The sequence below is a fragment of the Oryctolagus cuniculus genome, chromosome 8 (assembly GCF_964237555.1).
Source record: "Oryctolagus cuniculus chromosome 8, mOryCun1.1, whole genome shotgun sequence".
NCBI lineage: Eukaryota > Metazoa > Chordata > Mammalia > Lagomorpha > Leporidae > Oryctolagus > Oryctolagus cuniculus.
The window spans coordinates 17,224,516-17,368,694 of record NC_091439.1 but is presented as its reverse complement, the minus strand read 5'-3'; the positions used below and the strand labels follow the sequence as shown (position 1 = coordinate 17,368,694).

General features: G+C 41.6%; 1 protein-coding gene and 1 long non-coding RNA gene across 4 annotated transcripts; one reads left to right on the top strand and one right to left on the bottom strand.

The window, feature by feature from the left end:
* Positions 1–47,045: 47,045 nt before the first annotated feature.
* EDNRA (endothelin receptor type A) lies at positions 47,046–131,949 on the top strand. Of its 2 annotated transcripts, XM_008267274.4 has the most exons (8): positions 47,046–47,177; positions 51,765–52,256; positions 106,658–106,785; positions 117,932–118,130; positions 122,236–122,388; positions 125,994–126,127; positions 126,931–127,039; positions 128,716–131,949. In XM_008267274.4, exons 2-8 carry the CDS (start codon positions 51,837–51,839, stop codon positions 128,854–128,856), a joined length of 1,284 nt encoding a protein of 427 aa, XP_008265496.1. In that variant the 5' UTR covers positions 47,046–47,177; positions 51,765–51,836; the 3' UTR covers positions 128,857–131,949. The 2 variants fall into 2 exon arrangements, with proteins under 2 accessions (XP_008265496.1, NP_001099144.1); NM_001105674.1 differs by lacking the exon at positions 47,046–47,177 and having other exon boundaries at positions 51,837–52,256; positions 128,716–128,856.
* Positions 113,012–128,718, bottom strand: LOC103350684 (uncharacterized). 2 transcript variants are annotated; one of them, XR_007909379.2, is made up of 5 exons: positions 127,319–128,718; positions 125,833–126,084; positions 117,309–117,443; positions 116,779–116,868; positions 113,012–115,648 (listed from the first exon to the last, which is right to left on the bottom strand). It is a non-coding gene; the product is annotated as an uncharacterized lncRNA (long non-coding RNA). The 2 variants fall into 2 exon arrangements; XR_007909381.2 differs by lacking the exon at positions 116,779–116,868.
* Positions 131,950–144,179: the final 12,230 nt, after the last annotated feature.

Below are 144,179 nucleotides of genomic sequence, written 5' to 3'. Positions count from 1 at the left end.
AACTCTGCCTTTGAAATAAATAAATAAGTAAGTAAGTAAGTAAATAATAAGAAAAGAGAGAGAGATTTTCATCCTTTGTGGGTGGGGGAGGCTTAAGCAACTTTTCAGCACTACCTGTTCTCCTGCAAGAGGATTCAATCACAATTTATATGTCATTCATTATAAAGATGTACTGATTTTATAAAATGCAAAGTCAGTATTTCTGAAGGAGAAGGAAGGAAAGAAATCATTTAAAAAGAAAAGGAAATACCGATAACCTGAAACTGAAAACATCAGACAGATTCAAGCTGAAGAGCATTCTACAAAATATCAGCACCCCTGAAAAGCTGCGGTGTCACCCAAAGGAAAGATACAGAGGAACTGGGTTTTAGTACACTAACGAGCAATGAGGACAACACAATGCAGTGGTCAACCCTGGGCTGGATCCTAAAACAAAACAAACGATTAGTGGAAAACTGAAGAAATTCAAAGTCTGTAGTGTAGCTAAGAATGTATCTATGTTAATTTTTGATTTTACTAATTGTATCTTGCTATGTTCAGTGTTAACATCATGAAAAGCGGAACGAACATGCTGTGGGAAATCTCTGTAACATAGTTGCAACTCTTCTCCAGAGCCAAAATTCAATCCAGAAAAGTTTTGAAAAAGAGAGATGGGGAAAGGGGGAAATAGTAATGGAGGAAAGAAATGGCTCAGTATTGAGAATGTAAGCACTGAATTGATGGCTGGAGGGAGAGGTTGACACACAAATAGGCAAATTCCTTGCGGACCATGGGGAGCCATCATTCTCGAAAACAATTTATGGGAAGTAGTTCTTTAACAGTTCTACAAGGAAAGACTACTCTCCCCAGAGCCTTTAAATTCCTGGCTCCTGGAACACTTCTCAAATCACCCTCAGTACTGAACACAACCTCTTGTGTGCCACTCAACGTACAATGGTCTACACAAGAGTCACACAGAGGGCCTGGGTTCGGCAAACACTGAGCCTACTTGGGAAACCGTATTTATCTAGAAACTTAGCAAAGGGGTCTCTGTGTGACCTGGTAATTTTTCTCTGGACATGAACTCTGTCTGAGGGACAGGGGTCTTCAAATGTCTTTTTGGAAAACATGAGTCCTAGAGTCCCAATGACTTATCATTATGTGACCATAGTAATTTTAGGTTACTGTTATTACAGGTTATAATGCCCCCACCAAGTTTCTTTGAAGGCTCTTGGCTGTTTAAAATCCTGAATTTGTGTAATTACTAGAAACCACAATGGATGTCATACAAAGGACAGGAAGCTGCTTATCCCTTCCTGAAGAATTGGGGCATATTATTCTGAAATATTGGGAAATTTATGTTCTTCTCTACAAATTCCTTGATTCAGCCCTTGCTGATAACCAGCTGATTGGCAGAATACACTAAGTGCTTACAAAGCTCTGACTTTCCTCTGTACCACTGCTACAGCTTGAGCAAGATTTGGCTCCCAAATTCCTGCGGATGTTAAACTCCAAAGTCATAAGTTAATAACACTGAGAGGGCAGAAGCAATCCAATTAAGGACATTAAAGGCAGGGCATAGTGGGAGGTCCTTAGGTCATTGTGGGCATGGCGTTAGACAGTAATTCTTGGAAGAGGAATGTTACTAGTGCCTACATTGGGCTCAGCTGCTCTCTCTCTCTGCTTCCTGGCTCCCAATGTGATTCTTCCTCTGCTTACGCTCTACCATTGCCAACCTCTGGCCTGACCAGAGAGACAAACAAATAACACCAGCCTACTCTTGCACTGTGAACCTCTAAAACCATTATCCAAAATAAATCTTCTTCCTTGATAAGCAGTTCACTTTAGGCATTTCATTGCAGCAACAGAAAGCTGACTAAGGGGCTGGCACTCTGGCGTCGCAGGTAAAGCCACCGCCTTCAGTGCTGTCATCCTATGTGGGTGCTGGTTTGAGTTCTGGCTGCTCCACTTTTGATCCAGCTCTCTGTTATGCCCTAGGAAACAGTATAAGATGGCCCAGATCTTTGGGCCCCTGCACCCACATGGGAGACCCAGAGGAACCTCCTGGCCCCTGGCTTTGGACCAGTGCAGCTCCAGCCATTGCAGTCAACTGGGGTGTGAACCAACAGATGGAAGACTTCTCTCTCTCTCTCTCTCTCTCTCTCTCTCTCTCTGCTTCTCCTTCTCTCTGTATAACTCTGCCTTTCAAATAAATAAATAAATCCTTTTTTAAAAAGTTAATACAGTACCTGTATGACTTTAAAACAATACATGTGATCATAAGAAACCCCAGCATTTATTAAGCTATTATTCTGTTCCAGGCCTTGTATTAAGCACCTAAGGTATGGTATCTCTTATAATTATCTCCACACGTCCTGAGTAAATACAACGATGGTCCATCACTTGAATGATGCAGGAATCAAGGCTTTATGAAGTTAAGTCACATTCTACATATTCCAGGACTAATAAACATGAGACATTAAACAAAACTGCACTGGCACTAGAGCTTACTAGAAACTGTAATTTGATAAATCCCTAGGATTCCCTGTGGCCCCAATTTCTGTACCAACATGGTCTCTATGAGATGCTTTCAGGTAGAATGAAGTTCCACCAAACCATAATAGTCCTCTTGAACCCCCTACCATCTCCCTAAATACACTGCTTGCTCAGAAAGCTGAAAATAGACAACATGACCCAGCAATCCCACTCCTGAAAATTTATCCAGAGGAAATAAAATCAACATATTAAAGAGTGATCTGTACCTTCACGTTTATTGCAGCTCAATACACAATAGCCACGACATGGAAGTAACCCAGATGCTCATTAATTGATAACTGGATAAAGAAATTATGATATATATATATACACTATAGAGTACTACTCAGCTGTAAGAAAGAATGAAATCCTGTCTTTCACAACAAATTATATTAAACTGGAAACCATTATAACTTAGTGAAATAAGCCAGTCCCCAAAAAGACAAATACCATATATTCTCCCTGATCTATGGTAGCTAATACAGTACCAAAAATTAATGTATAGGAGTGAAATTGACATTTTGAGATTTGATGATTGTTCAAAGTCCTTGTCTCTACTGTTGATGAACAGTTTTTTTTTTTTTCTTACTATTTGTTGAATGCTTTACTTAATGTAGGGCAATGTCAGTACCACAATTGGAGGCCCCAAATGTGAAGGAGGGTACACTGAGAAATCACAGAAGTAATTTAGAAAATAATCCACACTTCTTTTCCCTGCCTCCCTCTATAACTTAAGAAGTGTTCATGTAGACGGTTTATATCAGTAATTCTCAGACTTTAATGAGCACATATACTGAGGATCTTTTTAAAAGCAGATTCTGGATCAATGAGATTCTACACATACAAGAAGCTCACAGGAGATGCTAACGGTCTGAAGATCTCACAAGTAGAAAGGAGAGATTTTTTTTTATCATTAAGTTAATATGTTGGCTGGCGCCGTGGTTTAACAGGCTAATCCTCCGCCTTGCGGCGCCGGCACACAGGGTTCTAGTCCCGGTCGGAGCGCCGAATTCTGTCCCGGTCGCTCCTCTTCCTGTCCAGCTGCCTGCTGTGGCCTGGGAGTGCAGTGGAGGATGGCCCAAGTGCTTGGGCCCTGCACCCCATGGGAGACCAGGAGAAGCACCTGGCTCGTGCCTTCGGATCAGCGCAGTGCGCAGGCCGCAGCACACCGGCCACGGCGGCCATTGGAGGGTGAACCAATGGCAAAGGAAGACCTTTCTCTCTGTCTCTCTCTCTCTCACTGTCCACTCTGCCTGTCAAAAAAAAAAAAAAAAAAAAAAAAAAAAAAAAAAAAAGAAAGAAAAGAAAGAAAGAAAAAGTTAATATGCACAAAGAGACTTGCTTTTACTTGGGTTAAAAATAAACCTGAGGGGCCCGTGCTGTGGTGTAGTGGGTAAGGCTGCTGCCTGCAGTGCCGGCATCCCATGTGGGTGCCGGTTCGAGTCCTGGCTGCTCCGCTTCTGATCCAGCTCTCTGCTATGGCCTGGGTAAGCAGTAGAAGATGGCCCAAGTCCTTGGGCCCCTGAACCTGCACGGGAGACCCAGAGGAACCTCCTGGCTCCTGGCTTCAGATGAGCACAGCTCTGGCCATTGCGAGTGAACCAGCGAATGGAAGACCTCTCTCTCTCTCTCTCTCTCTCTCTCTCTCTCTTCCTCTGTCTCTCTGTATCTCTGCCATTCAAATAAATAAATCTTTAAAATAAATAAATAAACTGGAAATTGATGTTTGGAGGCTCAATTGGACTTTTGGTGTGTAATATGATAACTTTTAGCTTGTATGTCTATTTAAGTTTCAATGATTTTAAATTTAATAAAATTTAAAATTCAGGTTATCAGTTACTCAGCACATTCTAAGTGCTCAACTATCACATATGGCAGGTGGCTACCATATTGGACAACATGGAAGAATGTTGCCATTATTCTCTTACGTTACTGAATGGTACTGGTTTGTTTATCACACAATATTTTTTAAAATATAAGGTTTATTCCACTTTGAAACAAATCAGAAAGTGAAATCTTGAAGTGTCATCTGTAAGATTCCAGCCATCTTTTCTTAGGAAAAACAAAACAAAGGTCAGGACAACATGATACCCACTAATAAAGGAAGCTTACATTCCTTCTTCCCAGCAAAGGGCAGCACAGCCCAACCTCAGATGGAACATGACATTAATGGGCCAAGAGGGAAAGATGAGGACAGAGAGGGAAGCTAAACAGAGCAGGCATGGTGCACTGCATGCTTCATGCCAAAGCCAGCTCATTACCCTGTGCTCTTATCAGTCATCTTCTCACCTCGTGGGGAAATTAATACTAGGGAGAAAAAAGTATAGGTAAGATGGGCACACTTTATGTTCAGCCCTACATGAAATACTTAGCTCTGATCACACTATACAAGCAACAACTATCAAAACAAAGGATTGTTAGAGTTCTCCAGAGGAACACAACCATGGTGTGTGTGTATGTGTAGACAGAGAGGGAGAAAGAGGGGGATAGAAAGAGAGAAATGAGGGTACTTCAAATAGCTTAAGAAACAGAATTAGGGCTGGCGCTGTGGCATAATAGGCTAAACTTCCACCTGTGGTGCTGGACTCCCATATGAGCACTGGTTTGACTTGGCTGATCCTCCTCTGATTCAGCTTTCTGCCATGGCCTGGGAAAATAGTAGAAGATGGCCCAAGTGCTTGGGCCTCTGTATCTGTGTGGGAGACTCAGAAGATCCTGGTTCCTGGCTTCAGATCTGCCCAGCTCTGGCCATTACAGCCATTTGGGGAGTGAATCAGCAAATGGGAGACCTTTCTCTCTATACTTGAGTTCCTGCCACTTTCATGGGAGACTAAGCCTGGTCCAGCCCTGGATGTTGCAGGCATCTGGGGAGTACCCCAGCAGATGGAAGATCTCTCTCTCTCTCTCTCTCTCTCTCTCTCTTTCTTTCTCTGTTTTTCAAATAATAAATCTTTTAAAATGTTTATTTTGAGGGCCAGTGCTGTGGCATAGTAGTAAGCCTCTGCCTGTGGCTCCAGCATCCCATATGGGCACCAGTTCATGTCCCAGCTGCTCCTTTTCCAATCCAGCTCTCTGATAATGGCCTGGGAAAGCAATGGAAGATGGCCCAAGTGCTTGGGCCCCTGCATCTGTGTGGGAGACCCGGAAGAAGGTCTTGGATCCTGGCATCAGATCAACTCAGCTCTAGCCGTTACAGCCATATGGGGAGTGAACCAGTGGATGGAAGATATTTCTCTCTGTCTCTCCCTTTCTCTATCTGTAATACTACCTCTCAAATAAATAAATATTTGTAAAAAATAAAATAAAAATCTTATTTTGGTCCACATATTCTGTACCTATTTATTCTACAAGAGACTTCTAAACTCTGATCATTAGTGACTCTTAGCTCTTGACAAGAGAAATGATAATCAAAAGAGCAGTTATTTAAATCCATAAAAGTATTGGTTTGCTTTCACTCTTGATGCATGGACTAAATTCCAGCATAATCAGATGTCACATGAACCGTGAAAATTATAGTAATTAAAGTGGTTTAGTTTCCAATAGTCAATATAAAGTCAGGAAATGAAACTAATATAGAATTAAAATTCTATTTTAATATATATATTAAATTGTATAATTTTGGTGCATATCCATTTTTATACATTATAGACTTATCTCCTGCAACTCTCATCTACCCAGTCTTGTATCCCACCTTCTTAAATTCATCCCTGCACTTAAATTAATCCTACTCATTCCCGTTTCCAAATATATCAAAAGTCCCCTCTATTAGGGTACTTTTCACTCAAAAATCCCTAACTTTTAAAAGCCCTTCTTGATAGAATCACTTAGAATGAATCTCTCCTCCCACATACTTTCAGAAACGTTAACTTTACCAAAATTAGATCCTTTACCACATTTTGGGGTGCAGTTATTGGTGCATCTTTCTCATTTTTCATGAGCTCAGACTCAAAAAATTCTGTGCCACTTTTCTTTCTCTCCAGTACCAAACACACCATGTGTGCAAATAAATGTTCAAATTGGATTGGGATGGAAAGGAATGGAAGTAGCTCCAATGAGAATTAATTTCAGGCACAGGGTAAGCAGGTGGCACAGCTTTTCTAAAAGCTCAAGGATTCTCTTTGGAAGATAGCAAAATGACTCAAGCTCATAAGACCCCCAATACAAGGAAGAATATAACCCTAGAGAAACAAAATGGAGAAGAAGAAAAAGGATTGGTGCCAACTCAAGGAGCATTCTAGCAAGAACCTGAATGCACTCACTCTCCTAGAACTGCCTCAAATATTCTCTTCTTGCAAGGAAAACCCAGCAAATCTGTCACCATAGTCAGCCCAGTTGAATGTGAAGCAGTAAAACATGACAACCCACCACCACATACAGTAATAATATAGGTCATGTTTAAAGCTCTTCCATATGCATTACCACATTTCATTCTTGGATACACTAGTCAGTGCATAAGATAAGTTTCATTTTGCCTTTTTATTTCATAAATGAAGAAAGCGAGTCTCAGAGATTGATAATTTTCCTAAAGTCATATCAGTTTATATTTATAGTGGAGCTGGAACTACAGGCTGTATCAGAACTGGAGGTGCCAATCACTCTTGTACTTTTGTAGGAGTAAGATTCCCAGGTCTTGACTACGATTTACTCTTTATTGACTAAGATAGAATCTATATTGACTAAGATAGATAAATAGTTAGATAGATAGACAGACAGACAATTTCAAACATAAAAGTGAAATCATAATGTTTTGCTTTCTGAGTTTGGCTTATTTCAGCTTACACATGTCCTACAATTTCATTCTTGTATTAGAAAATGGCAAGATTCCCTTCTTTTTTAAGCCTGAATGATATGCATATATATGTGATCCATTCATCCTGGCAAAAGACATTCAGGCTCTCTCCATATGTTGGCTATGATGAATAATGCCAAAATGAGCATGAGAGTACACATATCTTTACGTAGTAGTGATTTTATTTGCTTTAGGTATTTGCTCAGAAAAGGGGCTGTTGACAGATAGATAGACCAATGAAACAGAATAGAAAAACCAGAAATCAATACAAACATCTACAGCCAACTTATATTTAATCAAGGATCTAAAACCAATTCCTGGAGCAAGGACAGTCTATTCAATAAATGGTGCTGGGAAAACTGGATTTCCACATACAGAAGCATGAAGCAAGACCCCTACCTTACACATTACCCACAAATCCGCTCAACATGGATTAAAGATCTAAATCAATGACCCGACACTATCAAATTATTAGAGAACATTGGAGAAACCCTGCAAGATACAGGCACCAGCAAAGACTTCTTGGAATGGACCCCGGAAGCACAGGCAGTCAAAGCCAAAATTAACTATTGGGATTGCATCAAATTGAGAAGTTCTGTACAGCAAAACAAACAGTCAGGAAAGTGAATAGGCAACCAACAGAATATATTTGCAAACTATGCAACTGGTAAAAGTTTAATAACCAGAATCTACAAAGAGATAAAGAAACTCCATGACAACAAAACAAACAACCCACTTAAGAGATGGGCCAAGGACCTCAATAGACATTTTTCAAAAGAGGACATCCAAATGGCCAACAGACACATGAAAAAATGTTCAAGATCACTAGCAATCAGGGAAATGCAAATCAAAACCACAATGAGGTTTCACCTCACCCCGGTTAGAATGGCTCACATTCAGAAATCTACCAACAACAGATGCTGGCGAGGATGTGGGGAAAAAGGGACACTAACCCACTGTTGGTGGGAATGCAAACTGGTCAAGCCACTATGGAAGTCAGTCTGGAGATTCCTCAGAAACCTGAAGATAACCCTACCATTCAACCCAGCCATCCCACTCCTTGGAATTTACCCAAAGGAAATTAAATTGGCAACCAATAAAGTGGTCTGCACCTTAATGTTTATTGCAGCTCAATTCACAATAAAGCTAAGACATGGAATCAACCTAAATGCCAAGCAACAGTAGACTGGATAAAGAAATTATGGGACATGTACTCTGTAGAATACTATACAGCAGTAAAAACCAATGAAATCCAGTCATTTACAACAAAATGGAGGAATCTGGAACACATCATGCAGAGTGAAGTAAGCAAGTCCCAAAGGGACAAATATCATATGTTCTCCCTGATCGGTGACAACTAACCAAGCACCAAAAAGGAAACCTGTTGAAGTGAAATGCACACTGTGAGAAACAGTGACTTAATCAGCCCTTGTCCTGACTGTTGATGTACAACTTAATACTTTATCCCTTTTAGTATTTTTTGTCCGACTTAATACTATTGGTTGAACTCTGTAATTAACACACAATTATTCTTAGGTGTTTAAATTTAACTGAAAAGTGATCCCTGTTAAATATAAGAGTGGGAATAAGAGAGGGAGGAGATGTACAATTTGGGACATGCTTAATCAGACTTGCCCCAAATGGTAGAGTTAAAAATGTGCCAGGGGATTCCAATTCAATCCCATCAAGATGGCATGTACTAATGTCATCTCACTAGTCCAAGTGATCAATTTCAGTTCACAATTGATCATACTGATAGGTCTAAGAGTCAAAGGGATTATACAAACAAGACTAGTGTCTGCTAATACTATCTGATAGAATTAAGAAGGAGAGAATGATCTAACATGGGAAGCGGGATACACAGCAGACTCATAGAATGGCAGATGTCCTAAACAGCACTCTGGCCTGGAATCAGCCCTTAAAGCATTTGGATCTGGCTGAAGAGCCCATGAGAGCATTTCAGGCATGGAAAGCCAGGACACTGTGGCAAAAAAAAATCTAAATGAAAGATCTCCGTGAGTGAGATCCCAGTGGAAAAAACGGGCCATCAAAGAAGGAGGTACCTTTCTCTGAAGGGAGGAGAGAACTTCCACTTTGACTATGACCTTGTCTGAAAAAGATCGGAGTCAGCAAACTCAAAAGGCTTCCATAGCCTTGGCAACTCATGACAAGAGTCTAGAGTGATTACTGACACCATAAACAAGAGTGTCAATTTATTAAGTCAACAACAGGAGTCACTGTGCACTTATTCCCTATGTAGGATCTCTGTCCTTAATGTGTTGTACAATGTGAATTAATGCTATAACTAATACTCAAACAGTATTTTACACTTTGTGCTTTGGTTGTGGGTGCAAACTGTTGAAATCTTTACTTAATTTATACTAAATTGATCTTCTGTATATAAAGAGAATTGAAAATGAATTGATGCAAATGGAACGGGAGAGGGAGCGGGAGATATGAGGGTTGCGGGTGGGAGGTAAGTTATGAGGGGGGGAAGCCATTGTAATCCATAAACTGTACTTTGGAAATTTATATTTATTAAATAAAAAAAAGAGGGGCTGTTGAGTCATATGATAATTCTATTTTTAATTTCCTTAGAAACCACCACGATATTTTCCATATTGGCTGTACCAATCTACACTTAGACCAACAGTGTTCTTTTTTTTCCAGACCCTCACCAACATTGTTCTGACTTTGATAATAGCCATACAATGGGTATAAGCTGGTATTTCATAGTGGTTTTGATTTGCATTTCCCTAATGATTAATGATGCTGAGAACCTTTTCATATATGTTTTGGCCACTTGTATATCATCTTTGCAGAAATGTCTATTCAGGTCCTCTGTCCATTTTCTTATTTGCATTTTAATTCTTCTTGCTGTTGAATTGTGGGAGTTCTTTATAAGTTTTGGGTATTGGGGTGGACATTTGGCCTAGTGGTTAAGATGCCTGGATCCCATATCCTAGTACCTGGCTTTGACTCCCAGCTCCAGCTCCCAATGCCAGCTTCCTCCTAATGCAGAGCCTGGAAGGCAGCAGTGATGAAGTAACTGGTCCCTGTCACCCACTGGGAGATCTGGAGTGAGTTCTCAGCCTCTGGCTTTTGCTCAGCCCAGTTGCACCCATTGTGGTCATTTGGGGAGTGAACCAATGGATGGGAGGTGTCTATCTCTCTCTCTCTCTCACTGACTCCTTGCCTTTAAAATAATTTTATTTTTAAATGTTTTATATCAATCTCTTATCAGATATATACTTTGCAAATATTTTCCCACTCCATAGATTGTTTTTCCATTGTTTTCATCATTCCTTTTCTGTGCTGAAGCTTCTTAGTTTGATGTAGCCCCATTTTTTATTTTGCTTTTGTATCCTGAGCCAAGAAATCATTGCCAAAGCCAATGTCAAGGGGATTTTCTCCTATGTTTTCTTGGTTTCAAGTCTTAAATTTAGATCTTTTATCCATTTTGGATTGATTTTTTTGTACATGACAAATATATATAACACTTATTTTTCAATTTAAAAAAGTTAAAAGAAGATAACTTTGTACAGAAAACTAAGAAACAGATGCAATTGTTTGGTAATAAAATTATCCTTTTATTGTGCTTTCAACAATTTGTCTATGTTTTTCAATCTTGTATAGGTATACATTTAATTATTCAATTGTCTTAATTTAGCTATTTTTTCATCACCTTGGAAATTTCTTCATTTTTGCACTTGAAAAAACTTTTTGAACTATCATAAATATTTGTTTTATATAACAACTGTTGAAGGAAAAAAGTTCACTTCTGTTTAATTGTAAATTTAATGCTCACTCCTTGTACTGTTAGGCTATGCTTGTGTAAAAGTGAATGATAACAGCTATCTACTGAGCTTTCAGTAACCAATACTGAGACAACATAGTACCAAGGATTTACAAGATGTGTCAATGCTTGATCTATAGCATCTTCTCCCACTTAAATCTATGCCTTTTATTATTTTTTAATTTTTGTTAATATAAAAAGAACAGATATCATATATTTCATAGATACAATCCTAAGAATATAACTATTCTTCCCTACCGCCCTGCTTCCCTCAAACCTTCCTCCTTCCTTCCTTTTTTCCTTTAATTTTTGCAATAACATAATTTCAATTTACTTCATAATCACAGTCTTGGACGCCAGCACCATGGCACACTATCCCATCCACATGGGATGCTGGTTCCGCAGGCGGAGGATTAACCTAGTATGCCATGGTGCCGGCCCCTCAATTGCCTTTCACTTTGTTCAGTATTTCCTTTGCCATGCAGCAGTTTCTTAGCCTGATATAATCCCATTTGTCTATTTTTGCTTTTATTGCCTGTACTTCTGGGGTCTTTTCTAAAAAGTCTTTGCCTATACCAGTGTCTTGCAGAGTTTCCCCAATGTTTTCCTCTAGTAATTTGATTGTATCAGGTCATAGGTTTAGATCCTTGACTCATTTTGAGTTGATTTTTGTATAAGGTATAAGGTAGAGGTCTTTATACAGATTTAAGATAAGGGTCCATTATCATTCTCTTGCATGTGGAAGTCTACTTTCCCCAATACCATATATTGAAAAGAAAAAAAAAAACTATCCTTTCCCTCATTGAGTCTTCTTGGTGACCTTTCTGAAAATGGGTTGACTCTTTGATTTACTTATGATATCTATTCTGTTCCCTTCATTTATGTGTCAGTTTTTATACTACGGCCATAATGTTTGGTTCCTATAGCTTTGTAATATAATTTTAAATCAGGAAATATGATGCCTCCAAATTTGTTTTTCCTTTCTAGAATTATTTTGGCTCTTCAGGGTCTTTTGCAATTCTGTGTGAATTTTGGATTTTTTTTCTATTTCTCTGAATAATGCCATTGGAATTTTTATGGGGAATTCATTGAATCTATATATTACTTTGGGACATATGAACATTTTAACAATATTAATTCTTCCAATCTATGAGCATAGAATATCTCTCCATTTACTTGTGGAATCTTCCATTTCTTTCGTCAATATTTTACCATTTTCAATGTACAAGTCTTTCACTTCCTTGGTTAAATTTCTTCCTATTTTTATGCCACTGTAAGTATTATTTTTCTTGATTTCTTTTTCAGTGAGATCATTAGAAATCCCATGGATTGGGGCCAGAATTGTGGTACAGTGGGTTAAGCTACCACCTACAATACCAGCATTCATAAAGGCACCAATTCAAGCCCATAGGCTCCACTTCCAATCCAGCTCCTTACCTATGTGCCTGAGAAAGCAGCGGGTGATGGCCCAACTACTTGGGCCCCTGCACCCACTGTGGAGACATGGATGAAGCTCCTGGCTCCTGGCTTCAGCCTGGCCAAACACCAGCCTTACAGCCACTAGGAGAGTAAGCCAGCAGATGGAAATCTCTCTCTCTCTCTCTCTCTCTCTCTCTCTCTCTGTCTCTGTCTCTCCTCCTCTCTCTGTAACTCTGTCTTTCAAATAAATAAAAAATAACTGCTTAAAAATTTAAAAGAAATCCTATAATTATACCAAGTTGATTTTGTATCCTACAACTTTGCTAAATTCATTTATTAATTTTAACCGTTCTTTGATCCAGTTTTTGAGGTTTCAACATATATATAGGATGGATCTTGTGGGGAGCAACCCGGACTAGACTAAGTTACTGGAATTAAGACTTATTCTATGCATCTGCTCTCCCACAATATGGCGCTGAGAAGGGAGAAGCAGCTTCTACACAGCTGCCTCCAGTTCAACCAATAAACTGTAGGACCTGCTCCTGATTGGAGGAGAGCAGCGTACTCGGCTTGTGGGTAGCAGAGTTGGGATTGGTGGAAGAGGACTATAAAGGAGGAGAGAGACAACATGCACAAGGAACATCTGAGGGAACACCTGTGCAGCCCCCGAGAGAGCCAGCCAGCGGTATGCCGCTCCCCTGCGGAAGTGGGGAAAGTGGCTAGGGGGAACCACCCTTCCACGGAGGTGGAAGGGATGGTAGCCAATCCGGGAAGAACCAGCAGCAAACCCGGGAAGGGCCGAGCAGACAAAAGAACAGCGCAGGGTCCTGTGTCGTTCCTCCACGAAGACGGGGAGCGACAGATCTTGTCATCTTTGAATAGATATCATTTTACTTCTTCTCCAACTCATATGCCTTTTATCTTCCTGGTCTGATTGCTCTTGATAGTTATGCCACTACTGCATTGAATAGTGAGAGTGGACATCTTTAATAGAATGAGTAAGGGGTTGACATTATAGTGTAGCAGGTTAAGCTGCTGACTGCAATGCCAGCATCCCATATGGGCACCAACTTAGGTCCTGGCTGTTGCATTTCCAATCCAGCTCCCTGCTAATGCTCCTAGAAAGTGGCAGAGGATAGCCCAAGTGCTTGGGCTCCTACATCCATGTGGGAGACCAAGATGAAGCTCCTGGCTCCTGGCCCAGCCCCAGAAGTTGCTGTTATTCAGGGAATGAACCCGCAGATAAAAGACATCTCCCTCTGTCTCTGCCTCTCTTTCTCTCTGTAACTTTACCTGTCAAATAAATAAAATACATCTTAAGAAATTAATTAAATAATAGAATGAGTGAGAGTGGATACCAGATCTTAAAGGAAAATCTTCTCTACATCTTCCCATGGAGTATGCTAGCTGTGAAATTTTCACAAATGGCTTTTATTTAGAATATATATTTATGTGTTATATGTAACATACTATAACATAGATTAAAGGATACAATATATTAAGCCGGCACTGTGGCTCACTTAGCTAATCCTCCACCCTGCAGCGCCGGGACTCCAGGTTCTAGTCCCAGTTGGGGCACTGGATTCTGTCCTGGTTGCCCCTCTTCCAGTCCAGCTCTCTGCTGTGGCCCAGGAAGGCGGTGGAGGATGGCCCAAGTTCTTGGACCCTGCACCCAAGCACCCATGGGAGACCAGGAGGAAGCACCTGGCTCCAGGCTTCGGATTGGTGCAGCGCGCAGGCCATAGCAGCCATTTGAGGGGTGAACCAACGGAGGGAAGACCTTTCTCTCTCTCTCTCTCTCTCTCTCACTGTCTAAATCTGCCTGTCAAATATATATATATATATATATATATATATACACACACACATTTCTTTAAGAACACTAGCAAAGATCCTATGATCTTAAGCAGGTTGTGAATTTTGGGTTCAGTAGGATAAATACCGTGATAATTTAGCTAAAGCGACAATCTTAGGGGAAGGCCAATTGACTAGGTGATATGAAATTATCTACTGACTGGTCCAAATAGACCAATGGAAGGAATGTTTAAAAGTGACACCTTGTCACTATCCACCACACTGCTACCATCCCCTGGGTGTTAGCCATTAGGAAGTAAGAAAGAGCCAAACCAAGCCCTTCAGTTCTGAAGAAGAGAATTTGGAAAGTCATAGGTCATGGCTAGTGAAAAGAACCACACAAAAACTGCTACCTCCTTTCTGATAAAGGAGAAAAATTTAAAGACTTAGTTACAGGGTTGATATCCAGATTGTGCATGTACAGGTGTGTGTTTTAACACAAAGTGCAGCCAAGCTCAAAACTACCGCCAGACAAATAAAACCTAGAAACAAATTTTGACTCTGAAAAAATAAGTTGAAAATGAATTAGATTTGAGGTCTGACATTGTGGCCACAGCTGGGTAAGCTGCAGCTTGTGACACCTGAATTCCATAGTGGAGTGCCTGTTCAAGTCCTGGCTGTTCCACTTCCGATCCAGCTTCCTACCAATGTGCCTGTAAAAACAGCAGATGATGGTCCAAGTACTTGGTCTCCTGTCACCCACATGGGAGACTAGGATATAGTTCCTGGCTCCCGGTTTTGGTCTGGCCCAGCCCCAGCTATTGTGTGTGAACCAACACTCTCTGTTTTTCTCCATCTCTCCCGACCCTCTTGAACTCTGTCTTTCAAACAAATAAATCTTTTGAAAAATGAATTATATTCTATCTGGAAAATTAAATCGATTTTATTATTATTATAACATCTTTGTCCTTTAAAGAAAATTTGATATAGCTTTTTTTAAAGTCAGGTATGAAATAATACTGTTGAAATAGAAATTAAAACCAGAAAAGAAAGAAACAAACATCATAACCACAAAGGATAATACAGTTACTGTGATTGAGTTATATGCTTGGCCCCAAGCTTCTTGGCAGCTAAGAACAAAAGGAAAACACAGTGAGTTATATAATGCCAAAAAAAAAAAAAAAAAAAAAAAAAAGAATACAAATGCTTCCAGGGAGAAAACCTTTGTTTCTGGTAATAAATTTTCCCAAAATCACTCATCACCAGATTAAACAATAATTGATAACAGTTGAGGTCTTGTGGACAGAGTTGCTTGAATACTTATTTCTTAAAAATTGCTATATTTCATCTCAACTTGAATTTATTTTTCAACACTTATTTCTGAAATATTAGCATTATCCTGTTGGTGTTACAATTGTGTCATTGTAGAAAAATATATAAGAACATGGACAATGTGGTAAAATCTTGCTTCTTCTCAGTTAGTCATAAACAAACATTCTACTATGAACAAGACTAGATGCCAGGCACAGCTGGATGCTAAGTGCCATAAACAGAATTGATTTTCATCCTCAGGTCTACTAAAGGGTCTAAGGAATTGTCACTATGTTTACAAGCAAGTGAACTTCAAAAAAATAATAGTGTCAGTGGGGTTTTTAAATAGGTTGCATATTTTATTATACCCCCAAAACTTTTGGCATATGTTGTGTTTGTCTCCATTTTAATGTCAGAGTTAGGTAAATGGGTTTGTTCTTCCGTTGAATGATAGACAGAAATGTCTCTGCAAATGTGTGACACTGGCACCTGGGAAAGGCCACAGAAAAGATTAATGAGTGGAAGATGTAGGTTTATACCAAGAGTCAAAACAAGAGAATGCAGAGATCAACAAACGGGTGCCCACAGATGGTTAGAAGACACAGGAAAGGGACACAGGCAGATCTTTCAGGGAGAAGGTGAATTATAAAAAGAAATGATTGAAAATCCTGCTTTAACAGCAGAACGAAGAACAAATAGAAATCACAACTTACAATGACTCCAGATTCTGGAGACCCCTGGTGTTCCTTGGGATTTAAGAAAAGGTACATAATCCTAGATACATCACATTTTAAGTGCTGTGAGTTCGGAGTAATTGCACCCACATGAGCAGTCCAGACCTTGTGATTATTGCTACCACAGCCAAATAAAGTGGAAAGGAAAAGGGTCCTATAAGTGACTCAGTGCAGAAATCGGGAAAGACAAGCGAGTGACTAGATGAAGAGCAGCAGCGTGGATAGAAAGGACATGGATTTGGAATTTGAGGTGGATGTGAATCCATTTTTGTCACTTACCAGATCTGTGCTAGAGCACAAGTTACAAAACTCTTAAGACTCGATTTCTCCATTCATAAAACAGGAATGAAAACAGAATTCAAAAAAAAGGTAAATGGAACAGTGTAAAAAATATCTAACACAGCAACTTCTACAAAGGTTACTGATGCATTTATAGAGCAGTGGAAGACTAAGGTTAGGGGAGAGGGAAAGAGACAAGGAAAAGAGGAAGGCAGGAAAGGAGGGAGGGAGGGGGCAAGTAATGAAAGGAGGAAATTCCTATTTATGGAGTCTGTGAATAAATATCAACAGCCAGATAAGATAGGGGGAAAAAACCCATACTATTAAATACCATTGGGGGTCCGGCTCTGTGGCACAGTAAGTTAATCCTCCGCCTGCAGGGCATTCCATAAGGGGCCGGTTCTAGTCCCGGCTGCTTCTCTTCCAATCCAGCTCTCTGCTATGGCCTGGGAAAGCAGTAGAGGATGGCCCAAGTCCTTGGGCCCCTAAACCTGCATGGGACACCCAGAGGAAGCTCCTGGCTCCTGGCTTTGGATCGGCGCAACTCTGGCCATTGTGGCCATTTGGGGAGTGAACCAGCAGACAGAAGACCTTTTTCTCTGTCTTTCCCTCTCACTGTAACTCTACCTCTCAAATAAATAAGTTAAAATCTTTTAAAAAAAAGATACCATTGGAAGACTTTAAGTAGAAATGCTCTTTTAAGATTATTGAATTCAGACCGGCGCCACGGCTCACTAGGCTAATCCTCCGCCTGCAGCGCCGGCACCCCAGGATTCTGTCCCAGTTGCTCCTCTTCCAGTCCAGCTCTCTGCTGTGGCCAGGGAGTGCAGTGGAGGATGGCCCAAGTGCTTGGGCCCTGCACCCGCATGGGGGACCAGGAGGAAGCACCCGGCTCCTGGCTTCAGATCGGCGCAGCACGCCGGCCGTAGTGGCCATTTTGACGGTGAAGACCTTTCTCTCTGTCCCTCTAACTCTGCCTGTCCAAAAAAAAAAAAAAAAAAAAATTATTGAATTCAGTTCCAGTTTTGTAGGTAGTTCAGTTGAGGCCAAAAGTTCAAGGTCACACTACAAGTTTCCATAGAACTCATCTCTGGAAAAAGTCTATAATTTGCTATGGTTTAGATATGGTTTAGATACAGTTTGTCCCCCAAAAGTTCATGACCTGGAAGCTTGGTCCCCAGTGTGGCTGAGGTGGTAGGACCTTTAAGAGGTGGGCCTAGTGGAAGGCAATTAGGTGACTGGAGGGCTTCCCCATGTGAATGGATTATTGCTGGTCTCAAGGAGTGGGTTAGGTCTTGCAGGAGTGAGTGAGTTCTCAAGAGCGGATTCCAGGGAAGTGAAACCACCCACTGCGTTTGGTCCCTTCTACAGGGGGCCGGTTCCCTTTCTGCTGCTGCTTTATGCTGTGATGTTGGTAAGGGGCCTCCCCAGGATGCTGGTTCATCATGTTGGGACCCTCCAACCTCAAGAATTATGAGCCCAACACACTTCTTCACTTTAAAAGTTACCCAACCTCAATTATTTTGGTATAGCAATACAAAATGGACTAAGACATGGTTATTTTGGAAAAAAAAATAATTTCAGGCAAGGTTGGGTGATTTATTTATGGCCATAAAAGGGGGATGAACAGTAGCCCTTGCAGACTGACATTTCCAAAATTTAGTACCCGAATGTTTTGCCTAATTTGTCCTATTTGCCTGAAGATGTTATTCTAAATTCAATGGATAGCGTTCCACTCTCTGTTTAAGTATAAAGAATCTATTGAACATTTTATTCATTATAAGGCTGCCATGACTGGGCATGTAGCTTTTTGTAGTAAATAATTATTACCTTTTGTCCTTTAACCACTGTCTCTGAAGACAATTTAGCCCAGACATGTCAATTAATGCCAGAATCATTCATTGCTTCTTGGCAGCCAAGGCTTCTTGATACCTTTTTCCTCATCCCAGCCAAATCCAAGCAGCTGTAATCCCAGAGATCCTTTTCAATGGAGTATAGCCTGCTTCCTATTTTTAAATTCTAGACAGAAAGAGTTTTTCTCAGTGGAAAAAAGGTGTTTTTTTGTTTTTGTTTTTGTTTTTTTTTTTTTTTTTACAGGCAGAGTGGACAGTGAGAGAGACAGAGAGAAAGGTCTTCCTTTTGCCGTTGGTTCACCCTCCAATGGCCGCCACGGCTGGCGCACCACACTGATCCGAAGCCAGGAGCCAGGTGCTTATCCTGGTCTCCCATGTGGGTGCAGGGCCCAAGCACTTAGGCCATCCTCCACTGCACTCCCGGGCCACAGCAGAGAGCTGGCCTGGAAGAGGGGCAACCGGGACAGAATCCGGTGCCCTGACCGGGACTAGAACCCGATGTGCCGGCGCCACAAGGCGGAGGATTAGCCTAGTGAGCCGCAGCGCCGGCCAAAAGGTGTGTTTTTTTTTTTTTTTAAGGAAATTAAATATTCCAGCCACTGAGGTATACCATTGTTTTTAACTTCCAGAATAAGTTGGAAAGAGCATACTTTCTATTCAATTTTTTAAAAGGCAGAGAGAAGAGAGAGGGCACACTCCTAACCATGGTTTCACTCCCCAAATATCTATGATAGCCAGGGCTGGGTTTGGCTGGAGCCAGGAACTGGAAACTCAAAACAAGTCTCCCACGTGGAAGGAATCCAGTCTCTTAAACCATCACTGCTGCCTCCCAGGGTCTGCTTTAGCAGGAAGGTGGAGTCATGAGCCAGAACCAGGGATGACTCCCAGACACTCTGATACGGGATGCAGGCACCTTAACTGACAGCTTAACTCCTAGGCTCAATAGCCACATCAAGGAATACTACTGGAATTGTTTGTAGAGTGTACATTTCAGTATATATGTAAAGAGTATATTTCAGTTCTTTCTTTCATTTTCCAAAGTCTAAATCACACACACACACACACACACACACACACACACATTGGGAATGGGATTCTGGCTTATGCTTATTTTTTCATCAGCATACACAACTGCATTGACTCAGGTTGATTTCATCTAAGGAAAATCTCAAAGATTCTTGGTTCTACTTTTTAACCAGATTTCTTGATATTTCACTTGTGACCAGTCTCAATCTTAATTCAATCTGCAAATGGCAGTTAAGCATTTTCAAGCTCCTTAAATCTTTACAGAGAAGGGTCAGACAGGTTCCATCATTCTTCACTTGATCTTAGCCAAAAGGCTGAGAAGCTCAGTTCCATCATTCCTATGAATAAGTTTACCATCTAAAGAAGGTACTGAAATATACAAGGTACTGAAAGATACAAAGAAAAGATATCATTCTGTCTTACTGGAAGAATAAATTATAATATGAGTAATTTAGTCAATAAATGCTGAGTTATGAAACAGGACCTAAGACAGTTATGGAAGACCTACATCATCATGGTCGGTTTTATCAACATTAGGCATAACATATTTAAAATGCTTGTATGTGCCATGATCTAGCTTAAGTATTTTACATGTATTATGCATTCAATTTTTGCAACAACCTGTGAGACAGGCAATATTATCCTCACTTACAGAAGAGAAGTTCAGACACGCTAAGTGACATGTCTTGGGTCACATAACTATTAGTAAATTTGAGATTGGAATCCAGACATTCTGTCTTCAAGATATAAACCCACAGGAGGCCCAAAAGAAGTAGACTTGAAGGATAAGATTTCACTAAGTGTAGAGAAGACTGGTGGGAGATGCAAGAGCAAAAGCACAAAGGTGAAAAGAGTCACAGATGCCTGGAGTGGGGAAATACGAGATTGGAAAGACGAGCTGGGGTATCTTAGTGGTAACAACAAACCAATGAAACATTCATGCATGAAACTATCAAATCACAATGACATTTCAGAAAGATGAATCTATTAATAATAAGCAGGATGAATCCAAATGGCTAGAGGAGTAGTCAGCTGACCTTTATGACAAGTAAGCTTTGTGGACATAAAAACTTGAACAAGTAGTTAACAAGAAGAAAGCAATACATGCAAAACAGTACAAAAAGGAAGTATCAGATCTTTGCAACTGTATTAAGCTAAGGAATCAAAAAAAAAAAAAAAACAAAGCAAACATGTTTCTAAATTAAACTTGGACAAATGAGAATCTGATGTTACTCTTGACAAAAACTAGATAGTTGGTTTTGCAAGGACAATCATTTCCCTGAAATCACTGCTTCTTCCACACAAATGACTCTTCCTGGTGTTGTTATATCTTTAAAAAAAACTTATTTTTTGTTATTTGAAAGACAGAGTTACAGAGAGAGGTAGAGCCAGAGAGAGTCTTCCATTTGCTGGTTCGCTCCCCCAAATGACTGCAACAGCCAGAACTGAGCTGATCCGAAGCCAGGAGCCAGGAGCTTTTTCTGGGTCTCCCACGTGGGTACAGGGGCCCAAGGACTTGGGCCATCTTCTACTGCTTTCCTAGGCCATTGCAGAGAGCTGTATTGGAAGTGGAGCAACCGGGACTCAAATCAGCACCCACATGGGATGCTGGTGCTGCAGGGCAGGGCTTTAACCCGCTGCACCACAGCACCAGCCCCAATGTGTTGTTACTTCTATATTCAACAATCTAAGTTTGTAATTCCCAAAGCTTATCATTTGATCTTCTCTTACTCTTTCCCATAATTTACCTTATAGACAATTTATCAGTCTCATATCTTTACTGTTCATTTCTATGCTTATAATTCCTTAATTCTAGCTCTACGGCCACTAGCCTATCCACTGGAATGAATATATCTATTCTGGTGTGTTAACACTTCCACTTAAAGAAGCATCTACCATCTTGAGTTCATACATTCTCAAATAAGTCAAATAATGGCACAGTATGCAATGAGCAGTAGATCTTGATCTTAGTCACATGTGAGAATAAACTATGAAGAATTTACAACCCAGACATAGCCAACCACACTTCACAGTCTCCAGGAGAGAGCTGTGAATGCCTGGATTTGAAAACCTCCATGGGTCTTTCTATGAGTGTTGAGAATCACTGGTCCATGGTGAGATGATCAGCACAGCTACAGCTCAAAGTCTGGAAAAAAGCAAATATAAAAATCAGAAGTTCAAATTAGTCACCAAACAGAGCTCAAAGTTCTTTTTGTTTTTCAAGATTTTTATTTGTTTGAAATCAATTACCAAGAGAGGGAGAAACAGAGAGAGAGAGAGAGATCTTTCCATCTGCTGGTTCACTCCCCAGGTGATCACAATGGCCAGGACTGGACAGGCCAAAGTTAGGAGCCAAGAGCTTCTTCCAGGTCTCCCAAGTGTGTATTAAGGGCCTAAGCCTTGGGCCATCCTCCGCTGCTTTTCCCTGGCCATTATCAGGGAGGTGGATCAGAAGTGACTCCACCAGGACACAAACTGGTGCCCATATGGGATTGTAGGGTGGCACCCAAGTATTTGGGCCCTCTGCTGGAATCCATAGCTCCTGGCTTAGGCCTGGCCCAACCCTGCTTGTTGCAGCCATTTGGGAAGTGAACCATTGGGTGAAAGATCTCTCTCTGTCTCTCCCTGTCACTCTGCCTTTCAAATAAATAAACCTCTTTTTAAGAATTACAATTTGAGGATCACAGATTTCAGTAGAAACCACAATGTATTCCCATCAGGGAAGAGTTTAAAGGATCTATTTAAGGGTATTAAAAAAAAAGAGGAAGTTTACATGAATTCTGCAGGTTGTTTGTCAGGAATTATGACTGGAGGATAAATTTACTTTGATAGCTCATTTTCCCAGCACAGAAGAGCTCAGACCATACCATTGTTCTAGAAACGTGTTTAGTTGATAAAATACTCACAGTTTTTCTTCTCAGCAAATAACTTTATTTTGGCATGTCAGCAAGTTCATGGAGTGGTCACCACAGCACAAGATGGCGTCTGGGTCACAAAATGGAGTCATGGCTGCTAGCTTTCTTTCACAAGCTTTAGCCACTGGAAAATGGGATGGAGTCTCAGGATTTCCATTTAGCATCTATTGTTCTGTTCTACTTTTTTGGAATGTCATTCCTCTTCCACCACCACAAACAAACTTTCAACAGCTTTGGTTCTTCGGAGTATTCTGTTTCCATAACTTCAAGTCACAGGAAGGTTGCATAGAAGAGAAGGAATTATTGCTAATGAATTCTTCTCTTTTTCCAAAGGATTAACCCTGATCCATTAGAATGCTTCATTTTTTTCAACAATAAATATACCCCAAGGTTATTTTCCCTGGTGAATTAGCCAGACACAAATGAATCCTGAGTTTTCATGGCCTGACTTCAAAAATTTTTCTTTTACAATTCTCTGCCTGGCAGAATCTTCAAATCAAATTCTGACTCACACAGACTGCTCAATTAGGCACTCTGATGAAAAGAATGAGTCTCTCCAGGTGACGCTTGTTGTTGTAAGACACCAACCAAGGAAAGGCGAATCCTAAATTTCTGCTACAGAGAAAAGTCTCACTCAGCCAAAGTAAAGTAAATACACTCAGACCAGGCACATTCTAAACATGGCTAACCCCCCTATCCAGATGTTTCGATGAAAATATCTCCAAATTAATTCCTTTTGGGAAGAAAAATTTTTGAAACACTAATGGAAACAAACCTCCACTTTTCATCAAATCTCATTAATTATTCCACTTTACTAAACAAAGAACTTATTCTTTTGCATTTGTCTTTTTCTCAGACATTAAAATCTCATTTTAATTATCAAAAGTAATAAACATTACAATTCAAGAAGTCATCTCTAAGGAATTCAAGCATTTAATTGATTTTTAAAATCCAATCTATGTTGAAGGTAAATGAGAAGATTCAATATTATCTCATATTTACCTCACTTCAGTTTCTTAAAGGACCATCGTTTGCACTCATTCTCGCATCTGATTGCCAGAAGAAAGGTAGGCATAATCCTCACCATCTTGTAAGTGAGAAGGCTAAGGCTCAGAAATTTTCAGGGACCTGCTCAGGGTCACACAGATAATAAGTGCCAAAGGCCAAATCCAATTGTAGGATTCCAGACTCCAGACCCCAGACCCAATGATCCTTTCTTAACACCACTTCACTTATATATATATATAACACCACTTCACATATATCATTTCAGCATCTAAGCAGAAGGTAATAGATCTCCCAGTACTGTCCATGTTTTCAAGGGATTATAAATCAATCCTTTCTCCATTGACTTAGTGATTGAATTCTACACTGCCTTACTGAATTGGCTTCCTTAAAGGCCACAGATTTTTATTTTTAAAAATTTAATGTTCAAGTAAGGTCATAATTCAAATGTAATTAGTCTTTTAGAAGTGATTAAAATAAATATTTCTAAACAATACTATACCATACTATTAAACAATAAAAAAATCTAATACGTGGAGAGAACTTCTATATTGTTTATGGCCCTGTCTAAATAGTGATGGAGTTTGCAGACTCAAAAGACTTCCATAGCCTTGGCAGCTCATGACAAGAACTTCGGGTAATCACTGACATCATAAATAAGAGTGTCAATTGTTAAATCAACAACAGGAGTCACTGTGCACTTCCCATGTAGGACTTCTGTCTTTAATGAATTATGAGAACTAACTGTAAAACTTATCTTCAAACAGTACTTTATACTTTGTATGTCTGTGTGGGTGCAAACTATTGAAATCTTTACTTAGTATAGAGTTGGTCTTCTATATATAAAGATAAGTAAAAATGAATCTTAATGAATAATGAGATGGGAGAGGGAGTAGGAAGTGGGACAGGAGTGGGGGTGGGAGAGGGGGTATGGGGGAAAGAACTGCTATATTCCTAAAGCTGTACCTATGAAATGTGCATTCATTAAAATCTTCCTTAAAAAAAAAAAAAAACTAATACTAGCTCCTCAATAGTAAGAAAAGAAAAAAAAAAAAAACTGATAGAAAAGAGACTCAGGAAGAGTCTCATGAAGTAAAAACCATTGCTACACAGAGCCCAGAAAGCTTTCAGTTCAAGGTGACAGACCAAACACTTGTGTTTATATTCATTCTTTCCCCAATCCCATTTGAAAATACAAAAAAGGAATATTTTTTAAAGAAGAAATCTCTAACAGCCCTGGAAACATGAAAAAAATATAATCAGTAGACCAGAAATTTTGAGGAAATTAGAAGCAGATGGGATCAGACTGACAGAAAATGCAAACCAGGGAAAATGCTGCACATAATAGGTGTGGGTGAGACATCTGTGAAAGCTGCTCATCTCCAAAGACTCCATCCGAGAGCTCTGACTCCACAAGTATGGGAGGCAGAGTGGGAGATGAGATCATCAGGATCTTCAGTTAAAGAAATACCTGTAGAACAGCTGAGCCAGCTGTGTCCTCTTCTCCCTGTCTCTGGATATATTTTGGCTGGGTATTTATTTCAGAGGAACTAACTGAACCAGATTCCTAAAGTAGGGTAGAAACCACAAGGGCAGCAGAGTCTAAGCAAATGCCAGACATCCCCGAGATGCATACACAAGCATATACAAATTCACGAAAGAAAGAACAGTTATAGTTAAAAATAATCAGTTAACAACCATTAGAACTAATAAGAATCTCCTGAGGGACCAAGATACAGCTCAGTATACCAAATAATGGTGTTACTATAAATCAGCAATAACCCATTAAATGCTATAACATACAACATTTATAGTGACAACAGTTGAAACTTTTTGTATACATACATACAAGAATAAACAAGAAAGATGAAAAAAAAATTACTAAGCATTTTTAGAAAATCTCTTATAAAGATCTGAATAAAACCAAAACCCTTTTCCTTTTCTTAATAAGATTCCACTGGGCACCAGCATTGTGTTGTAGCAGGTATAGTTGTGATGCCGGCATCCCATATGGGCGCTGGTTCATGTCCCAGCTGCTCCATTTCCAGTCCAGGTCCTTGATGATGACCTGGGCAAAGCAGTGGAAATGGCCAAAGTGTCTGGGCCCCTGCCACCTATGTGGGAGACCTGGAAGAAGCTCCTGGCTTCTGGCTCCTGGCTTGGGCCTAGCCCAGCCCTGGCCATTGTGGCCATCTAGGGAGTGAGCCAGCAAATGGAAGTTCTCTCTCTTCTCTGTATCTCTTTCTCTCTCTGTAACTCAACATTCAGGTAAAAAAAATTTAAGAAATAGAAGATCCCATTGGTAAAGTAATCAAATTTTTGCCAATTTGAGAGCTATTAATTCAGTGCAATTCTGACAAAAATCCAAACCATTTTCATGGAATTGGAAAAGTTGATACTGAAGTTTATTTGTAATAGTAAATGTGACTCAAAGGAGTTTAAAAGTTGGAAAAGAGTAAATATGAAGGGTTTTTCCTACCACACAGCAAATCAAACTACAAAGCTATGCTAATTAAAATGCAGAATCTACATTAAATTATGGATACATATAGACACATGCACAGATCCACACCCTCCATACTAAGTCCATTAGCAACATGATAAAGGAAATATAAACAAAAATAAATGGTGTTTTCCTAAACTTTGCATCTTCAGCAAATCAGGGCAGGCCAGCATAATCACTAAAAGCTGGAAGTCAACAAGATGATACAATTCAAGAACACCTTAAGTGCACTATTATGTATCCATAAAGACCAGATGCTTGCAGTATCTGATAGTAGTATATAGACATATAGTAGGTATAATGTGGTTAAAGGTGAGCCTTTAGTTGTTTTTAAGGATAAGTCACAGGTTGCTTTTCCCTTCTGGCTTAAAATCCTTGATACTGATCAAGGGCTGAGAAAATACTTGCCCTGTGAACTTGTGGACCACGGATGCTCATCGTATACTACTAAAATTTGGGGACTAAGTCTTAGCCATGGGAGATTACACTGTGTATTGCACGATGTTTAGCAGCATTGCTGGCCTTATTTTTATAAAAAAAAAAATCAAGTTATCTCCCTTGTTCAAAACCCTTTAATGACTTCTCACTAACTTACAACAAACCAAAACTCTCTACTGAGCTGTGGTTGCCAAAATAACATCCCACACAGATCTCTCCAACCCTGAACCCAAGTAAAACTGCCCTCCTTCTTCACAGGTGTGAAGCCAAAACTGTCCCCAGACATTGCCAAATGCCTTCTTGGGAGTAAAGAGGCCTCCAGCTAAGAACCACCACTACAAACAATTGAAAGACAGAAAAGGACACTCAATGACTTACATGGCCTATTTTCAAAATTGCTGACACAAACCTCAGATGGGCTCACTGGCTAGCCTTGTCAATCATACTGCCACTCTCCTGGAATCTAGAACTATAGGGAATTATTTAACCCCTTTTCTTTTACTCAAAACTCTATCAATTCATCCTCAATCCTCACTTCCAACTAATAGGTTTCCTTCTTATTTCATCAGAAAAATAGAATCAATCTGAAAATAGCTTCCTCATATTCTTACCACAAAATCTACTTTCACTAATCGTGAGTTGCTCTGCATTCAACCTTTCCTCCTGTTGCAATGAACAATCCCACCCTGTTCACAAGGAAGGCCAGCTCATCCTTTTGTGTTGTGAAGTCCTTTTCCAGAAACTTGCTCAAAGACTAGCTTCTGCAATCATAGCCCTTTCCTCTGCATATTCAACCTCTCTCTCCTCTAAATCAAGCCCATAAAAATGTAAACATCCCATTCTCCACTCCCTTTAGTGCAGTTTACTCCAAAGTACCATCACTATCTGCACTGCTCAGCACCCATTCTCCATCCTATCTGCCTTTTTCCTGCTTTTCTAATGAACTCACTCTCGTTAAGTGTGGGGAGCAACTGGGAGCAACTCGGACTAGACTAAGTTACTGGAATTAAGACATTCTATGCATCTGCTCTCCCACAAGATGGCACTGGGAGAAGAGGAAACAGCTTCTACACAATTGCCTCCAGTTCAACCAATAAACAGCAGGACCTGCTCCTGATTGGAGGAGAGCAGCATACTCGGCGTGTGGGTAGCAGAGTTGGGATTGGTGGAAGAGGACTATAAAGGAGGAGAGAGACAACATGCACCAGGAACATCTAAGAGGAACACCTGTGCAGCCCCCGAGAGAGCCGGCCGGCGGTGTGCCGCTCCCCCGCGGAAGTGGGGGAAGTGGCTAGGGGGAACCGCCCTTCCACGGAGGTGGAAGGGATGGTAGCCAACCCGGGAAGAACCAGCAGCAAACCCGGGGAGGGCCGAGCAGACGAAAGAACAGCGCAGGGTCCTGTGTCGTGCCTCCACGAAGAGGGGGAGCGACAGTTAAGGCCATCAAGACCTTCATCTCAGCAGTCTGATCACTTTTTTCTTGTAACATTCTCTCCCCAGGTTTTCTGGAACACTGTGTTCTTCCATTGTCCACCCATGTCAGTAGCTTTTCCTTTGATGTTGCCTGTCCTACCTCTTCCTTTTTACTCACTTCCAGGAGTTCATGCCAAAGGCTCTGTGCTCAGCTTCTTCTTTTTGCTACTACACTCTCCCTAAACTGCTTCTCCCAAAATTGTATTTCTTGCCTGTATAATTCCTCTGCTGTGCAGACTCACATATCCAACCATCAGCTCGGTCCTTACCCAGGGAGTATTTCATTCCACAGTAGGCAGCATGATTGCTATGCCTGCCCACATTTTTAGCTTTTAAATTTTGTGTAATCAGAGATCCTACCGACTAAGTTCTTCACCACAAAATCTAAATGAGAAAAGCAATATAAAAAGGAATATAATTAAGCAAGTATTTAATGAATCTAGAAGAGAGAGAATGGATACATTCTGATCCCTAGAGGGGTACCTCTGAGTGGTCTCAATTGCCCAGTATGGAAAGGACTACTAGTGAGTCATGGATTGTGATCAACAGATGAGAAAGTGCTTCCAAAAAGGAATTGGAAGGGTCTTCTGGTCAGAACTGGTGACATAGGTGAATACTACAGGCGAGGAGAGGGGGAAGCTGAATAGCATTTGAAAGTTGGCAAAATAGTCGGACTAAACTCAGAGCACATAGGCTCAGTTGAGAGCCTTTCCTATCACAAATAATAAACATATACAGGGAATTTGCAATGCTGATGGAGAGATACAACAATCAGAAGCTGTTTGATGGTGTTTAAGATAGAAGAAAGTGAATATTCTTGTAGAATTCTGGGATGGCAGTGTAGATGCAAGCCTCTATGGTCTGAAAGTTTGGATCCCTCCAAAATGCAGATGTTGGAACCTTAACCCCTGAGCTAATGATATTAGAAGGTGAGATGTTTGGGTAGTGATTAGATCATAAGAGCTGACGCCTGATGAAGGGGATTAGTGCTCTTATATGGAGGCCCAGGGGAACTTGTTTACCCCTTGTACCATGTAAGGACACAATGAGAAGGCTCCATCTATGAACTAGGAAGCAGGCCCTCACCAGACACCAAATATGTTGGTGCTTTAATGGTAGACTGCCCAGCCTCTGGAACAGTCAGAAATAACTTTCTGCTGCTTCTAAGCAATCTGCTTTATGATATTTTGTTACAGTTGCCTAAATGGACTAAGACACAAGCTAACAACCTGGTGTGAGACCCAGCAAGGAGAGCTCTCTATTTCTGTTTGTGTCTCTTTCTCTCTGCTTCTCCAGTGCATAAACATTTAAATGAAAAAAGATCCCAAAACTTCATATCTTTGAAGCACACTTTTTAAAAGTCTCATGTAGATGGAATTCACAAACTACAGCATGAGTAAACTTTACCTGTATTGTCTAACATCCACACATATCATGAAAATGATGAATAATCACACATAACCACATCCTTAAGACTCATCTACATCAGAATTTCCTCACCCTATTGACCACAGGATGCTGTAGGAATTATAAAATGTTGTTGAGACACAACCAAGAATACATGCTCACTTTATGAAAAGTAGATTGCTTTTAAAAATGAATGCTTTGGGGCCAGGATTGTGGTGCAGAGGATTAAGTCACTGCCTGTGATGCTCTCATACCACCTGACCATCAAGTCAAGTCCTGGTTGCTCCCTGCTAATGAGCCTGGGAAAACAGCAGAAGATGGCCCAAGTACTTCTGTTTATATAAGGAACTTGAGCATCCACTGAACGTATTTAGGAGTGAATATCAAGATGTTTTTATTTCACATTTACTGTAAAATACTTCTATAGAAATATATGTACTTACAAAGCATATAAAGCAAATTTTAAATATCATTTAAGCCCAAAGAGCAAGTGGGATAAGAGCTATGGAACCTACAGTACAGTTGTATGTGCCAAATGTACCTGCAAAATGCCATGGAAGCCACAGAATGTTCTGGGCTGAATCATATCTCCAAAAGTGTATATACTGGGCTGATGCCATGGCTCACGAGGCTAATCCTCCGCCTGTGGCGCTAGTACTCCGGGTTCTAGTCCCGGTTGAGGCACCGGTTCTGTCCCAGTTGCTCCTCTTCCAGTCCAGCTCTCTACTGTGGCCAGGGAGGGAAGTGGAGGATGGCCCAAGTGCTTGGATCCTGCACCCGCATGGGAGACCAGTAGGAAGCACCTGGCTCCTGGCTTCGGATTGGCGCAGCACACCGGCCATAGCAGCCATTTGGGGGGTGAACCAATGGAAGGAAGACCTTTCTCTCTGTCTCTGTCTCTCTCTCTCTAACTCTGCCTGTCCAAAAAAAAAAAAAAAAAAAAAAAGTGCATATGCTGAAGTCCTGACTCCTAACAACTCAAAATATGATCCTATTTGGAGTTAGGGCTTTAAAGGGGTAATTAAAATAAAATGAAGTCACATAGGTGGGCCTTTTCAACATAGGTAGTGGACTCATAAGGCATTAGAAAACAGATGCTTGCAAGACTTTAGGCAAACATATAGAAGAAAGACTACAAAGGACACAATAAGAAGGTAGCTGTATGCAGGCCTCACGAAAGGCCTCAGAAGAAATCTAACCTGCTAACACTCTGACTTGGACTCTTGCCTCCAGACCTGTTTAAGTTTCTGTTGTTCAAGCCACCCAGGCTATGATATTTTATTACAGCAGTCCTAGCAGATGTCCTTCCAAATATATTCACATTAGAAAGCTATAAACAGGGGCCAGCACTGTGGCACAGTAGGTTAAGCCTCTACCTGTAGCTCTGCAATCCCATGGGGGCACCGGTTCAAGTCCTGGCTGTTCCACTTCCAATCCACCTCCCTGCTAATGGCCTGGTAAAGCAGTAGAAGACTGTCCCGAGAGCTTGGGCCCCTGAACCCACAGGGGAGGCCTGGAAGAAGCTCCTGGCTCCTGGCTCCTGGCTTCAGATCGTCCCAGCTCCGACCATTGCAGTCATCTGGGGACTGAACCAGCAGGTGGAAGATCTTTGTCTCTCTTTCTCTCTGCATCTCTCCCTCTGAAATAAATATATAATTTTTTAAAAACAAAAAAGAAAAATATAAACAAAGGTCCCTGAGATATAGTTTAATGTTATTCATCACCCCTTAGGCAGGGCCACCTCTTAATCTTGCAACTGGGAGATAACAAAGTAAGTCTGGAAAGAATAGCTGACACCCTTGGGAGGTGGCTGAGGTGTTGGAAATGGCACAGTGAGGACAAGATTCTGAAATTTTGATTCTAATTCTTCATAGCATGAAAACGATTTCACAACTGTAGTCAGAATATCTTAGTTGACATTGCTGAAAAAATTTAGAAGGATTTGCTATAGGACACATTCTCCATTAAACGTAGCTTAAACTTAGCTGGTACATTAAAAAATGTGTTTCTCTTCCTCTTAAATATGTGAACAAATGCATACATAGGAACATATAAACTAGAAATCTCAGTTATTGTCCTTTTAAATGCAGAACTCACAAAAGATAATGGAAAACATCTTCAAATTCAAATTTGAAATTGAAATTATTGAAAGGATTACTCTAAACTTCACCTCACAACTTTATATTACTTCTATATAAAGCTTCTACGTAAAACTACAAGCAGAATTGTTTCCCAATGAAATTCTTCTTCCAAAAGTAACCAAGTCTTGAATAGCCTGGTGTAGCACAAGCTAACTGTAGATGGTGTTGATTTTCTTTCTACAAATGACAAAAATAAATTTAGCAAAAAGATTTATACTTGCTACTAAGAAATGTTTCTGTGTGTCTTTTTGCACTGTTTCTAATTACTGAATTATTTTGAATGTGTGTAAAAGAGAAGAGTTTGCCTAAAGGCAAGGCTGGACATCCTTAGACAATGCCCCTCTCTTTGCTCATTTCCACGACCTGCTCTCACTCTTCATCCCCCCTGACCTCTCTTGACCACCCATTCATTTCCCAAGCTTGCTTCTTTCTTCATGTCAGATGCTGCCCTTCCCTAATAGTTTCTCTAATGTTTCTCTTTTTGACAAGCTTCTAGTTGTTGCTCATCATGACTGGATGTTTTGTACAAGGCTAGTCCTGGCCTCTTTGCCCTTTGCTTTCTCACATTCTGTCTCCAAACAAAATGTACCCCACTCATGCTTCAGTCACCAATCACTGTCCTGTCATATTGAAAGCCTGAAGCCCTCCCCAGACCTAGATCTTTCTCTCCTCGTGCCTACAGATGCATATCAGCCATCAGCATTTCAAGGTTTTCGGTCTGTTTCAGAGCTCAACTCCTCTCCTTCCCCTCGCCAGGCTTCCCGAACCTGTCTCACTTTTCCAGCTACCCCCATGGATTCACTGTCAACCTTTCTACCCAGTCTCTTTGTTGTCATACAAGGAGGTTTCACAAAGCTGGTAGAAAAATTGAATTAAAATAAAAGTTTATTTTGGTGCGAGCATTTTTTAAATTCATGCATTTTTTTTCTATCACTCATTTCCCTGAACTTTTGGAAGACACTGGCTCCTTTCATGCTTTAACAGCAGAATTCAGGAGCTTTGACAGAGATGGGGTGATCTGCAGAAAATATTTCCTGATTCCTTATCCAGCAGATACCTCTAACCTAACATTAGGGATTTGTTTCTAAGTGGTCCACTACCTCTTACCCCCATCAGACTCTGGGCTTCTTTAGAGTAGGGTCATGTCTTTTTTGTGTGTGTGTGTGTTTTTTTTTTTTAATTCTGTATACCCAACACAGCACCTGGTACACTAGAAATCTCAATTATTGTCCTTTTAAAGGCAGAAGTCACAAAAAATAATGGCAAATTTGGTTAACTATTTTGAAATCCCTCTAGTAAATTTTAGCCATCCTTTGACTCTTCCTACTTCATTTCTAAAGCCAATCTGCCCACTACCCTCCACCCCCAAATTCTTTGTTGCATTAGATCATCTGCAAAAAATAGCTGTAATGGGGACCAGCCTTGTGGCAAAGCTGCATCCCATATGAGCACCAGTTTGAATCCCTGCAGCTCTGTTTCTGATCCAGCTCCCTGTGAATGCACCCATGAAGAAAGCCAAAGATGGCCCAGGTCCAAGGGCCCCTGCCACTGACATGGGAAACCTGGATGGAATTCCTGGCTCCTAGTTTTGGCTTGGCACAGCCCAGGCAATTGCAGCCATTTAGGGAATGAACCAGCAGACAGAAAATCTTTCTCTGTCTCTCCTCTCTCTCTCTCAAAGAAACAAACAAATCTTCCTACTTTTTGTTTGTTTGTTTGTTTGTTTGAAAGGCAGAGATATAGAGGAAGAGGGAGAGAGAGAAGAAAGAGGGAGAGTGGAAGAGAGAGAAAGAGACAGAGACAGAAACAGAGAGTGCTTCCATCCACTGGTTCATTCCCCAAATACCCACAATACCCAGGGTTGGGCCAGGCAGAAGCCAGGAGCCAGGATCTCCATCCAGGTCCCCCACATGGGTGGCAGGGGCCCAAGCACTTAGGCCATCTTCTGCTGTCTTCCCAGGTGCATCAGCAGGGAGCTGGATCAGAAGAGGAGCAGTCAGTGCTCAAACCAGACCTCATATGGGATGTTGCTGTTGCAGGTGGCAGCTTTACCCATTACACCACAATGCAGGCCCCTACAATATACATTGTGATTGGAAGGACTCATACATTGCCAGACCAGATCCTCCATTAAACTGGAAGTTACAGCCAAGGCACAGATCGTTTGGAACAGAAACTTCATCACAACTGCTTCTGTACCCAGCAAGTTTCATCCTCAGCCTCACCTCAAAGTCCTGCCAAGGCATTTCCCTCTTAGAGCTCACTATTGTCTAGAGAGAGCCATTATTCATTCTCTGAGGATAGCAGCTTCCCCTCGTAAGGATCAATCCCAGAGGAGGAGCTTACACAGAGTCACAAGAGAGGACATACCGTTACAGTTGTTCATTACAACCCAGCTTAAAAACAACCAAAAAGAACCCAGACACAATGATCAGGGGATTGATAAAACTATAGTACATCCACACTGTGAAATATTGCTTCATAGAAGTCTGTATCTTTAACACACATTGGGGCTGGCACTTTGGCATAGCAGGTAAAGCTTTCGCCTGCAGTGCCAGCATCCCATATGGGCACCAGTTCCAGTCCCTGCTGCTCCACTTCCTATCCATCCCTCTGCTATGGCCTGGGAAAGCAGTGGAAGATGGTTCAAGTTCTTGGCCCCTGCACCCACGTGGGAAACCCAGAAGAATCTCCTGGATCCTGGCTTTGAATCAGCCTAGCTCCAGCTGTTGAAGCTATTTGGGGAGTGAACCAGCAGATGGAAGACCTCTCTCTCTGTCTCTGCCCCGCCTCTCTGTAACTCTGCCTTTCAAATAAATAAAGATGTGTATGAGAAAAAAAAAAAGAAGTCTGTATCTTTAAACCATTATACTTAGTGAGATAAGCCAGTCCCAAAAAGACAAATACCAGATTTCTCACTGATCTGTGGTCACCACTAAAAGACAATCTAGAGAAGTGAAATTGGTGCTTTGAGATGTGATGACTTTGAGCAGCCCTTGTCTCAATTGTTGAAAAACAGCTTTTATTTCATACTATTTGTTGAACTCTTTACTTAGAGTTAATCTTATGTATATAAAGTTAATTAAAAATTGATCTTAGTAAAAACTAAGAATGGGAATAGGAGAGGTAAAAGGGTCAGAGTTCAGGTGTGAAGGAAGGTGTGATTGGAAGAATCATGATGTTTGTATTTATGAAATGCATGAAGTTTGTATACCTTATATTTTAAAAAATCACTTAAAAAAAGAATTCTGTATCTTTGGGGCCAGAGTTGCAATGCAATGGGTTAAGCAGCCACCTTCAATGCCTGCATCCCATATGGGCATTGTTTCTAGTCGCTGTTGCTCCACTCCTGATCCAGCTCCCTGCTAATATGCCTGGGAAAGCAGCAGAAGATGGCCTGAGTGCTTGGGCCCCTGCCACATGGGAGACCCAGATGAAATTCTTGGCTCCTGCCTTTAGCCTGGCCCATCTCCAGCCTTTGTGGCCACTTGGGGATTGAATCAGTGGTGAAAGATTTCTCTCTCTCTCCCTCTCTCTCTGTAACCCTGCCTTTCAAGTAAATAAATACATCTTTAAAAAAAGAATTATGTATCCCTGACATGAAAAACTTGATAATATATGTGCCTATATTGAAAAGCCAATCACGTACTATAACATATGTTATCACACTTATGTAAAATAAGCAAAAACAAAAAAGCACATGTGCATATTTTTGCATATGTGTATCTATAAATTAGTGGAAGAAAGTTGTAAGACTAAGGAGTACTGAATTATTAAAAAATAAGTTTTTAGGGGGCCATTGCTGTGGTGCAGCTGGTTAACACCCTGGCCTGAAGCACTGGCATCCCATATGGGCACCAGTTCTAGTCCCAGCTGCTCCTCTTCTAATCCAGCTCTCTGCTGTGGCCTGGGAAAGCAGAAGATGGCCCAAGTCCTTGGGCCCCTGCACCCACATGGGAGACCCAGAAGAAGCTCCTGGCTTCAGATCAGCGCAGCTCCGGCAGTTGAGGCCAATTGGGAAGTGAACCATCAGATGGAAGACCTCTCTATCTCTCTGCCTTTCCTCTCTCTGTGTAACTCTGACTTTCAAATAAATAAGCTTTGGGGGCTGATGTGGTGGTGTAGCAGGTAAAGCCACCACATGTAACACCAGCATCCCACATGGGTACCAGTTTGATTCCCAGCAGCTCCACTTCCAATCCAGCTCCCTGCTAATAGCCTGAAAATCAGCAGAGGACGGCTCAAGTGCTTGGGCCTCTGCACCCATGTGAGAGACACGGAAGAAACTCCTGGCTCTTGACTTCAGCCTGGCCCAGCCCTGGCTGTTATAGCCATTAGGGGCGTGAACCAGTGAATGGAAGACCTCTCTCTCTCTCTCTCCTTCTCTCTCTCTCTGTAACCCTTTCAAATAAATAAATAAGCTTTTAAAAAACAAGAAGCTTTTGGGGGCCAGCGCTGTGGTTCAGGGGATTAATGCCCTGACCTGAAGCCCCGGCATCCCATATGGGCACCAGTTTGAGACCTGGCTGCTCCACTTCCCATCCAGCTCTCTGCTTTGGCCTGGGAAAGCAGTAGAAGATGGCCCAAGTCCTTGGGCCCCTGTCCCCATGTAGGAGACCTGGAAGAAACTCCTGGCTCCTGGCTTTGGATTGGCACAGCTCCAGCCGTTGCATCCAACTAGGGAGTGAACCATCGGATGGAAGACCCCTCTCTCTCTCTCTCTCTGCCTCTCCTCTGTGTAACTCTGACTTTCAAAGAAATAAATCTTTAAAAAAAATTTATAAAGAAAAAACAAGAAGCTTTGGGAAGTAGAGTAGAATTGAAGAATCTGATGAAAAGGCTTTTTCATGTATTACTTTATATATATCTGTGCTTTCTGAAGCTACATGATAATATCTCCATATATTTTTTCAACTTTTATTTAATAAATATAAATTTCCAAAGTACAACTTTTGGGTTATAGCAGCTTTTCCCCCCATATATTTCTATATGGTTTTATGTGGTAATATACTTCTGCATTACCTGTGTCATTTTTTTTGGTGAGGTGAGAATTCCTCATGCAAAGACAGCACAGGGAAGTGCAGGTTTTCTCAGCGATGATCATCACTGTGCACACTAGCCCACTAGCATGTGGTCCTCTGTAGGGCAGCAGACCCAGTTCCACATGGGGCCACCCCAGCCTGTCACGTGTTTCTTATAAATAAAGTGTTAATGACACAGAGCCACTTTGTTTCCTTATTGTCTAAGGCTGCTTTCGAGCTACAAGGACAGCACTGAGGGGTGGCAAGAGACCAGACATATTTAATAACTGACCCTCTACTAAAAAAAAAATCTGACAATCCTTGCTCTAGGACAATGACAGGGAGAAATTTAACAGACTTTGTAAGGTTCAGATTTACGATTGACCCAACTCTGGTCATGCTTCCATCAACTTAAGTGCCACAGACTTTATCTGTAACAGCAAAATACATGTCAAAGAGCAGCATTTTTTTGCACAAAGACCTTTCTCTTCAGTTATATTTAATTTTTAAGTGTCAACATGATTTTTTAAAGCGTACAGTGTTTTGGTTGGATTCAATTTTCTGTGTGTCTAGACAAAACCTCTTATCTCTTCCATTAATTGAACTGGAGCAATTAATTTTATAGTAAAGCCTTTTTGCCAGCCACAGATACGACATTGTTGTATTTACCTAGAAAAAGTATGTAGACTGTCTGTAGATTTTCATGTTGCCTGATGCTTAAAGATTTACTGCCATCCTGGTAGTAAGATTTAAGGATTCAAAAGATCTTTGAATTACTATATATTCCTACAAAATGAAAAGAAGTAGAATTCCCACTCTTGATGTTCACCTAGACTAAACCAGTGGAATTAGTAGATGGGATTTCCAGGAGCATGGCAAAGATAGTAACAGGCAGCAGTATGTGGCCTGGGAAAGGAAAGATTTACACAGAGCATAGGAATCAATTAAATGTGACACTGCGGGAGATTGACTGCAAAACAAAAACACTGCAAAGCAATAACTTTCCATAACGGTTTGTTAATAGACTATTAGAGTACTTATCAGCAATTAGAAAACCTATATCACTAGGCAGCCATAGCCACCACTGGAAACATAAACCACTTCCACCATTTTCTCCTCGTAAAATTAGGGGATTGGTATAGATGATTACTAAGGTTCATGCCAGCTCCAAAAAAATAAAATAAAACAAAGAGTTTCTGCCTATCCACCACTTACCAAGCATCTTAGCCCATTTTTCTACTATGACAAAATATGTGACACTAGGTAATTGATCAAACACAAAAACTTATTTCTCGCAGTTCTGGAGGCTGGAAAGTCCGAGATCAAGGCACTGGCACATTCAGTGTGTGGTGAGGGCTGCTCTCTGCACCCATGGCACCTTGTTGCTGCCTCCTTCAGTGGGGAGGAAGGCTGTGTCCTCACCTGGCAAGCGAGACAGAAGGGCTCCAAAGGGCATGGCTAATTCTTTCCAACATGCTTCCCAAGAATACTAATCCTTCAGGAGGGCAGAGCCCTCTTGACTTAATCGCTTCCTGCAAAGGCCCCACCTATTTCTCCCCCCCTCCAAAAAGAAACCTTTTATTTAAGGAATACAGACTTCATATATTTCATAAGTACAACTTTAGGAATATAGTGATTCTTTGCACCATACCCGCCCTCCCACTCATTCTCCCAACTCTCCTCCTCCCTCTCCCATTCCCAGTCCCATTCTCCACTAAGATTCATTTTTGATTAACTGTATACACAAAGACCAACTCTATACTAAGTAGAGTTCAACAATTTGCACAGTAAAAAAAAAAAAAAAACTGTTCGTCAACAGTCAAGACAAGAGCTGTTCAAAGTCATTGCATCTTGAAGTTATTTTCACTTTTTTTTTAGAAACTTAATTAACTTTAACGAAGCACCCAAGAATGATACATCTTTTGTGAGCAGTTGACATGGTCATAATACAACACTTTGAGGACAGAGGTCCTGGTTGTTAATTTAGCAATTAACACTCTTATGTATGACGTCAGTGATCACCCAAGGCTCTTGACATGAGCTGCCTAGGCTATGGAAGCCTTTTGATTCCACAAACTCCATCAGTATTTAGACAAGGCCATAAGCAAATTGGAAGTTCTCTTCTCCCTTCAGAGAAAGGTACCTCCTTCTTGATGGTCCCTTCTGTCCACTGGGGTCTTACTCACAGAGATCCTTCATATAGATCATTTTTTCCCACAGTGTCTTGGTTTTCCATGCCTGAAATGCTCTCATGGGCTTTTCAGCTAGACCAGAATGTCATAAAGTCTGATTCTAAGGTCAGAGTGCTCCTTAAAGCAGTTGTTATTCTATGAGTCTGTTGTGTGGACTGCTTCCTGTGTCAGCATTCACTCCTTTTTAATTCTGTCTATTATTATTACCAGACCCTTAACCTATCCATATAATCACTTTAACACTTCAGATGGTATTTTTACCACCCAGCTTAAGGGGATTTGGAAAGGCCCCACCTTTTAATATCACAACAGCAACTCAGCTTCAACATGAAATTTGGAGTGAACACATTCAAACTATAGCACTAAGTTTATAACCTTGGGTAAGTCACTTAATCTTTCTATCCTTCAGTTTCCTCTTACATAAAATAGGGGCCCTAACAGTGCTTACCAGGCATTGCTGTTACAATAATCACATGAGATAATACATACAAAACATTCATCACTATGTTATCATGCGACAAATGTGTTAGTATTATATTATAAAGGATCTTTCCACTATCATTGCTACTATTTGGCAACCATGGAAATTAGGAAAAGGCCCTCAAACCAAAGGTAACACTATCAACAAAAGAAATATGAGTAGTTCCACTAAGAGCTCAAAGGAAAATGAAGAAACTCAAATATATATGAGCAATCAGAATGCTAAAAAGAATTTACAAATAGATATAAAACTGGTGTCCTAATCAATTGTCACAACAAACTGGGAAGCTTAAACAATAAACATTGATTTAAGAGACTGGAAGTTAATAAATAGAATCCCAGCATATCAGGTTCTAATAAGGTCTCTTCTAACAGCACTAATCAATCACATCACGAGGGCCCCATCCTCATGACTCATCTAACCCCATTATCTCTAAAGGCCTCATCTCCAAATACCATCACACTGGGGTCTAGGGTTTTGACACAGGATTCTGGGAGACACATGAACATTCAATCCATAACATTCTGTACCCAAGCCCCCAAGATGCACAGCCTTCTTGCATGTAAAATATATTCATTCTATACCAGGAGCCCCAAAAGTCTTAACTCATTCCAGCATGAATTCTAACGTTGAAAACCCAAAGTTATTTAAATATCATCTAAATCAGATATGGGTGAGACTGCAGGCAAAATTCATCCTAGAGCAAAATTCTTCTTCAGCTATGAAGCTGAAACCAGGCAAGTTACATGCTTTCAAAATACATGGTGGAGAGGTATGGGGCAATCACATTCCCTACGGGAGAAATCAGAAACAGGAAGAGGTGACAGGTCCCAAACAAGTCCAGAACTTAACAAGAAAAATTCCATCTTAAGCCTGGAGATTACTCTCTTAAATCAATGGTCTGTCTTCCAAGCCCACTGGAGGGGCAGCGTCACCTCCACAGCTCTGTGGTATAACTCCACACCTGAGGCCCTGAGAGTTGTCATTCTGGACTGCTGCAATCTAGGGGAAATCAAGGAGAAAACAACCTTGCCCTGTGGGCCAGTGGTGGAAGTGGTACATCTGACAGTCTCTGAATCACCTTTGGGGTCATTCTTCCTTTTTCTGGAAGAATAGTGCGTGTTTTCTCCTCAGGCATTCCATGATCCTTGGGAATGTCTATCCTATGTCTGTCCACCATTGTATTTCTTTTTTTTTTTTTGGAAGAGGAATGGATCATTAAACTTTATTGGTAGTGACATCTGTTGCAAAGGTTTATTCCAATCACATTTGCAGTACATAAAATATCACACTTTCTTGTTGAGAAAAACTCTGACCATTGTATAGATGCTGACTTAAGAGAAATATAAGCCTCTACATAAGGCAAGTAAGAGTCTGAATCGTAGGAATTCAACCAATAGGAGATACCTACAAAAAAATCAATTCAACAAACTATTTTTAAAGATACACAAGAAACCCAAAGAAGTCAGCCTTTGTGGAAAGCTGATATGCATATTTTATTTAATAGACATAATGTGCAACTGAAAGAACTGTGTATTTCCAGGGGGAATTAAGACAATGTATACCTGGGATTAGCACCTAGAAAGTACATAGGAAAAGAAAAAAGGGGGAGGGGAGAGAGGGAAAGCTTTCTACTGAAATCCTTTGGGCCCAGCCTACTCTGGCATCTGTGGGAACTCATGACCTTCCACGTGAACTTGGTGACCAGCTGACAATCGTGCTTAATGATACAAGTGTCAAGCTTGGAAATTTAAATAAAGAGTTCTGTTCCAAAATTGCTACACTGACCTGTGGTGCACTGAGGAAGACACTGGGAAAACAAGAAGACTTCTCTCAACTGCTTATGTGATGTGCCACTGTTCAAGGGCGGTGCCTTGGGGAATCACAACTTCAGCAGGACGCTGATCACCGACTGGAAGCAGCAGCATCAAGGGTCCGTCTGTGTCAGGAAAGGGTCCACTCAGATTTGAAAAGGTTCCGGACTTCAGGTAGCTACGGAGCCTCACTGAATGGGACACCAGTTAACATTACAGTGTGCACTGAACAGCGCGTTGTTCTTTGGTTACATCGTATGAACTACCAGGAGGATAATTCCCTAGTGACCAAAGAGACCAGTGGTTCTTCACTGGGGGTGATTCTGCCTCCTGGAAACATCTGGCAATGTCTAGAGACAGCATTTCACAGCTATGGGGGTGCTACCAGGATAGCACAATGCACAGGGCAGCCCCCCACCCAACAAAACATTCTCAGGCCACAGACAGCAACAGTTCTGAGGTTGAAAACCCCCAGAGGCTGCTACACCATTGTATTTCATTGTATCATCCAATCTTTCTTTTATGCTCATGTCATTTCTGTTTGTGCTTCAGTACTAAAAAGTAAATTATACCTCTTTCAAAAGAATCTCCAAAGTATAAGACAATTCTACTGAATGTTCATTTAATAAAAATTAATCATTTCTTCAACAAACCTAATACCTAGTCCAAATTCAAAGTTTCCCAGCAGTTCAAATAAAATGACTTTTACCACTGATCTTTCCAAACCAGTATCCAATATGTCTTGCTCCTGTTCCTGTGCTACTGTTGGGGAAAAAAAAAAAAAAAAAAAAAAAAAAATTTGTCACTGACCTGTAGAAAAGATAGAACTAGATGACCTATAAAATGTCATCCTCTGTATTAATCTATGTGATTCTTTGTGGTATTTGTCTTGTTCATCTCTTCTCTACCCTTGCTGGACACAGAAAGCTATAACTAAAAATTTGATTATATTCAGTATGAATATAACATCAGTGATGATAAGGTTAATTTCTCAGCTCTCCAATGGAGCTACCAGCAACTTACAAAGCATTGAGCTATATTATGCATTAAATATCTTTTTTTTTTTTTGACAGGCCGAGTGGACAGTGAGAGAGAGAGAGAGACAGAGAGAAAGGTCTTCCTTTTGCCGTTGGTTCACCCTCCAGTGGCCGGCGCGGCCGGCGCGCTGCGGCCAGCGCACCGCGCTGATCCGATGGCAGGAGCCAGGAGCCAGGTGCTTTTCCTGGTCTCCCATGGGGTGCAGGGCCCAAGCACTTGGGCCATCCTCCACTGCACTCCCTGGCCACAGCAGAGAGCTGGCCTGGAAGAGGGGCAACCGGGACAGAATCCGGCGCCCCAACCGGGACTAGAACCCAGGTGTGCCAGCGCCGCTAGGCGGAGGATTAGCCTAGTGAGCCGTGGCGCCGGCCTGCATTAAATATCTTTTGAGGGAGTAACCTGCAATCTCTATGATGACTTGAAACATGACATCAATAATTAAACAAATACTATAGAATCTTCAACAACACCTCTAGGAAGACCTCCTTTAGAAAACAAACTGAACGTCGCCACTTTTGTTCAAAACTGGACCTTCAAATCACAGTGCTTTTCTCTCAATGTCCAGACCCGTGATGCTGCTGCCAGCAAAGTTGACCACAGTACTGTCCAGTGTGAAAAGTGCAGTGACAGTTCCTGGTCTCTGAGGACGTTCCCCCAGTTCCTCTGCTTTTCCTCTCCTAACTCCATGGCCTTTCCTTCTGTAGTCCTTCTTTGAATCCTTCATGTTTTATTCCCCCTAGGGAGCTCAAAAATGAACACAATATTCCGAGCAAGTACTGTGAGACTTAAATTTGATGATTTAGGGAGTTCACAATTGTGAAATGGATTTGCAAATTTGAATCAAGAAACTTAAATTCAGAAGAACATTGGCCCCAAGGATCCATGAAACATCAGTTTTTAAGTCCTATTTTGAGTACTTCTTAATCTACAGCAATTATTGTTCATGAAATCAATCTGATGATATGATGCATAGAGAAGTCATTGTGACTGCATCACAGTAACGTTCCACTTAGTGAACTGCTTGAACCAAAACTCAAGTGTGATCAAGGCTCCCTGAAACCCAGCTGACCTGCAAATCTGCATCCGAACCTCCTACCTGGAAAAAGAAATGACCTTTGAAAATCAAGTTGAAAAACATAGTTAGGTATCTCAATGACGAGTTCTTTGAAAGCACAAAGCGGAAGTGAAGAAAGTATACAAAGTACTGGCTATGGGGGAAGGGGTTAACTTGAATCAAAACTGGTTCAAGTTCACCAAAGTCATTTTCCTCAAAGTAAAGCAGACAAAGTGAGGACAGAAATCTCCAGCAGCCAAGGAATGTTCAGTTGTCCTCAGCTGGAGTGAGGCCACCCCAGTCTTACAAAAGCAGGTCTCTGCCAGTGATTCACAAATACTCATTTACTTAGATTTGAAGATCTTTCTTAGAAGAGGTAATAAGCTCATTTTATGAACATAAAGGACAGGGCAACAAGTAACATAGGGAAGTAAATATCATCTTGATGCCAGGAAGATTTTTTTATTACAGTAAAGTATGCATCACATAATTTTACCATTTTAACCATTTTCCAGTATACGGTTCATTGGCATTAAGCACACTCACATTGTGTTCTAACCCTCACCACTATCTTTCTCCAGAACTTTTTCATTGTCTTAAAACAAAACTCATACACATACTAAACAGTAAGTCTTCATCCCCCCCCCTTCAAGCCCCTGATAATCACTATTCTACCTTCTGTCTCTATGAATTTAACTGTTTGAGATCCCTTACACAAGCAGAGTCATATAATTCAATAAAAATTACAGGAGGCTGTTGTTTTGCACAACGCTCCTGAGCAGATCAGGCTAAAAATCAAAATGGGTCATTGACACTCAAGTTCCATGGCACCAAGCTGAAACTCAGCTGCTTGTTTGACCTTCCAAGAAATTAGGATTACAGAGATAACAGCAAAATTTCCCAAACAGGCCAGTTCCAACTGGCATCATAATAAACTCCCTCTTCTTGAATCCCTACATAGAAAAGGCAACCTAAAGTAATGTGATGTTGACCAATCAGTTAGTTTCCTATTGCTCCAGCTCTCTGTTCCCGCCTTACAAGGAAAGCCACTTTGAAATGACTAATTCGCTTTTTTTTTCTTTTGTTTCTGCTGTCTTCAGCCTTTCTGTGTCTATAAAAAACAATGTCTGCTTCTGGCCCATTAGAACACTTGTATTTTTATGGAATGAACTGCTGCCTGATTCTAGAATCAAGAAAAAAAATCCAATTAAGATCTTTGAACTGTTCCAGTTTTGTCCCTTGACAATACAGCCTACAACCTTCTGTGTCTAGTTTATTACATTTGGCATAATATATTCAAAGTTCATCCACACTATAGCATATATCAGAATTTCATTCTTTTATGAGACTAATATTCCAGTGTATGCGGAGATCACATTTTGTTTACCTATTCATCCAGTTCAATCAATGCACAGTTGTTTCCAGCTTTTGGCCATTGTGAATAATGTTATGAATATGGGTGTGCTGATACTTGTTCAAGTTCATACTTTCAGTTGTTTTAGGTGTGTACCCAGAAGTAGAACTGCTAGGTCAGAGAGTAATTTTATGTCTAATTTTTTGAGGATGCCCATATTGTTTTCCGTAGCTTCTATACTTCTTTACATTCTAACAAGGAATATAGAAGAATTCTAATTTCCCAACATCCTGGCCTATACTTGTTATTTTCTGATGCTTTTTTGTAAAGGTAATCATTCATGAGTATGAATGGAACATTTTAAATAGTCCTGTACCATGGTGGAATCAGCCTTCTAACAGATTAGATCAATGGACATGTTCAGCTATGCAGGTTATACACTGTACAAATATGTTAGGTCTCAGGGTGAATATAGACTAAAATCCAGCATGTTTCATTTTCCAAGATGCAAACTCCCACTTCTGGGAGAAGGCAGAAACTTTGTATTCCTAGAAAATATTTCAGCTTGCCAAGCCATACCCAGAGGGTCACCTATTTTTAATATAGACTAAGGCACTCACAAAAGCCATTCGTTATACTGGCTGGCTGACTCTCCCCACTGTAGATAGAACAGATTAATGCACAGGGTACCATCTAATCCAACTGGATGACTGGCTGTCAAGATTCCTTTCCAATGGTGGTATTTTGTGGATCTCTTGGATGGTTTTACAGAATAATCCCCAAATTCAGACACTTCTCATATTGACAGGCAAGGTCTATATACTCTCCCCTTGAATCTGGGATGTATGACTTTTTGACTAACAGAACTGTGCAGAGTTGACATGGTTAAAAAACTGGCAGCTTCTACTTCCTGTCTCTTGGGACACTCATTCTTGGAACTCAGCCACCACACTGTAAAGAAGCCCAAACCACCTTGCTGAGAGATGCATGTGGAGAAAAGCCAACACCCAATACCAAACAAGTGAACCCTCTTAAAAATACACCCTCTGGGGCTGGCACTGTGGCACAGTGGGTTAACACCCTGGCCTGAAGTGCCAGCATCCCCATATGGGTGCCTGTTCAAGACCCGGCTGCTCCTCTTCTGATCCAGCTCTCTGCTGTGGCCTGGGAAAGCAGTAGGAGATGACTCAAGTCCTTGGGCCCCTGCACCCACGTGGGAGACCCAGAAGAAGCTCCTGGCTTCAGATCAGCACAGCTCCAGCAGTTGAGGCCAATTAGGGAGTGAACCAGTGGATGGAAGACCTCTCTCTCTCTCTCTCTCTCTCTCTCTCTCTCTAACTCTGACTTTCAAATAAATAAATCTTAAAAAAAAAAAATACACCCTCCCAAGCCTGGCACTGTGGTGCAGCAGGTTAAGCTGATGGCTGCAATGCAGGCATCCCATATGGGAGCATTGGATCCAGCACCCTGCTAATGCACCTGGAAAAGCAGCAGAAGATGGCCCAAGTACTTGGACCCCTGCCACCCATGTGGGAGACCTGGAGCTCCTGGAGACCTGGCACCTGTTTTCAGCTTGGTCCAATCCAAGCCATTGTGGGCAGTGAACCAGTGGATGAAAGATCCAGCTCTCTCTCCTCCTCTCCCTCTCCAATTGCCTCTCATGCAAATAAATCAACAACAACAACAACAAAAGGTGCACCCAAGCTCTATGAGCAGAGTTGATATGTCTCAGACAAGCCCTACCCAAATTGCAGATTGATGAGCAAAGTAATGACTGCTGTGGCTTTCAGCTCCTACGTTGCAACCAGACAGCCTGTGATACCAAGGGACCAGCGTCCCAACATCAGGGTTCCACCATGTGCTGACACCAGCAGGGCACCGAGAGACCTAGAGGTAGGCCTTTGCCTTGCCTCCAATTTTCATCCTCCCTCATCTCGCCTACCACTCCTCAGTTTAGGAGAAAGTCCTTGCCATGACAAAGACACCAAGAATGACCTTCTGCAGGGTCTGTCCCTTCATTCTGTGGGTTTCTTTAAGAATGCTGGGACTCCATTGAGCCACACTCCCTGGGCTAGGAGCCCAAGAGCGCTGCTTCAAGGACCAGGATGGAAACAACCCTCACTTGATCCAGTAAAATTTGCTGCCCACAGGACTCCCTAATTTCCTATGCACTGAAGAGGCAGCCCACAGCCAAGGAAGGGGGGTGGGGCGCAGCAACATAGAGGATAGCACCCTGGGCCCTGGGTCTGGGTCTGGGTCCAGTTGCTCCATCACAGATCGAATTCACGGGCACCCACTGATCCAGGGGCTGAGGGACTCCGCAGGGGGCCTCCCTCCTCGCCCCCATCCCCCCAGCTTCGTTTCAGGAAGGAAAGAGTTAAAAGACCGTGGCCCATCAGCTCAGTGTCTGTGCGTGGCCGCCTCCCCGGAGGGGTGGAAGGCTGGATCCCAGAGCGCAGCCGAAGGTCTGGGAGCCTGGGAGGGACGCGGAGGCCGGGCGGGAGGCGTGTTCCTTTGCAGCTGCCTTTTTACTTGCGAAGCCCTTGCGCGCCGACGCTCATCTCCCGGGTCTGGCTGGCGGAGAGGAGCTGGAGACGCTCCCTCGGACCCACCCGGTCGTCGCCGGAGGCTGCAGGCTCGGCGGGACCGCCCCCGGAGAAGCCGAGCCCTGCCCGGGAAGTTTGCCGAAAGTCCAGGCGGCTGTGCAGCCGGGGCCGCCGCCGCGCGGGAGTCCGGGACACGGGCCACGCTCCGCGGCGCCCAGCCTCGCGGGTTCCGGCCGCCTCTCGCCCAGGCGCCTTGCGGACCCGGCCGCCAAGCAACACGGTGGGTTCACGTCTTTCCTATCCGGACAGGGACCCGGGCGGCGTGGGGAAGCGACGCCTGGACCCCTCGGTGGGGAGGAACCGGGGGCTGGGGACCCACTGCGCTGGGGGCTGCACCCACCTGCCCAAGGGCGCCCCTTCCGAAAAGTCTCGGGGTTCAGGGAGCCGATCGAAAGCATCTCACCTCCCCAGGCGGGATTCGGACCTTGAGTGAAAGGAAGCCCGGAGTTCTCCCTGGAGTCCCCTTTCCCCGGCGTGAGAGAACTTTGAGGAACATCACGCCCAGTCGCTTGCTCCAAAGTCTCCTCCGGAAGCAGGCTCCGGTCTTTCCTTACTGGCTTGCTTCTCTGCTCCCCACACACCCCGGGGAAGCCAAGGGTAGCCAAGGGCGCTCGCTGGGTGCGAGGGACTGATGTCCTTGGAAACCCCCAGTGCTGGGGGTTTTCGAAACCTGCCTGGGGCGGGGGGCGGGGGTGTTCTGGGCGTTTTGTTCTGGCATTCCTTTAAAGGGCACTTGTTGCCTTTCACGTGCAGGAAACTTTCTAGATCATCAGTCCTTATTTACCCCCACCCTAATGGCTGACCCCTGATAGAGTAGGGGCTGGGAAGGAAAGAACAGCCCGGCGCTGTCACTCAGAGGAGTTGCTAATTTCTTACCCAGAGAGCAAAAACCACAGAAAACTTGTAAAAAAAAAAAAAAAAAAAGTTAGTTTGCATGGTTTTTTTTTTTTGTTTGTTTGACAGGCAGAGTGGACAGTGAGAGAGAGACAGAGAGAGAAAGGTCTTCCTTTGCCGTTGGATCACCCTCCAATGGCCGCCGCTGCAGCCGGCGCACCGCGCTGATCCGATGGCAGGAGCCAGGAGCCAGGTGCTTTTCCTGGTCTCCCATGGGGTGCAGGGCCCAAGCACCTGGGCCATCCTCCACTGCACTTCCTGGCCATAGCAGAGAGCTGGCCTGGAAGAGGGGCAACCGGGACAGAATCTGGCGCCCCAACCGGGACTAGAACCTGGTGTGCCGGCGCCGCATGGTGGAGGATTAGCCTATTGAGCCACGGCGCCGGCTTCGGGTTTTTTTTTTCTCCACTTGTTTGTGGTCCTTTCCCTCACTCCACTGACACCCCCCCACACACACACACACCTTTTCTACATGTTAACTAACTGAGAAACACCTTGGCAATCATGTAAATTACCTACACTCATGCCATTTTGGTAAGTTTGGAATTTCCAAATTACTAATTCCAGGTCAACTTTGATCCTGAAGACCCAATATGTTAAATGGCTGATGTGTATTCATAAGGATTCAGCTCTCTTAATAACAGCGCCTGCAGTCTGGCAAACTTGTAGACCCCAAATAAGAAGAACCCTGCATCTACATGCCCTTCAGGCTTTGACCATGCCCTTCAGGTTTGAAACCCAGCTGTTTTGCTGCAGCTGTGACTGGTGATGACTGATGGCTGAGAGCACCGCTTCACCCTGGTCCCCAGAAGCTAGCTGCAGACCTGTCTTTAGAGGAACACGCACTGGAGAGGGTTCTTTGGTTTGGTTTTGCATGTTTTGCCCAATGCCAATTATGTCTTAGTTTTGTAGCTTAATCTGTGTGCAAAGCAGACAGAGATGTCATTGAAAATGATTTCTTTGACGGTGCCCTTGTTGGAAAAGGGAAGGAGGGCTGTTTTAATGGTAGCTGGCTCGGGACATGATAAGAAGCCACAGCCCTGGCCTTCTTGGCTCCTGCCGGGATCAGCTGACCAAGCAAATCAGCTTCTCATGCTGAAAGCGCATGTGGAACCTTGGTGAGTGGCATGATACCCGCCGAAGCCAGGTCGACTCACGAAATAGCTTCATGGCTGACCCTAACGGGCAAACAGCCATTCCATTTCTCAAAAAGGCCTTCTTGTTCACATTTCTCAGAACCCTGTTACTGAAGGTTCCATTCCGATTGAGAAACTGAGAGGCATTAGTCACTAAATAGCACAAGATAGAAAAGTATTTAGTTCTTTTCTCCCGTTTCTGTGCTCTCAAGGGGAGAACACTCAGCTTTGCCCTTGGGGTCCTGGTCTCCACTTTGGGATGGAAGTGGTGGCATTTGGTATCATTATTGGGTCAGATACTCACTCCTGGCTGTAAGAAAGATGGAAAAACTACAAACTACTTACAAGTAAGCCCAGCCAAAGTTGATAGGTATGTGGTGTGCATGTACCTTTGAACATTTTATACTTTTTATTATTTAATCAGACTGAGTCAAGTCCTATGGCTCAGTGAGGTACTCGTATTATAACCGTCCAGCCGCTTCCTCGTAGTGGATTTCCTCAAGACTCGACTTCCCCCTGAGTAAGATGGTGACGTCACCCCCTCTGCCTAGAGTTATGATGCTCAGGGCTGACAGCAGATACTTTTATGATGTGTTACTGTACGTAAAATGCTGTGATTGTCTCCAGATCCTGAGGGGGAAACACCGCTGGGAAAGACCAAAATATGCAGTACTCGCACTTTATATTTACCGTGTGCCCTCTCTACAGCTCAAATCAGTCCTCTTCTATCTACACACTGATGAAGCCTAACCTTTACTGATTCCCAAGATAACTTTCACAATTCCTAATCTTGTATAGACTTGGGAATAGGACACAATTTTTAAAAACTGAATTATGACCTGGGCACATAGGTCATAGATGCATACAAACACCATTGCATAAATGAGATCGTCATTTCGAGATTCATATAGTCCCGCAGAAAAGGAAATATGTGAAATATCAAAACCAGAGAAGTTGTTTTTGTTTACTTTTGACTATTCTGTTACCACCAACCTCCCTTGTTTGCCCAATGTCTTGTCTTTAAGGATTCAAAAAAGAAACCTAGACTTCCTGGGCAAGAGGGACCACTTGCTGCTCTCTGCAAGTACTTAAAAAAAAAAAAAAACGAAAAAAAAAATACACCAGATGGTCTTTCGAAAATGTTTAACCACTCTCCCACGTCTGTTGCTTCATCTAAACTTTGGAGACTTCTTTAAAACATTTTAGGTACAAATAAGGCACAAGAATGAGAGACAGGATGATCTAGTGGTGAAGAGCTTGGGCCTGAGTCAAGCTGACCTGCCCTGGAATCACAGCGTGGACACCCACCACCTGTGGCCTTGAGAAACTATTTCACCTGCCAGACCCTCTGTTTCCCCTAAAAGGGGTCTTCAAAAAGTTTATGGAAAGTGCATGGTATGAAAAATTTATGCATGGGTTCTAAAAGTATTTTGCATCAAAATAAGCTTATCTTGTAATTCATTTTTTTCCATTAACTTTTTGAAGTCCCTTCCTCCTTCCCAGGATCAACGTATGGATTAAAGGTCTTTAGGCATATAAAGTACTCAGCACAGACTGAAATACAATAAATGCAGCTATACAGGATGTTTAAAAGTTGGCCTAGGAACAGATATCTCTGGAAAAGCCAGGTAGTATAAGAAGACTGGGCAAGTCCATCACTCCCACTTTGCTCATATCATGATAATAATTTCTAGAGAATGGAAAGGTGAAAACCTAGTAGAACATGTAGATTTTACACATAGATCAAGGCTTTCAAAATAAAGATGTTGTCAATTATATCATTTTAATCGAAACTGAGATTGTTAAATGCGTTCTGACTTTAAATTAGCATTTTTAACACTTTAGATGGCTACCTGTGCTGCATTTTTATTTCATTTTTTATTTAAAAGAAACAGAATCTTCATCTGTTGGTTCACTCCCCAAATGCCTACGACAGCTAGGCCTCGGCCAGGAACCCAAAACTCAATCTGTGTCTCCCTCATAGGTGGCAGGAACCCAACTACTTGAACCATCACCTCCTATGTTTCAGGGTACACTTTAGCCAGAGGCTAGAACTGGAAGCAGAGCTGGGATTCAAAGCTAGGCCTTGTGAAATGAGATGCAGGCATGCCATTTCATCTCAGTGTGACTGCTGAGTGAAATGTCTACCCATCATGCTGCATTTTATTCTTATGCTCATTATTCACCATGATTAAAATAGCACATATTTTGGAACATTCAATTTTTAATTTCAGAATTCACAATTTTATGCCTCAATACTATGCAACTTTTACTTGGCATTTAATACGTTTTCTCTTTCAGTAATAAAATTTTGTATCACACTGAAGACTTCTAATTGAGGGTAGAGGAAAAAAATACACTTGAAGGAAAAACTGACATATCCTCTCCATATCATGATCTAGATATCAGTAAAGCTATGGATAGAGATGAGGTAAAGAAGGAGATAGAGGTGGGGATGAAGATAATACATATGATGGATATAGAGATGAAGACGGAGATGATAGGGATGGAGGTGGAGGTAACGTAGGTGATTGAGACAGAGGTAGAGATGGAGATAAGAGAGATGATAGAGGTGAAGATAGGGATGAGAAAGGCAAAGAGCTTGCCCTAGTACAAATTCAATCTTTTCTGGCTGTGTCATGGCATGAGGTGAACTATCATGGTGTGTCTTACCTAATTATCTAATATATCCTATATTTTAATTGATGCAGTAAATAATCACTGACTGTGACCTTTTTAGCAGATGAGGTTATAAAAAAATTTTCCTCTTTTTCCAGGTGGGGAAAAAAAAAAACCTGAAGGTATAAAAGCAACACAGTGAGCAACATTTCCTCAGATTTTCTCTGAAGATGGAAACCTTTTGCCTCAGGGCATCCTTTTGGCTGGTACTGATTGGATGTGTGATCAGTGATAATCCTGAGAGATACAGCACAAATCTAAGCAATCATATGGACGAATTCACTACTTTTCATGGGCCAGAGCTCAACCTCCTGGTCACCACTCATCGACCCACCAATTTGGTCCTCCCCAGCAATGGTTCAAGGCACAACTACTGCCCACAGCAGACTAAAATTACTTCAGCTTTCAAATACATTAACACGGTGATATCTTGTACTATTTTCATCGTGGGAATGGTGGGGAATGCAACCCTGCTCAGGATCATTTACCAGAACAAGTGCATGAGGAATGGCCCCAATGCGCTGATAGCCAGCCTTGCCCTTGGAGACCTTATCTACGTGGTCATTGATCTCCCTATCAATGTATTCAAGGTAAGAAGTAACCACAGATGTATTTACAGGTTTGAACACATGCTCAGATTCCACTGCAGACTTTGGAAGTCTTTGGACTTGTGATCTCTGGTTTTCCTGAGACTATTTCTGCTCTCTTAAGACCCAGTGGCATTCGTAAATTTTGCTATATGTAATATGGTACACTTATTTTCTAACTTAATTGCCAGCAAAATAGTATTTCAAGGTTGACTCTTCAAAATCATGGTTTTCCATGAATGGAATTCTCATGTTAGCTAACCTCAAGCTTACTTGTTAGATGGGCAGTTTCAGAAAGACCACTGGGTTTTTCTGAGATTCAGTTTCCTAGGCAAGACCTACTGGGCCCAACAAGTACTTAACATAAATATATTTCCAGTCTTGGTTACTTTCTAATACCATGCTGTTCCAAAGGCAGATATCTACAGGACAGCTTGAAATGAAAAGTACCTATTTTGCATTGGCTCTCTGGGTTGACAGTTAAAGCCAAAGGGCATGCTAGCTTTTCTCAGTTATCTGGGTGACTTAGAGATAATGGGGTCCATGTGATAGCAGGCCAGGCTTGGCCTCCTTGAGGAGTTAACTAACTAGAACCCTTGAAGATAGGCCTGGAGTCACTGCTGTTGCCTTCATTGCTTCTGTTTGCATTTATTAAGTACCCACTGTGTGCCTGTCCCTGACCTAGGCAATAGGGCTCCAAAGAGATAAAGGGAGTGTTAAAGGAACTAGATATTCCATATCTGGGCTAGTAGTTATGAAGGAAAAATAGCTGCAAAAAATCAAATATACTTAAACGCCAATGAAATTGCATGACGTACCTTATTTTATGAAATGTCATTAATCTAAACTCAGAGAAGGCAACTTTTCTCAGTCTTTTTTTTTCTCCTGCATATTAACCATAGAAACACATTAAAAGGGCATGGATATTCTGAAATATTACTTTAAATGCCAAATTTCAACAGTTGAAGACATATTTTATATTTCTGATAGGTACACTTAATCTGTGTTGAAATTATACACGTCTTTTAGAAACGTCAGTGGCCTACCCATAAAACTAAAAACAATGATTAAAATTTTGAACATTATAAATAATAAAAACCTTTCGAAATTACACCACACACTGTTTGTAAAATTGAAGAAATTAGACAATGAATAATAAAAAAGAAACATCCATCTCTTTCCACAGAATAGCCTGAATACATGTGTTTTGTATTTGAACTTAAAACAAGATTCTGGAAAAGGAACTATGATGCAAAATTGAAATTAATTTTAAATGTTTAGCATATGCACAGAGCCTTATTATTTCCACTTTAAAAAGTTATTTTATTTTTATAAAACATTATGTATATCCAACTCTTGGTTTTTCTCTTTAATAATAGATTTGAAAATGTTGACATGGTTTTTTATTCAAAAACTGACTCTTCAGCAGCCACAGTGTGGAGTATTAAACACTGATTATTCCTGTTTTTGTGCAAGTTAATCAGCCCATCGTGGCTGGAAAGGATAATTAACCGTCTCTGAGGGAGCAGCTCCCTGCTATCACTCTGAAGTGCACTACTCAGATTTGACCACGTGCAGAGCAGTTTCTTGCCAAATGTGCATCTGCAGCTGCTGGGAAGGAGACCTTTATCTCTTTGAGGAGCTGCCGCTGATCACCAGACTAAACCTCCTTTCTAGCCAATAGTCGTATTTTAGGTCAGAGTGTCTGGAAGACCTCCACGTGTGGTGAAATAGCCAAGTAAAACTTGGCTTTACCTTCATATAACAATGGATAAAAGTGTGTGCATTCTTACTGGACCATGTGATTCTCCCCTCCTGGGATTCCAACCCCTCCAATACCCATTGTAGTTCTGAATTACGTAGACAGATTGACTGGGATGATTTTACATCACAGGAGTATATTTGTATAATTCCTGTTTTTCCAAAACTCATGTAATGAGTCATTTTGGGCAACATTAATTTTAGAAAGTCAACCTTTTGGTTTTAAAAAAAATATTCTTTAGTCATTGCAGTCTTCTTGCAGAAGCGAAGGGTTGGGGGAAGCACTAGGGTGAACTAAAAAGCTTCAAAATGTTCAGGGGTTATTTCTGCTTCTTTGCGCCCGTCCTCTTAAGAGCAAGAGACCGTTAGGTACTGCTATTCTCTGACTTCTGCCCAGGAGAGTCAGGAGCTCTCCTTCTGGCCAGTGACAGAGAGCCCTGTCCCCACCGCTGCCTCTTGCTACAAGACTCTGATGCTTTGAAGTCTCTCATATATCAGACCTGCGGATGCCTCTGACCAAGTCAAGTGTACTAGCTCTGTATTGCAGCACAAGGAAGCCATTGTCTGTCTTACTTTACCATTATGCTTAGATATCTATAAAAATAATGCATAGACATAGAGAACATTCTGTTACAGGGATGAGTGAACCTTCATTATCTCTCCCACTATTAGAAGAATTGGGTCAAAAGTGTCTGCTATGCTTTTCAAAAAAAAATGCATTTTCAATTGACATGTATGGTTGTGTTTAACAGTTCTATTCAGTTTTATATTCAGTTCTTTGGTGTCTCCAAATAGAGATCATTGCATTGAGCCATATCAGAATGGGTGTAAGAGGAAAGGAACCTAGAGTTGCTGATGAGACTACAGCAACGAGACAATAAAAAGGAGAGGGCATAATAAAATGTTCCTTCTAATAGCATTTTCTTCCTTTTCTCACTTTGAAAGAGATTTTCCTGAAACTATGCCATCAACCAGTGTGACAGAAAGCACACTGAGAAGCAATGCAGAGTGTCAAACCGCTGGGCTCTGCAGCTATGCAGGCTGGCTCTGGGAGGTCTGTGGGCCTGGGAGCAGGGAGGAGTTCCTCCATACCTGCACTGCCAGAAGTTTCTTAACTGGCCCATAAATCTCCATAGTTTTTTTCCCAAAGTCTACCCTGGACTCTGCTTCTACTTCCTGAGTGCCACTGCCTCCTCAGAAGCAGCCAGGAGCTCTGACCTGTGCCCACGGCCTCCCACACTCGGCACTCAAGGCCCTGCACGCTGCGGCCACATTTCACTACTTCTTACCCGTTCTCGATGTGCATGCTCACCCCTTATCGGCATGCCATCACCATCCCTAAGGAATACTCTTTGCCCTAAATGACATCCTCAGAGACGCTGGGTGGAGTCACCCAAGTTCTGCTGTTGAAGCATTCACAGATCCTAGGTTGAAAAGATGAGTCCAATCTGCAGTTAGATACATGGCTTCAAGAATTAACCCAAAAATGGAAAGAAACCAATCTGGTGTGCAGACACACACACAAGCATAGTTGACAGAAGAAAATCAAGTAATCTAGGAAAATAAAACATAAGGCAGAAGAAGAAAAAAAAAAAGTGAATGCCAGTTGCCTTCTAGGTTTTTTAAACACACACAGGCTTGGCAGGGGGTAACACTGAAGAAAGCTGTTACTATGTTTATCAAAAGTAATTCTGATTTTTCACTGGGGGTGGGAGAATATGTGATATCATCAATTAAAAGATCTGACAAAAACAGTAGGGAGGGAGGGAGAGGAGTTAGCTGACAGCTTCATATACCTGAGCTTATAATCTAAACTGATGACAGATTTAATGTGTAAAGAAATAGCATTCTATGATATCCTAAATTTTCAAGAAATACAAAAAGTTGGCCAGGTAAATTTATCTGTATATAAAATATTTACATTTTGTTAGAATGGCAAAACAAAATATTTCTTTGTGTTCCAGGACCAGAAATAATCTCCAATTACTAAATAGCAACGTGGTGTACAAGTATAGAAATTAATCATTTTATTCTTCAGTGACTCATGAGGCTAAATTTATGCCACAGAATGTTGTCTGTAGGGATATGGGCTATAACTTTGAATAGAGTGGAAACCCTTGAACATGGGGCCAAAGCTGGGTGGTATGCTGTGGTCTAAAGATAATGGCTCTTCCATGAACCACCATGCCTTCCCTAATAAGCAAAAACAGGAATGTGGAGAAATAGTTAAATGACAGATAGGGATAGAATGGTGGCCATAGAAAGAAGCAAGAAGTTGAGTCCAGTGGCTTGGCATCAACTTCAGTCATGCATAGCAGGATATTGAAACTAGTGATGCTATAGATAATAAACAGCAGATGAATTGTCTCCATTTGGGATATAGCATAAAGCAAATCTATGAGAATCACAGTGACAGCATCCCAGTCATTCTGACTGTTGATTACTAATTCTGTCCACGCTAAGCAACCAACTCTTATTCAGGACAACAGTGAAAAATAACCAAATGCAATTTCTGTATGAAATTATCAGGAGTATTTTGCAATGAAAAGTCAAGACTCTGAATATGTTGCTCTGGCAGAGGATCTGAGCCATGTGGCAACCAGAGATGTTCACATAGAGCTAGTTATCTTCGTATTCACACAGCCTTTGACATCTCGTGCAGCTGAGATCCATCCTTTAGGGGCAGCCACACAAAAGCTGTTTCTTGACACATCAAGTCACCATAGCAATGTCTGTCTCAAAAATAAATTGCCACAACTTAAATGCAGGAACTTCAAAAAGTACATGAAAAATGCATACTTTTAGAAGACCAAATAGATTTCAAAATCCTATTGCACCAAAATGAATTTCTTTCAATTCCATTTTTCCATGAACTTTTTAAAGTCCTCTCAAGATGGGATGCCTAAAACATAGATATTCAATAATGTTTGTTGTTATGATTTGATTTCCTTGGGGCCTTTACTGTTCATTTCTGATCATATTTCTCTGAAACCTTCAAATCCAAATGATTTCTCAAAAGGATTCTTCATTTGCAGATGAGACATAAGGTACTCATGTTCTGTGGTCAGCACGTATTATTCCCTGAAGTTAATCCAATTGCCCACCAAATTCCATATGTGATAAGAGCATTATTTCCTTTTTACTGTATCATGTAACAAATGAAACCAGACCTTTCTCATATACTCCAGTAGCAGTGTTCTAATCATAAAATTAGCTATGTAAATTTCATCCCCTGAATTTGAAGATAGAGAATGTTTCCTCAACCAGGGAGATCTCTCCCTGACTGGTGCATTGTATCCCCAGGAGACATTTGCCCATTAGGAAGCTCTGATCCTGCCTCTTTTCCAGGCATGGCTCTCTCCTCACGTTGCCTCTTCCTTGGTCTGAACCAGCTAAACTGGCCGACCTGAGAATGTCAGGATGATTCTTCTACTTGGGGTATTTTTCCCTCATGCCTTCTCTGGCTTATCCCCCTGTAGTCTTCAGATCGCAGCTTAATCTCCTTGGCAAGCAACCATGACCCAGATTGGGCCATTGCCTCTCCCATGTGCTCATAGGGCACCCTCTATTAACCCTAAGGTAGCATGTGATACACACTCTGTTTCATCTGACAACTCTGTAAGTTCCTTAGAACAAGATGTCAGCCTTCTCATTGGTCATTGTATCTCCTAAGCTTAAAAACTATCTGATGAACGAGTTTAAAAGGAAAAATACTGTATTTGTGGCTATTAGAATGTTTTTCTCCTATGCAATTCCAGTTCTAAAAGCAAAAAAGTTACTTATTGAAATTACTGAATTCCTCTGATTTTCCCGCAGACCAGAATGTCTCCGGTCTATAAATCTGAGGGAACCTTACGAGAACCAGAGCAGCACATAAAAGCAGGATGGTTTTCCCCTTCCTTCTTCTTAGAGGTCAAGAGTTCTTTTGATGGTTCAGGAACTGTGTTGTTTAATTTCCTGTCTTCTTTGGTACACATAGACAGTCATAGAGTGTCTTTCCAAGGTTTTTGTGCTTTGTTCATTTTTAAGCACCGTTGTAATTGTGGTTCCTAGTGAACTATTAAAGCTACAGGTGATTTGGAATATCCAAATGAGCGTTCATATCACAAAAGATTGTATTTGCTCTTTAGAGAAGAGGCAGTAGGCTGACTTTCCGGCACTGCTAAGACATATACACGTTAGAAAAGTTCATTATGCTAACTAGCTGAAGTAAGAATATATGTACATAGAAAATGACAGAGTGACAAATTTATTAGCCGGTTTGCTGTTTGTTGGAAGGAAGTTGCTGTCTGGAAAGACTTCAGAACCCTGTCCAGCCCTACCTCCCCTTCGACTTTTCACTTCCTGTGTCTGGGAACCTCATTGCTTTCTCTCATGGTCATGTTAAGTAATTATTTTCATGTGAGGTTACTCTGCTGACCCTCAGCACTTGGCTCACAGCGTAGTCATTCCCGTTTCAGTGATGGGGGAGGGGAAACCTCCACAGCTGCTCAGTTGTTCCGTGGCTGAGGAGGGGGAGATGGTCCCCGTCTCCTTCCTGTTAGCGAACTGTCAGGAGGATCAGAGCTGATGCTGTTCTTCCATGATCAGAGAGTGCAGCTCCTCGGAAGAGTTGGCTGTCTATTAAACTTAACATAAACTAGCGATGCAGACAAGGTTCAGGTTTGGGGAAAGAATTTTCATATCATGCACTGTGTGTGTGTGCAAGTAAATGTCGCCCTAATTCTACATTCTGATCCACAAAAGCAGATGTTATGGCTATTTTATGTTATGGCTATTTAGTCTCATAAGTTGCTTTATTGTTATGCAAAGTGTGTACAGTTGGTATAGCATGTGCAAACTATGATGAAGGGGGCTGGGGAATCAAGGGTATTGTCTCTGAAGCTGACTCTGAGACTAGAGTGGTTAAATGAAGAACGTTCTAAGAAATTCCACCAAAATAAATCTGATAACCTGCCAGAAATTCTGCTACTGCCTTCTGGATCTACCACATTCTCTTGGGAATTAGAATTATTTCTTTCTATAGCTACAATTTTATTTTTAACAAGGTCTAGTTTTTGTTGGAAAAACTGTCCCGAGCTAAAAGGTTTCATGGTTGAAATTAAATTCAATAATAAAAATGTAATGTGTCATTCAATGTTAAGTTTTGGTAGCTTTATGTTTACATTTGAATGTGAAAAATTATACAGAGCCACACGCTCTGAAGTGTTTATTTAAATTTGAAAGGTTAGAAGCCCCCAGGCTCAAGAATGTAAAAATCAAATGTCCCTCAGGAAGACTTAACGTTTTTGGATGTGCTAATTTAGAGATCACTTCTCAGAATGTAAACACCTCTAAGAATTTTATTGACAGTCTGACTTCTAAAACAACTGGTCAGTGCTACTAATGGACACAAGTCAAGTCATATCTCTTGTAGTACTTGTCCTAAATAGAGGACTCCTATTTTAGACAAATTTATACTAGAAGGCAATAGAAATGGTAATTGGTTACCCATTTGGCTACTCAGTTATAATAGGTCTATCTTCTCTGCTCTTCATTTATTCATTCAATAGTAAGATTGGGCAAATAGAGGTGAGCAAAACAGATAAATATCATGGCCTTACAGAGAATATTTTCTAGCAGAAAAGCAACATAAAAAGGCAATACCTAAATGTATGAGTAGAGTACGTGAGATAAGTACTAGGGATAAAAGCAAGGTGGGAAATGGGAATAGAAAGAAAGGCAATCAGAGGTGGGCTTTGTGGCCCAGCAGGCTAAGCAAGACACCCACACCCATGTCAGAGTGCCTGGTTTGAGTCCTGGCTACTCTGTGCCTCCCATGTACCTGCCTACTGATGTCTTTCCTGGGAGCAGCAGATCACGGCCCAAGTACTTAGGTCAGAAGGAAGTTCTTAACTCCTGGTTTCAGCTTGACTTGGCTGTGGCTGTTGGCAGCATTTGAGGAGTAAACAACCAGGTGGAAGATGGATCAATAGCACTTGTTCGCTCTTTCTCTCTCGCGCACGCACTCTGTATCACTCTGCCTTTCAAATAAATAAGAAGGAGATCAGATGTTAACTTTAGAGCAGGTGGCTGAAGAAGGCTTCAATATAAGCTGACAGTGGAGTAAAAGTTTAAAAGAGGTGAAGGAGCAAGCCCTGCCACTGTCTAAGGTAACAGTATTCCAGTTAGAGGAAATTGGACATGCAAAGGCCCTGAGGCAGTCGAGTGCCTGGAAGGTACATGGAACAGCCAGTGTGGTTGAGCAGAGGAGAGAGTAGTAGCAGATGAGGGCTTAGGGATAAGAGGATGGGGCAAGAGTGGAGAGAGGAAGATCATATGGGGTCTAATAATAGGAACACTATGTAATTTGTTTTCCCAATTTCAGAGTGGAAGGAGGCACTGCCAATAATCATATCTGAGCAATAGGTATAATCGGGAGTGTCCTGGATAAACCAGGGAAAATGTCACCTTATCTTTGCACCTTGGAGAAGCCTATGGCAATTTCCTCTGCATGAGAAGTTGTTCTAAGGTCGTATGCAGATGAGTGACATGATCAGTCTGCATCTGGTCTATGTTGAGAAGCATTTCCTAGATTAATGGAAAATATGCCAGTATATAACGCAAGAATAATGTTACCTAAAGCCCAAGTAGAGTTTACTCTTGGCTGGGCTAACTCCTTTAACCCCCACAACAAACCTGTGATAGGAATTTTAGAATGAAGAAACAGGCACAGAGTGTTGAAGTCATTTCCTCCAAGTCATATGGCTAACAAGTGCAGAACCAGGATCTGGATCCAGTGACTCCAGAGGCTGTGCCCAGTAGCTAATAAGCAACCATACTGCTTCTCTTCCATATATCTCATAAGACAAATTTTATAATGATCGGGGCCGGCACTGTGGCGGTTAATCCTCTGCCTGCGGTGCTGGCATCCCATATGGGCGCCGGTTCTAGTCCCGGCTGCTCCTCTTCTAATCCAGCTCTCAGCTGTGGCCTGGGAAAGCAATAGAGGATGGCCCAAGTGCTTAGGCCCTTACACTCACATGGGAGACGAGGAGGAAGTACCTGGCTCCTGGCTTCAGATCAGCGCAGCTCCGGCCATTGCGGCCATTTGGGGAGTGAACCTACGGACGGAAGACCTTTCTCTGTTTCTCCCTCTCACTGTCTGTAACTCTACTTCTCAAATAAATAAATATAAAATAAAAAACACAAATTTTTATAATGATCAAAATGGTATCCCTAACACAGAAATATATTTTTGAAGATGAAAAGCATTTCCTTTTCTCCATTAAATCCAACAGCTTCTTCAGTTCCTTATTTAAGACAGAAAAAACACAGTACAAAGGAAAACATGTACAATAAAGGGATCGCTCCCCAAAATAGCATGTATGTTATAAGTCTTGCAGCTTGCTTTAGAACATCTGGTAACCAGAATTTTTATATCTGACACTTGTTGTCATTTTAGTGAGGTCAACTAGCAGAAGGAAAGCCAGAAAACTTAAAAAATAAATAAATAAACTGAGAAGAAAAGTTGAGTGCTTTGATGGACTGGTTGCCTAGAGCATCTGCTCAGAGGAATACTTTTTGCCAAACGAAATGTCTCATGCAGTTATCACTTAAAGGGATAGGCAATTAGTCTCTGGACACGAAACAGAAAAATGAATGTCTATGGCTTGCCCAAAGTTTGAAATGGGGTAGAAACATCAGGCTTTATTGATACAGCTAAAGGTTACGTTTCCAGACCTTCCTCCCTGGGAGAGGAAGATGCACAGGAATTAAAAGGAGACGGTGGAAGCATGTGACATGTGGCAATATATCTAAACTATCATTGCAAAGAAGTCAGAAATCCTCAATTTTTTTAAGATTTATATATAAAGTATACCATTTATGAAATAGTTCCTTTAAATCTAATAAGTAATGAACTTTACTGCTAATTCTAAAAATAACAAGTGCATATAACAGTGTTGAACAGGTTGACAATGTTCAATATCATGGCCTGTCCATGTATAAAAAAGTAATGGAGACATGTGTCTTGGTCAAATATTGAATTACACATTATGCCTCCAACTCACATGAGTTTTATGTTGGATAAAATAATTCTACAGAATGCATTGTACTAAAAAAAAAATCTGACCACTGTGAAAAGTTTAGCTTGAAGGAAGACTTAAGGCTTAGTTTGACAAAATAAAAATGTGTAGAATACACCAAAGTTTCTCTTCTAAAATGGTGCCATTTATGCCATAAATGTGGCATCTGGCAGCCAATGCCCACTGTTTCCACAAATATTATTTTCCGTACCTGTGAAAATCAAGGTAGGGTTACATCATTAAAAGGCTGTGATACTTTTTAAACCCTAAGCATTTCATATGGGACCATATGATATATGTTATTTGCTTTTGGCTGTTTTTACTCAACATCATGCTTGTGAGAGTCAACCAAATTGTTGCTCTTAGCTGTAGCTCACTCATCCTCACTATTGCATAGCGCATCACTAAGTGGATATGTCAGCACTTATCTAACCTTTCTATTTTAGGAGGCCATTTAAACAGTTTCTAGTTTTGAGCCATCCATGGACAGGATCCCAGACACCTTTTTTTGTGCATGTGTGCATTTAATTCATAATTATCATAGTTCTTTTATATTTTAATTAGTAATTTTGGAGAACTATACCAAAGCTTCAAAATGGGAACAAGGCAGAATTTCCTGGACAATTGTTTTCTGATTCTTAAAGCTTTGTAGATCTTTGTAAGGCCTTTGTATGAACTTTGCTCATTATAATTCTTCCTTGCCTTTCAAGAAAATCTATTATCTACCTCAGTAATGGACAATTTGCAAATCAGCTCACACATCGACTGAACAGTTACAAAAAAAGGGACTCTAGAATAGCTGTGCCTTTGAGTTGTTCACATTCTATTTTTAACACCAAATATTCAATAAAGTTAGCCTGAATAACAGAACAGTTTTATACTCAAGTATTTTATTGGACTTTTTGAGACCATAGAACACAAAATATTTTCTTTTAAATATAATTTATTTATTTTATTTGAAAGTCAAAGTTACCTAGAGAAGGAGAGACAGAGAGAGAGGGGTCTTCCATCTGCTTGGCCACTCCCCATTTTGCTGCAATAGTTGGAATGATTGGCTTTGGCTGATGCGAAGCCAAGAGCCAGGAGCTTCCTCTGGGTCTCCCACACGGGTTCACGGGCTCAAGGACTTGGGCCATCTTCCACTGCTTTCCCAGGCCATAGCAGAGTTAGATCAGAAATGGAGCAGCCAGGACTTGAACTGGTGCCCATATGGGATGCCAGCACTGTAGGCAGCAGCTTTACCTGCTAAGCCACAGTGTCGGCTCCCAAAGTATTTTCTTTAAAAAGAAAAACTGTTTCTTCCAAGAGTAAAATATATGGCAAAAATCAAATTAATCTAAAGAGATACAAAAATAAAATTAGATTGCTGCCTTTTCCATTACTCTTATAATAAATGATTATTTTAAAATACATCATGGAAAACAGATTAGAAAGGAGTGATTACAAACAGCAAAAGTTACAAGAGTCAAAGTTAGATTGATGTTTTCCAGACAATCTCCCTGAGGTTATTTTTGTAAAATGACATGTCTTGGACTTGCCAATTACTAGGTAAAACTTTGAGATTTAGTTATAATCTAGTTATTACTTTAGTATTTAGTATAACACAGGATTGGTAGGGTGAGTAGAGCCAGTATAGAAATTTACCAAATTATAACACTTAAAAATGAATCTAAAGGAAAAATATCTTTGTATGGCATCAGCAAAATTTGTGTTTTTGCATCCCCAAAAGGAATTTTATTTATACAAATGACTTGCCACTTATTAAATGGAACTCTCTTGCAATGCCAGTCATACCTCTTTCCAAGAAGGCGTTCAGAACTTGTAAAACGTCTCAGCCCGGGCTTTGCCATCTTGTGAATAGGATTTTAAACTTGGGTGAGGCATTGACATTTTTCCTACTTTTTGCTCTGGAGAAACACTTAGCTTCACAGCAATGTTTTCATGGATGTATGGAGTGACCTCAAAATTGCCTCCAGCTAGGGGACCCCTGCAAAGGGGCAGAAGTGGATCCAGAAGGAGTTCCGTTCCCTGAGCTGGTGTCCCAGGGCTCAAGTTGCGCTCACAGAGCACTCGCCACTTCCGCTCTCTCATGTCTGATTCCCTGACCCATGGGCCTGCAAATTGTGGCCAACAAACCAACATTGGCCGGATGCCTATTTTTGTAAATGAAGTTTTATTGGCACGCAGCCATACCCACCGCTTACAGATTTGCTATGGCAACTGTTGTGAGCAGTTTCGACATATACCATATGGTCCAGAAAGCCTAAGATAATGATTATCTGACCATTTACAGAGAAAGTTTGTCAACCCCAAGGCGTCTTAGCAGGTGCCCTGCCCTTCACCCACCTCACTTTGTTCCATAGGGAGTCAGAGCTCAAGACCTGGACTTTAAAAATATGGATAAGACTTCATAACCTTGGATATCTTGAAGTGGCTCATGCCCTAGTCCCAAAAAGTAAAGGGCATAATCCTGAGAAATCAAGAAGTGTTTTCTTTCTAAAAATTGTTTGCACTGATCTTAAATAAATTGCTTGCTCTCATAAGTCATGATCTTTTTATGAAAAAACTGGGGTCCCTTTAGTTATAATATCACTAAGAAAGCTTATTCCTGGGGTCGGTGCTGTGGCGGAGCAGGTAAAGCTGCTGCCTGCAGTTTCGGCATCCCATATGGGTGTCAATTCGAGTCCCAGCTGCTCCACTTCCAAGCTAGCTCTCTACTATGGCCTGGGAAAGCAGTACAAAATGGTCCAAGTCCGAGGGTCCCTGCACCCATATGGGAGACCTGGAAGAAGCTCCTGGCTCCTGGCTTTGGATTGGCACAGCTCCGGCCGTTGCATCCAACTGGGGAGTGAACCATCGGATGGAAGACCTTTCTCTTTCTGTTTCTTTCTCTGTCTCTGCCTCTCTGTAACTCTGCCTTTCAAATAAATAAATAAATCTTAAGAAAAGAAAGCTTATTCCTGAGTTACAGGCAGCATCAGTTAGACTAACCAAGACGGGGCTATTGTTGGTTTTTTTTCATTTACATCCATGACTGTCAGAACTTTGGCTTCTTTGGAGGTCTTAGTAACCAGGTATCCTTGAAACCTGTTGAAAACAATCATGTAATGTTTTCTGATTTTTTGATTTTTACCAAATTAAACAAGCTTTAAACTCATCTTCCTGCACTTTGAGGAATTCGTTACATTGTCTTTCAGGTAATTCATAGTAGCACCAAACCAGGCGACCAGACTTTTAGGTAGCCAGTCAAGTTTCAGTTATGAAAAAGTGGGCCAGCACCATGGCACAGTGGGTTAAGTTGCCATCTACAGTGCTGGCATCCCATATGGGCACTGGAATCCAGGCTGCTCCACTTCCCATGCAGCTCCCTGCTAATGTGCCCGGGACAGCAGTGGAAGACAACCCAAGTGCTAGGCCTCTGCACCCATGCAGGAGACCTGGGTGAAGCTCTGGGCTTGGGTCTGGCACCATCCTGGTCATTGTGGCCGCTTGAAAAGTGCACCTGAAGATGGAAGATATAGATCTCTCTCCCCCCCACCTCCTCCTTCTCTGTCTGTATATCTGAATTTCAAATAAATAAATAAATCTTTCTAAAAAGTTAAGAAAAAAGGAGAAGGGGAAAAAAGATGAAGACAACATTTCTGTTTATTTTATGGTAATTTCACACTGAAAAATGTTACTTTCAAAACATCTTCAAGATGAAAATGTAACACACTTGAAATTATTCAATCAGAAAATCACTGCACTCTACATTTATTTGGCTAGAACAATTAACTTACACAGTCACAACTAAATATAGATGCTTTTTTCCCTTTACATTATAAAGTCCAGGGACTGTTTGTCTCATAATGGAAAGAAGATCATGTCCCACAGAAAAAGGGAAATGTGGAAGAAGAGATAAATACTCCCTGCCTTCCATTTTTTTAAATGCTGTGTGTATGTCTAGATGCAATTTTATAGCACAGATATTCTCTGTATACATCAGGCCTTTCTAAAATGTCGGGGGAAAGGAACGAGGGACAACTAGGGTTGGGGGAAAGAAAGAGGTGAGTGACGGAGAAGAAGGAGTACAGACTGAGGAGTCAACATCTGTAGTTCCAGCTGTGTGAAGTAGCTAGAAAAAAACAGAATATCGAGCTATTTATAATTTTACAGGGACAAATTAATTTGAATCAGCCGTGCTTGAGGACAGAGGCTGCCTCTCCTGTGATGTTGGGATTCTTGACTTGTTCACAGTAACTCTAATGAACTCTCAGGAGGTAAAAAATATTCTGTCTCTTTATGGAAATTTCTCAGAAAAGAACTGAAGATATCTAATAAAGTGTCCTTCCTTTTTTTCTTTTAATTTTTTAACAAATTCAATATGATTTGTAGATGCAAGTCTAGGAATATAATGATAATCCCTTCATCCCTCCTCCCACCTACCTTCCTTTTTTCATTTCTTTCTTTCTTTTTAGTTTTTGAGAAAACATATTTTTTAAACTTTCGTTTAATAAATATAAATTTCCAAAGTACAACTTTTGGATTATAGCAGCTTTTTCCCCCATAACCTCCCTCCCACCCGCAACCATCCCATCTCCCACTCCCTCTCCCGTCCCATTCTTCATCAAGATTCATTTTCAATTATCTTTATATACAGAAGATCTACTTAATATTTACTAAGCAAAGATTTCAACAGTTTGCACCCACACAGACACACAAATTATAGAGTACTGTTTTAGTAGTAGTTTTACTGGAAAAAGTATTTTAAATTTGCATTATAGTAAAAAGGCTTAGTATTTCAATGAATAAGAAGTTTAAGGAGTAAAAAGCAAAAAGACCCTAGTTTAGTGGCAATATAGACAATGGCTGTAAACTCTAATTTAATGGAAAAAAGACCATTTCACCCATAAACAGGAGTTTTTTGGTCAACCAATCAATAATTTCTTTCAATGATATAGAATGAATGATAATGTAATATCTATGTGTATCCTTGTAACCTATGTGGTTACAAGATAATAATTGAGTTCATTTACACTTTAAGCCACTTCTTCTCAATTTATGCACTGGAATTATTTTATACATATTTCAATGCAAATAATTTCACTTTATATTGTTTGTACTCTATTAGCACAGATTGGGGAAAATATATGGCACTTGTCTTTTAGGGACTGGCTTATTTCATGAAGTATAATGGTTTCCAGTTGCATCCATTTTGTTGCAAAATACAGGATTTCATTCTTTTTTACAGCTGAGTAATATTCCATTGTGTATATATACCACATTTTCTTTCTCCAGGCATTGGTTGATGGACATCTGAGTTGATTCCATATCGTAGCTATTGTGAATTGGGTTGCAATAAACATGGGGATACAGATAACTCTTCCATATGCTGATTTCATTTCCTTTGAGTAAATTCCCAAGAGTGGGGGACTGGGTCATCTGGCAGCTCTGCTTTCAGCTTTCTCAAGTATCTCCATACTGTCTTCTACAATGGCTATACTACTTTGCATTCCCACCAACACTTAATTAGGGAACCTTTTCCCCCACATCCTCACCAGCATTTATTATGTTTTTTATTTTGATATGGTAGCCATTCTAACTTGGGTCAGGTGAAATCCATTGTAGTTTTGATTGGCAATTCCCTGATGGCTAGTGATCCTGAGCATTTTCTCATGGATCTGTTGGTCATTTGAACTTTCTCTTTTGAAAAATGGCAGTTCAAGTCCTTTGCACATTTCTTAGCTCAATTGCTTGTTTTGTTGTTGTTGAATTTATTGAGCTTTTTATAGATTCTAGAAATTAAACCCTTATCAGGTACATGGTTTGCAAATATTTCCTCTGATTCTGTTGGTTGCCTCTTGACTTTGTTGAGTGTTTCCTTTATAGGGCAGAAACTTTTAAGCTTGATGTAATCCCATTTGTCTATTTTTGCTTTGATTGCCTGTGCTTCTGGGGATTTATCCAAGAAGCTTTTGCCTCTGCCAATTGTCTTGCAGTTTCTCCATGTTCTCCTCTAGTGATTTGATGGTATTCAATCACAGATTTATATCCTTGACACATTTTGAGTTGATTTTTATATAAGGTATAAAGTAGGAGTCTGCTTCCATACTTCTGCATGCGGAGATCCAGTTTTCCCAGCACCATGTTGAAGAGACTGTCCTTCATCCAGGGATTGGTATTAGCTCCTTTGTCAAAGAGTAGCTGGTTGTACATGCATGGATTGACTTGTGGGGATTCTATTCTGTTCCATTGGTCTACATATTTATTTCTCTGACAGTACCAAATGTTTTTTTATTATAACTGCCTTGTAGTATGTCTTGAAATCTGGTATTGTGATTCCTCTGGCTTTGTTTTTGTTGCTGTAGATTGCTTCAGCTATTCAGGGTCTCTTGTGTTTCCATGTGAATTTTAGCATCTTTTTTTTCTAGATCTGAGAAGTGTATCATTGGTACTTTGGTTGGAATCACATTGAATCTGTAAATTGCTTGTGGTAGTAGGGATGTTTTGATGATATTAATTCTTTCAGTTCATGAACCTGATTTTTCCACTTTTTTATGTCTTCTTCAATTTCTTTCTTTAATGTTTTATGATTTTTGATGTAGAGATTTTTCAACTCCTTGGTTAAATTTATTCCAAGGTATTTAGAGTTTTTTGTAGCTATTCTGAATGGAACTGATCTTAGAAGTTCTTACTCAGACATGCCATTGTCTGTGTATATAAAGGCTATTGATTTTTGTTAATTTTATATCCTGTAGCTTTACCAAGCTCTCTTGTGAGTTACCAAGCTCTCTTGTGAGTCTCTTAGTGCAGTCTTTTGGGTCCCCTTTATATAGAATCATGTCATCTGCAAACAGAGATAATTTGATTACCTCCTTTCTCATTTATATCCCTTTGATTTCTTTATTTTACCTAATGGCTCTTGCTAAAGCTTTCAGGACTGTATTGCAAAGCAGTTGTGAAAGTGGGCATCCTTGTCTGGTTCCAGATCTTAATGGAAATGTTTCCAACTTTTGCCTGATCAATATGATTCTGGCTGTGGGTTTCTCATATATTGCCTTGATTATTTTGAGGAATGTTCCTTCTATACCTCATTTGCTTAAAGTTCTTATCATAAAATGATGTTACATTTTATCAAATGCTTTCTCTGCATCTACTGAGATAATCATAGGGTTTTTATTATTCAATTTGTAAATGCAATGTGTCATATTTATCTATTTGAATATGTTGAAACATTCCTGCATACCAGGGATAAATCCTACTTGGTCTGGGTGAATGATCTTTCTGATATGTTGTTGGATTCAATCAGCTACTATTTTGTTGAGGATTTTTGCCTCGATGTTCATCGATGATACTGCTCTATAGTTTTTGTTTTCTTTGTTGTATCTTTTTTTGGTTTCAGAATTAAGGTGATGCTGTCCTCATAGAAGGAGTTTGGGAGAAGTCCCTCCCTTTCAATTGTTTTGAATATTTGAATATTTTGAGAATTGGAATTAGTTCTTATTTAAAATCTGGTAGAATTCAGTAGTGAATCCATCTGGCCTGGGCATCTTTTTTGGGAGGGTCTTTTTTTTTTAACTTTTATTTAATGAATATAAATTTCCAAAGTACAGCTTATGGATTACAATGGCTTCCCCCCCCCCATAACTTCCCTCCCACCCGCAACCCTCCCCTTTCCCGCTCCCTCTCCCCTTCCAATCACATCAAGATTCATTTTCAATTCTCTTTATATACAGATCAGTTTAGCATATATTAAGTAAAGATTTCAACAGTTTGCACCCACATAGAAACACAAAGTGAAAAATACTGTTTCAGTACTAGTTATAGCATTAAATCACAATGTACAGCAAATTAAGGACAGAGATCCTACATGAGGAGTAAGTGCACAGTGACTCCTGTTGTTGACTTAACAAATTGACACTCTTGTTTATGGCATCAGTAATTTGGGAGGGTCTTTATTACTGACTAAATCTTCCTCTTGGTTATTGGAGTGTTTTAAGTTTCCTATCTCTTTGTGCCACAATTTTGGTAGGTTTTATGTGTCCAGGAATCTGTCTATTTCTTCTAGATTTTCCAATTTGTTGGCATATAGCTCTTTGTAGTAATTCCTGATGATTCTTTTTATTTCTGTGGTATCCATTGTTACATCTCATTTTTCATCTCAGATTGTATTTATTTGGGTCTTCTCCCTCCTTTTTTGGTTAATTGAACCATGGTTTGTCAATTTTGTTTATTTTTTCAAAAAATAAGCTCTTTCATTGATATTTTATAATTTTTGTTTCAACTTTATTTCTTCTCTAATTTTAATTATTTCTTTCCTTCTAATTTCTTGTTTATGTAGGTCCTTGAGATGCTTGGTAGCTCATTTATATGAAACCTTTCTAATTTCTTGATGTAGACACTAATTGCTATAAACTTCCCTCTTAACACTGCTTTTGTTGTATCCTGTAAGTTTTCATATGTTGTATTGTCATCTTCATTCATTTCCAAGAATTTTTTTATTTCCCTTTTGATTTTTTCTGACACACTGTTCATTTAGCATATTGTTTTTCAGGCTCCATGGTTTTGTATGTTTTCTAGAGGTTCTTAGTTAATTTCCATTTTCACTCCATTTTGGTCAGAAATAGATAGATGATTTCAATTTCTTTTTAATTGGCTGAGACTTGCTTTATGGCCTAGCATATGGTCTATCCTAGATTAAGTTCCATGCACTGGTGAGAAGAATGTGTATTCTGCACTTGTGGGGTGAAAAGATCTGTAGATATCAGGTCCATTTGGTTCATAGTGTATATTAGCTCTGTTGTTTCTTTTGTTGATTTTCTTTCTAGTTGATCTGTCCATTGATGAAAGTGGGGTGTTGAAGTCCCCCATTATTTTGTATTGGAGTCTATGTTTCCCTTTAGATACATTAACATTTGTTTTAAATGGCCAGGTGCCCTGTGATTAGGTATAAATACATTTATTATAGTCATATCTTCCTGTTGAATTGATCCCTTAATCATTATGCAATGCTCTTCTTTTTTTTTTTTTAAAGATTTATGTATTTTACTTGAAAGTCAGAGTTACACAGAGAAAGGAGAGGCAGAGAGAGAGAGAGAAAAGTCTTCCATCCAATGGTTCACTCCCCAATTGGCCACAATGGCCGGAGCTGTGCCAATCTAAAGCCAGGAACCAGGAGCTTCTTCCCAGTCTCTCACATGGGTGCAGGGGCCCAAGGACTTGGGCCATCTTGACTGCTTTCTGAGGCTATAGCAGAGAGCTGGATTAGAAGTGGAGCAGCCAGGTCTCAAACCTGTGTCCATATGGGATGCCAGCGCTTCAGGCCAGGGCATTAACCTGCTGTACCACAGCACCGGCCCTCACAATGCTCTTCTTAGTCTATCTTAACAGTTGTTATGCTAAAGTGTCTTTTGTCTGATATTAGGGTGGCTACATCTGTTTGTTTTTCTTTCTGTTACCATGGAATATCTTTTTCCATCCTTTCACTTTCAGTCTGTGGGTATCTTTGTTGGTGAGATGTGTTTCTTGAAGGCAGCAAATAGATGGATCTTGTTTTTTGATCCATTATGCCAGTCTGTAGCTTTAATTAGAGAATTATGGGCATTTACAGTCAAGGTTACTATTGATAAGTAGTGACTTGACCCTACCATTTTTCATAAATATTGCTATTATTTGCTTTGGATTTCCTTTGCACCTTCACTAGATTTTCTACCTTCACCTTTCATAGTGATGACTATGTTTCTGTGTGTAACACATCCTTAAACATCATTTGTAAAACTGGATAAGTAATAACAAACTTTTTCAATTTGTTTGTTATGGAGGGTCTTTATTTCATCTTCATTCATAAATGAGAGCTTTTGGGGGTACAGTATTCTGGGTTGACAGCTTTTTTCTTTTAAGACTTGGACTGTATCTTACCATTCTCTCCTAGCTTGTAGGGTTTCTGATAAGCAGTCAGCTGTGAGACTAACTGGGGATCCTCTGAAAGTAATCTGGCATTTCTCTCGTGCACATTTTAGAATCTTTTATTAAATTTTACTGCTGAACATTTGACTACAATGTGTCCTGGTGAAGATCTTTTTCTGGTCATGTCTCTGGTCATGTCTATTAGAAGTCCTGTGTGCTTTTTTTTAACTTGGATGTCCCTTTCTATTTCCAAATTAGGGAAGTTTTCTGTTATTATTTCCCTGAATAGGCCTTCTAATCCACTCTGTTTCCACACATTCAGGAACTGCTAAGACCCATATGTTGTATCACTTGATAGTGTCCCATAGATCTATCTCAAACATTGTGCTTTATTTTTCTACATTCCTCTCTTTGTGTCTGAGATATTTACAAATATTTGTCTTCCAGCTGGGATAATCTTTCTTCTACTTACTAAATATGTTTTTAAGGCTTCTGCTGGTTTTTTTTTTTTTTGACATATTGGATTCTTCATTTCTAATGTTTCAGTTTGATTTCTCTTTAAAATCTCTGTCTCAGGGCTGGCGCTTTGGCACAGCAGGTTCACTGTCATCCCATATGGGCACCAGTTCGAGTCCCAGCTGCTCCACTTCCAATCCAGTTCTCTGCTATGGCCTGGGAAAGCATTAGAAGATGCTCCAAATCCTTGGGCCCCTGAACCCACGTGGGAGACCTGGAAGAAGCTCCTGGCTCCTGGCCTCAGAACAATTCAGTTCTGGCCATTGTAGCCAATTGGAGAGTGAACCAGAGGATGGAAGACCTTTCTCCTCTCCTCTCTCTCTCTCTCTCTCTCTCTCTGGCTCTACCTCTCTCTGTAACTCTGTCTTTCAAATAAATAAAATAAATCTCTTTAAAAAATCTCTATTTCACAGAATTTTTCACCATGTCATGTGTGGATTTCTTTAACTCATGGATTTGTTTCTCATTGCTCTAAGTAATCCTATGATCATTCTTTTGAATTCCTTTTCAGGCGTTTCATCAGTCTCTTTGTCTTCAGATTCTAATATTAAACTGTTGTTGTATTCCTTCAGGGGAGTCATGTTGTCTTCCTTGTTCTTGATTTTTTGCATTTATTTTTAGGCATTTGTGAAAATACTGGTTGATTTTTCTCCATTGATGGGTTTTATCATTGCCCATACCTCTGTAGCTTAGTGGAGTATCTGTTCCATCAGTGAATACTCAGAGATGTGTGCTGGGTGGGGCTAGGGAGCTCTGGGTCAGTGCTCAAGAGTGGAGCAAGTATCCAGGATGTCACCCATGTTGGGTGCTGTAGATCTCTGTTGTCAGCAGTGGGGAGGATATGAACATGCCTATTGGTGTAATCATAGCCTCACCTCCTCTCTTCCAAGGTGATCGATGCCCTGAGTTAGCCTTCAGTAAGTACAGTCATCACCCACACTGCTGTATGAACCACACAAAGGATCTGTGAAGTCCTCAGTGTAAGCATGGAACCGTCATCAATGACCCACCCCAGGCAGTCAGGGAACTCTGAGCCTCTGGCAGCAGGAACAGTGTTGGCCCAGAGACCCAGCCACACCCCACGCCCTACTGTGCAGTCACAAGGCACAAATGTCCCACAATCACAAGGTAGAGAGAATCTCTCTGTCCTGTGAGCCTGTCACGTACATGGAACCAGCAGAATTGTTTGCAGCACTAGCTGCCTGTCTGTGCTCTGCCTTGGCAGTTTGAGCTCCAGAGCCTGTGATAATTTGACAGCATGGGGGTCCCTCAGAATCCTGAGTGGGCACCCAGTCCCCTGCCAACTCTCCCAGCCAGGCTCAAAGTCAGCTGGAAAGGTAGATTTTTCCCTCTGGGAAAATCCCATGATCCCGTGCAGCCACAGCCTCTACTTGGGTCACAATGATGCTTTCTCTCTGCCAGTTGTTGGATGCCCTTGTGGAGAGATGCTCAGAAAGAAAAGTGCTTTTCCTCTGCTGACTAGGAGGTACCCTGCCCGCCCCCACCGCTAGGGCTGCAGGCCAGACTAAAAGCCATCGTGGCTCCTAAGGATCTCCCTCAGGCAGTATCCCTAGGCTGCCACAGTCTGCTCTCACCTCGCTGTTGTAACTTGGTGTCTCCTCTAGCCCCCACCTGCAAGAGTCATGTATGGCGTCCCTTCTTGCTGCTGTGTGTCCATATCCTCCATACTGCTCTGTGCTGTCCCTCTTCTTTCTGTAGTTTCCTCTGCAAACTTCTCTCCACATCTCGCCTGCTTTGCTTCTGCTGTCTTTGCCAGTCAACATCAATATGTTTTTTCCCTATTCAGCCATCTTGGAATCCTCGAATTGAACTCAAGTGTTACTTCTTAACCATAAATTTCAGATTAAAAAAAAATGGAGGAGAGAGAGAGAGAGAGAGAAAGATCCTCCATCCCCTGGTTCACTCCCCAAATGGCCACAGTAGCCAGGCCTGCAGCCAGGTTGACCGGGAGCCAGGAGCTCCTCCTAGATGTCCTATGTGGATGGCAGGGCCCCAAGCACTTGGGCCATCTTCCATTGCCTCCCTACATACATTAGCAGAAGCTGGATATAAAGTAGAGCAGCCAGGACTCCAACTGGTATTCTCATGGGGTGCTGGCATTGCAAGTAGTGACTTAACTCACCACGCTCCCACACTGGCACCCATGGATCACTTTTTAGGTCATGTGATCCTTTGCATAACCCATGTTCTGTCCAAGGTGAAGATATGAGTTGGCAGGGTCACTTCCTCCAGCATCAGGTAGATCTCATGTGTTTATTCTACTGGCATTCAATAAATCAGAAAAAAATCCTAATTGTTCCTTTGTATGAATAGGGAAAATATCTACATGGATCAAAGGCTAGACATACATTGAGAAATTATACTCTTAAACCAGTCTCTGATCACTCAAGTTCTCCTCACCAGCCTCCTGTGTTCCAATGTTATAGCATGCAGATATAAGAAAATCCAAATATATATCCTTATTCTCGCCTCCTGGTTTTTAAACAATGTTTTTTCCCCTTGCCTTTTTTCAATTGAAAGTGTATCCTGGAACTCTTTGAATACCAACAGATAAAAAGTTACCTCATTCTTTTTTAGTTTCATAGTATCCCATTGTGGGAGAATGCCATAGCTTAGATAATCAATTGTTCTGATTTTCTTTAAAACGTTGCTACAATTATAAACACATATGAGAGTACTTCAAAGAGTCCCTGGAAAATGGCATTAAAAGATTATATTATTTTGGTGTGACAAAATTTTGAAATCCATACATAGAGGAGTCTTCAAAAATTCATGGAAAATATGTGTTATGGAAAAAACATGTTTACTTTTTAAATGACTTATTTATTTATTTGAAAGGCAGAATTGTAGGATGCAGACAGGGAGAGACAAAGAGAGAAAACTTACATCTCCTGATTCACTCCCCAAATGACTTCAATGGCCAGGACTGGGCTGGGCTGAGGCCAGGAGCCAGGAGCTTCCTCCAGGTCTCTCACGTGGATGGCGCAGGCCCAAACACTTAGCCATCTGCCACTGCTTTCTCAGGCACACTAACAGGGAAATGGATGGGAAGTGGAGCAGCCAGAACTTGAACCGGCTCTCATATTGGATGCAGGTATGGCAGGCAGTGGCTTTACCCTCTACTCCACAATGCAAGCCCTTAATCATGTATACTATTGACTTACGTTGTTTTGGTTAATGTATATACATGAAAAGAATCTGGCCTCCCTCATATATGTAGTCAGAAAAAGAAAATTTTAACAGCCTTTTTAGATAATTATGGATGTTCTTTGACACTAAATCAAAACTCCCCCAGTGACAATTTCTTAAATGTTAGTTGTGTTGTGGAATTGGGAATCAAATTAATGAGCTTTTCATGAACTATTATGTTAAAAATCTATCTCTCTCTCTTGTACTTTGTATAAATCTTTTATATGTGCATGGTTTTGTAACATCAGTCATTGGTCAATAGGAAATATTGGCTTATTCATACAGACCTTTTTTAAGATTTATTTTTATTTATTTGAAAGGCAAAGTTATAGGGGGAGGGAGAATGAGACAGAAAGAGATCTTCCATCAACTGGTTCAGTCCCCAAAGAGTAGCAACAGCCAGAGCTGAGACAGACCAAAACCAGGGGCCAGGAACTCCATTAGGTCTCCCATATAGGTAACAGGTCCCCAAGTACTTGGGTCTATCCTCTGCTGCTTTCCCAGGCACATTAGCAGGGAGCTGGATTGGAAGTAGAGTAGCCAAGCCTTGAACCAGTGTCCAAATGGGATGTCAGCACCACATGCAGTGGCTTAACTCACTGCACTACGGTGCTGGCCCCCATGCAGACCTTCTAAATGCTGACTTCGTTATACAATATCAAGGAAACACACCTATTAATATCACCATCAATCTTTTTTCGGGGCTGGCGCCGTGGCTCACTTGGTTAATCCTCTGCCTGTGGCACCAGCATCCCATATGGGCACCAGGTTCTAGTCCCAGTCGCTCCTCTTCCAGTCCAGCTCTCTGCTGTGGCCCTGGAAGGCAGTGGAGGATGGCCCAAGTGCTTGGGCCCTGCACCGGCATGGGAGACCAGGAAGAAGCACCTGGCTCCTGGCTTCAGAACAACGCAGCGCCAGCCATAGCGGCCATTTGGGAAGTGAACCAACGGAAGGAAGGCCTTTCTCTCTGTCTCTCTCTCTCTTTCTATAACTCTACCTGTCAAATAAATTTTTTAAAAATAATAAATAAATAAATAAATAAATAATCTTTTTCATGCAGAAATAAAAATATCCTTTTCATAAAGGATATCCTAAGAGAAATGGACTTTTCTTTCATGTATGTGATGATGAAGAATATGATAAAAACTACTTGTGCCATTGGTGCCACCATGTGATTCATGCCAAGGAGCCAGCATTTTTATTCTCCATTATTTTTTCTTTATTCTTTGTTTTGTTTTATGAAGGCAGACCACAACAATTGATCAGACTTTTCTATTGGTCTTTATCTCTTTAATTGAGGTGTAATTTATTTACCATAAAATGTCAGTATATAATTCAGTGGTTTTTGGTACAAATACAGATTCGTACAACCATCACTCACAATCCAATGTAGAACACTTCAATTACTGGGAAGATCCCATGTTCTTGTAGTCAGTCCCCCCTCTCAACCTTAGCCTCTGGCAATTGCTAATCTGTTTCCTATTTCCATACATTTAACTTTTCTATGCATTTCATAGTAAGAGAATCAATTAATGTAGGCTTCTGCATCTGGCCTCTTTCATTTAGAATAATGTTTGAGGTTTATCTATGTTGTATATATTAAAAGTAAAATCCCTTTTATTGCTCAATAGAATTCCACTGTGTGTATCTTGTTGATCCTTTCACCAACTGAGGAATATTTGAGTCATTTCCAGTTTTGTAGGTCATTATGGGTAACACTATAATGAACATTCACTTGCAAATCTTTCTGTGAACATATATTTTTATTTCTCTTAGATACCTACAAGTAGAATTGCCAGCTCTATAGTGAATTTATATATAACTTAAAAAAAAAAGACTGCCAAGCTATTTTCATAAGTGTTTACACTCCATTTAAAGAGACTTCTGTCAACATTCTGCTAATTTTTTTATAGACATAGATAAGCTTATTCTAAAATGGAGATGGAAAGACACAGATCTAAAATAGCTACAACAGTTTTCAAAAAGAATCATAAAATGTGAGGGACTACACCATCCCATAATAAGATATGTTATTTAACTACAACAATCAAAACAAAGTGGGACTGGCAGAGGGACGCACAGATAAGAAAAACAGAGAACCCAGAAATAGACCTGCACAACTATGCCTAACTGATCTTTGACAAAGAGGAAAATGCAATTCAGTGGAAGCACATTATTTTCAACAAAGAGTGTTAACTGGACTTCTGTAGACAAAAATAAAAGCCACCTCAACACCTTATACAAAAATTAACTCAAAATGAATCGTGGGAGAAAATTCTAGGGACTCATCTATCTGATAGTTGATAGGGGGTTACTATCCAAAATACACGGAAGCTTATCAGTCAAAGACAAACCAATAACCTGCCTTTCAAACTGGGCAGATGACTTAATAAATATTGCTTATTTTATTTTATTTATTTGAAAGGCAGTTCCAGAGAGAGAGAGATTTTTCACTGATGGTTCAGTCACCATGGCTGAGACTGGGCCAAGCAGAAGCCAGGAACCTGGAACTCCATTCAGGTCTCTCACATGAGTGGTAGGGACCCACGTACTTTGGGCATCACCTGCTACCTTCCCAGGTGTATTAGCAGGGAGCAGGTTAGGAAATAAAGCAGCTGGGACTCAAACCAGGCCTCTGGTATGGGATGCTCTTGCTACAGGAAGCAGCGTAACCCACTGTGCCCCAACACTGGCCTCCTTAAATAGACATTTCTTCCAAGAAGATATAATACAAATGCACAAGCATATGAAAAGATGTTCAGCATTACTAATCTTTAGAAAATGCAAGTCAAAGCCGTAAGAGGCTGGCACTGTGGCACAGTGGGTTAAGTTGTCATGTGCAGTGCCAGCTTCCCATAGAGGTGCCAGTTTGAGCCCAGCTGTTCTGGTTCTGAACTGAACCTACTGAAGTTCTTAGGAAAGCCGTGGAGGATGGCCCAAGTGCCTGGGCCCCTGCACCCATGTGGGAAACCTGAAAGAAGCTCCTGGATTTGGCCTGGCCCAGCCCTGGCTGTTGCAGCCATTTGGGAGTGAACCAGTGGAAGAAATCTCTCTCTCTCTCTCTCTCTCTCTTGACTTTCAAATAAAGAAATAAATCTTTTTTTAGAAAAAAAAAAAGAGCCATAAGAAGATATCTCCTCATACCCATTAGGATGGCAGCTATAAAAAAAAAAAAACAACAACAACAACAAAAAAAAAAAAAAAACAGAAAGAAGCAGAAAATAACAAATGTTAGTAAAGATGTGGAGAAATTAGAATCTGTACACTTTTGGTGGAAGTGTGAAAAGGTACAGCTGCTGTGGAGGATAGCTATTGCTTAAAAATTAAACCTAGAATCACCAAAGGACCCAGGAATTTCACTACTGGGTATATATCCAAAACAATCAAAAGTAAGACTTCAAAATAGAAACCTGTAGCATGTTCATAGCAGTGTTATTCACAATAATCAGGGGGTGGAAGTAGCTTAAGTGCCCATCAGCAGATGAGTAGACAAAATGTGGTTTATAGATTTGTTGGAATATTATTCAGCCTTCAAAAAGAAGGAAAGTCTGACATACACTACAAAATGAATTAATCTTGAGGTTGTTAGGATAAGTGAAATAAGCCTGTCATATACCCAAAAAAATATAATATATGACTACTTTTATCACATACTAGCAGTTGTCAGATTCACAAAACTGGAAGTGGAACTATAATTACCAGGGGATTAGAGAACAGGGAATGAGGAACTATGGTTAATGGGTTTAGAGTTGGGTTTTATTTATTTATTTATTTGAGAGGCAGACTTACAGAGAGACACAGAGAGACAGAGAGGTGGTCCCTCTGCTGGTTCGCTCCCCAAATGGCCACAATGGCTGGAGCTGAGCCAATCCAAATCCAGCTTTTTCCAGGTCTCCCACATGCGCGCAGGGACCCAAGCACTTGGGCCATCATCAAGGTCATAATCAGAGAGCTGGATTGGAAGAGGAGCAGCTGGGACATGAACCAGCATCAATATGGGAAGCTGGTACTGCAAGTGGAGGTTTAACCTACTAAGCCACAGTGCCGGCACCTAGAGTTGGCTTTGCAAGATGAAAAGCATTCCGGAGATTGGTTATATGACAATGTGAATATACTTAGTACCACAAACAATACATGTAAAAGGGGGTCAGCGCTGTGGCGTAGTGGGTTAATACCCTGGCCTGAAGTTCCGGCATCCCATATGGGTGCCAGTTCTAGTCCCGGCTGCTCTTCTTCCAATCCAGCTCTCTGCTATAGCCTGGGACAACAGTAGAAAATGGCCTGAGTCTTTGGGCCCCTGCACCCACATGGTAGACCTGGAAGAAGTTCCGGGATCCTGGCTTCAGATGGCACACCTCCAACCATTGCAGCCAACTGGGGAGTGAACCATCGGATGGAAGACCTCTCTCTCTCTGCTGCTCCTCTCTCTGTGTAACTCTGACTTTCAAATAAATAAATAAATCTTTAAAAAAAACAATACATGTAAAAGGAAATAAGATGGTAAATTTTGTTTTGAGTATTTTACCAGAATTGAAAAATTAAAATTAAAAGAGTTACAGGCACAGGCTTCTGACAAAGCTGGTTCATCCACCTCTTGGATTGCCTGTATCCCATATTGGAGTGCCTGGTTCAAGTCCCAGTACTCTGTGCTTCCAACATAGTTTCCTGTTAATGCACCTGGGAGACAATGGAAAATAGCCCAAGTTCTGGGGCTCCTGCCACCCATGTGGGAGATCCACATGGCATTCTCCTGGCTCCTGGATTCAGCCTGACCTAACTCCAGCTGTTGTGGGCATTTGAAAGATATTTATTTTCTCTCTCTCTTTCTCGCCGTCTCTCTCCCTCTCTCTTTCTTTCTCTCTTCCTTTCCCCAATCCCCCCCCCCATCACTCTGCCTTTCAAATAAATAAATGAAAATCTAAATTAAAAAAAAAATTACAGGTTTAAATATAAACCTAAAAGTGTAGAAGCTTATAGGCAAAATCTTTGGGAACTAGGATTAGGAAAAGAATTCTTGGGTATCAAAAGCATGACCGAGAAAAGAAAAACTTGATGTCGCTCCCCGTCTTCGTGGAGGAACGACACAGGACCCTGCGTTGTTCTTTCGTCTGCTCGGCCCTTCCCGGGTTTGCTGCTGGTTCTTCCCGGGTTGGCTACCGTCCCTTCCACCTCCGTGGAAGGGCGGTTCCCCCTAGCCACTTTCCCCACTTCTGCGGGGGAGCGGCACACCGCCAGCCGGCTCTCTCGGGGGCTGCACAGGTGTTCCTTCAGATAGATGTTCCTGGTGCATGTTGTCTCCTCCTTTATAGTCCTCTTCCACCAATCCCAACTCTGCTACCCACACACCGAGTACGCTGCTCTCCTCCAATCAGGAGCAGCTCCTGCAGCTTGTCAAGTTGGTGAGAGGCAGCTGGGTAGAAGCTGTTTGCTCCTCTCCCAGCGCCATATTGTGGGAGAGCAGATGTATAGAATAAGTCTTAATTCCAGTAACAGTATAGTCCGAGTTGCTCCCCACAACTTGATAAATCAGAACTCATTAAAATTAAAAACTTTTATTGGGGTCAGGCATTTGCCTAGCAATTAAGACACTGGTTAAGGTGCCTGTGTCCCACATGGAAAGCTTGAATTGATGATTCTAGCTCCTAACTCCAGTTTCCTGCTAACAGAGGTCCTGGGAAGAAACAGATGGTGACTTAATGTAGTTGGGTCCCTACCACCCACACAGAAGACCTGGATTGGGCTGCTAGCTCCTAGCCTCAAACCCAGCACAGCCCTAGCCATCACAGGCATTTGGGGAATGAGTCAGTACATGGAAGTTGTCCCTCTCTGTGTCACAAATTAATTCACTTATGGAGCCAGTGCTGTGAAATGGCTGGTTAAGCTGCCGCCTACAGCACCAGCACTCCCTTTGGGTGCTGGTTTCAGTACAGGCTGCTCCACTTCCCATCCAGCTCCCTGCTAAGGTTTCCCTGCACCCAGACGGGAGACCCGGAAAAAGCTCCTGGTTCCTGGCTTTAGCCTGGCCCAGCCCCAGCTCTTGCCACCATTTGGGGAGTGGACAAGCATATGGAAGATCTCTCTGTCTCTCTCTCTGTAACTCTGCCTTTCAAATAACTAAAATAAATCTTTTTTAAAAAAATCATTCATTGGCAGCACTCCTGCCTCAGAATCAACCCTTGGGACATTCGGATCTGGCTAAAAGGTCCATGAGAGTCTCACAGGCATGGAAAGCCATGACACAGTGGCAAAAAAAAACAATCTAAATGAAAGATCCTGGTGAACAAGACCCCAGCAGAAGGAACAGGCCATCAAGGAGAGAGGCGCCTTTCTCTGAAGGGAGGAAGGAACCTCCACTGTGATACGGCCTTGACTAAACAAGTTCAGAGTTGGTGAACTCAAGGGGCTTCCATGCCTAGACAGCTCATAGCAAGAGTCTCGGGTGATTGCTGACGTCATAAATAAGAGTGCCAATTGTTAAATCAACAACGGGAGTCACGGGGTTCATGCTCCCCACGTAGGATCTCTGTCCTTAATGTGTTCTATGAAACTTAAAAACACTACTAGCCGAACAATACCCTATACCTTGTGCAGTTGTGTGGGTACAGCCTGTTGAAATCCTTGCTTAGTATACATTAAGTTGATCTTCAGTATATGAAGATAATTGAAAATGAAACTCGATGAAGGGCGGGATGGGAGAGGGAGTGGGGGAGGGGAGGACCACAGGAGGGAGGGAGGTTGGGGGGGCCACAACAATACAAAATTTGCACTTTGTAAATTCACATTTATTAAATAAAAAAAACTATATAACAAAAAAAAAAGAAAAGAAATCATTCATTCATTTTTTAAGAAATCTTTTATTTAATGAATACAAATTTCATAGGTACTGCATTAGGTGTATAGTGGTTCTTCCCCCCCCCATACCTGCCCTCCAACCCCCACTCCCGTCTCACCTCCTACTCCCTTTCCCATCCCATTCTCCATTAAGATTCATTTTTAATTAACTTTACATACAGAAGACCAACTCTATATTAAGTAAATATTTCCACAATTTGTACCCACAGTGACACACAAAGTATAAAGTACTGTTTGAAAACAAATTTTACAGTTAATTCTCATAGTACAACACATTAAGGACAAAGGTCATCCTACATGGGGAGTAAGTGCACAGTAACTCCTATTGTGGATTTAACAAATGACACTCTTATTTATGATGTCAGTGATCACTTAAGGCTCTTGTCATGAGCTACCAAGGCTATGGAAGCCTCTTGAGTCCACAAAATCAGTCAGTATTTAGACAGAGCCATAAACAAAATGAAAGCTCTCTCCTCCCTTCAGAGAAAGGTACCTCCTTCTTTGATGGCCCCTTCTTTCCACTGGGATCTCACTCACAGAGATCCTTCATGTAGATCATTTATTTGCCACAGTGTCTTGTCTTTCCATGCCTGAAATGCTCTCACAGGCTTTTCAGCCAGATCCGAATGCCTTAAGGGCTGATTCTAAGGTCAGAGTGCTGTTTAGGGCATTTGTCATTCTGAGTCTGCTGTGCAGACTGCTTCCCATGTTGGAACGTTCTCTCCTTTTTAATTCTATCTGTTGTTATTACCAGACACTTGGTCTTATTTATGTGATCCCATTTACACTTAATCCTATCTATATGATCAATTAAACACTTAATATGATCACTTTAACACAGCTTAATGGGATTTGGAGTCCTATGGCAAATTTTTAGCTTGACCCTGAATGGCCATGTTAAAAGGATGAAAAGATAAGATACAAACTAATAGAAATTGTTTGCATAGCACATGTCAAACAAAGCATTAGTATCTAAAATATACACAACTCTCAAAAATCAGTAGTAAGAAACAATCAAGTAGAAAATGAGCAAAAGATATATACTGAAATTCTAGTGAAGAGGCATTACAGATGACAAACAGAAACACAAAAAGATGTTCATATCATTTATAGGAATTTGTAGGTCAAAACTTCAGTGTAATATCACCTCACACCTGTAAGAATGACTAATATTTGAGGCTGGTGCTGTGGCATAGTGGGTAAAGCTGCCTCCTTTAGTGCCAGCATCCCATATGAGCACCGATTCATGTCCCTGCTGCTCCACTTCCTATCCGGCTCTCTGCTGTGTCCCCTGTACCTGCATGGGAAACCCTGAAGAAGTTCCTGGCTCCTGGCTTCATATTGGTGCAGCTCCGACCATTGTGGTCATCTGGGGAGTGAACCAGCAGATGGAAGACCCCTCTCTCTTTCTCATTTTCCTTCTCTCTCTCTCTCTCTCCTTCCCTCCATTTCCTTTTTTTTTAATTTTTTAATTTTTTACAGGCAGAGTGGACAGTGAGAGAGAGAGAGAGAGACAGAGAAAAAGGTCTTCCTTTTGCCGTTGGTTCACCCTCCAATGGCTGCAGTGGCCAGCGCGCTGCCGCCGACACATCGCACCGATCCAAAGCCAGGAGCCAGGTGCTTTTTTTTCCTGGTCTCCCATGCGGGTGCAGGGCCCAAGGACCTGGGCCATCCTCCACTGCACTCCCGGGCCACAGCAGAGAGCTGGCCTGGAAGAGGGGCAACCGGGACAGAATCCAGCGCCCCAACCGGGACCAGAACCCAGTGTGCCAGTGCCGCAAGGCGGAGGATTAGCCTATTGAGCCATGGCGCCAGCCGCCCTCTCTCCATTTCAAACAAATAAATAAATCTTTTTTTAAAAAATCCAAAATAAATTGTACCACAAAATAAAAAAGAATGACTAATATTTTTCATTTTGAAAAATTTTTTTCATTCTTAAATTTTTTATTTTAAAGGCAGACCTAGTGAGAGAGAGAGTTTTTTTATCCACTGCATTATTTCCCAGATGGGCACAAAGGCCAGAGCTAAGCTAGACAGAAGCCAGGAGCCAGGAACTTCATCCAGCTCTTCCATGTAAGTGGCAGGGGCCCAAATACTCAGACCATCTGCTGCTGTTTTCCAGGAGCATTACAAGGGGCTGGATCAAGAGTGGAACAGGTGGAACTGGAACTGGCCCTCCTATGGGATGCCGGCATCACTGGTAGAAACTCAACCTGGTACACCACAGAAACAGCCTAAGAATGACTAAAATTTAGCAAATAATGTCACCAAATGCTGGCAAGGATGGGGAGAAACTGCATCATTCATACATTGCTGATAGCAATGGAAAGGTGGAGTGACCCTATGAAAGAGTCTGTCAATTTCTTACTTAGGTTTAGTGTTAATATGGAATTACCCTGAGTCCTTGTAACTACCTCCTTGGACATTTATCCCAGAGAAATGAGTTATATTCACGCAAAAGCCCATACATAGAAACATTCACAGTAGCTTTATTTGTAATAGCCAAACCATGGAATGACTCAGATGTTCTTCAGTGAGTGAGTAGTTAATCAATGCTATGACCAAGCCATGAAATTCTACCCAGCAATAATAAGGAGCAAGCTACTGATATACACAACTTGGATGACTCTAAAAAGAATCATGCTAAGTGAACAAAAAACCTATCTGAAAAGGTTACGTGCTCTATGATTCCACTTATTTTACATTCTTGATATGGCAGAGTTATACAGATGGATAATAGATTAATGGTTTCTAAGGATTAGATGTGGCAAGGGGGAAGGGAGAAACATGGTTTTAAGAGAACAGCATAAGGGATCCTTGTAGGGGCTGGTGCTATGGCATAGTAGGTTAAACCTCCACCTGCAGCACTAGCATCCCATATGGGCACCAGTTCGTGTCCTGGATGCTCCTCTTCTGATCCAGTTCTGTTAATGGCCTGGAAAAGCAATGGAAGATGACCCACGTGCTTGGGCCCCTGCACTGACGTGGGAGACCTGGAAGAAGCTCCTGGCTCCTGGCTTTGGATCAGTCTAGCTGCTGCCATTGCAGCCATTTGGGGAGTGAACCAAAGGATGGAAGACCTCTCTCTCTATCTTTCCCTCTATCTATCTGTAACATTGCCTCTCAAAAAAATAAAAGATAGGGGTGGGGAAAGAGAGAGAGAGAGAGAGAGAGAGAGAGATCCATGTGGTAGTGCACCTATTCTATATCTAGACTGGTAATACATACACAAATCTACACATGATAAAATTGCATATTACACACAAATAGGTATGTGTAAAACTGGGGAAATGTTATGTTAGTGGATGATACCAATGTCAAAAAAATCTCATTGGGTTCTAACTTGCATTTTCTCAGTGATTAAGGATGTTGAGCATTTTCCATGTCCATAGCTGTTTGCACTTCAGGAATGTCTATGGAAATCCTTTGCAGGAGAGAGTGTGTGGCCTAGTGCGTCAGTGCTGGGATGTGTGCAGCCCTGATCAGAGTGCCTGGGTTCGGTGCCTGACTCCAGCTCCCTGCTCACTCAGGCTCTGGGAGGCTGCTGTACTGAGTCCTGAGTTGAGTTCCTAGCTCCCAGCTTTGGCTCCCACTTTTTCATTCTCTCTCACTCTCTTTCTGCTTTACAAATAAATAACTACAATTAATCTTAAATCCTTTACCCATTTTTAACTGGATTATTTTATATTAATTATCAGAGTTCTTTGTATATCCTGGCTGGAAATTCTTCATCAAATATATGATTTCCATGTATTTTTCCCGCTAGTGACTTTTCATTTTCTTAATGTCTTTTAAAGAGAAAAATTTTTTTTAATTTTGATTAATTCCAATTCATCAAATTTTTCTTTTATGGATCATGTTTCTGGTGTCATAGCTATGAAATCTTTGCCTAACTGAAGATCACAACGAATTTCTCCTTTATTTTCTTCTGAGTTTTAGCTCTTATATTCAGGCCCATGACTTTTTTGGACTGAATTTTTGTGTATAATGTGAGGCACATGTCTAAGGTACTTTTTTTTGCATATGGACATCCAATTCTTCCAACAGTAGCTTCTGAAGAGATTAGCCCTTATCATTGAACTGCCTGGGCACCTTCGGCAAAACTCAACTGACAATAAAAATAAGGATTTATTTCTGAACATTCTTTTCTGTTCCTATCACTTATGTCCTATTGTTATGCCAATATCATTCTGTCTTGATTACTGTAACTTTACAGTAAGTTTCAAATCGGTAGTGTCAAGTCCTCCTGCTTTGTTCTTTTTTTTCAAAATTATTTTAGATATCCCAGATTTCTTTCATTTTTATATGAATTTTAAGATGAACTTGTCAATTTCCTTTGATTTAAATGAGAACTGCACTGATACTTTAGACGAATTTAGAGAAAATTGCCATCTTAATAATATCTTAATAATATTGATTCTTCTATTATTAGGCTTATTCCAAAGTATTTTATTCCTTTAATACTATTTTGATTTTTCTTTTTTGTTTCCTTTAACTTTTTTTTTTTTTTTGGTAAGGCTGAGAGACAGAAACAGATAGAGAGAGATCTCTCATCCACTACTTCACTCCTCAAATGTCTGCAACAGCTGGGGTTAGGCCAGGCCAAAGCTGGAAGCAATGAGCTCCATTTAAGTCTCCCATGTGGGTGTCAGAGACCTGACAACTTGATGCACTCCCAGGGTGTGCATCCTTAGGAAGCTGGGACCAAGAACAAGGCTAGGCACCCCCACATGGGCTATGTGCACCCCAAGTGACATTTTAATCTCTAAAGCAAATGTCCACTCTTTGATACTATTTTGATTTGTTTTGTTTTGTTTTAAACAGCTAATTTACCTTTGTATTAGCAGTAAAATACATATTTCTATTTCAGAATGACATTTGAAATTATTCTAATATCATAGCAGCAAAAAGTGTAATTCTGCAATTACAAAAGACCTAAGCTAGACTCCATAATTAAATTAGTCTCATGTTCACATGTGTGATTCTGAAATAAATATTACTATGCAGCTGTCTTATAAGCTTACTCCCTTTCATTTAAGCACACATGGACACTTCAGTTGTGGAAGGCTTTACAAGTTACAATACAGGAACTACGTTTTTTAAGATTTTATCTACTTATTTGAGAGGTATAGTTACATAGAGAGGGAGGGACAGAGAGAAAGGTCTTCCATCTGCTGGCTCACTTCCCAGATGGCTGCAACACCAGGAGCTGACGCAATCTGAAGCCAGGAACCAAAAGCTTCTTCCAGATCTCCCACGTGGATGCAGAGGCCCAAGCACTTGGGTCATCTGCCACTGCTTTCCCAGACCATAAACAGAGAGCTGGATCAGAAGAGGAACAGCCAGAACTTGAGCTGATGCCCACATGGGATGTCGGCCCCACAGGCAGAAGCCTAGCCTACTACACCACTTTTTTAAAAACTTTTAAAAAATGAGCTCTTTACAGGCCTTAAGGCATTCGGATCTGGCTAAAAAGCCCATGAGAGTTTCTCAGGCAAGGAAAGCCAAGACACTGTGGCAAAAAAAAAAAAAAAAAAAGACTCAAATGAAAGATCTCTGTGAGTGAGATCCCAGTGGGAAGAAGGAGCCATCAAAGGAAGGAGGTACCTTTCTGTGAAGGAAGGAGAGAACTTCCACTTTGACTATGGCCTTGTCTAAATAAGATTGGAGTTGATGAACTTAAGAGGCTTTTATAACCTTGGTAGCTCATGACAAGAGTGATTACTGATGTCATAAATAAGAGTGTCAATTGTTAAATCAACAATGGAGCCGGCACCACGGCTCACTAGGCTAATCCTCCACCTGTGGTGCCAGCACCCCGGGTTCTAGTCCCAGTTGGGGCTCCCGGCACCCCGGGTTCTAGTCCCAGTTGGGGCTCCGGATTCTGTCCCGGTTGCTCCTCTTCCAGTCCAGCTCTCTGCTGTGGCCCGGGAAGGCAGTGGAGGATGGCCCAGGTGCTTGGGTCCTGCACCCGCATGGGAGACCAGAAGGAAGCACTCGGCTCCTGGCTTCGGATCGGTGTGACACGCCGGCTGTAGCGGCCACTTGGGGGGTGAACCAATGGAAAAAGGAAGACCTTTCTGTCTCTCTCACTGTCTAACTCTGCCTGTCAAAAAAAAAAAAAATCAACAATGGGAGTCACTGTGCACCTGCTCCCCATGTAGGACCTCTGTCCTTAATGTGTCGTACTATGGGAATTAACAGTAAAACTACTACCCAAACAGTACTCTATACTTTGTATGTTTTTGTGGGTGCAGTCTGTTGAAATCTTTACTTAGTATATACTAAGTTGATCTTCTGTATATAAAGATAACTGAAAATGAATTGTGATAAAGAATGGGATGGGAGAGGGAGTGGGAGATGGGATGGTTGGAGGTGGGAGGGAGGTTATGGGAGGAAAAGCCTCTATAATTCAAAAGTTGTACTTTGGAAATTTATATTTATTAAATAAAAGTTGGAAAAAATGAGTTCTTTAAGACACAACCAGCCCTATAAACTGAAGTACTTTACCAGTCTATGAGGCATGCAGAAAAAAGTGAATTAACTGGGGTAAATAGGACTCCTATCTAACAGAATATTACATATTCTGAAGAAAAGTGGGAGTCACTTCAAGGTTGGCCTGCTGTGTTCTTTAGGTCTAATTTCATCACAAAGAGTTTAAGAAAGGGGACATTTTAGCACCAAATGTAAAATGTGACATTGTGTTAGCTTGACCTAGTAGTGAACTAGTGACTAATAATTGTCACCAGGCAAATCAAGCCTACAAGAAAGGAGGTCAGTAATGAAAATACCATATATTACTATCTAAACTCACTCAAATTATTTATTTTTGACATAACATATATGTTTCACTAAAGGAAGCATCTCCAACAAGGCCAAACTGGTACCTCCTCCTCTAAGGTTTAGGTTTCCCCAGAATTCTTGATACCTGGAATAGCTCGTACCAAGGGTCATTGCTCCTACAACAAAACCTTGAGCTGCCACATGCATGTGGATCAGGTGCAGGGACATTTTGCTATTTCCCCCACTCTTCAGTTTGTATAATCCACACGCAACAGTCACTGCGAAACCTGCCATTCCATTGGGAACGAATGGTGCCTCTTTAGCCTTTTGGGTAAGTTTGGAGCCTGATCTCCATCATCTGAGGAAAGAGAAACATACTGGTTGGCCCAGTGATTACTTGAAGAATCTTCCAACAGCAGCAAATCCCTCACTTGCTTTGACAGGCTGCTCTTGACACTATTTGGAATGGACTTGGTTTTTAATTTTGCTTTTTGCTTTTTCGTTTTTGATATATTGAAATGCAGTTGGCTTCTGTATGTTTGTCTTGCACACTGTGATCTTCCAGATATTTCCATTGCTTTTGCATCATCAGTTTTTTACTGAATGTGTGAAAAATACAATACCTCTCAGTACAGTGTGGTGCCACTGTTGGGATTCATTCCGCAGCACCAGCAGTTTCACCAACAGTGCAAATGTCAGCTTGTAAAAGACCTTTCTCTATCTCTCTCTCTCACTGTACACTCTGCCTGTCCAAAAAATAAATAAATAAATAAAAAATTAAAAAAAAATAAGAAATAAAAAAGAGCAGTAATCTCAGATTGTTACCTTGAGTTTGCAGACCCCAGGGAAAGATATCATGGATGTGGGGAGCAATCCGGACTAGACTAAGTTACTCGAATTGGGACTTATTCTATGCATCTGCTCTCCCACAATATGGCGCTGGGAGAGAAGTAAACAGCTTCCGCACAGCTGCCTCCAGTTCAACTAATAAACTGTAGGACTTGCTCCTGATTGGAGGAGAGCAGCGTACTCGGCGTGTGGGCAGCCGAGTTAGGATTGGCGGAGGAGGACTATAAAGGAGGAGAGAAACGGCATGCACCAGGAACATCTATGGGGAACATCTAGCTGAAGGAACACCCGTGCAGCCCCCGAGAAAGCCGGCCGGCGGTGTGCCGCTCCCCTGCGGAAGTGGGGAATGCGGCCAGGGGGAACTGCCCTTCCACGGAGGTGGAAGGGATAGTAGCCAACCCGGGAAGAACCAGCAGCAAATCCGGGGAGGGCCGAGCAGACAGAAAGAACAGCGCAGGGTCCTGTGTTGCTCCTCCACGAAGAGGGGGAGCGACACATGGATACCCCAGGGATCCCCCAGGATACACTGAGATCACTACTGATCTGCATGGTCTCTAAATTCCTGCCCAAGTCTAAGACACATTAATTTTTAAAAACCTAAGATAAATATCGCTTGTCCCATTTGTCTTTACCCCATTTGCTTAAATGATTGTGGCAATGAATATTGCTTAGATTGCTGCTTGTGGAATAATGTTCCAGGTTCTTTGAGAGATGAAAATAGAACATTGGAGGCCGGCGCCACGGCTCACTAGGCTAATCCTCCACCTGTGGCGCCAGCACCCCGGATTCTAGTCCCGGTTGGGGCGCCGGATTCTGTCCTGGTTGCTCCTCTTCCAGTTCAGCTCTCTGCTGTGGCCCGGGAGTGCAGTGGAGGATGGCCCAAGTGCTTGGGCCCTGCACCCGCATGGGAGACCAGGAGGAGGTACCTGGCTCCTGGCTTCAGATTGGTGCAGCGCACCGGCCATAGCAGCCATTTGGGGGGTGAACCAATGGAAGGAAGGCCTTTCTCTCTCTCTCTCTGTCTCACTGCCTGTTATAAAAAAAAAATAGAAAGAAAATAGAACATTGGTCCAGATCACATGGACACAATATGAGAAATCTGTCCAGATCCACAGGTTATCTAGGAGAGGAATCCTGGCTCCACTGTAGGTCACTTAAATTGGACCCCAAATCTGTATGATTTTTGTTATAGGTGGTACTAAATTTAAGCAAGATACTTGTAGTTTAGATACCATATAAATCAATGTTAAGAGTAGACAAGAAACTAGGTAATAATGTTATCTCATTTCCAAATGACCATAAATAAGGCATAAAATATCAAACTAATTTTCAAAACTTTTTAAAAAGTTTTAATTTGGGGACAAGCATTATGGTGTAGCAGGTAAAGCCGCAGCCTGTGACACCAGCATCCCATATGGGCACTGGTTCGTGTCCCAGCTGCTCCGCTTCTCATCCAGCTCCCAGCTAATGCTCCTGAGAACAGCACCAGATGGCTTACGTGCTTGGGCCCCTGCTACCCACATGGGAAACCTGGATGAAGTTCCTGGCTTTGGCCTGGCCCAGCTCTGGCTAATGTGGCCATTTGGATATTGAATCAGCAGATGAAAGATTTCTCTCTCTGTCTTTCCCTCTCTCCCTATAACTCTTTCAAATAAATAAATATTTTTTAAAGCAAGATTTAATTTTATGTGATTTATAATAGACTCTTAATTAGAAGCTTAACAGAGTAACCCCCTTTATATTTTTCCTTGCATTTTATATACGGTCAGAATAACATTTAAAATGCAATGTTGGTAACTCATATTTTAACTTCGAGAATAATGAAGTAGTTCCTATATTCAAGGTAAATAGTCTGAAGACTGGCATGCTTTATATTTTTGTATAAAAGAAAAAGGCAAAAGTGACTAAAGCATTCATTCATGAAAGAATAAAAGAGAAATTGAAAAAGCAAAATTAATCATAGAATAGAGGAAACAATAGAGATTAGAGACCACTGGAGATAATAATAGTTTCAGAGGAACCAGTTACAGATTAGAGTTCTGATATGAAAATAATCATACAATGTAAGAGCTGGCAGAAAATTTATAGACAGACTAGTTTGGAATCAACATTTTTCACTTGGCAGAAGAGGGAAGCAAGGTTCAATTTTTTAATTATAATTAGTTTATTTGTGTGTGTGAGAGAGAGAGAGAGAGAAAGAGAGAGAGATCAAGTGTGCGCTGACATCCACTAGTTCACTCCCCCAATACCCACAATGACTGGGGCTAGGCCAGGCTGAAGATGGAAGCCAGAAACTCAATTCAGGTCTCCCACATGAGTGGCAGGGACTCAGCTATTTGAACCATCACTGCTGGCTTCCCAGGTATGCATCAGCAGAAAGCTGGAACCAGCACTGGAGCCAGGGCTTCAGCTTAGGCACTCAGTAGCAGATGCAGGTAACCCAACCTAACACCAAGCACATATCTCTCAAAGGCCTTCAGTGAGGCCAGCATTAGAAACCAGGATTTCTGACGGCCCTGTCAGTACATGGCATCCTACCCTCTCTGCATTCAGTAGGACTTCTGTGGGTTTCCTACTCTCTGCACCATGCATGTCTTTTCTCTAGAATGCAGCCAGGCCTCTAAACATTAATGGGTGAATTTTTCAGAAATATATCCTCCTTATGTGCAGTATCATTAATGTGACTGGTAATTCATACAACTTGAGTTTGTCTGATTTACCTTAAGCTCTTAGTGATTGGGAAGTTTTATTTTCTAAGGAATTTCTGTCGTTAAATATTCAGATCGCCCCCACCTTGTTTATCATCACATGTCAGGCAAGGCATCAATTGTGTCCTTTTTTTACCCCGAAACACACATATGGTATCACTTTCCCTATGCTGCATACGGTATCCTTATGGACTCACTGTTCCCATCTATACCCTGGATAATTGTGACCACATGACACACTTCACAATACAGAACTAAGTGCAAAGGAATTTACACCTTGAATTGTTAACTAAGCTGCATGCTTTCAAAATGCCATTGGTTTACCCTTTTCCTATCCATCACCACCATCATCACTGATAAGTTTTGCGGGTTGCTGCCTAAGTTTGTGTGTACAGAATCTGCTCTTATTTGTTTGCTTTCATTGGGTTCTGTTTTGTTTTTGCCAGCTTGTTTCTTTCTAATAAGCACTAGCATGTGTTACCACAGACACTGATTTTTAAAGTAAACTATGAAACTTTTCCATGAAGTTTTGGGCCTCCTTGTAAGCCCAGGTCAGAACACCCATTTCTATAATTAACTAAGCTTTCACTTTTCACTTTTTTTATGACAAAATATAGGACTCCACTCCCAGTGTTTGAGTGAAATCTTTTCTCCATTCTAAGAAAACCAGGGTTCTTTTCTTTCTAACATAAGTCTTCCCTCTGGTGAATTAAACAGTGAAATGTCCACACATACATTGAACACTAACATGTGCCATTTCAATTGTGAGGAGCTCTCATTTCTCCGCTTTGGAATTTTATTCTCTAGTCAATGATTCTTTGGTTTTATGCTTATAAAAACAAGTAGCAGACTCAAGCCTCTTGCTTGTGAATTGGTCTTCTTCCAGCAGCTTTATTTTGCAAAGGTATTTCTTTTGATTCCCATCCTTTGAATGCCTGAGTCTCTCATGGACGAAAGCCTGTATCTTGAGAGAACAATCTTTCCTCTAAGGAAAAAAAATCTTCATGGCTCTGGAACTCTGTCTTTGAAGTTTTTTTTTCCTTCTCTTTTCTTTCCTCCACCTGGTTGTTATTAACATCTATGCATTTCAGATGCTTAAAAAGACCTCAGCAAAAAATTGGATCGCTGAATATTCAATAGGGGAAGATGTGAGTAGCAAGTAGTAGCAACAATTCCATGTTTTCCCATCTCAGTGCAGAGGAACAAGAAACAGCTCCTCATTTCACTCTTGTGGGAACTCAGGTTTGTGATTTGCTATGGGCAGGGCCCTGCTCCAGGTGAAGCGCTTTGCACATATTCGTTCGTTCACATCAACCACAGAGCTTAGGTCCTCTTTTTCTCTGTCGTTTTCATCAAGAAGCAGTTAATATGTCTAAGCCATGTGAGGGGACAGCGAGGCTCTTCCCTTGACTGTGAGCCCACGCTGCCTTCTATTAAGTTCCATGGAATTTTGCTCAGAACTTCTTTAGGGACCCTGACTTGTGGTCACCCTCCTGGAAGTGAGCTCCTTGAGAATGAAGTGTTTTGTGCTCATGCATGCTGTCATCACCCTGTACCTGGTGACCAGGAGAATCCTCCTCTACCATCTCCCTGGAAAGATGCTGCAAAAGTGGACCTTGGTAACTGCAGGCTATCTGTGGTCCTGGCTCACATCGCCAAATACTTCTGCTAAGCCCTGACCACACAATGCCTCTTCTCTGTGCACAGTAACCCTCTGACAGAGCGCATACCTGTCTTCCTTCTCTAGAGGAGGGTACTTAGCACGGAGGTCAACTACCACACTAAGGCCACAGAGTCAGGAAAACAGCAGAGCTCCGGTGCAGCCCAACCCAGGGAGCCCAGCTTCAGGCCCATGCTCTTAACTAGTAGGCGAGGCCACGTGTCTTCATGACACTGCGGGCTGCTCCATCCACGGGTCGTTGAAGGCTCCGGGGACCAGAGTCGGGGTTATCTCTCTGTTCTGTACTTGTCAGATACTCGAAATTCTTGGGCTCTGAAGAGCTGTTAAAGGGTAAAGGGCAAGGATCAAGTAGAAGCGGCTAGTTTTGTTCTATGTATGGGAGCTCTGTCTCAATCCTGAAGCAATAAAGCACAATGGAATAGTGTGGTCCATCCTTGGTCATGCAAAGTGATCTCTCTGACGTGAGCCTTGTCATTTCCACAGAGCACCTTTTCATCAAAGGCCTGTCCTGGGCCCCCCAGTCTTCATAACCATCTCAGTCTTCGCTGTTGGGAGATGTTTGTGTTTAGTACTGCTTGGGCTGTGGGCCAACTTCCACATCCCATCCCTTCCCCCAAGAAGAAGGAAAACATCAGACCCCTTTTGAAGGATGCAACTGGTCAGTCACGTCCAGTTCCAAGTGAATCTACAGTCATTGATGTTGAGACCAAGGGAAATGTTTATTTGTGTGGAGGTTTTTCTGCTATTACAGACTGTACTCATAAGCCCCTCGTTCCTGTCTAGGATGGGTGGAGTGAGATGAAGGGATGGAGGGGATGCTATTACCCTCACCAGATGGGGTAGAAGGAAATTAGCACAAAGGAAAAATGTGCCACTAGTTTTATGCCATTTTTAAATGGCATGACAATTGCAAAAATAATGACCAAGGAACAGAATTAAGTAGCAGGGTATCTTACCATCTAGAATGGATAAAGAAAGGTAAACCCATTTAAATTATTCGTATTTTCATGAAGTCATGTGTAAATGGTACGCTCTAGCTTATGATTCCAAGTCATAGCATTTCAAAGTTACATTAGTTTAGTATGGTGCACAAATGTCACTTTCCAGAATTCTTCCATAAGCACTATCCTGTTTGAGCCTGCCAGACAGTCATCATGTACCAGGGTAGTAGCTGTGTGAGCCATCCCATTTAACATGCATGTTAAATGCTACCATGTTAACATGCTACCATGGACTGGTAGCACACTCAGGGTCATGCAGCAACAGGTAGGTCTTGCGTTTGAACCTGAATCTTACAAGTTTACCTCTCCTCTTGAATGTAGGGGAAGATCAGCCTTACTCTGTTGCATTGAGCTGGTGAGGCCCAAGATGTACGAGTGCCTGTGCGTACTGAGTCTTCAGGGACTACTGGAGTGAAAGGCTGGCGGGATGCAGGCTACATGGCCCCAAACTCTGAAGATTTCTTTATTTTTTATCACTGTACTGTATACTTTTTTCTGCTCCTCCTCCTGTCATGTTGGCTGACCATGGCACCTCTACAGTAGTGTGTGACCGGTGGGCCCATAACATCAGCCCCACCTGGGAGCTTCTCAGCCTCCTCCCAAACACCCTGCCCCAGCATCCTGCATCGGAAACTCTGGGTGTGGGGCCCCGCGATCTGTGCTTCAGGAAGCCCTCCTGATGCCTCTGCTAATGCTGAGTCTTGGGAACTGCCCTGTTCTGGAGCAATGGTTGAGCCATTTCTGCTGTGCAGATGGAGTCATCCTGGGGCTTTCGAACCGACTGAAGCTCATGTCCCAACTCCAGAGATTCTGATTTCCTTGGTCTCTGCTGGGGTTTTTTGATCTAGGCTCTCATGGCATTTTGGGCTGGCTGATTATTCCTTGAGGGTCTGTCCTGTGCAATGTAAGATTTTGGAGTCGCCCCTGGCCTCTACCCCCAGATGCCAATACCACATCCTCTTGAGGTATAACAACAAAAACTATCTCAGACATTGCAAAGTGTAACCCAGGGGACAAAATTACCTCTTCTTGATAAGCAATGGTCTAGACTTACGGGCCCAGGCTCCCTAAATAATTCTTTTTTAAAAAAATTTTTATTTGAATGGTAAAGTTAGATTTTTTTCATCCCTCATTCATTCCCCAGTGGCCACAATGCCTGGGGCTGGATCAAGCCAAAGCTGGGAGCCTGAAACTCCATCTGAGTTTCCCACATGGGTGGCATAGGTCCAAGTACTTGGGCCATCTTCCTCTGCTTTCCCAGATGTATTAGCATAGAGCTGGATTAAAAGTGGAATAGGGGATGGAGCCGTGGCTCACTTGGTTAATCCTCCACCTGCGGCGCCAGCATCCCATATGGGTACCAGGTTCTAGTCCCAGTCGCTCCTCTTCCAGTCCAGCTCTCTGCTGTGGCCCAGGAAGGCAGTGGAGGATGGCCCAAGTGCTTGGGCCCCTGCACCCATATGGGAGAACAGGAAGAAGCACCTGGCTCCTGGCTTCGGATTGGTGCAGCGCCAGCCATAGTGGCCATTTGAGGGGTGAACCAACAGAAGGAAGACTTCTTTCTCTCTGTCTCTCTCTCACTGTCTATAACTCTACCTGTCAAATTAAAAAAAAGAAAGAAAGTGGAAAGCCCAGGACTCAAACTAGCACCCATATGAGATGCCACTATCACAAGCACAGCTTAACCTGCTGTACCAACATGCCAGCCCCAGTTAAAAATATTTATTTATTTATTTTAAAGAGTGACAGGGAGACAGAGATCTTCCATGCACTGATTCACTCCTCAAATTACTGCAATAGCTAGGGCTGGACCAGGCCAAACCCAGGAGCCTGGAACTCCATCCGGGTCTTCATGTAGGTAGCAAGTACCCAAGTACTTGGGCCATCATCTGATGCCTCCCTAGCCACATTAGCTGGAAGCTGGATCAGACATAGAGCAGCCAGGACTCAAATGGGCACTCCTATAATCTGCTCCACATGCCAGCCCCCTAAACAATTCCAACAAGACTGGAAACCAGGGGCTGGCATTTGGTGCAGAGGGTTAGCCACCACTTGAGATGCTGGCATCCCATATCAGAGTGCCTCTCTGAGTCCCAGCTGCTCTGCTTCTGATCCAGCTTCCTGCTAATGCACCTGGGAAGACAGGGGAAGGTGGCCCAAGTGGTTGGGCCCCTGCTACCCATTTGGGAGGCTCCGATAGAGTTCTTGGTTCTTAGCTTCAGCTTGACACAGCCCTGTCTGTTGTGGCCATTTGGGGAGTGAACCAGAAGTTGCAGTATCTCTCTGTCTCTTTCTCACACACACATACCCTCCCTTCCTGTGTTTCTTCCCTCTCTGTTACTTTGCTAGCAAATAAATAAATATTTTTTTAAAAAACCTGAAAACTATTACTCTGGAGATGCCTATTAATCAACAGGTTTGGGTGTATGATGGGTTAAGGAATAAAAGCTCAGCTTTATAGCATTGGGTTTAAAGTAAGAATAAATCAACCCAAGGTGAAGACTCGGGCAGTTAGCCTCTGATTAAAGTACTCAAGGTTTAGAGCATAAATGCACAGCAATTATTTAGCTCTATACATTTGTATCTGCTTTCTAGGTGTCAGTTATGTTCAAGAACACCGACATAGACAGGATCATTGCACATATCTAAAAGGCTCTAACCAAGTGAGATATTGTTTGTGCTAAATATAGTGATCAAGGTAGACCCTGCTTTGGGATCTAGCCATTCTAGAAATAGAGAGCTTATCAGTGTATCACATAGCACAAGTCTCCAAATCTGGATTTGAAGGTTTTTAAAATGCAGCTTCTTAGTTTTATGATGTTGATCTTGACACAATTCAAGTCAGTATCATGAATACAGAATTTCTACATTAATTTACGCCATTTTAGAAGTGCTTTAATTTTCAGGTTGTCATCATGGACTTGACTCATACAGGTGGACTTCAAAATTTATGGAGGGGATGGGGCTAGTGCTGTGGTGTAGCGAGTAAAGCTGCCACCTGGGATGTTGGCATCCTATGTGGGCTCCAGTTTGAGTCCTGGCTGCTCCACATCCAATCCAGCTCCCTGATAATGGCTTGGGGAAAGCAGCAGAAGATGGTCCAAGTGCTCGGGCTCCTGCCACCCATGTGGGAGACCCGGAGGAAGCTCCTGGCTCTTGGCTCTGGCCTGGCCCGGCCCAGCCCTGGTCCTTGTGGCCATTTGGGGGAGTGAAGCAGCAGATGGAAAATCTCTTTCTCTGTCTCTTCCTCTCTCTGTGTAATTCTACCTTTCAAATACATAAATCTTTTTTAAAAGTTTATGAAAATGGAATTAAAATATAAATTTATTCTTGCTGCAAAAATGCTTGAAATCCATGCTTACAAGGTGTCTTCAAAAAGTTCATGAAGAGGTTAATACGCACACTATACAAGGAACTCAAACAACTCAATATTAAAAATAATCCAATAAAAAATGGACAATAGATCTAGGCAGACATTTCTCAAAGGCAGACATACAGATGGCCAAGAGGCACATGAAAAACTGCTCAACATCACTATTCATCAGTGAGATTTCACATCACTCCAGTCAGAATAGCTATTGTCAAAAAAGACAACTGATAATAATGTCGGTGAGAATATGGAGAAGCGGAACCCTTGAACAATGTTGGTGAGAATGTAAATTTGTACAGTTACTGTGGAAAACAACGTAGCAGTTCCTCAAAAACCTACAAACAGAACTACCCATATGACCCAGCTATTCCCTTCCTGGGTATACATCCAAGGGAAATGAGGTCCCTCTGTGGAAGAAACATCTGCTCTCCCATGTTTACTGCAGCACCATTCAGATAGCCAGGAAATGAAAACAATGATGTTTCCACCCATAAAGAATGGATAAGGAAAACGTGAAACATACACACTGGCATACTACTCATGCATGAAAAAGATGAAATCCTGTCACATGGATGGGAATGGAGGTCATTATGTTAAGTGAATAAGCCAAGTGTAGAAAGACATGCTTGCACTTACATTTGGAGCCTAAAACATCGATCTCACAGAAGTTAAAAATACAATGGTGGTGACCAGAGGCTGGGGAGCGAGCACAGAAGGAGGCTTGGGTAAAGGGTAATTGACGGGTACTAGATTAGAGCCATTTAGGAATAAGGAATTCTGGGTTTCTGTTGCTTGGTAGGATGACTATAAATAGTTTTTTTTTTTTTTTTAATTTATTTATTTGAATGGCAGAGTGACAGAGAGGTCTTCCATTCACTGGCTCAGTGCCCAAATAGCCACAATAGCCAGCACTAGGCCAGACTGAAGCCAAGAGACTGGAACTCTATCCATGCCTCCCAGGTGGGTGACAGGGGCCCAAGTGTTTGGGCTATTTTCTGCTGCCTTCCCATGTGTGTTAGCAGGAAACTGGACAGGAAGCGGAGCATCCAGAACTCAAACTAGCACTCCCATATGCTAAGCCAGCGGTGCAGGCAGCAGCTTAACCTGTTGCACCAGAACTTCTGCCCCTATTGATAATGAACTATATATTTCTATTTTTAAAGATTTATTTATTTATTTGAAAGGTAGAGTTACAGAGAGGAAGAGGCAGACACAGAGAGAAAGAAGTCTTCCATCCGCTGGTTCACTCTCCAAATGGCCACAACAGCTGGAGCTGGGCCAATCCAAAGCCAGGAGTCAGGAGCTTCTTCCAGATCTTCCATGCAGGTGCAGGGGCCCAAGGACTTGGGCCATCTTCCACTGCTTTCCCAGGCCATAGCAGAGAGCTGGTTCAGAAATGGAACATCCAGGACTCAAACCAGCGCCCATATAAGATGCTGGCACTGCAGGCAGTGCCTTTACCCACTATGGCACAGTACCAGCCCCATATTTCTGTATTAAAAAAAAAACTAAGAGGTATAATTTTGGATGCTTATACCATAAAGAAATGTTAAATGCTTGGAAGGATAAATATATTTATCTTAATCGTATATTATACAATGTATACATGTAATGAAACATCACATAGCACCCCATATATATAGTTTCTATATATCAAAATGTTTAAATTTCAATTTCTTAAAGTTTATAAAAATGCATATCATGAAAAACACTGTGCATGAATTTCATTTTTTGCACCAAAATAAACTTATTTTTATTTTCATTTTTCACAAAATTTACAAGTACTCTCATATTCCAACTGTAGAAAAATTCCCTCCACTAGAACAAAGGCACGCGCCCCTCAGTACAATCCATGCTCAGCAGATTGCCCTCCACGGTCTCGAGACTCCCTCAGGGATGTTCCCCTGGGATCTGCTTGGGAAGCGGAGGGCGTGATATGCATTGGAACAGTGGATGTGCCCCCTCTCTGAGCGCCTGCTCTGCCACAGTTATGATGCTGGGTGCTCTCATCATCGCAGCCCAGTGCAAGATGTCTCTGTGCAAAGTTTGTGACCCTTATGCTTCAAACCAGGTTCCTACTTCCTTCAGCAACTAGATGGCCTGTCTACTGTTTTCAACATAAAGAGTAGGAATGCTGTGTTGGGGTACAGATAAACAAGTTTTAAATAGAAAATAAATTACTATCTGAATGTGTTTTCAGGGAAAAATTGGTACTGCTTAATTTCAAAATATGAAACTATTCGTCCTGAAATAATGAGCTGGAGTCTGGTTTCATTCAACACCTACCATGTTGAGGCTGGCACTGTGATGCAGTGAATTAAGCCACCGCCTATAAGGCCAGCATCCCACAGGGACACCAATTTGAGTCTCGGCTGTTCAATTTCTTTTCCAGCTCCAGGCTAATGTGCAAGGAAGCAGAGGAGAATGAGCTAAGTGCCTGGGTCCCTGCACCCACATGGGAGACTGAGATGTAGCTCCTGGCTCCTGGCTTAAGCCTGGCCCAACCCTGGCTGTTGTGGCCATTTGGGGAATGAACCAGTGGATGGAAGACCCATCTCTCTCTCTCTCTCTCTCTCTTTCTCCCCCTCCCTCCCTCCTTCTCCCTCCTCTCTCTCTCTCCCTCTCTCTCTCTCTCTCTCCACCACTGCTTCTCTGTAACTCTTTCAAATAAATAAATAAATTTAAAAATAAAATTTAAAAACACGTACTAAGTGATAGGTACTGTGTAATTTCCTGGAAGTGATACATATGAAGGTTATGTAATATAGACTCTCTTACAGCAAAAATAAGCTATGACTGTTCAAACATACCAGAATAACCTCTTGAACCAATTTGACTTTTTGGTCTGTCAGACTAATTGGAATTGATGGTAGCTTGTTAACATGAATGAAACCAACTAGTTCTTTTCCATGGTCTAGATATTATCTAAACAGTGACTTAACTCCTGTCCTAGTCTAAATTTCTTCACCAACTTCCTTTTAAAAATCAAAGCTTTTTAATTAGGCAATAGTGCTTCCCAGAAAATTACCCTAGGAAAAAGGAGATCATAGCAGGCAGTTAAAAATATTATTTTCTTATTTTCCAAGTTGTTTTTTAAAAAAGCATATGGTTTATAAACATAGGGCAGTTTCTGGAAGAAAACTCTCCTAGTTAACAGTGGTGCCTCTGGACAGGACATTCTGAGGCCTTGAATAGTTATAGTAGCTTTCAGACAACTTAGTTCTTCCCATTTTAAACATCATATTTTCAATTTTAAGTATTAGTAAGGAACAGAAATAGTTTATTCTCAGTATCTTCAGAAGCTCCAAAATGCCTCTTCTGAAAAAGAAGAAATCAGATGAGTTAGGTTATTTGCCCCCAGTGCGTTCCCCTTTGTTTATATGTGTTTTATTGCTAAATCAGAATGATCTAGAAAACTTTTATTTAATAAGTATAAATTATTGAAAGTACAACTTTTGTATTGTAGTGGTTTTCCTCCCATAACTACCCTCCCACCCACAAACCATCCCATCTCCCACTCCCTCTCCCATCCCATTCTTCATCAAGATTCATTTTCACTTATCTTTATATACAGATCAACTTAGTATATCTAAGTAAAGATTTCAACAGTTTGCACCCACACAGAAACACAAAGTACTGTCTGAATGCGAGTTTTACCATTAATTCTCATAATACAACACATTAAGGACAGAGATCCTACAGGGGAGCAAGTGTACAGTGACTCTCGTTGTTGATTTAACAATTGACACTCTTATTTATGACGTCAGTGATCACCCGAGGCTCTTGTCATGAGCTGCCAAGGCTATGGAAGCCTCTTGAGTTCACCAACTCCGATCTTATTTAGACAAGGCCATAGTCAAAGTGGAAGTTCTCTCCTCCCTTCACAGAAAGGTACCTCCTTCTTTGATGGCCCCTTCTTTCCACTGGGATCTCAGTCACAGAGATCTTTCATTTAGGTCATTTTTGCCGCTGTGTCTTGGCTTTCCATGCCTGAGAAACTCTCATTGGTTGTTGCCCCTTTATTTTTTCAACTTGTTTACCATTTCTTTAAAGGCAGACAGAGCTTTTCCATCTACTGGTTCACAATAGACAGGGCTGCGGCAGGCCCAAGCCAGGAACCCAGAACTGAATCCTGGTCTCCCGTGTGGGTGGCAGGGGCCTGAATACTTAAGCCTCCCAGGACCACCATCCGCAGGAAGCTGGATTGGGAGCAGAGTAGCCTGGACTCAAATGAGGCACTTCGACATGGGGTAGTTCATACCTGCATCTGAGTAGTTAGTGAAGGTCTCTTTGGGGAAGCCACATCTAACCAAAGAAGCAGAGGGGGAAGGGTGCTTCCAGGCACGGGCCTAATTTCCTCCTGACAGCACTGGAACAGTTACTATCCAGATAGCCTTTCAGAAGGACCTGGATATGGGTTAGGGAGTTTACACTGTGAGTACATGCAAAAATGCCATCCAATAATGTATTTCCTTTTGTCTATAATTCTATGAAGAACCAATGATCATTCCTGGGGAAAATAAAATTACCAGCACCACCACCACACTTGTTTGTGTCAAAGAAAATCCCATTGATTTCTTTCTTCTCGCTCCTTCCTAACCTAGCTCCAGTTAAAAGTCTAAGGAAGTAAGAAACAGGGTGAAGTTTAATTGAGATTGGAAGAATCTGAAGCATTGCATGTTTGGTCATGGTTTCCCTGCATCCTTCTCTCAGAAGTTGTCACTTAGACCATCACAGATTTCAGAGCCTCCCTCACTAGACAAGATGCATCCTTTTCTCTCCTTGTTGGTTGTGTGAATTGGAAAATCCACCCATATGAGTTTCAGAATCTTCTTTTTTTAAAATATCTATTTATTTATTTATTTGAAAGCCAAAGTTACAGAGAGAGAGAGAGAGACAGAGATCTTCAGTCCGCTGGTTCACTCCCCAAGTGACAACAGCTAGGGCTGGAAAAAGCCCAGGCCAGGAGTTGATGGGTCTCCCATGTTGGTGTCAGGGGCCCAAGCACTTGAGCCATCTTCTGCTGCTTTCCCAGGTGCATTAGCAAGGAGCTGGATGAGAAGTGGAGCAGCCAGGACATGAACCAGAACCCATATGCAATGCCGGCATCTTAGGCAGCGCCATCCCCAGCTATGCCACAACACAGGCCCCTAGACTTCTCTTAGGCTCCAGAAATGAGTCAACAGAAACAGTTCAACTATTCTAAAGCATATTCAATAGCAATTCCTACACATTTTAATTACATCGCTGTGGTCTTTATGGAACATTGCAATTCTGGCTCAAAATACAAAACTCATACCCTATAAAAAGTCATTTTCAAGTTTTCTTATTTTTATAGGGGTGATTCAACCCCAGAATAGTGTTTTACGTCTTTACTTGTGCCAGGCATCAGTAACCAGCAGGCAGCAATGGTATAATTGTTTGTGAACTTGATGAAAACTGTGAGAGTTTAGGACAGCCTTTCTATAAACAGCCTTTTGATTTCCTTGGACAAAGTTTATGGGGAAATTCTGAGAAGACACCAAACAAGGCTGGTTATAGTGAGGTGAAGAAGAGACTAGAAGCAAGAATGGATGGAGACAAAGGTGCTTTTAGAAAACCACTTAGAAGGAAGGATTTGAAAACTATAAAGGGAAAAGTTCTGAAATTAAGTCATGCAGGATCTTAGCCTTAACTATAGAATTATAAAGAGCCTATGTTACTAATTTTCAAAATTTACAAGATTCTGATTTGGTATCTATGGAGTGCTGGTTTCCCAATGTCTTTCTATGGGCTCATGTAAATGACCACGCTGATCCTGAAATTAAACCTTACATGATCTTTTGGAAATGATAGAAAAAAATACAAAACTCAACTTACAGTTACTGTGCCAACGGGTACTTTGCAGGAGATGAAAGAAAGGTGTTCTTGTCCAATTAGTAGGATACTGTTTCCTGTTGAATGAACCCAGTCTAAATTCTGAGTCACTAAGCAAGAATTAGAAAGGGAATCAATACCATATGGTATGCCATATCCAGCAGGGCCTTCCTTCCACCTTTAGGTAACTGAGCTGTTACTCGATTTCATGCTTTTAGTATAATGCCCAGTTAGATAAATAAATAGCACCCACTCCCAGGGACCGATTCATAGCCACTGTGTGCCTACTGCTTACTACGGCCACTAGAGGGCAGCACCCTGGCCGTGGGGCAAAGATTTTAAATTGTCAGCATGAAGAACAGACTTCCCAAATAGATCACAGTAACCATAGTTTTTGGTATGAGAAGAAGAGATTTGAGCCTAAATAGAGAAAAGCCACTTGGTTCACATCCAGTGAAACAGAGTCAACCCCCCAAGCACAAAGCAAAAGGTGACGTTGAGAGTGGTGTTAGGTGTTAACCAGCTGGCAAAATCAGCACAGCCTACACCGTTTCATGTTTCCAGCATCCCCCTTTAGCTTCATTCATAGTTTTGGCTGCTTGTCTTGAGACAATGCAGTCCTCCAGTGCCACTAGGTAGGATCGCTTGCATTACTCACAGGTTAGTAAGGATCGATGAGAGACCACTGCCTGCTTCTCCATTAAGTATCGCCCATACCCGAAACTTGTGTTACTCTTTGAAAAGTAGGCAATAGGACTACTTCAAATGAGAGTAATGTTTATCTCTTCTGTTTTATATACTCTTAATATAATTTACATTTAGCATATGATTTTTGGCATATACATTGACTATTAATTACTTAAATTATAATTATTATAATTATAATATATAATTATGTAACAATTTGTAATAAATTTATATTTATAATGGCAATTTGTAATTTATAATTTATATATTTATAATAAATGACAACATATTCATTACTCTTTCCAGACCAAAAATCACTTAACTATTTCACCAGATATTTCATATTTCATTAAAAAGTGAAATAAATTATTCATATATGGAGTCTAAACAAAGTTGATCTCATAGCATGATGGTTACTAGAGGCTAGGGAGAGCAGAGGAGAGGGGATTGTGGGAAAAGTTTGATTAACAGGTTCTAAATTATAGTTAGATAAGAGAAAGAAGTTCTGCTGTTCTATTGCACAGTAGGGTGACTATAGTAGTGATACTATCTAATACTTCTCTAGACAACAAAAAACTAAAAGTAACGACTTTTTAAAGATTTATTTATTTGCAAGGCAGAGGTACAGAGAGACAGAGACAGACAGGCAGACACCTTCCATCTGCTGGTTCACTCCCCAAATGGCTGCAATGGACAGAGCTGGGCCAGACGGGAGCCAGGAGCAGCTTCTGGGTCTCCCACGTGAGTGCAGGTGCTCAAGTACTTGGGTTGCCCTCTGCTGCTTTCCCAGGTGCATTAGCAGGGAGCTAGATTGGGACTTGAATTTTACCCTCTATATCAAAACACCAGCCCCCAAAAGAAAACATTTTGAATATTTTTACCACAAAGAAATAGTAAGTGTTTGAGGAGATAGATATTTTATCCTGGTTGTATATTACACAATGTATACAGTATAAAACATCACATGGTACCCCAAATATATGCACAATTTTTGTGTGTCAGTTAAAAACAAAAACTTTTAGTAAAATAAAGTAACAACCAAAAAAGGGGGAGAAAGGGTAATAGTACTCTACCATTATGCTACTTTGCTAACTTGAAAGGACATGGAATATGGAACTGTAAGTGCCCATGCATTCCATAGCTTTGCCATCTCTTACCACTATGTCTTCCTTTTTTCAGCTGCTGGCTGGGCGCTGGCCTTTTGACCACAATGACTTTGGCGTATTTCTCTGCAAGCTGTTCCCATTTTTGCAAAAGTCCTCAGTGGGGATCACCGTGCTCAATCTCTGCGCTCTTAGTGTGGACAGGTAACATGGTTCTTTTCCTTTGCTCTTTTGTTGGGTTTAGAAAAGCATTGTCCTCAGACATTAGAGGAGTCAAGTGTCTTGGTGTGGTTAATTAGTGTCCAGTGACTGAAAACATCAACAATCTTGCCTCTGCTGTTTAGAGTTGCTTAATGCATTTGCTGGTTGTTAGCTGTCTTTGGCTCAGGCAAGATGAACCTGAGCAATTTTGCCAATAATATCTGCTTAGCATCCTTACAGTGACAAAGGAAAGCTGAACATAGTACAGTAAGGAATGAACTTTGTGAAAAGGAAGTCGAAGGGCATGGAAAGCCTGTATTCCGATGTGTAAATGTGGCCGGCACCGGGGCTCACTAGGCTAATTCTCCACCTGTGGTGCCGGCACCCCAGGATCTAGTCCCAGTTGGGGTGCCAGTTCTGTCCCCGTTTCTCCTCTTCCAGTCCAGCTCTCTGCTGTGGCCCAGGAGGACAGTGGAGGATGGCCCAAGTGCTTGGGCCCTGCACTCGCATGGGAGACCAGGAGGAAGCACCTGGCTCCTGCCTTCAATCGGCACAGCGCGCCAGCCATACCGGCCATTTGGGGGGTGAACTAATGGAAAAAGAAGACCTTTCTCTCTGTCTCTCTCTCTCTCTCACTGTCTAACTCTGCCTGTCAAAAAAAAAAAAAAATGTGTAAATGTAGCACTAGAAAAATGAAGACACTGTTTAGTTAAATTTGTGATGCTTGGCTACTTGAGCTAAGTGTTGAACACACAATATTGTTATGTTCTCCATGCTGTTTTAAATGCCTAAAATATTTCATAATTTTTAAAAAGAGGACAACAACAGGAACATTCCTTTATTTCATCTTGGGAAATCCATCATGTAGCTCCTACATCTTTTCAGAACCCTCACACATGGCTGTTTGCTAAGAAAACCTCCTGGATTTCTTAGCAGGAACCATAAAGAATGAATAGAGCTTTACAGTACATGCTGTGATTCTTTTATATTTAATATAGTGTTGTGCAAGTGTTGCATAATGTCCTATTGAGTCAGTTTACTTTACAGTTAAAAGAGCTTTCAATTTTTTCAAGCATCTACCCTAACAATCACCTTATCTCAGAATGCAGGTCCCATCATCACAGACATGAAAGGCCACGTTCTTGAAGACTGTGTAAATGCTTACAGATGTTCTGTTGTCATTCATAATTAATCTTATAATTATTATTGTTAAAAGTACTCATGTCATTAGTTAAAATATAATGGATATTTTGTTATAACTTGATGACTATAACTGAAATACAAAATAAACTATTTAGTATTGTTACTAAAAAATGAATTTATTACTGAAATTAAAAACAAAAATTCCAATAGTAGCTTAAAATGCAATAATACTGTTGACAAAAATGTCCCACTACAATGATTAAACACAAAGATCAAAAATGATTTCATCAGTTATTAATAGGATTCTCAGTGATAGAGTCTGGTGTCTACATGGATTACTTCTACATCACACTACATACTAAGAGCTCTACATAAAGACACTAACGTACCATAGGTAGTCACTGTATAATTTGCACTTGACCCGATAGATTATGGTACTTGTGGACATTTCCTGAAAAAGTTGAATAAACACTGATGATCTGAATTTCACTCACTGATAAATTCACACTCTAACATTCCCACTCCCAGCATCCCAATATCATTTTTTCTTTCCTCCAAAGTATATAGTACCTAAAAATTAAAGGCTCTAAGTTGTATCGATTATATTACTAATGTAAGTAAAAAATTTTCCTGTATCATTTTAAAATATTAAGCTGTATATTTGAGATGTCATCCTGTATTCTCATTATAATATCTGAGTAAAGTGTTTAATTATAACTAAAAACCCCACAGGAAAAAGAAATGAGAAAATAATCATGACAATTAGCAAAAAGAACAATGAGCTATACACACATATTCTTCCTGTGTGATATTGCTAAAATGTTATGAAGCTACAGTATTTAAAGCAGTGTGGTACAGATGCATGAATTTGCTGGCAAATCAAAAGGAAATCCAGAAATAGATGCAAGAGTTTGCACCTGGGTGTTGTAAGATGGGCTGATACCACTTGGAATAAAATGAGGAAAGCAAAGATTTGTTAGTAAGCAGTGCAACTCCCCAGAAAAGCATGTTAAAGTCTTTTCTTGTGCTATCAATAATATTTATAATAATTGTCATGTATTAAGTATTAGTAAGGACCAGGCCTTGTTAAAAATACGTTACAGAGATTATTATTATATTTAACCATGACAAGTACTGGAATTATCCCCATTTCCCAAACAGGGAAGCTGCGGTTGAAAGAGGTTAATGAAATGCACATGGCTACTAAATGTTTTAGCCAGTAATCAAATGTAGGTAGTCTGTATTCGTAGCCACTGTGCTCAGGAATGTAGAAACTCAAACTACAAAGTAGTAGAAGAAAATAGGCGATATCTTTTTGATCTCTAGAAAAGGAAGAACTTCTGAACTTAAAAAAGAAATGGTAGCAATAAAATTCTGAATTGCTTTTCAAGAGATTAAGATCAAATATTCAGAAAATTTAAAAACAAATAAATAAAGCAGTAAGCTAAGGAAATACTTGTCACTCCCACCATGGGCTTATGGGGCAGGCTGGTTCTTCCCCACACTTTTTTTCTGCCTCCTCTTTCTCCGATGGGGGAATTTTAGGGGTCAGAGGATCATCTTGCTGAGCGGCAGCCATCTGCAGTGTACCTCCTACCAGTGTTATTCTGGAATGGGGGCAGGGACAGAGTGGGCCACAGATTTGTCTTCCTGGTATAGGGTCACCTCATCCCCGCCACCTCTTCTCCCCGTCTCATGCCCAAAGCAAGAGTTAAGTAGATGTTCCATCACGTCAGTTGTATATCAAATGAAGTGTGAGTCAGTCTTAAAAAAAGAAAGAATAAATAATGCCAAGAATCTATTTCATTAAGTCTTGGTCTGATTTTCAGGCCAAGGAGATGAACTGTTTTAAAATTCTATTCCCACAAAAACCAGCCTTAATCCGGGAGGTTTTTCCTGGGTAAGAAATACATCATTCTTTGTCCCCATATCCTATTTTATGCATTCTATTTGATATTGACTCAGCTTTGGGGCCTGTTTGTAGGGGATCTGGTTGAAATTTCTATTTCAAAAGCTTTCACACTAGAGAATGAATCATTCACACTTAATTCCTGGAGATAAGATACCATTTGCTGTAATCTTCATTTGGTTCCCTTATATTCTATTTTAAAAAAAAGTGTATTGCTTTTTCTTTCAAATGAAACAAGGAGTTGAAAGAGAGAAATTGGAGCCTATCAGAAAACAATTTGCAGTGTAAATCCTTGCTTTCATATTATGAGCTAAATCAAAATATGATGCAGGAAAAAAAGTTCCTATGATTTTTATGTGTCTTTTAATAAAATGATGATCTCATTCCAGAATTCTTTTGAAGGAAAATAGTGAGAGAATCCATGCATCCAACTTCTATATAAAATTTCTTTATGACTTCATTAATCCTTCCATGATTACAGAATGTTATTAAGTCAAAGAAAAAGTCCTCTCTTTCTCATAATCTGCTTTTAATCGGAACAAGGTAAACAGGACAGGAAGAGAAAGTGCACGATTTGTACCACCCTGGATGAGCTTTCGTTGTTCATTTCCGCTGTGGACTTGTCTCAGTTTAACGTTTTTACTACTTCCTCCTCAAATTTAATATATCTTTTTTAAGATTTACATCCTTTTTCACTTACTTAAAGCTAGAGTTCCAGAAAAAGATGGAAGAAATCTGGGAACAAATTTTAACCCCATCCAGTTTTATCTGTGAAATATTTAATACCACCAAGCATTCTTCTAAAATGAACTTCTCCCAACAAAATGAGAACAGCCACCCATGACCAATAATTAAAATAGGTATTCCTGCATGCCATAGGAAACAAATTTCATGGGTGACTTTGATTTTGGTGGGCAGGGGAATGCAACAGTGGGGGAGGGGCATTCAGCACTGTTCTTTGTGAAGTTCTGTTTAAAGAGGAAGATGATGACGACAGGGTCAGACCATAAAAAAGTCTGGGTACAGATCCAAGTTGTAGTTAAAAGATGCCTGCGGAAGGAGGCTGTAAAAAGAGAAAACTCTTTGCAACAGCTACTCCAGAATGATGTGCAGTTAGAAACCTGGAAACGTTGCAAAGATCCATTCCTGAAGCAGCTTCGTTTTAGGTGCCTTAAACTCAAAAGCTGGTGGGTGTTCTTCAACCCGTCGTTTCAGATCCTTGCTCTGTGGTCTCTCTGATAGTCTCGAAGGTTTATCCTAATTCAAGAAGCATGAAGGAGCTTTTCAGAAAAATCCTCACTTTTATTTAGACTTGGACGTGCTTTGCCCTCATTCTCCGGGTGTTCTGAGTTTCTTGAGCTGGATCACAGCAGTGAAGAACCCGCGTGGCTCAGCCAGAAGAAAGCAGCCGGAGGCAGGACAGAGACAGAATCCAGTGGCTGGCAAGAGTCCCATCTGGCTCTGGGTCCGCTCCCTCTTGCACGTAGTTACTCATTCTGTTATCTTACCCCATTGTCAAGATCAGGCAGCTGGTTAGTTTTGCTACCTCCCTTCTGTTTGATAACAAACTACCTCAAAACTTAGCCCATCTATAACTACTACCCTTCATCCTGTCTCTCTGTGTTGTAAGTCGGGAATTCGGGCAATTCTTCTGCCCCTTGTCACTTTCATTGGGGCCACGTGGTGGATTTCAGCAGTGTCTGAGCTTGTCTCATGGTGAGAGACTCACAGGGCTGGTACCTTGGCAGGATCAGCTGGAGGTCCGAGCCTGGCAGAGCTCAGCTCCCTCTCCATGCAGACTCAGAGCCTTTTGCTCCAGCAGTCACAGGCTCCAGTGTAGAACCTGCCCCTTCTTTCAGAGGTCAGACCTGGCACTGGGGAAGCATCATTCTAGCTACACTCCCTTTGTTGGAGTTGTCACAGGCCAGCCCAGTAGAAGAGCTCAGTGGAAGAAGTGTTAAAGAATTTGCAGGGTTTTTTTTAATGATACTTTATTTTTATGTTAATATAATAATATAAAGAGAACAGATTCAATGTGTTTCATAGATAGAATTCTAAGAATATTCTTTTAATCCATCGCACTTGCTTTCTCTTTGAAAGTCTTCCTTGCTACATTTTACCTCCAAAGCTTTTTTTTTTAATTTATCTATTTGTTTGAAACGCAGAGTTACAGAGATGCAGGGGCAGAGAGAGAGAGAGAGAGAGAGAATGAATGAATATATCTTCCATATGCTGGTTCACTCCCCAGATGGCCTCAATGGCCAGAGTTGTGCAGATTCAAAGCCAGGAGCCAGGAGCTTCTTCTGGGTCTCCTACAAGGGTGCAGGAGCCCAAGCACTGGGGCCATCTTCTACTGCTTTCCCAGGCCATAATAGAGAGCTGGATCAGAAGTGGAGCAGCCAGGACTAGAACCGGCGCCCATACGGGATGCTGGCACTGCAAGCAGCATCTTTATCCGCTACGCAAAAGTGTTGCCCCCCACCAAAGTTCTTTATGGCAATTAGTTTATCTATCACCTAAGAGATATAAATCTTGATCATTATAAATGGTCAATTTTGCCATCATTAAAGGTGTGCATATATAAAGATAGAAGTGCCACTTTATAGGAGTGATGAAATTAAATAAAAAATAAATTGTAACACATGCAGACATTCATTGACAGTCACCAGACAGAAATTTTTTTATTACAATTTTAATTTTTTTGAGAGGCAGACAAACAAAGACAGAGATCTTCCATCTATTGGTTCACTCCCTAAATGCCTACAACAGCCAGCATAGAGCTAGATCAGAACCAGGACTTTGGCTGGCGCCGCAGCTCACTAGGCTAATCCTCCACCTTGCAGCGCTGGCACACCGGGTTCTAGTCCCTGTCAGGGCGCCGGATTCTGTCCTGGTTGCCCCTCTTCCAGGCCAGCTCTCTGCTGTGGCCAGGGAGTGCAGTGGAGGATGGCCCAAGTACTTGGGCCCTGCACCCCATGGGAGACCAGGAGAAGTACCTGGCTCCTGCCATCGGATCAGCACGGTGCGCCGGCCGCAGCGTGCTGGCCACAGCGGCCATTGGAGGGTGAACCAACGGCAAGGGAAGACCTTTCTCTCTGTCTCTCTCTCTCACTGTCCACTCTGCCTGTCAAAAAATTAAAAAAAAAATTAAAAAAATTAAAAAAACAAAACAAACCAGGACTTCAATCCAGGTCTCTCATGTGGGTGACAGGGACCCAACTACTTGAGCCATCGTTTGCTACTGCCCAGGGTACGCATTAGCAGAATGCAAAGTAGAGTTGGGACTTGAACCCTCATATTCAGACATGGGGTACAGGCTTCCCAAGCAGGGACTTGATCCCAGGCACTCACACCTGGGGTACAGGCTTCCCAAGCTGTGCCCACACCAGAAATGTTTTTTTTTTATTTGTTTGTTTACTTATTTGTTTATTTGAAAGGCAGAGTGATGGGGGAGAGAAGGAAGAGTCAGGAGAGAGACAGACAGACAGACACAGAGAGAGAGAGCAATGTATTTTCTGTCTACTAGTTTAGTTCCTAAATGGCCACAACAGCCATGACTGGGCAGGCTGAAGCCCGGAGTCAGCAACTCCATGTAGGCTTCCCAAATGAGTGGCAGGGACTCAAGCACTTGAGCCATCCATCATCTGCTGTTTCCAAGGCACGTTAGCAGGGAGCTGGATCAGAAGCAGCATAGCCTGGCCACAGTTCAACACTCTGAGATGGTACACAGGTGCCCCAAGCAGCAGCTTAACCACCAACCCACCCCCCAGAAGTTTTTTATAAAAATACCTGAGCTTCCTTTTAATTCCCTTGATCCAGGAATCCCACTCAAGATAATTAATCCAGGAATGCCATTCAAAAAGAAAAATCTTAAATAAAAACATAATTATAGGTATATTACTCACAGCGCTAGAAGTGATGTGAACATAGGAGAAATATTTAAGTAAATTATATCAGTGTCTATTCTACTGTTTTAAATTGGTTAAGTGCATGCCTATGTAGAAACATGGGAGAGTATTTTTTCATGTAAATAAAGCTAAAAATAAAATTCATAACCGATGTTATTATAGTCTATATCCAACCCATGCCTATGAGAATAGAAATGGGCAAAGAATAAGAAGAAATAAAATAGATTATGTTGAAGTGATATATTTCAACTTGTTTTATTTTATAATATTTCAAAGTTCTCTCAGTCCTAAAATGTTTTCATGTAATGACTCTCCCAGACCATGCCTTAAAGAATCAACAGGCATGCATTGAATGCCTCTAGTCTTGAAAACATGTGAACATCTATTTATAGAGAGAGTAACAAACATCTTTACATTAAATAAAACAAATTTATACTTTTATTTTGGCATATCACATGACAGGATACAAGGTGACGTAATGGGAAAAGACTCCACTGCGAGTTGGCACAACAAAGCCCCGGCCCCACCCCTCCACATACACAGGAGACCAGGCAGAGGCCATGGCAGCTCGCCAGCCTTCGGGTTCCCAACCAGAACACCACAGGGAGGACATTCACCCCAAAGGTCTCTCCTTGTTTTTAAAGTATTTGATTCCGACTTTCTAAAAGTAGTAACTTTTCATCCACTGCCTAATTCAGGGCTAGCTCAAAAATTAGAGGAAAATCAGACCATAATGTGCTCTTGGCTTTGGCTAATAAGGTAAGACAAATGCACGGTACGAAAACGGACCACCACCACAGCGGCGATGATGCCATTTCTTCAGCACCTTGTGTTCTGGGTCCGGTGGCCACCCTATGAAATGGCTGCCCTGGGGAAGTTATGTTCCAAAGGGAGGGGTGGACATAGATAATAAACAACATAAAGAAAGAACACATTTCATAAGTCACATAGTAGCAAGTGTTGAGGAGGAAAATAAACCAAGAGAGGATCATTTCCAGCTCTCTGCTATGGCCTGGGAAACCAGCAGAAGGTGGCCCAAGTCCTTGGGCCCCTGCACCCACATGGGAGACCTAGAAGAAGCTCCTGGCTTCAGATCGGCCCAGCTCCAGCCATTGCAGCCATTTGGGGAGTGAACCAGTGGATGGAAGACCTCTCTCTCTTTCTCTGCCTCTCTGTAACTCTGCCTTTCATATAATAAGTAAATAAATCTTTTAAAAATGATCATCATCACACCTGTAAGAAGGGCATGTCTGTGCATGTGTGTCTCATGTCAGAAGTTCATATTTTTCACACCTTTCCCCACCACCACTATCACAAATTATTGATTCAAATTGATCTTATTTTTGTTGTCTCCCTCTCTCCTGAAGATATGATCATGGATCAGTGTGGCCACCAAAAGAAAAATACCCTAATTCTCCATGAAGTGAGTTCATGAAGGACATGAGTGAATAATTTGCTAAACTAGACACAAAATCAGTCTACTTATTAGAAATGGTTAGTTTACATTGGATTATGGATGTGTAGTATTCTGAGAAGTCATGACACATAAAATGAAGTTGGGTCAGTGGATATGAAGAGTCTTCAAAAAATTCTTGAAGATGTATGTTATAAAACAAATCATGCATGGATTTCCAAAATTCTTGCACCAAAAGAAATGTATCTTGTAATTCTATTTCCTATGAACTTTTTGAAGCTTCCTTGTCTACTCATCATAAGAATATGTTGACCAGATTGTATTACTTAAAACACCAGGTTAGGAAGTCTGACTTTCTCACTCTATGATGAGATAAGGTGTTTTATTTAAATCACTTAACAGTTCACGAGAAGAAATTGTTGTAACTCACTTGAAAGCTCTGGCATATAGACGTCCCGTCTCCATTCCTTTTGGCTTTTACTGGACATGAGGCTGCTAGTCCAATAAGGCAACAAAGAAACATAAACAGAAATGGAAAGCAAAATAAACAGCAATCTTGATCCCACTGGAAATAATCATAAATTTTCAAATGCAATCTTGGCTACATCGTAAAAGGATTTTCTTGTTCTGTTTGCATAGCCGTATTTTATTCCATTCTGAACTTACCATGACTTTTCCTAGAAATTTTTATTGTACATCAATCTTACTGGTCCAAAAAATCTTTTACAAAAAATTTCTCTAGCAGATTGAGCTGTTTATAGGCCATGAGGCATCTGTGTTACATATCCAAAGCTATAGTTTCTAAACAACAGGCAATTCCAGTGGAGAATTAGCATAATTCCTAGGAGTGGTGTTTGCACAGATGTACTGCATAGACATGCTGACAGTGCTCTCAATATTGGCAATGCAGGCTCACCCTAGAGATTCTAGGTAGCTTGTATGTTGTCATGGCTTTGTTGATTAATCCTCTACATTAAGTTACATGACCTGGGTACCCATGTGCACCTGTCTCCAATGCCTTGATCTGTTTTACAGCCTCCTTCTGGCACTTTCTAATGAAAGCTAAGAAAAGAAAATGTTTCCTTTCCATTACAACAGCAACAAAAATTTCAAGAATGAAGCCACAAAAATACCATGCCATGTTACAGGTCTTTTCTTAATAATACGTCTGAAACTAGTTAGCATCAGACCATCACATGAGGTCAGAGAGCATAGTTTCTAAACCAAACCTCCTTTACACCTAACATTTATGTGTGATTATTATCATAAAAATATTAAGCAATAAGGTAAGCATAAATTCTTAATGCCAGATAGTTTCTTGATTGACATATTTGTTCAGTTACACTGATATCCCATACTCTGTAGGAACCATTCTTTCCTCTTAAATTGTCAGCCCTAAAGATTAGGAACCAAGGTGTCTTTAAGTCAGTTTTATATACTCTAGCACAGGACCAAAATTTAAGAGATACAGTCATTTGTTGACATTTACCAGAAATATTTACCAAAACTGCCATCTTGAAACTAGCCCACTTTGATCTGATTTCTTTATTTCTGTGAGAGACAGAGACACAGAGAGCTCCCATACACTGGTTCACTCCTCAAATGCCCAAAATGCCCCCTACCTCATCCCTGACGCCTGGATCCTGGAGCCTGATCTCCCCCTGGGGTACAGAAACTCAATCACTGGAGCCATCACCTCCGTTTCCCAAGGTCTGCGTTAGCAAGAAGTTGAAGTCAGGAGCCAGCACCAGGAATCCAACCACCCAGGCACTCCAATGTGGGACACGGGCATCTTAGCCATGAGGCCACGTACCCACCCCACACGATCATATTTTGAGGATAGAAGTGATGGAACAAAGACACAAGCCTCGCCATTCTTGCTCATTGCCCAAAAAGATAAACTTTGGAATGTATTCCTTGCCCTTGAATCTCATCTGGGTCTTACACCCTATTAAGATTCATACCCCACCCCCTGATTCTTTCCCAGGTTCCCAAGGCCCTGCATGGCCACCTGAAAGACCTGTTCCAGGAATTCACCTCCACCTGTTACCCCCACCCCTAGCCCTCCTAAAATATAGAGACTTGGCCTCCTGGGGTCAGAGCCTTCTGCCGCGTGCTCCATCCATGTGCACGTTGGCAGTTGGTCACCCACCTTTACAGATTGATTTTCGCTGAATAAATTCAGTCTGGCTGTAGACTCGCATACCGTCTCCTCTCAATTCTGTGCTGTGCTTTTCTAACATTTGTGGTGCCCCGTGTGAAGAGGCTCCAATCTGCAACTCTTTTCCTAACAAGAAGAACAGAGAAAACAATAGAGTATCTGTGGTCACTACTCCCTAAGGATAGGTGGCCCTGCTTCATGGTATTTCATGTGTTCCTTTATAAATATATTAAGAAGAAAGAGAGATTCCTGGAACAAGTACCAGCAGCTCTCACGACCCCTCCCATCATTGAGTTTTCTCCCAGCTTACAAACAGAGACATACCTATTCATTGCTGCCATGCTCATAATTCTCTAGAGATCCTGCTAGACCACAAATAAAGGTCTCACACTCAGGCCTGCCAGACAGCTGCTTTCCAAATGGAAGGAGCTCCTAAAGACCCCGCTTGTTTTTCACACCAAGACACAAAAAAATTCCTACAAAACCAATGGCAGCTCACTGGCCAAGGGGAAGAATTTTCCAGCATTTTTTTAGTTGTTGTTATAATGGAAATAGCTCTAAAATTTCTTCACAACTTGATTTCATCACCCCATTTTTTTCTTTTTTCCTTCCAGGTACAGAGCGGTTGCCTCCTGGAGTCGTGTCCAAGGAATTGGGATTCCCTTGATTACAGCCATTGAAATCGTCTCCATCTGGATCCTTTCCTTTATCCTGGCCATCCCTGAAGCCATCGGCTTTGTCATGGTGCCCTTTGAGTACAGGGGTGAACAGCACAAAACCTGTATGCTCAATGCCACCTCAAAATTCATGGAGGTACGAATAGTTTGTAAAATGTGTTAAATCCACTCAAGATAGAAAGTGACTGACGCTTAGAATTAATTAAGGGATGGGGGTCTTTATACTTAATCATCATAAGACATGTTGCATCTTCTCAAGGCCAGATACGGATTACTCTGTCAGTTTAGTCAAACACACTTCAGCTGCGTGCAACACAGATGTTAAATCAGTGTTTATCTTCCTGAAGGCACTGTGGTGCTTACCATTCTTATATTGTGCAGCAGTAGACACAATTATTGTGCTGCACCAAGATAAGAATTCTGCAACTTACTAAGAAAGAGGGACTGGATGTTCAAGAGGACTTCAAAAAGTCTGTGGAAAAATGGAATTAAAAGATAAATTTAGGGGCTAATGTTGTGGCACAGAGGGTAAAGCTGCTGCCCGCGATGCCAGCATCCCTTATGGGCGCCGGTTCATGTCCTGACTGCTGCGTTTCCAATCCAGCTCCCTGCTAATGCTCCTGGGAAAAGCAGAAGAAGATGGCCCAGTGTTTGGGCCCCTGCCACCCACGTGGGAGATCCAGATGAAGCTCCTCGCTCTGGCTTGGCCCAGCCCTGGCCATTGCTGCCTTCTGGGGGAGTGAACCAGTGGATGGAAGATCTCTCTCTCTCTCTCTCTCTTTCAAATAAATAAGTAAATTTTACTTTAAAAGGTAAATTTATTTTGGTTCAAACAAGTTTTAAAATCCAAGATCATTTTTTCATAATATACATTTTCCATGAACTTTTTAGAGACCCTGCATGTGCATGGATTAAAACTTGTTGTACCAACATAAACATATCTCTTAATTCTACTTTTCATAACCTTCTGAAGTACTCTCATATGTAGATAATACTGTTTGCTTTTATACTACAGCTTTTCTTATTCTAGAATATGGAATATAATTTCCATCTGAGAGATACATGGGTGCCTACTTTGTGTTACTTGGGGAAATTGCACATTGCTCACTTATATTTTTTTAACTTTGTGTTTACTAAAAAAAGTAGGGTGTAGTACTAACATATTAGCATGGATTCTATGTCCAGTAAACAAATAATATAAATACAATACATACAGTATATAAATACAATAAAATTGCCAAACTATTTTTTTAAAGATTTATTTATTTGAAAGACAGAGTTACAGAGAGAGGTAGAGTCACAGAGAGTGAGGTCTTCCATCCTCTGGTTCACTCCCCAGTTGGCCATAACGGCCAGAGCTGAGCTGATCTGGAGCCAGGAGCCAGGAGCCTCTTCCAGGTCTCCCACTCAGGTGCAGGAACCCAAGGACTTAGACCATCTTCTACTGCCTTCCCAGGCCATAGCAGAGAGCTGGATTGGAAGTAGAGCAGCTGGGACTTGAACCCGCACCTATATGGGATGCCAGCACTGCAGGCTGGGGCTTTAACTTGCTGTGCCACAGTGCTGGCCCCGCCAAACTTTTTAATAAGTGTTTTAGCTTAAATTCAGTTATTCTTTAACACACCTAACCACATTAAAATTTCTCTGAAAAAATTAATTACAGGATTGGCTAGATTGGAAAACATGATTAAAATGCATATTTCCTTTGCTAAACTAGTTACACGTGGACTAAGGAGGAAAACCAAAAGGATAACTATTTCTCTTAAATCAGCATAATTTAGTGCTTTGAAGTAAGTTTCATGCAGCTCAGATTCCACACATAATCATTTACAGACATCTCCAGGTACATTTTCTTAAGTTGGAAAATTCAAAAAATTAGTGGTTTTGCAGTTGACCAGTTATTCTGCAAGGAAACTCTTATTTTAAAAAATTAAAAGCACTCAGGAAAACTGCCAATCTGGCAATCTTAAAACTGTGGTTCTTCTATTATGGACTGATTTTTAATAAGGTCAGTCTCCACAGTGGAAAACAAGAGAGACAGTAGGAGGTTGTCCAAATCTGGGCCATGTGAATAGGCAATCCAGAGATTGCAGACAAATCATCAGAGGAAGGAGGCTGCTACCAGTCTTCAGAGCAACACAGAGTCCAGGGCTTCCTCCTTCAGGATGGCTCTCCTCTCCTAAGTGTTCATGCAAAGAGGGCTGCTGTTCACACGGGAGGCTTACAGGGTGGCAGAGGAGGGTAGGAATTGAAGGAATAATATTATAGCGCTCATTCCAAGACTGAAGTCCTGTTCTTTTTCTCTATTTCCTCCCATTTGTCCACTTCTACTTTGCCCTACCCTAGACCGACCTGAGGCACTCCCACATCCTTGCTGGTGGCCCCCTTCTCAATAGGCCTCTGCCGTGGAGGGGGCAGGGGACTCCATCCCAACCCTTCTACAGCTGCGTCTGGGTCATTCACACCCAGACAGCAATGCCTGGGAAGAAGGGGCAACAAAAAAGGAGTGCTTGTGTTGCACTTAAAAAAAAATTTTAAGGGCCCTTTGGATTTTAATTTTTCTTTCAAACTTCAGGACTGAAATCCATCCACAGTGTGATAGGGATATGAAAATATTTGTATAAGCAGATTTGAATAAACTAATTCTTTTCAGAGTTTGCACTTAACCTGAGGATACACTTCAGGGGTCTGTGAGCTTGGATGAGAAAGAAATTATGTGTTTATTTTCACTGACTTCCAACTGAAATTTATCATTTCCTTTGATTAAGAATATACCAAGAAACAATAATTGTATTTAAAAGTACCATAATTTTTTCACTAATAGAAATAACACACATTTTATACCCCATAACATTTGTACTCACGTGTCAAAATGTCATAGACTCACTACTACTCCAAAATTCTGGTGGTCATTGGAACCACCTTTGTTATTTTAAGAAAACACATGTATTACTGTAGTGGAATTTAATGGCTATGTTTCAATATAATTAGTGTCTGTTATAATCATTATATATATATACACATATATGTATACATATAAATAATATCCTCAGAAGTGATTATAGTGTTCACCAAACTTCCAAAGAGGTCTGTGGCATGAAAACAGTTAAGCACCCCATCCTCAAATGTTTTTGTCCTCAGAAACCATTTTTAGATCATTTTAATAGACACGTTATAAATGTAGCTCACGGGACCTCTTTCTATATTCAGAAACCGTCCAGTTTTTCACAGAGCAGCAAGCTTATTTTTTTACTGTGGGAACTGAGATATTACGGGAGGCAGCATTATCCTTAGTAAATAAACAATCTGCAGGCCGTTGTAAGGAAGGAACAAGCATTGCTTCCCAAGTTGGTGATTAATTTAGTGGGAAGAAGAACTTGGAGATCATTTTCCAACTTCCATTTTTATAGGGCATTAAGTTTCCTCCTTTTAAAAGATATACAGCTGAATAATCTTGGTATTTACAAATCCTGCTCACTCCCAGGAGATAATGCTTAAATGTGCCTGCAGATAAGGTATGCGACCTCAATGGCTTCCAGGTGGTAAGTATTAAAAGAGGGAGAAAGAGCATAGTTATTGATGGCTCAGACTGGCTGGGTTTGAGGTCACATAGCTGGCATACCAGGCAAAGGGTTAACTCCCATTAACCAAAGCTACACAGATAAGCCATTCATAACCTTCACTGTGTCCAAACAATATGTTCACTTTCAGCACACTTTAACCACAATAGCTAAAAGTGAAGCAGGCACTAGCAAAAGTTTGGAGCTCATCAGTAAGGAAAAACAGGCCTCCAATCATGTTTTATGGGCTTTCAAAAGAAATTCTTTATTGACTGGGGCTCTTCCGTTGTGTAACTGAAATCAACTTGAGTTTATAAAAAGTATCCTTGTTGGAATAATCTTTAGATGCTGTTCCTTCATGTGCTATTATAAACCCAGGGTAACTTCTGGAGTTTCAAAGCTGACTGAGCTTTGAGCACCAGCACAGGCCCACTCGTTATGTGAGTACTTCAAAAAGTTTGTGGAAAATGGAATGAAAAGTTTATTTGGGTGCCAAAACTTCCTGAAATCCATGCATAGTCTTTTCATAACACTTCCCATGAACTTTTTGAAGACCCCACCCCCACCCCAGACGAGCAGAGAACGTGAATATACAAACATATCTTTCGGCCATGTGAAGATCTGGAAGCTCCCAGAGGCATTGCACAGTTGGCTTACGTTACTCTGCCCCCTTCTTCACAGTTCTACCAAGATGTGAAGGACTGGTGGCTCTTCGGCTTCTATTTCTGCATGCCCCTGGTGTGCACCGCAATCTTCTATACCCTCATGACTTGCGAGATGTTAAACAGAAGGAATGGCAGCTTGAGGATTGCCCTCAGTGAACATCTGAAACAGGTGAGTCTGCTAAGATCATGAAAACATGGCCAAGGCTCTGTTGTCCTTGACAGCAACAGACTGACAAATATGAGTACGGTCAGGCACCACATAATAATGTTCTTGGTCAATGACACTTGCATAAGGGATGGTGGATTATAATAGGTGAAAAATTCCCATTGCCTATGCTTTTACTGTGTCTTTTCTAGGTTTAGTTTGTTCAGTTACACAAATACAATGTTATAGTTGCCTACAACAATCAGTAAATTAATATATACTGTACAGGTTTGTAGGCTAGGAGCAACACGCCAGACCATCTAGCCCTGTAAGTATACTCCATGATATTCATGCAATGACAAAATCACCCAATTACACATTTCTCGAAATGTATCCCCATTACTAAGTGACTAACGACTGTATTAGATTTAGCCTGGCATCCTAGAAATCTTATTATCTTGTAATTCTTTTCTTCAAAGTTACAGTACTGGGAACTTCTTTAGTGAAATGAGAGTCTGCCAGTGAGACAGGTGGTCCCAGAAGCTGGGCCCAAAGAGAACAGAATAATTCATTGATTGTGCAGGGAGTCCATGTCTAAGTGGGTGCCCATGCAATGAACTAGGCTTGGCGTTGTGCCAAGACTAGAAGAAGCCTCGGACCTCCTTCCATTGCAGGTGTTGCAATCTTGTAGAAATAAAACTCAAACATGAAACAACTGGAAAGCAGTCACAGGAGTGTTCAAAGTAGCCTGTGCTATAGAAAGCAAGGGAGGTTATGAGATAGTCACAGGGAAACTATTGCTGGACGTGGGAGATTGGACAGGGCCTTGGAAGAGCCATGGGATTTAGTGAGGAAGAACAGGAGTCTGGTTAAAACAAAGAGTGGGCATCATGTATGAGGGAAGTGGGAAACAGGAAATGAACCTCAGTAAAGCAACATCGACAGTAAGACTCTTGATAGGAAATGGGCTCAGAGTTCTAGAAGACATTTTCAATAGGAAGCTAATCTTGGGACCTCCTGGTAAGCAAATAAAACAGTTAAAACTTCGGGCTTAGAGGGAAAAACAGACTCACTGGCTCTGTGACCTTGGTCAGACTGCCTCATCTCTGAGCCTGTAGTTTCTTGTAAAACACATGTAATAATACATCCTGGGGCTTACCTAAAGCATGTGAGCTACCTAATAGTTCCCATCTCCTGGTAGGCACTCAGCAAACGTTAATTTACATTAATTCAAACAGGAATACAGACTGCTGGTAATGTTTCATCACAGCAGAGAAGTATATGAGGAAGTCTAACCACACCAAAAGTTCATGTGAGTTGAGGCCTGTTTATCTGTCTTTTATGCAATTACCGTACACAGCCTCATTCCTCATCAGCAACTCTTTTCAACTACTCTACTGCTTTTCCTGAGCCTCAGCTCCCCATCTATAAATTGAGGATAATAATATATGAATCAGTGTTACCATGTTACCATGAGAATCAAAGGAATGAATGTGCATGCATGTACTTTGTAAAATCTCACGTAGCACACAAATGGTAGCTATTATCTTTTATTGACATTCAGCAGGAAAATTGCATTGAGAAACCTCAGTATGACTTTGTTCAGGCATGAATGTTTCAAATACTCTAGAAGTGAACATATTAAGCACGTGTTACCTCTCATTCCTGCAATGGAGTTAATTTAGAATGGATTTGTAAAAAAAAAAAAAAGTGTTTTAATGGTGATTTTTCTGTTGCCATCATATTGAATGTGTACCTTCTCTGAAAATAACTAAATAGGGAATGGGAACAATAACATACTTTATATTGCTATCACAGTTTAAGTTTTTAAAGAGTATTTGATTCCTCTAAGCATCCTGTGAAGTAGGTGGGTCAGATATTATCCTTATTATACAGGTAGTTAAGAGGTTTACTCAACTAAATGAGATAAGAACCAACAGATACCAGACTGTCTCGGCAATGTATTGATATTATTTGTTGGAATGGCAGAGTGACAGAAAGGGGAAAAAACAGAGAGATCTTTCACCCACTGGTTTACTCCCCAAATAGTTGCAATGGTCGAGGCCATACCAGGCCAAAGCCAGCAGCCTGGAACTCCATCTGGGTTCCCCCACATGGGTAATAGGGGCCCAAGCACTTGGGCCATCTTTTGCTTCTTTCCCAGGTGCATTAGCAGGGAGCTGAAGCAGAAGCAGAGCATCCAGGATTCGAACCAGCACTCTGATATGGGATGCAGGCATTGGAAGCAGTGGCTTAACCTGCTGTGCCACAATACTGGCTGTTTCTACTTCTTAAAAGGCTTACCTTTAGTGCTGTCATTGTGGCACAGCATGTTAAGCCACCACCTGTGACACCAGCATCCCATATGAGCGCTGGTCTGCCTGCTCAGCTTCTGACCCAGCTCCCTGCTAACACACATGGGAAAGCAGAAGATGGCCCATGGCTTCAGCTTCGCCCAGCTCGGGGAGTAGACCAGGGGATGGAAAATTACTCTCCTCTGCCCTCCGCTCCCCTTCCTTCCCCTCTCCTCTGCTCACTCTCTGTAACTTTGCCTTTCAAATAAATCCTAAAAAAAAATAAAAATAAAAAAGTCAGAGTGCACTTGAAAAGAAACCTCTTCCCCCATGCCCTGCCTTTCTACTGTTCTGAGTGCACTCTTTCTCTATACACAAAAAGACCAGTTTCAAAGAGCTGCCATCCCTGCAGATCGGAGTTCTCTGTTTCCTCCCTTAGTCAGCGCCCCACAGCCATATCCCCACCAGCCCTGTAACCAGGAAAGGGTAAAGAGCTCCGAGTTTGTTGGGCTAAAGCAGTAATTTGTGACAACTGCCATGGGAGATATTTGAATGGCTCCACTCATCATGTGAGTTTATTGTTGGCTTCCCTGAGTTAACGTTCCCTGCTTTGGGTTGCAATTTTCCCCAAACCTCTTTGTGCACTCATCATTCATTTTCGTGTTCCATTCAGTCACCTTGCCAACTTTTAACTCACGTTTCCCCACACCCACCTACACCCACACACACTCAGCCCCAGAGTTGGCTCACTGCAGCCAGTTCCCACCTGTCTCTTGACCCTAATAACCAACTGGAAGCCAGCAAACCTCCTGGCAGCTGCCACAACACATCGTTAGTAACTCCTTGATCAGAAAGCTAGACTCAGAATTTAGCTTAAATTGTTATATATATATTTACTTGTTTGAGAGAAAGAAGGAGCTCAGGATTTTGCTGGTTTACCCCTGAAATGTTTGCAATGACCAGGGCCAGGCTGAAGATGGGAGCCAGGAACTCAATCCAAGTCTCCCACATGGTTGGCACGGACCAAACTACTTGAGCCATCAGTGCCGCCTATTAGGGTGTGCATTAGCAGGAAGCTGGAATCAGGAGCAGAGCCAAGCACTGAACGCAGGCACTCTGATATGAGATGCAAGTTGTCCTAACCAGATTCTTAGCTGCTCAGCTGAACACTCACCTGGGACTCAGAACCTTAAGGCAGAGGCCCTGGGAGGCAGTGCATTCTCCTGGCTCTTCTTGGAGCTATGTCCCTGAAGCCGGCTGCCACCTTATTGCATTGTTCTTTGACCTCGTGGAAGAACACTGAGTTTACTGTACTTTTTTTCCTCTTTCCTTTAGCGTCGGGAAGTGGCAAAGACTGTTTTCTGCTTGGTTGTTATTTTTGCTCTTTGCTGGTTCCCTCTTCATTTAAGCCGTATTTTGAAGAAAACTGTGTATGACGAGATGGACAAGAACCGATGTGAATTACTTAGGTATGACTTTGTGTGCCCATGAGGAAATGGGTTGTTCTGCTTTTTGTGTTTCAAGTACTTAACAAAACCATTTTGTCTACATTATCAATAGCCCCCAAAATTAAAAATTTAAAAATCAACTCTTCTTCTTTACTGACATAGCCTGCACCTGCTCCCAAGGTGTGTGCCAGTCACAGCCAGTCATGTCTATACTCTTGGCACACCCCTCCTGAGGCTGTATGTAAGGGTTTGAGGGAACTAAGTAGGTGATCTGTTACCGTCTCACCATTGAAGCTGCCATTTTCAAAAATACGTTTACAGTTTACATTTGTACAATCTCTATAGGGTTCGGTGCAGTAATTCCATACATGTATACCATATGTTAAGATCAAATCAGGGTAATTAGCATTTCCACTTTACCACGTATTTACCACTTCTATGTGTTGGGAAAATCAGGACTCCTCCAGTTACTTCAGAATACAACATAGGTTGTAGACCGTGATTATCCTGTGCTACAGAACACCAGGATGAATTTCTCCTTTCTAGCTATACTTTGGTACCTGCTATTTAACTCTCTGTCCCTTCTGCCCCCTTACTCTCCTAGTCTCTGATGACCACCGTTCTACTCTCTTCCACAAAAATCAATTTTTTTAGCTTCCACAAATGAGAACATGCAATATTTGTCTTAAACAAGCACTTTTTACAACTCCTAACTGTAAGAAATAGCTTCTGGGCAAGAAAACTGCTTATCCTAAGGATAAATGCCAGCGAGCAGGTTTTTAAAAAGTTGTTCTAATCATTCTGCATTATTTATTTTCCTCCAGCTTCTTGCTGCTCATGGATTACATCGGTATTAACTTGGCGACCATGAATTCATGTATCAACCCAATAGCTCTATATTTTGTGAGCAAGAAATTTAAAAATTGTTTCCAGGTAAGGCTGTTTGCAAGCATTTTTTAAGGACAACCAAATGAGTCTATTAAGTAGCCAAAGGCATGGCCAATCCCACTTGGAATATTACTTTAATCAGCTGTACTCTTTTTCAGTAGAAAAGTGGAAGCCATATTGTTGTTACCCAGAAAGAGGTGCAGATTGTTAGCATAGTAGGAAAGCAGCATCTATACAGGCAACATTTTCAGAGGTTAAAATTAAAAGGACATAATTATATGCCAGTTTAGTGCCATCTGTTGAAAAGAAATGCGCACATCTTACCTTCAGGCCACGCAGAGTACGGAAAACCTATTCACCCCTTCAATTGCATTAGACTTTAAACAAAGTATCAACAGAACATAAACACTGTCGTTAAGAAAGTGATCCTTAAATGCTCTTTTATAATACATTTATTAATAGCCACTTGAAGGGAAAAATTGCCTATTGCTCTGGAAATCTGAACTACTATAATTTCCTTTGAAATCAGTTTTCTTCTGTTTTCAAACCTCCTTCCAGCCAAGCCAACCAGGTCTCCAGAAGCTGCAAGTGTATCTGTATCATTTCTCCTGTTCCTGGAATGACTTTAGCATGGGCTTAAATCCTAACTGGATTCTGTTATCTTGGACCAGGATGTTTAACTTTAGCTCTTGGTACATATTAGGCAGAGCAGCAAAGAGGTCAGGGCACTGGCTCTGGAAACAAACAGCCCTGCTGAACATGACAGCCCTGCACTTGCTGTCTGACCTGGGTCTGGCCAGTGTCCCTTCTGCTTCCTTAGTTCCTTGTCTATGAATCAGATGATCACAGCACCTATCTCCTAAGAAGGGTTTAAGAAATTAATGCATGTAAAACCCTTGAAGCAGTAAGTGCTCAATATCAATTATTAGGGATAGAGAGGGTAAACACAGTAACTGGCCCCCTGGAACTCGTGATTCGAAAGGAGACAGATGTGTAGTAGCCAAAGAATCATACAAAGAGTTGAAAGTTGATATGGACATTTTTAGCCGCCTTATTTTTAGGTCTCTTTGAAATGGTTTACCAGGCACAAAATACTCTGTGTAAAAAGGACCAACATGCAGGCTATAACCAATCCATTTTAAAAGGTGGAAAACATTTGCTAATTAATTTATGTGTTAATGAAGGGAAAAGAGAAACTAAGGAACATATTCTCGGGAATTAGACGTATCTTTTGCTAGATCTTCCTAAAAAGGTGACATACAAAGGGAGAAATCTGGCAATCATGGATTCCGATTCCGGTTTTGCCTCTTAGTCACCTCCCAGGGTCTGGCTGTCCTAGAACTCACACCCAGAGTTGCCGAGAGGAGCAGAGGAGGTCCCTGATGCTGAGAGCCACCCAGGGGGTACCCCTCCCAGTCCTTACTATGCACACCCGCCCTAAGCCCTGAAGAACTCTGCTCTGGCCAACACTGCCTTGCACTTGACCAACAGATTTGCAGTGAAACCCAAGGGATTTCTTTGTGTGCTCTGAATGGAAAGTTGACTTCTGAGACGATAGCGGGGAGGGGAGCAGGCTCCATGCTTCTAGGAACCACTGAAGCTCACTGCCCTCCAACGTGTACAAACACTGACACGGGGGTGGCAGGAGCAAGGCCTGCTTGTTTGTTTGGCCCGGAAGGAGTTGGTAGCTCCCGTTATTTACCGTCTGTTCCCTTTCCCAGTCGTGCCTCTGCTGCTGCTGTCACCAGTCCAAGAGCCTGATGACCTCGGTCCCCATGAACGGCACAAGCATCCAGTGGAAGAACCACGACCAGAACAACCACAACACAGAGAGGAGCAGCCACAAGGACAGCATTAACTAAGCTATCAGGAGGCAGCACGCGAAGCCACCCTTCCTGTCCCAGCAGAGAACCAACGACAAGCACCCATCTCTCCGGAAGTCTCTCCTCCGACCCCTTTTCCTTCACTCAGTCCCCCCCCCAAGAAAAAGAGTTTTCTAGATGCTTTCCAAAACAGCATGGGGGGTGGGGTTATGCCCTCAAAGTCTATGAATCTGACCTCTGTAATCTACAAATCCTGCAAATTATCAGCACTAAAAAATGGTAGGAGCTGAGGGAGAGTGGAGACTGTCAATTGGAACCAGAAGGGTATTTACTACTTTTGCATGAAAATAATTTTCAGGTGCATGACTGGCTTTCAAGGCTGTTCCTTCCAACAGTCAAAAAGAACCAGTCACCACCCACATGTAGAGATTATGACAATTTTTTTTTTTTTTTTTTGACAGGCAGAGTGGACAGTGAGAGAGAGAGACAGAGAGAAAGGTCTTCCTTTGCCGTTGGTTCACCCTCCAATGGCCGCCGCTGCAGCCGGCGCACCGCGCTGATCCTGGCAGGAGCCAGGAGCCAGGTGCTTTTCCTGGTCTCCCATGGGGTGCAGGGCCCAAGCACCTGGGCCATCCTCCACTGCACTCCCTGGCCATAGCAGAGAGCTGGCCTGGAAGAGGGGCAACCGGGACAGAATCCGGCGCCCCAACCGGGACTAGAACCCGGTGTGCCGGCGCCGCAAGGTGGAGGATTAGCCTATTGAGCCACGGCGCCGGCTCAGATTATGACAAATTTTTTAAATGAGGTGTTTTTTTTTTTTTGGTCAAACACATTATGAGTTTAAATCATCTTTATTTGAAATGTCATTCATTGTCAATAATTTTTAAGACATAATAGTCTAAAAATGATCATTTGAGCTTATTTACACATAAAAAGAAAAAATGTTCAGGTGAGTGTTCAGTGTTTCTCCTGTCACTGTTTTATTTTTTTAAATGTGAATTCTAAAACTACAACAAATATAGGCACTGAAACCATAGAGAACCACATACAGCAATTGAATAGCTGCTATTCAGACAATTTTTAAGAAACTTCTATTTCTTTTTTAATGGGAGTTTCATTATAGATCTTAAACCTTTTTGTTAAATTCAAAAATAACACCTGGATAAAATAGTTTTATTTTTCATAAGCCCAATTTTTTCTATGTAAGTTTACATAAAATCAATATCGTGAACCAAAATTCACGTGTATGTGTCATGTAACTATGCCTGAGACTTTTAATACAAATGTATAGGAATCTAAAGCCAAAACTAGGAAAAGAATATCAAATATTTTAGAAGATTGGAAATTGAGATTTTTATAATAGTAACAAATAAACATATATAATGCATATATAATAGTCCTACTTCAGAAAGTTCATGGAAATGGAATAAAAAGATAAGCTGTTACATTGAGGGGTAAGACACCCATGTCCCAAGCTGGAGTGCCCGAATCTGAGTTGTTCCAACTCTGGCTCCTGACTCCAGCTTCTTCCTAATGCAGATCCTAGGAGACAGCAGGTGATGGCTCAAGTAATGGGGCTTTTGCTGCCCACATAGGAGACCTAGACTGAGTTCCCGGCTCCCAGCTTCAACCCCCATCCAGCCCCAGTCACTACAGGCATTTGGGGAGTGAACCAGTAGATGGGCATGTCCTCCATCTGCCTGTGTGTGTGTGTGTGTGCACAAATTTTTTGAAAAAATATAGAAAAAGAAGTTTATTTTTGGTACAAAAACTTTGAAATTAATGCATAGTTTTTTTTTCATAATATACATTTCCCACGAACTCTCTGAAGACCCTTTTATATATACATTATTTATATCCCTTTGTATTCTAATTTCTCTTAAAATGTTATCAGGCAGTAAGACTTTCTGGTTATTCCCTTTTCCATCTAAGAAGCACAATTTCCAAGTGGTCAGATGAGTTTATCATGTCAGTGAAACAGTTATTCCCAAATGCTACCATGAACTTACCATTTTTTACTTCTCTGATAATGAACCTTTATCCCCACCCCAGCCCCTACTCTTCATATGGTCACCATTTCAAAGGGCCCACAGCAACTTTTCCTGGATATTTTTCCAGATGTTTACAGACTGTGAGTATAGCAAAAAAAAAAAATACTTTTACAGTGTGTGTATATGTGTATATATGTATATATATATAAACAACTGTAAATTTCTTTTAGTGATTTTTCTGTGATTGTCTTCATGGAATGTATGTGTTGCTAGGCATGTGTGTGATGGCATGTATGGATTTAATCTAATAATAATACTCTGTTGTGCCAAATTACATATCTATGTGAATCTAGATGATTGTTCATCATGACAACTCGTCTCAGTCAGTGTTCACCTGTAAGACTTTGTGTTTATCAATCTTGTAGCCATGTTACTATTGCAAATGGAATATGGGAGGTAATATACAGTGGGATGAGCCAATGGTTAACAATATAGGACTTTGGTTGGTTGGATGATTGGTTTGATAAAGCAGTATTTGGGGTCATATTTCCTGTGCTGGAGCAAAATTCATTACGTTTTGAAGTATTATATTCTAATTAATCCTCAAAGTGATGGGGAGGTTAACAGTTGTCTGATGTGTCTCTGATTTATCATCAGATAAAGTACTGATGAAAAATTAGCAAAGCTAATTTTGGGGCCTTATTTTAGCAGACACAAGTAAAATAATATTGGGTTTCAGTTGCCTGGACTGTAGGGCTAAGAAATCCCACTCCTTTGTGTGTTAGTCAAATTCCATTATTCCACTGTTGCATCACAAGCAGTGATATATGCCTATAATAAAAGCCATAGGATCACACCACTTTGTTTATGCAATTATTTTTTAAGATGCCTTGTTTTTTGCATATAAAAATTTTATTTTATAAACAGAAAATCATAGATTTCTGAATACCTACACTAGCTTTGATATGCATTTTGTTTATTGACTGGTAAATAAACATGGTTTACTGGTAAGAATATTTCCAATTTCTACCTTTACCTTATCTTTCCCACAATTAACTTTGTAGGAATGAGCCATAAGCCAAGGCCCTAAGTTGGCAGTGGTCCATAGGTATAAAATAAAAGTTTACAGAAGCCTCAAAAATGTCTCTTCATTTTGCATAGCTCTTCCTAGAACACGTTTGTTACATAATACCTATTGCAAATCTCTCCCTACAAATAGCCAAGTAAGCAATTTTAACTTTCTAATAGATACTTAACAGAATTTTATCTTCAGCCTGCTTTGTTGTACAGAACATTTAACTCTCCCAGTCCTTCCCTCATTCACCTTTCCAGTAAAAATTTTAAATATTATCTGAGAGGTAGAAACACAGATCTCCCATCCCCGGCTCATTCCTGAAATGCCTACAATGGCCCCAGCCACAGCCAGGAGCCCAGAACTCAATCCAGGTCTCCCACATGGGCAGCAGGAGCCCAGATAAGCCACCACCTGCTGTCTCCCAGCGTCTGCCTTAGCAGGAAGCTGGAGTCAGAAGCCAGAAATTGAATGGATTCCCTAGTATGGGCTGTGGTCATCTTAACCACAAGGCTAAATTCCCACGGCCTTTCCAGTAAAGTTTGTTGAGCATCTACTATGCACCAGGAATTCTTCTAAATAATGAGGAAATAGAAGTGAGCAGGGCAGGCAAAGTGCCTGCTCTAACACAGATTGCATTCTAGAGGAGTTAGGCAGTAGGCAGTTGCAGTCAATGAACACCATGTCAGACACCTTTGAGACTCATATATATCCAACTGCTTGACACCTCCAATTGGATCCAAAATGATGCTCATGATAGCGCCCTGCCTGTCCCACTGTAATATTCCTCTACTCAAAGACAATTGAATCTTTTGAGTTGTTCAGGGCAAAAACTTTGATATCATCTCTCATTCCTTTCTCTCACAACATCCACCCAACATCTCCATAGATTGTATCTTCAGAACCTACCCTGAACCTGAGCACATCTCTGTCTCCACTTTACCTCCCTAGTCCCAGCACCACCTTCTCTTGGCAGGACAACAGTAACCAGCTCCTATCATGCCTATTTGTTTCCAGCCTTTTAAAACCTTACTCTGACTGGAGCCTGTCCTCTCCTAGAAGTCAGTAGGTTAGGTTAGGCTACCCAGCATCCTCTGGTGATTTTTCTAATAGAACTAAGAAAGAAAGAAAGAGTCCTTTTCCCCCTGTGGCAGGGCTAAGGGTTATGCACCTGAGAGCTACTGGTCACCATGGTTTGAGTATCATGAAGAAAGTCAACCTGGACAGTCACAAAGAAGAAAAAAGCATTCAAGTCCTCAGTTCTGGTTTTCCCATGGCTTGGGTAAGACAGCACTTCTACCTTTTTGCCTATCCTAGTTAAATTTGGTTTTCTATTGCCTGCAACACACATATCCTAAGATCCTCCTATCCAAGTCATCTTGATTTATGTTTAGTAGGCATTTGAATTAATAGACTTGGTTTTTTTAGAGCAGATTTAGCTTGTAAGAAAAACTGAGCTCCAATTGCAGAAAGCCCCAAATGCCCTTTTCTTTCTGCTCTGCTAGACTCCCCTATTACTGGGTCTTGCATTAGTGGGGAGCATTGGTTACAGTTAATGAGTGTGTACTGATGCAATACTATTAACTCAAGTCCATAGTTTACCTTAGGGTTCACTCTTTAAGCCTACAAGCTGTGAGTTTTGACAGATGCATAGCCATCTATTTATCATCATGGTATTCAGAGACATTGCATCACCTAAAAATCCCCAGAGTTCCACCATTTCAGCCTTCCCACCCTGCCTCCCCTCTCAGTTGATGTCTTTACTCCATACAGAGGGCACGCCCACCATTACATTGTGCTAACTGCTGGGAATATGAAATTGGATGTTTAAATAAATAAATACAGTGACATGCTCAGTGGTGACTCAGCTGATGTGTGAAAGACACAACTGGGAGAACAGTCAGAATTCTTTTAACTTCAGCCAGTAAACACTGCAGACTATGTGTGGGGACCTCTGCTTCTACAGCTCTTAATTTAGTTAAATACATCACTGCTATGAGAATAGCATAATAGGCATATAGAAGGTACTTCAAATAATTCATGAAAATAGAATTAGAAGATATGATTATTATGCAAAAATATTCTAAATACGTACATATGGTTGGTCTTCAAGAAGTTCATGGAAATGTGTATCATGCAATAACTATGCATAGATTTCAAAATATCTTTGCACTTAAATTAACTTCTGTTAATTCTAATTCATTTTAATTACCATGAACTTTTTGATGCACCCTCATATTTTAGTTAACATAAGGATTACATCACTGGGGAACAGAATAATAATAAACAATATAGTATTCTCTCTCTACTATGATTTTTTAAAGTCAGTGAATAGTATTTTACTTTCCATTCAAAAATAAAACTACCCAATAAATTTAAAATACTTAAATAAAATGAAACAAGTTGGAGGTTAAGTCCAAGAAAGAGTCAAGAGAAATGTGAATCTTTGTTTGCTGCTATTGTTTTTAGTAGTAGCACTAGTGCATGATACACAACTGAAAACTAGTTATGTGTGGAGAGTGGGAAACACACTGGCAGTCTGTCCAAACCCCTCCAGGCTTGTGACTCCGAATCGCAGGTCCCTTCCTATGTCAGATAACCTAGGACAGCCAGGTCTATACTAATTTTCCTCGGGACTTCAAACAAGCAAAGTTGAAATAGAACACAAGTCTACCAAATGAAGTTACTGCTGTTGAAACTCTGGTAGAGTCTTCACATGAAAATTCCTAGTGGTTTTTAAAATAATCCTGCATTTGGGAAAACCTCTGTCACCCTTCCCTCTAGTACGAAGAAAACCCCAGCAACTGTATTTGGTCAGCACTCATAACTCTTTGTCTCATTTTTTAATTCCTAAAACTGAGAAGAAACAGGTCTCAGTTCTTAGAAAATAATCAGGAGTTGAAAATAACACAGGGCTGGCACTGTGGCGCAGCAGGTAAAGCTGCCGCCTGCAGTGCCGGCATCCCATTTGGGCACCAGTTCGAGTCCCGGCTGCTCCACTTCCAATCCAGGTCTCTGCTGTGGCCTGGGAAAGCAATAGAAGATGGCCCAAGTCCTTGGGCCCCTGTACCTGCGTGAGAGACCTGGAAGAAGCTCCAGGCTCCTGGCTTCAGACTGGCACAGCTCCAGCCATTGTAGCCAGTTGAGGAATGAACCAGAGGATGGAAGATTCATTCTCATTCTCATTCTCATTCTCTCTCTCTCTCTCTCTCCCTCCCTCCCTCCCACCCCCCCCCCTTTCCTTCTCTGTGTAACACTATGACTTTCAAATAAATAAATCTTAAAAAAAAAAAAGGAAAGAAAATAATGCTGTGACCACAAAGGTGCTTGTCCCAGAAACCATGGTACTAGACTTCATTTTTTGGCTTGGTGAAGCCAGAACTCATGGTATCTCCTAGTTTCTAAATATTTTAGCATCAATATTTTTCAGTAGATTCTAGCAACTGTGTTTCTTCCTGGGAGGCAGTAAATTAGGAACAGCAGTGCCAACTCTACACATAAACAGAGGACTCATGGAATCTTCCTAGGGGAAATATAGAGAATTCCACACATTCTTCCTTTTTGTCCTAAACCACACTCTGCTGATCTAGTTTATCTGTGTGGAACTGGTCATCATTTATTTCAATTTCATTCTGATGGTGGATAAAATGTGTATTTCACATTGTATGATCGATTATTAGATTACCAGATGGGAGTAATTATCCTGCCAGTCTACGCAGTAGCAGGCTGTCAGCCAAGTCACTGACCCCAGCACCAGCAAGACACAGTTCTGACTCATTCTGTTTATGAATTGTTTTCAGAACAAGCCATTTCTCCATGGACTATAGATTTTTCTTTTTCCCAAAATATGGCCATTAGGATTAGCTTCAGTTAAGTTCTTGTGCTTCTAAAAGATCCTAAAGTGAGAAAAAATATATATATATGTGTATGTGTGGGTGTGGGTGTGTGTGTGTGTGTGTGTGTGTGTGTGTACGCGTGCACACTCTTTCAGGCTTTAGGGGCATATTTTTGTGCCTAACAAAAAATTGATGTTGTAGGTTTGTTTTTACTTCTGTTATCGAGAGAAAAACAGAAACAGGATTCACTAAGGACTTCCCAACTTGATCATGTATCCAACTCTAACCACAGACTGCTGAACCCAGCTCTAATCCAATCAAGCAAGGAGCACCCAGACCCTAACCACAAAAGACCTGGTACTGTCCTTTTGGAGACTTTCCCAACCTGTTTGCCTGTCTGGAACAGCCCAGTATGCCTGATCCTTGAATTTCCTGGGAAACCAGTAGTAAGCAACACCACCATTTTGAATATGTCACCCACAACCTCAGCCACGTAGAACACCAAGACAGGTGCAAAGCAAAGTACTTTGTCCCAAAGTGGGTGGGCCAGAGGCCAAGGGGACATGGCCCCAGCTCCCCAACCCCATAAAAACGTTCGTGAGCTCTCATGAGGGAGGGAGCCAGGCATGGAACCTCTCTGCCACGCTGTCTCCTTTGTGCCCCAGCATAAGTCCCAATAAACCTTATGTGGGCTGCATACAGGCCTCTTCTGTTTGCATGTGAACCAAATGGGTGGGAATCACTGTGACACCTAATGGCTCCAGGCTGGGATCACGGCCCCTTCCTCTCCGGCAGGACCCTGTTGGCGAGGATAGAATTCCCAGCTGCTCAGATTTAGTACAAACAATCCCTGGCACTGGGGAGGGGGCAGGGTGACCTCCCAAATACAGGGGGAGGAAAATGGCCACTCTATTCCTTTCTTCCACTTTGAGGACTGTGTCCATATATTCTGTAACTCAATCTCTGCTGGTGTGGACAGTTCTAGCTTAGTTTCTCAACTTTTACTACTTTCTTTAAAAAAGATATTTTCCTCTTCAAACTCTAAGAATACATGAGGAGTCCTCAAAAAATTCATGGATTATGAAAAAAACTAAACATGCATCTCAAAATATTTTTTGCAGCAAAACAAACTTAATTTTAATTCCCTTTTTCTGTGAACTTACCTAAAAAGGCCCTGCAAAACAATAATTAGTGAGTAACCTATGTATACAAGGAGAAAAAAAATCCCTATATGTTGGAATGTATGGCCATCCCCCAGAATCCACAAGGGATCAGTTCTAGGACCCCCTTGGATACCAACACCTAAGGATCTTCAAGACCTTTACATAAAATGGTGTAGCATTTCCATATAAACAAATAATTTTGGCTCAAATTATGCACAGTCTCTCATATACTTATTTTTTTTAGATTTATTTTTATTTATTTCAAAGGCAGAGTTAGAGAGGCAGAGGCAGAGGCAGAGAGAGAGACAGACAGACAGACAGACAGACAAAGGTCTTCCATCTGCTGGTTCACTCCCCAAATGGCCGCAACAGCTGAGCCAATCCAAAGCCAGGAGCCAGGATCTTCCTCTGGGTCTCCCACATGGGTGCAGGGTCCCAAGCTCTTGGGCCATCTTCCACCACTTTCCCAAGCCATAACAGAGCTGGATCAGAAGTGGAGCAGTGGGACTCAAACCAGCACCCATATGGGATCCCTGCACTGCAGGTGGTGGCTTTACCCACTACCCCACAGAGCCAGCCCCCTCTATACTTTAAATCATCTCTAGATGTTATGTATAACACCTGATACAATGTAAATGCTGTGTAAAGTTGTTTTACTGTGTCGTTTAGGGAATAATGACATGAAGAAAAAGTCTGCATATATCTTACATTAATTTCTCTCCAGTCCTTGGCTAGCACAAACAAGACTAGAATGCACATCTCTATGCAAGCCCCTACAAAGACTTGTATTTCTCTGGGACACTGAAGGAACACTAGGACCACTGCTGGACCACAGGGATCATGCCTCATCAATATCATTAAAAGTGGCCAGTTTGTGTCTACAGTGGTCACTCAGTCTTGGGTTGATCCATTAGGAAAGAGTTCAGCTATTCAAGTACCTTGCAATTGCTCCACTTCCCACTAGAGGAAGATGCTAAACCAGGTAAACAAAGCAGATGTTGTTGGTGATCTGATCAGATCCCCCTGGATCCCTTTTACCAACTCTATTCACTCACCAGCAGCTTCCGTGTTCCTGCTACTACTTGGCACCTGGAGCTGACAGCAGCCTACCCTTGGACACTGGCACCCATGGTCTATAAGGAAAAGAGGAAGGACCTGGGAGCTACATGTCCTCTTTCACCCCACCCATGTAGCCAATGACTTACTGGTGCGGGTATGCAAAAGTCCAGCTCTTGTCCACTTTCGTGGGTAAACACCAAGCACCCTGGCAGAGCAGGTTGGGTCTGGGACCTCACCTGCAATCTCCCCTTCACTTTACTTCTTTCCCCAGCTGCTGCTTCTCCCGCATGACTTGTTTCCGCTGGGAACTAAGCCTTAACAACCACTCACACCCAAATCTTCGACTCAACGTCAGCTTCCAGAAGAAACTGACCAAAGGCAGTACACATATTTATTTCACTGCTGAATGTAAGTGACAAATTCCAGTCATGGGACTGATTTTTTAGCATCCTAAATCTGGGCTCGTATTTGAAATCACTCGTTTAATTCCTTTATCTGGAACACATTGGTATATATGGGGTCTCTCTCCCCGTTGGCAATCCAGAGGTCTTCACCCAGCTTCAGTCCCAGCTACTGTGAATGAGCCTGGTGCTTCTGTGGGGTCCACACTGGTCCTGTCGGCACCCCACACTCCCCAGGGCCATGACAGGGCAGCTTCACCATGTATTTCCATTTGGTCCTCGGATAAGAAAGCTGCTGTGATTGTCCTTAAGAGAACTTGCCCCTCCTGGGTAGCTGCCACGTGAGGGTTTGGGTCATTTATGAAGTTGGATGCCAAGAGGAGAGGTAAGATCAGCCAGCCGGCATTGAGGCAGTGCAGGCACAGGCCATTCCCCTGAGGAGGGTGACAGTGAGAGCATGAGAGAACTGGATGGCAGCCTGAGCAAACAGCAGGGTCAAAGGACAGGGTTTTGTTTCTCCAAGAGAAAAACAGCCTCAGCATTTTGAAGACAGGGATTGAGGCCAGGGGAAGGAAAAGATCATGTATTGGGTGAGCAAATGAAGGACATAGCCATCCCTCTGTGTCCATGGGTTCCACGTCCATGGAGTCAACCAACGGAGGATGGGAACCACTCAGGGGAAAAAATTGCATCTGTAGTGAATTTATGCAGATTTTCTTATCTTGTCATGACTCCCTAAATAATACAGGATAACAACTACTAACCTAGCTTTTACATTGTCTTAGGCATTATAAGTAATCTAGAAATGATTCAAAGTATGTTTGAAAGGTGTGTATATGCTTTTGCAAATCCTCTATTTTCTATAAAGGATTCGGGCATCCATGGATTTTGGTACCTAAGGGAATCCTGGATACCAAGGGATGATCACAATTGCTGAGTCAAGGTCCCAGAGGAGGTAAGAAGAGGAAGAAAGAGTAGTCTAGGAAGAAAAATTCTTCTCTGCTATCAACAGGTCTGTTTCTTCAGGAAAATTATTTCTTTTGAGCACCATATCCCCTGTGTTTTAGGGTTAAAGACAAGAATAGGGCCTGTTCATTCAATAGGTAGAAGCTGGCCATTTTTGAGTTGTATTTCGCAGGGACATTCTGAAAGGGTAACCATTCAACTGCATCTGAATCAACTCTTCGCCTTGGCCAGCTCCTAGCTGAGCGGATTCAGGAAAGACCAACCTGGAGTCAGAAGGGGTTTTAGGAGTGGGTGTTTAGCCTGGTGGTGGGACACCTGCATCCCATGTCAAAGTACCTGTGTTTGAATCCTGGCTCTGGATCAAGTAGTTGGTCCCTGCCACCCATGTGGGAGACCTGGATTACATTCCTGACTCCTGGCTTTGGCCTGGCCCAGCTGAAATAAGTGAAAATTTTTTTTGACGGAAGGGTTCTCACCTACGCTCAAGGCTATCTTTGGGTAACAATGAAAACATAAGTGTGTCGGGGCCAGCACTGTGGCATAGCAGGTAAAGCTGCCACCTGCAGTGCCAGCATCCCATATGGGCGCCGGTTCGAATCCCGGCTGCTCCACTTCCAATCCAGCTCTCTGCTATGGCCTGGGAAATCAGTAGAAGATGGCCCAAGTCCTTGTGCCCCTGCACCCATGTGGGAGACCCAGAAGAAGCTCCTGGCTCCAGATCACTGCAGCTCCAGCCATTGTGGTCAACTGGGGAATAAATCAGCAGATAGAAGATCTCTCTCTCTCTTTCTCTGTCTCTCTTATACATATAAATGTATATTTATACATAAACATACATACACACACACACACATATATATATATCCCTCCCTCTCACCTTCCCTACCTACGTCCTTCCTTCCCTCCCTTTCTCTGTCATTCTGTTTTTCAGACAAATAAATCCTTTTTAAAGCCTTACTTTTATAGACATGTCCCAATCTCATAGCTGTTTCACACTGAACAGTCTTCCTGAACGTTCCAAATCCACCATGAGGGTGAGTTCAAGAGATGGAAGCCCCGAGGCAGTCTAACGTGGCTTATCTTCTGCTCAAGTGTATGTCCACAGAGAATCTACAAAGCAGTAGACTCTTTTCCAACTGCCCCCACCCCACCATGTACAAGAATTCCAAGTTTTCTTGGGCTCAGTATTCATCAGACAGAAGGGATCCTGAGTCCACTATTGTCTTGCCATTTCTGCTGTTTTCAAATTGCTTGATATCTTTTGTGACAACCAATAATTGCATCACAAATTGCAAAACTCCTAAAGCTTGGCCAGGTAGTACCATCACCCATTTTTATAATTAGCCTGGCATTCCAGCAATTTTTTTTTCCCATCAAAATACAGAAGGGTCTGGAGAGCTTAACATTCTACTGAACCATAAATTGGTTGAGACAAAGTGATGGCATAACTTCTGACCACACTTGGGGTCACTAATCCTTCACCAGTTTGTCCCAACACTCCAGGGAATATTTTGTGGTTATACTCACATATTCACATACAAAATAATCCAGAAATTTTTTTGTATGATGTATGATCTTACAAGTTCTTGCCTCTGTTAATTATACAATATTCACCATGCCAAAGACTTAAATGTCACCCCCTCAGAGAGATCTTATCTGCGCAACCTCATTTGGTCACCCAATCACTCAACCATATCATTGTTGAATTCTCTGCACAACACATGTCACTAAATGTTATTTAACTCATTTAATAGAGTTTACCTAATGTCTGTTTCTTCCCCCTAGATAAAGGACCTAGACTATCTGGTTTATTATAATATCCACAGTGCCCAGAATATTCTTGGATGGTACCTAAGAAGCCCTCATTATCTGTATGTTAATGACTAAATCAAAGCAAAACAATAGAAAATGGCTAGAAGGATACCTAGTGTGCCAAGAGGATAGCTTTAACATACGATGGTCAGAGAAGGGCTCTCTCAGGAGGTGGCATTTCAGCAAATTCTATTTAATCATAAGGAGGTTTTGGCTGTTAAACTGGTTTGCATCTGTTTCTTATTAACCTGAGACTGTTCTTGTTAACAAAAGACTTTATAACTACATAAGAGTGACACAAAAAAGTTATGGGACTGGCCCAAGATTTCAACAGAACAAGTGTTGAACTAGACCTACAGAAGAAGCATAAAAAGGGGTGGGGGTCATTAAGTGCCTCCCAGAACCTTTACCTGTTTTGTAATCTAGATTTGATTTTAAATCCCTGAAGTCCCTTCCACCATTGAAATGTAGTTACTCAAGGGGAAAGGGTGGCAGGTTCCACCTAGAACTACAAAGTCCTCAGTGGAGAGGACATAACAAGAATAGTACCCACAAGACTGAACACACTTTCTTCTACAGAATGAAGGGAAGATTTGATAAGAACAAGGTCACATCTTGCCTGGCATCTGTGGGGTTTAGTGGTCCCACCCATACTCCCAAGATTTAGCCAGTTGAGGGGTAGAGTATGGAGCCCAAGATTAGGCAGAGAAGAGAAACAAGCAGAAGCCATGTGCCCTGTGTAGGAAAAGGCCCTTAAGCACCACAGTTCCATTTGGTACACAGCAAACACTTCACTTAATGCCTGTCAGCCTACACTACTGTGAGTGGCCACAGCTGAGGAGAAACAAGTAGGAGTCATCAGAGCATTTTATAAGCTAGCCTCATATTCCCCACACTTTCACCTTCAGTAGAGATAGGATCTAGAAGGCCCTGGAAGCTGGCCAAAACTCAAGCTTGACTTTGGTCACTGCAGAGAGAGGTGAGATGAGACTGAAGGCCTCAGGTCAGAAGACCAATGGAGGACATTGGGGACTTGTTAGCAGTGGAAACAGAAAGGACAGAATTCAGGTAAGATGAGCACGTATCTCAATTGGTGGGCAATATGAAAATGGATAGGCCGGCGCCGTGGCTTCCTAGGCTAATCCTCCACCTGTGGCGCCGGCACCCCGGGTTCTAGTCCCAGTTGGGGCGCCGGATTCTGTCCCGGTTGCTCCTCTTCCAGTCCAGCTCTCTGCTGTGGCCCGGGAAGGCAGTGGAGGATGGCCCAAGTGCTTGGGCCCTGCACCCACATGGGAGACCAGGAGGAAGCACCTGGCTCCTGGATTTGGATCAGCGCAGCGCACTGGCCGTAGCAGCCATTTTGGGGGTGAACCAACAGAAGGAAGACCTTTCTCTCTCTCTCTCTCTCTCTCACTGTCCACTCTGCCTGTCAAAACAAAACAAACAAAAAACAAACAAACAAAATGGATGGAAATCATCTGGGCAAGGTGCCATCCTCACAGCTGTGAAGATAAGCTACCTCTGTATCCAGACACCATCTTGGGTATGAGATGACTGGGAGAAGATGCAAGAGAAACAGCTTGGATGAGTACTTGGGATTTTGAATCACTTGAATATGAGTACCCAAGGGTATTTCCAAAGGTTCAGAGCAAATGGAGTTGTTTATTTTTAACTCCATGCATAGTTTCTTCATAATATGCACATTTTCCATGAACTTTTTGAAGACCCTTCTTGTATACATCCATAAATATGAAACTGTTCAACTAGAAAAGGTTAATTCACCTTACAATCAAACTTGTAAAAATACATAATTTCCTCCACTCAGTAGGGATGTAAGTAGCTCCAGAGGAAGATGGGATCAGTCCTAGAAATTCAGGAGCCCTCCTTGTTGCATGTTCACTTGAGATAGAGTTGACGTGAGCTTTACTTTGGACTTACAATACAGCTGTCTCTTCTTTGACATTCTCAAGTATGTTCAATTCAACCCACAGACCTCCTCATTAGGTGTCCAAGGATTCTTTGATCTGGAGGCAGAAGTAGACTACAGGAGTAGCAGCCTCTATTTGCTTAAGAGTGAAAAAGAGAAGGCTGAGTCAACTACGGCTTCCACACCCACTGTGGCTGTGTGGATGACTGGCAGAACATGCGAGGGCAGCACCACAATTTCCCACACAGACCAAGACCACCAAGGTGTGACATGGATTATTCTGCTGTGGCAGTGACCCTTCCTTCTCCCTGAACCCTCTGTAACTACACACACACACACACACACACACACACACACACACCCCTCCCTTCCTGAGTCTCTTCCACGTTGATCTATGTCCCCATTCTATGCCCACTGCAGGAAAGTTCTGCTGTAGCTCTTTCTAATGCACTAGCTATGTAGACTAGGAGGCGGAGCCATGGTTAGCCATTAAATCTGGATGCCACAGCAGTTACTTTCCCTCGAGAGCAAGAAAAGCTTTCTCCAGAACACTGTTTCCAGGAAGGAAGGAAAGTGTGCTGTCCATGCTGGAGAATGTTGCCCAAGATTTGCTCTATCTTCCTCCCATGCCAAATAGGACAAATAACTTCTACCAAAGAAAAAAGGAAAAATAACCAAGATAAGTTTTAGGATCAAAATGGTTTGATTCCAGTAAAACAAGGTGGTTAGTTTAAAAAAAAAAAATGAAAACATGAGATCTAGGAAAACAGTGGCTCAAAGCAATGTGGGGGATTCCAAGATGGCTGAATAGAGAAAAGATGTGCTGATTTTGATGAGCGGAAGATAACACAAGAAAAATGGAGTACATTTCCAAGGGACAGTTGGAGAGAGGTTTGCAGTGGAAATTCTACAGGAAGAAGAGAGACACAGTTGAGCAGAATGAACAGTACAAACACAAAACAATGAGGAGACATACCACCTGTGACTCCAGCAGCCAGGTGCAGGAGGAGACCCCAGCATCTGAGAATGAGGGGAGAGCAGACTGCAGCAGCCCCTGTCACTGGTTATATTGCCTGGGAGAACCTTGCAAACCACACCGGAGCTCTGGAAAATCACTGTGTCTGGCCTCAGAGCT

What these genes read in the sequence shown, in the direction of transcription:
- EDNRA (XM_008267274.4), top strand. Translation starts at nt 51,837, where the DNA reads ATGGAAACCTTTTGCCTCAGGGCATCCTTTTGGCTGGTACTGATTGGA. An exon ending in TGCGCTCTTAGTGTGGACAG is followed by an intron (nt 106,786 to 117,931) that starts GTAACATGGTTC and finishes TTTTCCTTCCAG; the next exon opens with GTACAGAGCGGTTGCCTCCT. An exon ending in TCAGTGAACATCTGAAACAG is followed by an intron (nt 122,389 to 125,993) that starts GTGAGTCTGCTA and finishes TCTTTCCTTTAG; the next exon opens with CGTCGGGAAGTGGCAAAGAC.